This window comes from Siphateles boraxobius, unplaced genomic scaffold, assembly GCF_051911475.1.
Source record: "Siphateles boraxobius isolate OS27281-9 unplaced genomic scaffold, OSU_SipBor_1 13, whole genome shotgun sequence".
NCBI lineage: Eukaryota > Metazoa > Chordata > Actinopteri > Cypriniformes > Leuciscidae > Siphateles > Siphateles boraxobius.
Genome location: NW_027508733.1, coordinates 20641867 through 20758552, shown reverse-complemented (window position 1 = coordinate 20758552; position 116686 = coordinate 20641867). Strand labels below are relative to the sequence as shown.

The 116686-nt window shown below is 37.0% G+C and overlaps 4 protein-coding genes across 9 annotated transcripts in view; 1 reads left to right on the top strand and 3 right to left on the bottom strand.

Annotated features, from left to right (window-relative positions):
* The first annotated feature begins 4220 nt into the window (after positions 1–4220).
* Positions 4221–47829, top strand: polrmt (polymerase (RNA) mitochondrial (DNA directed)). The gene is made up of 21 exons (XM_077226429.1): positions 4221–4447; positions 4887–4979; positions 5614–6431; positions 6920–7053; positions 13148–13334; positions 16639–16788; positions 18881–19048; positions 19241–19411; positions 19507–19746; positions 21635–22426; positions 23251–23373; positions 23541–23663; positions 25202–25381; positions 27048–27134; positions 28767–28880; positions 37212–37264; positions 40549–40647; positions 42174–42246; positions 42955–43046; positions 45320–45393; positions 47073–47829. The coding sequence occupies exons 1-21, from the start codon at positions 4309–4311 to the stop codon at positions 47120–47122; spliced, it is 3960 nt and encodes a 1319-aa protein (XP_077082544.1). The 5' UTR covers positions 4221–4308; the 3' UTR covers positions 47123–47829.
* A 2034-nt stretch (positions 47830–49863) lies between these two features.
* Positions 49864–81908, bottom strand: hcn2b (hyperpolarization activated cyclic nucleotide-gated potassium channel 2b). Of its 2 annotated transcripts, none has more exons than XM_077226430.1 (8): positions 81108–81908; positions 77149–77572; positions 72188–72349; positions 67953–68171; positions 59826–59972; positions 59505–59745; positions 54816–54980; positions 49864–52454 (listed from the first exon to the last, which is right to left on the bottom strand). In XM_077226430.1, exons 1-8 carry the CDS (start codon positions 81773–81775, stop codon positions 51568–51570), a joined length of 2913 nt encoding a protein of 970 aa, XP_077082545.1. In that variant the 5' UTR covers positions 81776–81908; the 3' UTR covers positions 49864–51567. The 2 variants fall into 2 exon arrangements, with proteins under 2 accessions (XP_077082545.1, XP_077082546.1); XM_077226431.1 differs by lacking the exon at positions 81108–81908 and adding an exon at positions 79693–79758.
* A 978-nt stretch (positions 81909–82886) lies between these two features.
* On the bottom strand, positions 82887–101668 carry bsg (basigin). Of its 5 annotated transcripts, none has more exons than XM_077226434.1 (9): positions 101418–101633; positions 93245–93592; positions 92278–92446; positions 91753–91841; positions 91543–91676; positions 87875–88154; positions 84891–84915; positions 84646–84717; positions 82887–83956 (listed from the first exon to the last, which is right to left on the bottom strand). In XM_077226434.1, exons 1-8 carry the CDS (start codon positions 101485–101487, stop codon positions 84657–84659), a joined length of 1176 nt encoding a protein of 391 aa, XP_077082549.1. In that variant the 5' UTR covers positions 101488–101633; the 3' UTR covers positions 82887–83956; positions 84646–84656. The 5 variants fall into 5 exon arrangements, with proteins under 5 accessions (XP_077082549.1, XP_077082552.1, XP_077082551.1 ...); XM_077226433.1 differs by having other exon boundaries at positions 83829–83956; positions 84643–84717; XM_077226435.1 differs by having other exon boundaries at positions 83829–83956; positions 84643–84717; positions 84891–84903.
* Positions 101669–115856: 14188 nt separating this feature from the next.
* Positions 115857–116686, bottom strand: part of fstl3 (follistatin-like 3 (secreted glycoprotein)) — a 5117-nt gene continuing 4287 nt past the window's right edge. The window contains exons 4-5 of the mRNA XM_077226428.1: positions 116323–116550; positions 115857–116239 (exon numbers count right to left, since the gene is read on the bottom strand). Coding sequence (XP_077082543.1) covers positions 116205–116239; positions 116323–116550 — 263 coding nt within the window. The 3' untranslated portion in view covers positions 115857–116204. The remainder of the gene's footprint in view (positions 116240–116322; positions 116551–116686) is intronic.

Genomic DNA, 116686 nt, shown 5'->3' with positions numbered 1-116686 from the left:
CGCTTCAACAGCTGGCTACAGTCTGAGAAAAAGCAGTAAAAGTGGATGCAGCTTTAATTAGCAAAGCATTCTAAGGCACTAATCACTATTACTGTTGTTCATACTTAAGGTTAGGGATCTGAACAAATGTAAGCATTACCTAAACCTAAAGCTCATCCTGCTCTAAAAAATGCTACAGAAAAGAATAATACCTAAAATCAGGACTTATTCAGAAGAGTTTCAAGCCAATTTTGACACAATGTAGCCAAAGATAAAGCACCTAACTTAAATAACTTGTGTATTGTCCTTCCTTTTTGACTTGCTTGCTGTCTAATTTACAGATGTACCCTTCCATGAAGATACAGTATGAGCAATCTTGTGCCCCTCTAGCACACTCAAAGACCCCGGAAGTCAATAATATCAGCCCCCGCTTCCTTGGAAATTGATGGTAATTACATTCTTTTAGGGGAATTGTAAGATGTTGCACTTAGAAGTTCAAGAACAAAGTTCTGTCCACATATGAATGTCAGATGTGATGATAAACTTGTTCAGGCTAATGTGTGGATGATAGTACCTCTGCTAAATGCATGTCCACAACACAGTTATTTCACTCAGAACACAGCAGCACAACTGCCATGATCTAAACCTTTTAGTAAATCAAACACAATGTACATTGCAGAATGGCTGGTGGAGCATTTTAGAATTATTTATGAAAGATCATGTGACACTGAAGACTGGAGTATTTGGCTTCTGAAAAGTCAGCATTGTCATCACATAAATAACCAATAATAATGAAATAATATTTTAAAATATTACCATTTTTACTGTATATTTGATCAATAAATAAATTCAGCCTTGGTGAATATAAGAGACTGATAATAATTTCTGAGAAATAAAAAGTTTGGGTTCAATAAGTAAGACAGAGACCAAAATTTGGGAGCTCGGCTTTCCATGTCCGCTCAGCTTCTTAGCATCACAAAAAAAATCAAAACTATTAAAAAACAGTACTGCATACTATTCTTTTTTTAAATGCCAAAGAATTGACAGATTCTGAAAAACAGTGTTTTATGTACCGGAAGACAAAAAAAACAAAAGAAAAACATATGTGACTTAATCTTGATTGACATGACCTCACAGAAAAGGTAGCTATCTCTAATTCCACACATCATTGGCCGTCAATAGGCCTCTTCTTAGCTCCCATGATGCCATGCTATGCCAGCTGCGCCTGAGCTGAGAAAATCTGTGCGGCCATGTGGGATGTTCACTTGCGAAAGGAACCTAATCTTTCCCAGCAGGCCTCCCATCAACTCTGGAAGTGTATGAATGGAGATAATATCTCAGTAATGAGGCCTGTTTTGTATCATCAAAGTCCTCCAAAAGGGCCTGAAATCCGACCTCCCTCTTTGCGATGACGATCTCCCCCTAATAGCTCCCATTATTAATTGTTTTCGCTCTCCTGCTAACATACGGACTCTCTTCCAATCCCCCTCCATCACCCACCTCCAACCCCAATGCGAACTCAGTCTCCCTGTTTCGCTTCGAGGTACTTCAACTGACATTTAACCAATGGTAAATGGCATCAGCACGAAAACGTACGTTTTATCCACTAGTTACTAGTATTTTTTATTTCATTTTCCGTAACATATTCTGTGGACTACTCATATGAAACTCCCAAAATATTAGCTTATTTTGTTATATTGCGATTGTGGTGAATCGCACAATGATTTATGTCTCATGTCGACTACAGACTTCCTGCTAGATGCCTCCGATGCAGGTGGCCAAGATAACCAGAGTGCCACACAGTGTGGTCGCTTGCATAAACATCCGTTTCTAATTCGGAATCTGTCCACTGCCGCCACAACTGAAGATCAATCTACAACAAGCCTATTTGCATTTCCTGCTTCGTGACCATTGTCCATTGTAGCCAAAATCAGTGATAAGTTAGCAGTCTATCTGATCAACAGCTCCAGACTCCTAGTATTCGTCCTCTCTGGAAAGTTGACAGAGATCTGATAGTGATAACATGGACTGTTACTTTTTAAAGTGAAAAGATTGTGTATGTGATTGGTGGACATTCATCCTTAGTGATAATCAAAAAGAGATGCGACTCACAGATGTGGGAGATGTTCTGTGTGCAAACTTCAAATTTGCCTTCAAGTTCCATGAGGATATTTTTATTTCATATTTTTGTGCATACTGAATTATTAGTAATGACAGGTGTGGAGAGATTTTCCTAAATGTGTTGCATGAGAGTATGCTAACCTTCTCAGTGTGGTTGCAAAATACACCAAACATTGGTATGTATAGAGGACTAAAAAAGGACTCAATTCTGAGCAAGAATTTTCTATTTCCAGTATTTTTCACTGTCCTTCTTCCAGAAACCTCAACTCACACTTGCATGAAGTATTGGCTAATCAAGTGATCATTTTAAAAGCAGCTCCTATTTCCAAAAAACAAATAAACACACCCTTCATATAGGTGTGCAAAAAAGTCTGAATATCAGAGTCCAAGAGAATGACATCCTCATCCTAGCTGGAGTTATTATCAGGGTCTTGATATGGCTCACTTCTCTCCTTTTGTTGACAGCCAGACACCCAGTAATGACTATCACACCAGCTTGAAACAGCAAAAGGGCCTGTCAGAAAGGTGACCCTGTGAACCATAGTAACAAACATCATCTGATCTCCACCTACTAGCTATGCACAACTTGCTGGGATGACTAGCATCATACTGTCAATATGTTTTTACTGACTTTAAAAGTAGAATTAATTAAAAAAAATGTTTTTAATTTAAAACTTACATTTAATTGTTAAAGTAAACAATAATAATACCAATTTTACACACACACACGTACTTAATATGTACACAACCGTTCAAAAGGTTGAGGTCTGTAAGATGTAATGTTTTTAAAAGCAGTAATATTGTTAAGTTTTCTATTTTAATATGTGATATTATATTATATGTGATGGCATAGCTGAATTTTTCAGTATCTGGGATTCCGTCAGTACGTGAAGCGAATCTTTTCAAAGTAAAAAAAAGAAAATAAAAGTGAATTAGGTGTGTTTATATCAAGTTGTTTGATCAGATGATGGTGGTATTGGTAACCTATTAACCAACAGTAAAACACCATCAGCAGAAACATCCGATTAGTCACATGGTTTTGATGTTCGCTACGTCAGAATTTATTCAGCAAATGCGTTTCCAATTCCCATTATTCGCATTAACTCTTTTTCGCATAAGTCAAAACCACCTCAAGCGAGCGTAAAAACTTTTTAGCGAAATAAGATTTTTTTTTTCTTCGAAATTTAATGTTTCCATCACTCATTTCTGATGCCATGTGTCATACAGTAATGGAAACAAAGCTAGTGTCACATGATCCTTCAGAAATCTGATTTGCTGCTACGAAACATTTCTTATTATCGTCGATGTCGAAAATAGTGGTGCAGCTTTCTATTTTTGTCGAAACCAAGATATTTTTTTCTAGGATTCAGAAAGATCAAGAAAGTTCAGCATTTATTTAAAATAGATTTTTTTTTTTTAAATGTAAAAAAAAATCTTTACAGCCACTTTTGATCAGTTAAATGCATCTTTGCTGAATAAAAGTAGGCCTGTAGCCTATACATTTCTTAAAAGCTTACTAACCCCAAACTTCTACTGTTGATTTGTTACTCTGATCATCATTTTCATTTTTAATTTCACATTGTATTATACAGAAAAACGGCTCATAAAGTAGAAAAGCCTTAAACGCCTCACACAATTAAGGTGAAAAACCGAAAGACATACATTTGTGTAGCGATATATTGCGCGGGAAATGCCGAGGCGCGCGCATTGTGACTTTGCTGGATCAAGTACTGTATAATTTGTCAAAGTTCGCCATCTACTGTATGGCTTCTGACTAATAGCATACACACCTTTTGAATTCAGACAATCCTTTGATAAGTAAATCGTTTATTATTTGAACACTTAAATAGGCTGTCAGTTGACAGTCACTCAGCCTTCCCCATTGTTATATCGAAAAAAAAACTTAAGACCGGTTTTGTACACAAGTGTTTTGGTAGATGATTATGGGAACTTCTCCTGTTACCCACTTGAATTAAGAATAGTTCCTAAAGCTTACGCAAAATAAGTGATTATATATCAATGAAATATAACTTACATACGATGTACAGTAGCAGGTGTTTGATCCTAGGTCAAGATAAAAATTTGATCGATCTGCTCGTGACTCTCTGAGGTCTGGAATCGTTATATCGCCTATGAACTAGTCAGGTCTGATTAAAATGGCCGCCTTCTGCACAGGATAATGTGGTGTTTCAAAACTATCATGACAACATGTCACTTTTGAGACTGTGTGCCTATTCAGTGGGTTTATCTCGCAGTTTTGCGGTTGACAGGGCTGTAAGATTTCTAAATGGCGATTATTGCCGCTTGTGTCTTAGAATACGGATTAATGGAGAGAGACAAATTCAAGGTATTGAGAAAACTATCTTATTGTCATGCTGTCATTTGTCTTGTCCTTCAAAGCACATTAAGTCAGTCATTTTACTAAACTGCCATTTCTTTAATATCAGGCGTATTTTACTTTTACGTTAGAATGTCGTTTGCAAAAAGTCAAGTTGTTTAACGTTACATCTCAGATGCTCATTAATATCTCAATGTCAAGCAGCTTTTACATCTAAAAAAGTCTGTCATAGTTCATAAAATGAGGTGATTTCTCAACGCGGTGCACATTTTTGTTCATAATTTGGTTTTAAATACAATCTAGATTTACAGAAATAAGTCTGTATATGGAGTATTTGTTGTATTATGTATGTATTGTATTAGGTTTTATGTCTCGTTCTGTGCTCCAGCACCAAAAAACAGAGTTTGTAAACTTTTTATTTCACTGTTTTTCCTCTGTCATTTCTCAGACAAAACATGGGCTTACCAAAGACACTATTCAGCCATCCCTAAGAAGGAAGATAGGAAGAAAAGATTCTGGGAACAGTCTCAGTTGTTGGATGGTACGGTATCTTTGCCTCTTATGGTTATATCTAATGTTTATCGTTGATTTACAGCTGTTGAATTAGCTTTGTGTTATATGAGAACAATTGAATTTTATATGATTTATTTTATAGCAAATTGACTGTGTATGATCTTTGGTTGGGTATTTTTTGTACATTAACATATGCTTTAATCAAATAAATAAAAATTGTATTTAAATTTTAATTTCAAGATCGTTTTATTTGTATAGCTCTTTTCACAGTACTCATTGTTTCAAAACAGCTAAACAGAAAATCATGAAGTTAATGTTTCTAATATCTTAATATCACCATGTCTTGTTGCATTTATCAGATACATTTTCTATCTAATATGTATTGCTTGTACAGTATGTGAGTGTACTGTATGTGTATATATAGAACTGTGTGGTTATATAGTTTACAATTTTTATATTATATAAAAATCAAGCAGTTGAGATAATTATAAAATATAAAAACTAAAATGTATTACTAAATATGCAATAATAGCTATTAATTGTTACAATATTTACAGTAAACATTCATGGGAAAATATTAAAGCTCCAATACAAGCATTTTTATAAATAAGATTCATAATAGTTAATGTGCACTTAATTTCTCTCTCTTTTTTCCCCCACAGTTCTGGAGGCCAGAATCCAACAGCTCCAATCTGACGTTGTTGTAGATGTCAAACATTCAAAAGTGCAAATCCTCAAAATGCAGCAGAGACTAAAGAAAACGGCACCTGGGAATAGTCAAAAGAACTTGCCAGGAGAAAAGGCAGAAATGCTTAAAAGTGGGCCAGCTGCTAAAAAGAGTGTAACTGAAGGTTTCAAAACTCACGCGAGTCGCTGGATGGAGAAACTCAAGCGTGAAAAGTGGATTAAACCCAAAAACCAAACTTCACATAAAATGCACGATAAGCCAGTACCGGGAAAAAGCAGCAAAGGGAGTTCGATGGTTCCTGGTACATCTTCAAAGACAATCACGACGGGCAAGAGAAGTATGACGAAAACTAAAGTAGAAGCCACTACGTCGTCTACCGCAACATCCTCCAAAGGCAAAGAAAACACTTTGCAAAAAAAGGCTAAACGGAAGGCTTTGAGAACCTCTGAAAGTTTAGCCGCCAGGTTTCCAGGATTGCAAAAGTTCTCCAGCAGTGAAGTTTCTGCGATGTCTACTGAAGAGAAACCAGCAGTGGTTACAGGTAATGAGGAAGAGGAGCTGGATGTAGACCAGCAGAGCTTGACTGCTCCTGAAAGGCTTCTGGAGGATAAGGAAGGAAACCGCTATGGTGATCCTCAGCTCAGAATTCGCTGTTACTTGGAGGCGTGCGTGTTCATTGACGACGTGGCTCGAGCTCAGAACTATTTACTATGTCATCACCGTCAGTTATCCAAACGCACGCATCTGTCTATCAGCACCTACAACATCATAATGAGGATGTGGGCCAAAAAAGTATGTATGCACATTTGCATCTCTCTTTCTACACCATATTAACTTTTTTGATTACAAAATATAGTGAAAATAGGAATATTGAGAATTATAAGAAATGTATGAATTATTTTTTTTAAATCTTACTGATCCCAAAGTGGTACTTTTTCATTGTGTGTATATATATATATATATATGCTTGTTTTTACCCCTTTTTTAAAAATTATATAATTTTCCAATTTCAAATTTTTAATGTTCAATATTTCGCTGATTCTTTTCTCTTTAGTCTTATTTTTAATTTTTTAAAATAATTTTCCACAGCATTAAAAAATATATTTTATTATTTTTCAGAATTAAGTATTTTGTTGTTTTTTTCCCTTTAGTCTTTACATTTTTTTAAAAAATCCCTTTTTAACAATATTTTTTCAGTATTTTGTCTGTTCATTTTCCTTACATTTTTATGATTTTCCATTTTAATTTGTCAGAATTTTTTTTGTAACTGTGCTTTGCAGGGTTCCATCAATCACATTCGTCGCTTGTTTGTCCTGATTGAAGAAGCAGGCCTGAAACCCAATGTCACGTCTTACTGTGCTGCTCTGGAGTGCATGGGCCGCATGTCTGAGTGTGAAAAATGGATCATTACCAGGTAACCACTTACCAAAAGCTGAACTTCAATGTATTCCAATCACAACTATGTATAGGTGGATCTGACAGATGGTGCATTGCCAGTTTATCATCACACGAATACTTTCTCACGAAAGCATGATATGGTCATATTTTACTCCAAAATCAGATGTGGGGGAAAAAAGATATGATAAGCAATGCAGAAAATTCATAATGGTAGTATGGTACTAAAACTCGATTCATAGTTTATGCAATTTTTCCATTATGTAATTCAAGGTTTTATATGATTTCCGATTAAATATGACCCGGAAAGTATTTTAGAACATTTAGAAAGTATAACATAATCATGTCAAAACATTAAGTAATATTACTAGTTCCACAATGTTGAATTGATTGACAGTTCTAGACTGTGTCTCTAGATGTCAGTGTTGCAGTGTGCAATAAGGCATGGATAACAAAGACTCCCTCATTCTCTTTAGATTCCCTATATGAATCCAAATTAACTTGATAAACATGCAAATTCGTAATGGCGCTCATATATATGCTTTTTTGTGTGTCTGTGTGAATACTACATCCATGAGCTGATTCATTCATCCATGGTACTATAGGATTATTCTGAACCTGCCTTGACTAGGTCCAAAAATAGAAACTCAAATTGTGGTCATTCATCTAAAGAGCATTAACTCGGTGGACCGCCATTTTCTCTCTGGTCATCTATTTGTTTTGTGTGCTGATCATCTCCTGGCTGAAGGATTTAGCAGAACACCTTCTCTCTTGCATTTATATGGGGAGCTCCTTGACAGAATGAGGCCAAATCCCCCTCCCCCTCCATATTGTATATGTTATCATCACATATATTAAAATAGGTTAATTAATTAGGGCGGTCGATTTTGAATTTAGTATAATTGTTGACCTAACCATTTGTTTAGATTATTTTTATTAATTATTCAATGCTTGTCATCCACAATTTCATTCTAAATGTCTTTGAAATGTTGTCAACATAGTCAAATCATCTTTTGAAAGTCACTTGGCACTTCAAATAACGATTGTATCGATTACGTCATTACACCAGTAGGTGGCGACAAGTGACTGTTAAAAAATGCATATCGTTTAATCTTTCATTGAAGAGATTCGTTCAAAAATGCTGATTCATCCAGTAATGAAACAAATGAAGTCATTGAATCATTCATTCAAACAGTTTTTATTTTATTTTTTATAATTCATTCTGAAACATTTGAAATAGACTGCAGTAATTAGTGTTTCAAAATATCTCAGAAATTGCTTTGGACCCAATTGAATTCCCTTGTATGGACAAAAACAGTTGCAACAATTTTCAAAATATTAGTGTAGTGTATATTTAGATTTATCTGTTAAATAATCCCTTTAAAGGGGTCATCGGATGCAAAATTCACTTTTATATGGTGTTTGCATATAAATTTGTCTTTGTAGTGTGTGGACACAACCACCATACAATGAAAAAAATCCATTCACTCCTTTTTTTTATCCTTAAAAAGGTTTAAACACTCTCAATAATCAAGCCGTTTGGATTTTCTGAGCACTATGATGTCATAATGCTCATGCTCCGCCCACGACCACTGACGGACTGTCCCGTATTAGCATATTTCTGCCCTCAGCCATTCGACACTCCCCATAGGAGAGAGGGGTGGGGTGAGCAGTTGCTCATTATCATTTAAAGAGACATGCACCGAAACAGGTCACTGTGAACAAGGCTGTTTTTGAGGAGGTAAAAAGGTGTTGCTTTACACAACCATTGAGGAATTTAAACCAAAGTATATTACAAACTTTACATGAACACACTAAAGAATCATACCAACTTGTGGAAAATGGGCATTCGATGGCCTCATGGTTGAGCTAATCTGCTAAACGTCTTAATTCACGTTGGTTCAAAGTCCACCAGACAATTTTTCCCTTTGCGCTCCAACTTTAGCAGCTTGTGTTACCACACTGTAACCATTTTAAGTTATCCAATTGATTGTATTAGGCTTCTGTGCGTCTGCGTATCTCTGCATTTATAAGTGCTAACGGTGACTGCTGAGGCAATATGGTGCCGCCCAGTGACCGAACAGAAGGACAGGTGCAGGGTGGCTTGTGGCAGCTGGCTGGGTTGATCGATCACAGAGAGCTGATGGCAAACACAGTTGTGCAGTGGAAATCTTCTTTCTACAAACCCCAGTGGAGCCTATTTTTTATCCATCTGTCTCTCTTTGTTCTCCTCGCCACAGTTTCAATTCGTCTTTCAGCTCTCGTGTGGCAGGGTTGTTGCTTCCTTTCATTCAATCCAAACTTGCCGACCTATTTACACATGAATGTAGTTTTCTTTCAAGACACGATCCTTAGAATCAACCGTTCACTCTTGTCGTTTCGCGTGCAATGACACTGTAGTCAAAATCAAGTGATGAAAGTGCCATCGTGAATGAAATCTAGAGCTGTCAGTGTGGATGGAAAACGCAAAATTTTGACTTCTTGACCTCAAAAGGTGCATGAGAAGATATATGCGAGAGGCATTTTATGCATTTACATATGTGTCCAAAATCGCTGATTTAGTCACTATACAGTGAGTGTCACGCAGTTTGCTATACCGAGGAGGAATTGGCAACAAAAAAAGAAGCAAGTTTGGATGTAGTGCCACACAGTATTGTGCACTTCGTATGATGTTATAATTTCACAAAACAAATTTGTCTGTTCACTCTGAGAGCATTTGAATCTGAATTTACACCACATATGGATATGTTTGGATTTGGTTTGCAAACATTCAACTTGTTGTGGCTGGAAATTATTTTGAAATTATGGTTTATGGTTGAAGTGAGATATATATATATATATATATATATTTTTTTTAATATATATTTATAATGTACCAGTGTTGTTAACTAAGACTAAAACTTTTTAAAATTCTTTAATTGAAAAAAGGCTGAAATAAAACGAAAAATTAAGTTGAAGTTGAAATACTAAAATGTCTTAAACTGAAATACAAATATACAGTATGTACGCTAAAAACAAATATAAAATTATAAAACATACTAAAACTAATAATGAAAAAGTCACATAAAATACAAAAACAAAAACAGAATTCAGAATATTAATAAATACTATAATAATATTAAAATACTGTAATGTATAGAATGAAAATTGCTTATTCATTTTGAGATTTGCTAAAGATTACATTTAACAGTATTATTAGTGTTTTTAAAGATGAACTTTATTTATTTATGTGTGTATGTGTTTGTCAACCAATTTGAATGGGACCGATATTTTGTGCACTTTTCAATAAAAGAAATATATATAACCCATTTACACACATTAGGAGCAGTTAGTAGTGAACACACACTGCAACCGTGGACACACCTCCCCGGAGCGCTCGGGGAGCGGTTGGGGGTTAGGTGCCTTACTCAAGGGCACCTCAGTCATTTCCTGCCGGTATTGAGAAAGAATCAAACCCATGGCCTTTTACTTACAAGTCCAGCTCTCTAGCCATTAGGCCACAACTGCCCCTTTTGTGTATGCCGCCTACTCGAAAGTCTACTCTGCTCTAAAGTCTCCGCCTACTCGAAAGTCTGAGTGCTGCTCGACTCCACAAAAATCCCAAGTCAACTCTCACCCACCTCTATACTTATCAGCTTCCTTTGTCCTCTGCAAGAGATCAGGCGTTTAAAAGAATGCTTCAGAATTACTGATAGAGTCATCCGCCTCTCCTAATTGCATTTGCATCAGCTCAGGGTTTAACATTTACTAGAGTATTGAATGCAACCCTCAGGAGGTGATGATGCGATTGTTGCTCTGTCACGCACAAGATGGAAAGGGTGAAGGAATGTCTCGCCCTCGACGGCTTCATCTTCACGGTGTTCGCCCGCTAGAGGGCACTGATGACTCATCGTCGGTGTGTTTCACTCCCAAAGGAGCCTGTTGCTTTGGAAACCGCCTCTGCCTTCTCAGGCGAACCTTAGGAATCACCCGGTCTGTCCTGAAGCCTCATGGTAATGTAAAATACCTCAGCCGGATGCAGACCTTACCGAATAAATGTGATTAAACAACTAGCTTACAACTAGTACCACAGCTCTGTTGAATTCTTGATTTTGATTGGTTGATAGACTTTCTAGGGTGTTGGATAATGTTGAGTAAGTAGCTCCTGGTTGGATGAAGGCATTACAGTTCTGTTTAATGTGCATGGTAATTGTGCTGGTAACAGCAGCTTTGCTGTTATTTAATTGTAATCAGTGGAATGAAGGTCAGATAGTTGTCCACCAAACAATGACTAGTTGTTTTCAATAGCTGGAGATTTTGAGGTAAATTGAGAGATTTTTCAGAGAGGTTTTACCGTGCTGAGAACATGCTGTGCTTTTAGTTAGCACAGTAAACTCGCTCTGAAAAGTTAAAACGCTGCTGCTACAGCCATTAACTCTCCTCTGCTGTAATAGATTCACTGCATGAAACGATAGATTTCAAGACGTTTACTGTCGACTTTAAATAGCCTGCTGTGATTTGTCTTTCAGTTCTTTTGATTTAGTTTAAATTATTCTGTTCATACTTGAAATTGAACATCTTTGGCCACGTATTGATGTGATTTTCTACGAGTGCTACATTTCGAAGATGTCTCGTTTGTTAAAGGGATAGTTCACCCAAAAAAGAAAATCGTCATCATTTACTCACCCTCATGGTTTTCCCAAACCTGTATGAGTTTCTTTCTTCTGTTGAGCACAAAAGAAGATATTTTAAAGAATGTTGGAAACCAGACAGTTCACGGCACCCATTGACTTCCATAGTATTTTTTTTCCTACTATAGAAGACAATGGATGCTCTGAGAACCTTAGTTATATTTTTATTATATATTGAATTATATTTTAATAATTGTAAGTTTATTAATATAGTTTAATTGTACTAGTTCAGACAACTCACCGACTTGTCAATTTTGAAAATATGTACACTACTGTTTGGCATCTGTAAATATATTTTTCAATGTTTTTGAAAGAAATCTCTTATGCTGATCAAGCCTGCATTTATTTGAACAAAAATACAATAAAAACAGTAATATCGTGAAATAACATTACAGTTTAAAACAACTGTTTTCTATTTTAATATATTTTAAATTAAGTTAAAATTGTAATTTATTCCTGTGACGACAAAGCTGAATTTTCACCATCATGTCTGCAGTCTTCAGTGTCACATGATCCTTCAGAAATCATTCTAATATGTGGATTCGCTGCTCAAGAAACATTTCTTATTAGTATCAATGCTGAAAACTGTTGTTCCAGTATTCTTTGATCAATATGAACAGCATTTTTGTTTAAATAGTCCTTTAATTTTAAAAACAATCTTACCCCAAACTTTTGCACAGTACTGTATATTCCCTTAAATTTAAGATATTGCATGACTCTGAAATAGTTGCAAATTTGTTGACCACATTACACTTCCATATCACTTCACCACATGTTTTCCAGACTAGTAATGGACTGTTTTGGGCAAGATTTTTAATCAATGGTGTATAAATAGTGTAATTAATTAACTTTGGTAATTGTTTTGCATCATGACTGCACAGTAACATTAAGCGAGTATTTAATATTCCTTACCTATTTTCTCTGGCACAGACTGTCATTCTCATGCTTTGATTAGTATTCTGTCCACGACAGGAACATAGCTTTACATCAACAGTGAGCAGTCCAGCTGCGTGGGGCTCTGACTTTATTCACACTTTTTCTGTTCGAATAAACACGGCCTTATAATCCTTGGGACATATGGCAGTGGCCTATCTAACACCCATTACTAGAGGGAGCAGAACGTCCTGTTCGAAGGCACTCCGTGTCAATGCAAATATTTGATATTCCGCTCCGACACCCCGCCGGTCTCAGCGCTATGAGCACAGGTGCTGCGGCCGTGGAAGTTTTGTCATTATAAGGCCTTTCCCTTCGTATTATCAAAGTTATTTTTTTTTCTAGGTGTATTTTAGGTATTTTTTGAGAGCAAATGGCTTGAAAATCTCCCAGTTGAAATGAACGTGAGAGGATGAGATTTGACATTGATGGCCATGTTAACCTGGTATAGGAAAGTAACTATGAAAAATGTGTTTTTTATTGTATTCATCTGTCTTCTGGTCCACACAGGTGTCTGCAGCAGATGGAGGTGGATGGCATGTCCGTGGATGATGTGTTCAGACAGTGTGTGTTTAAGAAGGATGAGAGAGAAATGGTCCTGAAGGCCGTCCGATTGGTGCAACCCGAATACCAACCTTTTGTGTCCAAAGACCAGCCTGTCTGTTCCCTGTCATTGGTGGAAAAATTTTATGCCGAGGTACTGTTGTTTTTTTTTATTTATGGTTGTATTCTGAGATTTTATTTTATTATTTGATTTTATTTTGAAAGAAGGCTCTTTATGCTGATCAAGGCTGCATTTATTTTATCAAAATATGGTAAAATAAATGTAATTACAATGTGATTTAGGCCTATTCCTGTGATCAAAGCTGATTTTTTATTTTATTTTTTATTTTATTTTTGTTTATTTGTCTCGAACAATCAGCAACACAAAATTTTAAAACCACAAAATACTACACAAACAATCAAGATTTAACAACAAAAACATAAAAAAAATAAAAGGATTAGTTCGAGAAGGAGCAGGCGGAAGCAAATTGCTTAATTTTCAGCATCATTACTCCAGTCTTCACTGTACCATGATGCTCCAGAAATCATTCTAATATGCTGATTTTCGGCTTAAGAAACATCAATGTTGAAAACAGTTCAGAAAGTTAATAATATATTTGAAATTTTGTAACATTACAAATCTTTACAGTCTTTACTGTCACTTTTGATCAATTTAATGTCTCCTTGCTGAACCAAAGTATAATCATTTTGGAGGCTTTTCTCAGTTATGTTAGAGTTTGTCATATACAGGTACACGCAGTTGTGTTAAACCTTCCTCGTGCAGTGTTAGCGAACTGGTTGTAAAACCGGTTAATTGCACTGTTAAAATGGAGTTGGAGTGGAGGCTGGTACCATAAAACAGCTGGTGCTTTTCATAAGACTATTATACCTGTCAGCGTTAAAAGACCAGCCTGAACTTGTCTTGTGTGTCAGAATGACGAGTTTCACTACTATGTCAGCTGTCATCTGCCATATAATTCCTTCGAACAGAGGTGCCCGCGCTATTTTTGGGCGCACTTGATGGTGTCTTTGGGCCAGTCTGCCCCTCAACCAATTCCCAGGCATCCCCCTTTTTCCCCAACTGATTTATTATTGCAGGTGCACATAAGCCCATTTGTATCCCACACTTCGATGCATTACACCTTCAATGGAAACTTTCCTGGAAAGTATAGAAGAACTGGGTCATGTGAAGGTCTGTGATGAAAATGCTGAAACTGAAATTCATCAGTAATGGAACTCTGTTACCAACTTTTCAGAGATGCCCAACAGGCTAAAAATACGTTCAGATATGTTGCTTTGGGGTTTTTTTGTGTCGTTTTTTTTTCTTCTTCTTTTTGTGTCGTTTTAATTTGTTAAATTTAGTTTTGTCAATTTTCTATTTATTTTTTAAAGCCATTTATGATTGTTGTCATGAACAATACAAAACAATCTAACAGAAGCTTTCTTGTATAAATTATAATAGAATTTATATTGTACTATAATTTAAACTTATATATTGATTATTTCAATGGATGTAAAAATGCTCCAGGTAGTTCAGTAAATGGGACCGAAGCATTTCTGAGTAAATTGTGATTGGCCTACTTTTGGCAAGTTAAGAGTGCAGGATTTATGTAATGCTTGTTTTGTTATGTTTCGCTTTGTTTTTTTGTTCATTGCTTTTTGTTTTTTTACTTGTTTTTTGTTTTATTTAATTTTTTCCCCAAAGCCAATTATGATTGTTGTCATGAAAACGTCTGTTAAATTGTTTTTTAGTTTTCTTGTAATGCTTTTTTGTTTTGCTTTGAATATTTTATTTGACCATGTGTTTTGTTTTGTGTGATTTTTACTTTATTTAAAGACAAAACTGTGTGATCTTGATCCAGACTGTAAAATATTCATCATAGTAATATGGTAACGATTGACAATGTTGACCGTCATAGCAAACAAAATATTCATACACATTTCACCTTGAAAAAAAAACAGGCCCTTTCGAAAGTCACCTTTAAGTTTCAATGTAAAGGCAATTAGTCAGTGAGCAATAAGTGACCAAATACTGCCCATTTACCTCCTTTTCATAATTCCCAAAATTTCAAAATCATGTTGTGTACACTAGGTTTCGGTAGATTGAGATGCGTTTCCACATAGAGTTGCCATAAATGCCCTTCTTACATCCCAATGCATCCTTTATCTGCACAACCTCACTGAAGCATTGAAGATTGCTTGAAAACGACACATCCCTAACGCCGAGGTCACCACGCGTGATTCTCCCTGTCAGGGCTGTGGCTTTGTGAAAATATGGGCTTTTGCCAAACCGTCTCTAAATACACAACACTGCATCTCGTGTTCTGCTTGCCCGGGCTGTAGTAGTCATCGCCGTGGGCATGATTTATCCCTCCACAACTTCTGTGCTTGCTTTGGCCGGTGTCCATGTGATCTCTATTGAGGACAGATTTAGCAGTCGCGAGTATTAATGCACCCGCCGACCTGTTCTGTCCCAACCCTTCCGTGATGTGTTTGGCGATAATTCCCAGCTGTCTGTGTAAAGCCACCAACGCCTCCCTTCGAATAATAAATGACTGCACATGTCAACGCACAGCCCACATTAACACGATCTCCGCACCTCTTAGCAAGCTGTTGCTATAATATATGCCGTATTTACAGTTCGTATTTTATGCAGCCACACATTTGGCTGACGACCAGACTTCCGAGAGGGGGGACTGTTCAACCTCATTGGATTTTAATTGGCCGTACGTGGAAGTTATGAGACGGAATAAATACATTCAGCATTTGACATTCTCATGGTTATTTTAGCTAGCTAGTTTGCTTGGTTCTTTCGAAAATAAGTGCACTTAAACGTAATGATGTTTGGTTCTTTAATTGGGCCATAAAGTGCAATGGTTTCTTTCGATCAGGCCTCATAACAAAGTGTGCCGCCTGCGAAAGGTTCAAGTAAATAGTCTCTGTAATTGGCAGTCAAATGAATGATCGTTTTTTTATGTTTGTCCTAATGAGATTTAAACCTTCTCAGTCTCCTTATCCAGTTATAAGGAGCCAGTAATATTCAACATGAGCCTCTGGCGATGAGCGATTCTCAGCGCTCATTATTTAACGGGTCGTCTTGAGCTTTCTTATGATTTTGTATACAAATAACACGCACCAAACTCACTGGTTCTGCCAGGAAGCCTTAAGCATTACTTGTGTTATAATATTATGCAATCAGTTGAGTAAGTTAAAAGTAGGAGTCTCAGTTTAACTTGATAATTTTGTACAATTATTTTGAAAATGTGTTACAATTTAATAAAATAAACTACAATTTTACAACAAAGTTCAACATCATTATACTGTACTAATAAACTAAATGAAAGATAGTAAAAGGGAATATTTTGATTCATATTTGAATCTCAGATAATTACCCTTCTTTTTTCAATAATCTAAGCAACAAGGCACATTTGATTGCATTTATTATCTGTGTGTTTCAGAGGGAAGGAGCCACGTATCCTAAACTGGACTTCAGTCTTAAGGAACTGCAGGACCGGTTCAGTCTTCAGCTGGCAATGGAGAAGGCCACAACTGTCACTATTGACTCCGTAGAGGCCTTGAAGCCTGTCACCGATCACATGGCCAAAATGGTAAGAAACCGCAACCCGTCTGATTGTTATTTAAGATTGGATTAGAAAAATCAGGGTGTTTCCGTTAAAGCATTTATGGCAGGGCGGGGTAAGATGTGTCAGTCTATAAGCTGTGTCTAGCAAACTGCATTATTTTTTGTCCCATGACAATATATTTAGAACAAGCTCATAATATATTTCTGTTATTATAATATATATAATTAAAGCTGTGGGGTCAAGTGTGTTGGCTTCGGGGTAAGATGTACATCTACTATGTATGTATACTTTGCCTTGTTACAAAATGGTGTCACTATTTTCTAGATATTTTTTAATATTAAAAATTGTTTGGCTGGTTTATAAAAAAATTGGGGGGGAAAAAATCAGCAAAGTAAGTATTTTGGAGTAGGATTATGTGTTCATAAGTTAATTCTTTTCATTTAAAATATACATAGTTTTCACATACTCCCCAATGATTCAACTTACTCTTAATACTGGTTAAGTTGGACAATATTAGTTTTTACATAAATTCTCTTGGTCAGCCTAGCTAAAAAGTGGCACAGCTTACCCCACTTTCCCCTACACCAAATTATTTATGTCCGTTTGTCTGCCAGAATTAATATTGCTATGACTAGTTTCACTGAAATGAGCACAGTGGGAATCCTCAAACATAGGAAACTACCATAAAGAGGCCTTTCAAAATCTCGTACACATGTGGAGACTCACAGATTTTCCTTTTAATAGTTAACACGTCAAATTTTGTTTTTAGGATCCAGATTTGCACCTAAGCTATGATACATTGGCTAAACGCAGACATTTGTGAAAGTTTCCAGCTCATGCATAGAAAGTAGCCATATTCCCACAATCCTGCATCTTTCTACTCTGGCATTTGCTCCACTGTCTGTTCCTTCACAAAAAAAGGTCCCCCGTGGTCCCGGAACATTTGCAATTGGGTTTAATGGAATAGAAATGCATTGTAACGTCTCTCCACCAGCCCTGTGAGAGAGGCACCTTTCCATCAGAGGGTCAGCATAACTGATCTGTGTCATATCTGCCTTTTCTGTCAGTCTGTAGGGAAACCAAAAAGCACCTTGATAAAGAGATGACCCACTTTCAACCGGGCGGCACTGACTGCCCACTGAACCCAATCTGTGTTGTGTATCAAACTCAAATCTACATTTACATGAGATTTCATTTTTTTAAAGCGGTGAATGGTGATTTTGAGTGAACATCATGGAAACTATCAAGAAATCACTTTTTTTCCCCTCTTCATTTTGACTTTTTTCCCCTCACAATTTTTTGTCTCAGAATTATGAGATATAAGCATGTAATTGTGAGTTATTAAGTCAATTCCTAAAAATAAAAAATAAAATGTTTTATTGTGAAATAAAAAGTCACAAGTACCTGTTTTATTCAGAAACAAGCATCCATACATTTCACCCCAAAATGTAAGAAATTTTTTTTTTATTTGAAGCCTGTAATGAAATAAGTAGAAAGCCATGTTTTAGGAGAGTAAAGACATTTACTTTATTTCTATGACAGTTAGCATCCTCTCCCCAAATTGTCAGTATGTTACTGTAATGGAGAAAAATATTGTATTATATCAGGGATCCCCAAGCAAATAAAATATATACAATAATATTCAAATCATGTTGGAAAATTGTTAAATCATGCTAAAAACATGCCAAATCATGTTAGAAATGATAACAATGTGCTAAATCATGATAGAAACATGTTAAATCATGCTAAACAAATATAGCAACAAGGTAAAACGTGTTAGTATTGTGTTGAATTCATGCTAGAAACATGCTAGCACAGTGTAAAATCATGATAGAAGCATGTTTTAGAAACTGATTTTTCTTTGTTACAACAATGAGAATTGGTTAATGCAAGTTAATGTGCTTAATTATTGTCATAATTCAAAAACGTCTCTCTTTTTTTGTCTACCTGTTTCAGTTGTGCACAAGTTTTAAACAGCATTTGGTTTCCAAACCCTTGTGCAAGTCTTTACAATGCCCACTTCTCCAACATTTCGATCTGAATGTATTGACTTAAATATTGTCACACAAATTGAGCTCTGAAATAAAAATTGAAAAATGCATTTATATTTTTATAGAGAGAATTACTTGCAACACAGAGGAAACACTGGGAGAAAGCTCTCCTCCAGGCACTGAAGGAAAAGAAACGGATATTATCTAACAACAGCCAGAGGTCCTGGAATGCCTGCTTATACCCATACCTGTGTATCCTGGATGATCAGGATTATGTGAACATCATGCTTCAGGTACCAACTTAATCAAACATATAAAGTACATGAATTTGAGCTGATTTTCCTTTAGGTAGAAAAAATGGCTTTCTCTTGGCCACTGTAGTTATTTTTAAGTGTTTTAACATAGTCAGAATAACTGTTTGTTTCTTTTGAAGCGAGAAAAGATGTACTTTGTGCACCTTTAAAGTTATTTTTCTCCACATTCAGAGTTTAGACAAACTGTCTCCCAGTGGTGAATCTTTGCTCTTCATGGCTGAAGAGATGGGAAACAGAGTCCACAATCTGTACTGCATCCGGCAGAAGAGCCACAGTCACATGATCGAGAAGCTCAGGAGTATCTACAACTCATATGCTGAACTCCTGGCGAACGACACCAAGGTACAAGCTTTGGTTGACTGGACACCATCAGTCTGCTTTCATATGAAATATCCAGTTGCTTCTTGTTCATTACAATACCTCCCGTTTCATCGTAGACAAACGGAATGCTGCCGCGGGAGTGTTGGACGAGTCTTGAGATGGAGAAGTGTAGCGGCCCCTCTCTTTTAAGTGACGACACCCCTTGGCCCCTGGTCCTGATGGTGCAGCTTGGGAGCTTCCTGGTCGACCTGATGGTTCATGAGCTCAAAGTCCGAAGCAACATCCTCAATCCCGCTCAAGAGAAGAAGCTCATTCCCGTCCTATACCACATGTACACGTTCCGCAGCAATCATAAGGTAAGAGGTCGAGACCAGCTGGACAGGAAGTCATACTAGTTGAAATGATGCACAATCCTATAGGAAGCACGCTTGTTTTTGCTGTCATACTGAAGGCTGTTCATTGCCAGATAGCTTTCATTTGAATCCAAATGACTGTCCATTAAAATTCGTGTGATAAACCATCCATTCCTATTCTGAAACCTCTCACAGACATGCATGTTTTCATGAATTATGGAATCCTTTTTCCAGTGCGAGTGATCGCGGGTCAGCAGAGGAAGATGGATTGTGCCAAAACTAATCTCTTTTTTACTGTCTTCTTAATTGCCCGGTTTATTAACCGGCGAGGGATTGTAGAAAGGGGGAGGAAGAGCCGAAAAAGATCAGGAGAGTTTCCTTTTTGTCCTCAATCTCATTCCCAAGGCTTCTGCCCTGGCTCTCGGCATGGCAGAGGCCTCCGCCGTGGGCTTCAAAGACCTGAAGCTTAACTCCTGTTTCTCCGCTGAGTTTGCAGATGGCCCGTGCAGCAGGGAAGAGCTCTCAGTTTAGCGTGTTTGTGGATTATTCATGTGGCATGAATGCAGTCAAGTGAATTCACATTCATTTTTGAGACATTCAAAATGCCACCTTGTAGTAAAACGATCTTATATCTTTTATAGATTTTGGGTACGTTTACACGACAACAATGTACTAAAAGCAGAAGCATTTTTCCTTTCGCGTTTTTCGCATACAGATGACAACATTCTCAAAACGATCCCTTTTCACACAAACCTCAAAAATGATTAAATATGCTGTATTATTCATGCCAGGCCAGTTGGTGGCGATATCACTTTGTAAAGAAAAAGTATGGGCCTCTAGATCTTATGCGCCAGAGAAACAAGTACGCTTCTTTAGAATATTGTCTTTGAACTTCCGTTTTTGCTGTAAATCTGTATATTTGTATGGCATTGCTGTCGAAGAGTTATTTGCTGGTGAAGTGGATTTTCTTATTGTAGAGTTAACAAAAGTTATCATGAGCTTTGTAATGTTTGAAGCAGATGTCATAATAAATGTCAGTTGACCAGGAAGATTTTAAAACGAGCGGTTCATTCATAAATCCGTAAGATCTTCCCTTCATGCTGTGGAAATACAAACCGGAAGACAGAACATAAGGTTTATAGGCTGAACATGTAATATGCAAGTCTCCATTTTAATTTTTTTGTATTGAAACTTTCACTTTGAAACCAATTTTCAAAAGTTTGTCTTTTCAGGCCCCCAAGCGCTTTAGTCATTTTCATGTAAATGAATGGCCAAAACGCATAAAAAGTTTTACATTCTTAGTTCGATGCACAAACAAATCACTCTTTTGAGGAATTCTTTTTAGTGAATCAAAAACCTACAGTGAGACCAATGTAATTTAACTCATAAGCAAATAACTCTGAGCCTATAATTTTAGTTAATCCACAACACACAGCATGAACAATGCAGTGCGATTCACGAAACAATCGACTTTTATGAACCAATTATTTTAATGAATACTTCAAAAATACAAGTTACTTGTTTATACATGAACCTACAAACAGGTCATGTCAATTGAACCTTATTGTATATTCATATTTCAACATTTGCTTGATTTCGGCCATTGTTTATATGAATATATTGTGTACTTTCTCTTTCTCTTTGAATAGAAGTTGTTTATCCAGCTGTCAAAGACAGTTACGTCTGTTGTGCACCATAAACACTTTACCAGCACCACTCAGAAATCATCTCTGATTTATTTGAGGTTGGATTACAGGGTTGCTGGGAGCTAGCGACGAGAGATGTTTATTATTGTAGATCTGTCACGGCATTTAAGGATTTAATTGTCCATGTTTAATGTCCTTTTTTGTCCTTTTTTTTTTTTTTTTGCTCTCTTTGGCATCCCCATCAGATCGGCTTCATCAAACCGCATCCTATTGTGACACAAATCCAGAGGATTGCGATGGAAACCAAACTTACATTTGAATCCTACGTCATGCCCATGTTGTGTCCACCCGTGCCCTGGGTGTCCCCTAAGAGCGGCGCGTACCTGCTGACGTCCACCAAGCTGATGCGCGCCACCGATGGAGCCATCCAGCACCAACTTCTCCTGGAGAAGAGCCGAGATGAAGATCTCCATGCTGTGCTGGACTCCCTCAATCAGGTGGGCAACTGTCCCTGGAAGATCAACAAGCCCCTGTTGGACATTATCATTTCGATATTCAACGACAAAGGCAGCGAAAAGCTCAGCATCCCTCCTCCGCTGTCAGAAGCACCTGAGATTCCTCGCTTCAACCCTCATGACCCGTCCTACACTCAGATTGAGAAGGCCTACATGAAGCGGGAGGGTGTCAAAGCCAAGAAGAAGGTGGCGGAGATGCACAGCCTCCGAATGGACGCGCTGTATAAGCTGTCCATCGCCAACCACATGAGGGACGAGATCTTTTGGTTTCCACATAATATGGACTTTCGAGGTCGTACGTACCCCCAGCCGCCTTACTTTAACCACCTTGGCAGTGACGTGACCAGGGCCTTGCTGGTGTTTGCCGAGGGACGACCTCTCGGTCCCAAAGGCCTCGACTGGTTGAAGATCCACCTGGTGAACCTCACAGGGTTGAAGAAGCGTAGCTCACTAGCTGGAAGACTGGAGTATGCTGAGAGCATCATGGAGGACGTCCTAGACTCGGCAGACCATCCTCTTGACGTAAGCAATTCAATCGCACACTTACCGTACCAGTGTACTAGTGGTCGCAGGACTACATGTTTTTAAATTACTTTTAAATAAGTCTTCTAGAAAAGTATTTTACTAGATGGTGGGTCTGTTTTGTACTTAAGTACCACTTTTTGTTTGTTGAACTGTTGTATAAAATTTGTGGTATTTGCAGATATTCGGCAATCTTGCTCGTATAATATATGATCAACATTAAAAACAAGAAGAATTTACTCAGGGTATGTTATTGTATCAAAGAGACTTTGAGTCTTATATCGATCTCTATGTACAGTCTGTGTCTATATTTGTTAATTCACACTAAAAAAGTGCTAAATTTCCACTTTTACAAAGGTACATTGTCGAGAACAGCAGTAATATAACGCCGATTTACTAAGGCATCATAATCTGACTGCACGCAACCTATCATATGGACGCTGCTTGTGTGGATGCAGTCAGATTTGACCGCAAAAGATGAGGTCATTTGATTAGATGTCATGTATTTGACCTTTTACGGCACTACCATTTTCCTGTTTATACACTAGATGCGACAAACATGCTCTGTTTTAATGTTATTTTAAGGTGGGGCATAATTTAACAAACTGCAAAACTCAACATTTTGTACCCCAGTTTGGGAACCACTGCAGTACGCCGACCTCATATACATTGTATAATTGATTCCATGGCATCTCTTTTTTCAAATCCCGAATGCATCACAATACAGGCTCAGAGTTATGACTGAGCAATATTATACTGAATGTTTTATTGAAATGACTGTCACATTCCTTGCTCCCTAAAGAGTCACAACTCTAATTTTGCAGGGTCGCAAATGGTGGATGAATGCAGATGAGCCATGGCAAGCACTGGGTTGCTGTATGGAGATAGCGAATGCCTCGCGCTCACCCGACCACACCAAATTCGTCTCCTATTACCCTGTACATCAGGTACTGCGTGGTTACTTTATAATTTAAATATATTAAGAAGACCAAGCTTTTGCTATTCCAGTACAAGTCTCTCTCTCTCTCTCTCTCTCTCTCTCTCACTCTCTCTCTCACTCTCTTTCTCACTCACTCACTCACTCACTCACTCACTCACTCACTCACTCACTCAGGATGGCTCATGCAACGGCCTCCAGCACTATGCTGCCCTCGGGCGGGATGTGATTGGTGCTACTTCAGTGAACCTCATGCCCTGTGAACTGCCTCAGGATGTCTACAGTGGCGTAGCTCAGCAGGTCAGTCATTCTGCGACACCAGGGGGCGTCAGTGCGTCTAACTGCCCCTTTCAGTCTAAGTTGAATAGTCATCTTAAATGGCCTCTTATCCACAACTCACAACACATGGTCTCAAAGCTCCAGTTTTCATTTCATTTCTGTGAATACTGTGGGGTTTTTTTTAGAGAAAACTATCTGAGATATATTGACCTACCTATTGATTTGACTATATTTGGGAACACAGTGTACCCTTTGAATATACTGTTGTATCGTTCTTGCCAAAAACATCGGGTTGCACTAACCTTAGCTGAAGGGTACATAGCAGACATCTCAATGAGCTCTGCTGAGTCAGAGATTGGCCCAAACAGCCTCATTGTTCCTCAGCAGCCGGCATCAGAGCTTTTGTTTGATAGCGTAAGCTCTCAAGAGCCCCAATAAGACCGTCAACAACTTTTACACCTCATGTGTGATTAATGAACCTGCTCCTCCCTCCATGCAGATTAAGCTATTTATAGTTTAAGTGAAGGACAACTGGGATATTTCTGTTATTGTTGTTTTTATTTCTGAATTGCCCCTCAGTTATATTCTATTGTTGAACATAATAAAATAATGAATAAAAATTAGTAATCATCATTCATTTCATGATTTGTTTTTATTGTATTTTAAAAGATGTTAATAAAAATGCATTTTAATATGTAACTTTTATATATATTTTGATTATATTGTTTACATTTTTGTTTATATTTCAAATCTAATAAACTTTTATATTATGTTACAATATATATAATAATGTTTATTATATTATTTAAAATATATATATATAAAACATACAGTGTATAGTTTATAATAAATATATTAAAAATAATAATGATAAATTATTGTATTATATATCACTTTATATAAAATAATCTAATAAATCGTGTTGTGTTTATATATATATATATATATATATATATATATATATATATATATATATACACACACAATAATAATATATATGTTATAATAAAAATGTTTTATTTCTATTATTATTATTGTTGTATTTTAAAATATATTCATAAAAAATATATCATATAATAGTATATAATTTATAATGCATATATTATTAAAAATAATAATAAATTATTGTTATTATATTATATATCACAATGTATCAAATATAATAAAATAATATAATACAATTCTGTTTTATTTATCTTATTTTAATTATATATTTTTTAGAATATAAATAATTCTATATATATATATATATATATATATATATATATATATATGGCTCATTGTTATTTATATATTATTAAAAACTTAAAATATATATATTTTAAATCTTACAATAATACTAATAATAAACTATTTGATTATATTATATATATTATATAATATATTTTATATTGGAAAATATATACAAAAATATAACCATGTTTAACCTAATCAACTAGACTGTAGTCTGATGACTGTTCCACTAGTCATCAATTGTGACCCATCACTAACATAAACATGATGAATAGGTGCATTGATTTATGGGGTCTCAGAAAAGTGCGCTGTCCTGTGTCTCACAGGTGGAAGAGTTCAGAGCTCGGGATGCGGAGACGGGATTGAAGATCGCACAGGTGCTGGAGGGCTTCATCAGCAGGAAGGTGGTGAAGCAGACAGTGATGACTGTGGTCTATGGCGTCACTCGGTACGGGGGTCGTCTGCAAATCGAAAAACGGCTGAAGGAAATCGATGATTTCCCTAAGGTGAGGCTTGTTGCACTTCAATTAAAATCATCATAGATGGAGCAAAAAACTCGGGGAAGATGAAGAATTTCCACATAAAACAAACCTTGTCCTGCATGATGTGTGGATAGCTGTGTTCTGTATTTTGCAGACCCAAATTTACTATTAAAGCAGTAAAGAAAGATGTTCCAGCCAGATTGAGACCCTTTTCCAGCCAAAAGGTGTCTCTGTACTCAATCTGGCTGTCAAGTGCTTTAGCTATACAAACTCCCCATTTCTCTCTTATTTCATTCCATGATTTCTGGCTATCTAACCTTTTCCTCATCTCAATTTAAAGGCGAAGATAAGCTTGGTAATCTTGCTTTACATCGCAGGTGACGTGAACTTTAAGGATTTACTTTCCCCTCCGTTTGCGTCAGTCTTGATTTCCCCAAGTGCGGCCCTCTGGGCAGCCATAGAAACAGGTGATGCTTCTCTCGTCTCTCCCAGGCTGCAGAGAATATAAAAGAGGAATTATCATGGGATCTCATCTCCACAATCTGCTTGTTAAAGCAAAAATTTGGATGGATGATCCTTTTGGTCTCTTTGGAGACTTTTTTTTAATATAGACCCCTTTTGCGCCGACGTCACAATTACGTCACGGCGTTAGCTGGAGGCTGGTTAGCTGGTTTTGCCTCCAGCTAACGCCGTGACGTAATTGTGACGTCGGCGCAAAAGGGGTCTATAAAAAAAAGTGAAAACTGGAGGCGGCCAATACAAACCAGCACAGATTTGGCTACATAATAAGGATCTTAAATTATTCTTATTTTTATTAAATGTCATCTTGTTGTGTTTTTGGGTGCAAGAATCACCTACAGGATCCGATTTGAAATTTAATCGCATAATGTTCTCTAAATTATTATGATTATTTGTGAATCATCTATGATTGTATTGTTGTGATTGATTGTGACAGAGAAGAACCTGGTAAGAAAGAATAATCAGAGACATAGTTAATTAATATAATTTTAATACATAAAAAATATTTTTATTTCTAGAAAATATTCACATGATTAAAATTGCACTGTAATGTCACTTTATATTGTCGTCTTCTGGCCTTGGCGCTGGGCAGGACCGCCCAATGTAACGTTGCCACAAGTCAAGACCATTCATCACATAGTTATAGGCATCTAAAGATTTATATGCCCTCAGTTTGTCTTTACGCTCGGTTTCTCTATCAGGTGTAGAACGCAGGCCACTCAAACGAGGTAACGTTAATCCTGTCAGATCGTCCATCCATTGAGTGAGCGTGTACGGGTCGGCCAATCTGGTTCCGTCCGTTAAAATTAACGTTTGCAAATAACAATCGCGGTCCTGGACAGTGAGTGACCTTGCACATTAACATAAAATCTGATTTTCTCCCGTCATTGTTAAAAAACAAGCTAACAAAACTTGCAAACTAGCGTTAGTGAAGCGGCCAGAGGGATCGTTCTGCCTCCACCTAAGCTACATAAGCTACATAAAAACAGCATCATGTTTACCAACTGAAAAGGGGTCTATATGTTCAGTTATTTTCAGGAATTTATTGGTACCTGACATACAAATTAAAATGCATTTAAATATTATATTTACAACCTGATTGGGGTTTGGATAAAGCATTCACAGTGTTGTGTCTGTGTGTAAATAACAATGTGCTACTTTTAATCCGCAGGACTGCATATGGGATGCTTCACATTACCTGGTGGTTCAGGTTTTTAACAGCTTGAAGGAAATGTTTACTGGGACGAGGGAGATTCAGGTATACAATATCTCATCCCCTTTTACTCTTTATTTTTGCCTGAGATAATTTAATCCGGATTAATAAAGTAAATTTAATAGGAATCCACGCAATCAGGAAATTTGTATGGATTTCCCCATGCAAATTTGGCAATGGGTTCGAATTGGTTAGTTTTAGTATTATATGCTACAAAAGTTAGTGTATTAAATTGTATAATGTAATACATTTCTCAGTGCTGTCTAGTGTTACTGTTACTTAGGGGTGGGCGATATGGCAAAAATATCATATCACGATTTTTTTCAGGAAAATCGTGACTGAGCATTACAGCCTAACTAATGTCCCCTATTTTAAAAACAAAGCCTTACAAGGTAACAAAATATTAAATAAAAAAGAATTAGGCCAAAGTGGTGAAGATAAAAAATCTTTGTCATTATTTTCTTTGTAATTATAAGGTAAGAACAAAGATACTCATTACATATAAACAACATACAATTTACAAATGAAATAAACAATACTTTTTAAGATATATAAAAATAGAAAACCGTTATTTTTAATTGTAAGAATATTTCACAATATTACTCTTTTTACTGTTTTTTTTTTAAATAAAATTATTGTAGCTTTGGAGAGCATAAGAGACTTCTTTAGAAATATTACCAACTTGTGAACAATAGTGTTTATCGTTAATTTTAAACCAAAAGCCAACCCCCTGTTGCTTCTCTCTTTTTTTTTGAATGAAATGATTGTTTTTGTGAATCGCCAGATATAGTTCTCCCATGATGCAACTGGCTGCGGCTCATGAATTACAGCTGCAGGAAACAGAAAAGGAATGAATGTCCCCGGTTCAGTAGATCTAAGACCAGCCGCTCACCGTCTCCTGTTGCACCCCCCGGGGAGCTGAGCAGACAGGCGTAACGAATGTGAAATATCCCCCACTTTGCCTACAGACACAACCAGCTTCCTAAATAGGTCAGATCCTCGGGAGGGGGCAGCGTTTGAGCGTAGGTAGTTGATCATTGGCGTTACCGGCAGAAGGTGTTACAGGAGTAGAAAGTGTTGGTGAACGTTCTGATGAATGGAGCCACTTCAGGCCCGGCCCGCTTCCAGATGAACACAGGAATTTATCTCACACAAAGCGTTTCGGGGGGAGAGCACTGGGGACCTGCGAATATGGCAGCCAAGTTGTTTAAATGCTTCGTCTCAGCAACAACTTCCCACCTGTGCGTCTGGATTCTTCCATCTAGCACAGCCCGAGACTTTATCGCAACTACTTTATCGCAATATTTTTTAGGTTAAGACAAACCGTTGCAGATATAAGGGTTTCATTTAGAGTTTGTCTCGGCAAAAACTTCCCACCTGTGCGTTTAGATTCTTCCAACTAGCACAGCCCGAGACTTTTATCGCAATATTTTTTAGGCAAAGAAAAATTGTTCCGGAAAGAGGTTTCATTTTCAGTTTATGTCAGCAACAACTTCGCAATATTTTTTAGGTTAAGACAAAACCGTTGCAGATATAGGGGTTTTGGTTTAAGTTTGGCTAGCTTGGTAAATGGATTTCTATCATTATGCAAATTTGTTCTGAATTCTTAAAAATATTTATAAAATATATATATACATACAAACTGACTTGGTTCGATTGGTTCTTTTTTTCTTTCAGGAATGGCTGACGGAGAGCGCTAGGCTAATAGCTAGGTCTGGGAGAACAGTGGAGTGGGTGACACCGCTGGGACTTCCTATCGTTCAGCCCTACCACCGAATTAAGAACCAAACGGTAAGCGTTTTAAGATTAACTTGCTATTTTAACTAGTTTACCGTTTAAAACACAGGGGCCCAAAATTGGTCCTTTAAACCTTTACGATCTTCCTCGGAGTCCATGTTTTAGGGATGTAATTAGGATTCTGTTTTTTCTGTTTTTTTCTGTTTAATTAAATTTGATCAAAGTGGATGTCTAATCAATTGAATCCAGAAAATTTTAATAATTTAATAGTTTATTAAAATTTGACAATAATAGCTCCTTATGAAATGTTTTGTTATTTCAGAAATTATGTTATGTTTTTTTTCTTTTTTATGATTTAATACAAATTCATTATTAAAAAAGTTGGCAATCAAATGAATGCAGAAAACTATTTAAATGAATCATTTGAAATGTAATCAAATTAACCTTTAACAATTCCTTTTTGTTTTTGGCAAACAAAGTGCTGCACAACAGAAGTTTACAGGTTGGATGCACCAATATGAAAATGTTGGCCAATACCAATAACCGGTAATTCTTTATATTTGAAAGCCGATAACCAATATATTGGCAGATAAATCTTAATCCAAATTTTTATATAATTTTTGAGAGCCTGATTACAAAAACAAAAGTCTCACCATTAAAAGCCATGTCCCAAACACACAATAATAATGTTGTCATTATAATTTTATGTAGCCTATATGACAGACTTACACTGCACATGTTGCACTTAACTATATTTTTATTTTTTGAAGTGATTCCAATGATATAAAGCAATTCAAAACCATCATGGTTAACAGTGCACAGCTGAAGTGTCTCAGCTGAAGGGAATAGTTAATTATGTATCGGCTTTAATACGGCCAACTTTTCTTATCGGGCAGATAACGATAACATTAAAAACTAACATATATCGGCCCATACTGATATGTTGGCCTATGTATCGTGCATCTCTAAACTTAAAATTCTCTACAATTCTGTGTTATACACAGTAAATTCCGTTTTTTATGACTGGATTCTGCATTTCCGCATCGCAGAAATCACAGGGCCCTACTTGACGTATGACATATACAGTAAGACTGCCAATGCGGGGGGAAATGCATCGATGGTGCTAAGGGGGGCATTCGTGCAACTCTGCGGCCTCCAATTTGGTCACTCAAATTCGTCATGTTAACAATCAGAATTTCTTACATCGCTACACTATTGACAAAACTACATTTTGCTAATGCAGTTGCACCTTTAGCTTGTTCACTTATTTTGGTATTAGCAAGTTGCCAGGCTTGTACTTGAACAGAAACTAGATTCATTTGACATTTTCTCCTTTCTGAAAGACACTGTAAGTTCTTTCATTTCATCATCTTTGAGGTCTTTGACTGTACTCCCTCAGTGAGAATTCAGCAGGGAGTCCGACCTCTCTCTGCCCAGCAGGCGCACTCACCCTCGCTCTCCATCACAACCTAGATCTCAGAAGCACTGCTTGTCAAATAGGTCTTGTGCAGCTGGGAGTGAAACAATGAAGTAACGCGGCTGAGGTTTTGCATGCAGACGGCCTGCGCTGCTGTCAGATAGCATCAGCAACAGAGCTGAGGCGGCACAGCGGTGGCCTGTAGTGCGTGCCGGGATCCAGCAGAGAGCATCTGGCAACTCGTCTGTATCACAGCCGCTGAGCATTTGCTGCTGCTGTTGCTGGGCCGTCCTAGTGCCCAATACTAGATTCCACAGAATAAAAAATTAAAAGGTAATTGTGACTTTTTTTTCTCAGAATTGCATGATATAAATGTGCAAACGATGAGTTATAAAATCAGAATTGCGGGATTTAAACTCACAATTCCAAGAAAAAAAGTCCGAATTGACTTTATAACTCAAAATTGCGAGTTTATATCATGCAGTTCTGAGAAAAAAAGTCTGAATTGTATTGAGTTTTTATTCAGTGGTGAAAACAAGCTTCCATAAACTTCCAGCGTAAAAAAAAATGCTGTTCAAAAGCTGTTCTTAAGTAAAGCTGTATTTTGATGTAGTATTTTTATATATCAGATACAGCAGGTTTATATATCAGATACAGTTTTATTTTTACAATGCAGATTGTTCCTTTGAACTTTTACAGAAATAAAATAAAAGATTCATAAAAGGGTATTTCTTAAATTTGGGCAATTTATTTTGTAGAAGTAGATTTTAAAAACTTTTTTTATTATTATGCTTTCATCAATTGTTTTCAGATGCTTTTATGTATAGATTTTATGGTTTTATTGTACAACTTCCAGATTGTCTTAAACTATGAATATTTGTCATAAAAATATTATTATATTTAAAATTATGATAATCTATACAAAGATTGGAATATGCATAAATAAATTCAGTATTAATTGTATGACTATTGATATAGCATATTTACCAAAGTTGTGGGCCTAATTATTTTTTTTCCACTTGTGAGTAATTTAAATGTCAAATTATGAAACGTGTGAAATTATGTAATTTTATGTATTTAGGACACATACAATGCTAGCAGTGAAATTATAATGTTAAAAAGGTAATTTCCATAACAGAATGCTATTAAGCACAATTTAAGGTGTAGTGGAAATTACAATTTCATTTTTTTTTCTAAAAGTGCACAGGACAAAAAGTGTTCATAGTTGAAGAAACACCCAAATGCATGTCATACTTAATGTGCTGGCATTTTTACCGCAGTGAAATATTAACACTGGTCAAAGGACTGTACAACTGGGTACAGTTGATGTCATGTGGACCTGAATGACATGGGTGTGCCTGTAAGTCTACAGTACTTCATTCCTGTAGAGTTTTTAAGAACCGCACCCATTCATTCCTCTATCACTCCCAGGGATATATGTAGTGTCGTGCCTGGCCTTCTCACCTTAATTCCTCTGGCCCTCATATCTAGGCAATGGAAATAATGTGTGATAGTGCCCTAATGGGCTGTGTTGTCCTCAGTGGGCTTCTGCTGATGTAAAGGTGCTATTGTTGGTTCTTCCATCCTAAAAGTGTCTCTTGCCCTTTTTTAAATGCAGCAAGATGTTGACATATAAGGCCAGAACCTACGCAGATATGATGACTACACAATTCTGCTATTTTCTTAATTATATATTTATATACTGTATATATATTATTATTATTATTATTATTATTATTATTATTTTACATTAACACAATTTAAAATATTTTTAAATAGATGTTTTATTTCATATTTTTAATAATTCATTTGACATGTTTCAAATATTTTTTTAATTTGTTGGAGCCTATGTTATTGTAAATTGTAATAATATTTAAATAAAATTGTAATATTTTTTTATCAAATCTGTTAAAGTCGCAACTTATCTTTATAAATTGGATTTTCTGCCTCTTTTTTTCAGCCAAAACCTGAAATGTGTGAATTATTATTTTTTTTTTTTTTTGAAAATCCTAAAAATTATAACCCACTTCCACGAATGTAGGTAATGCCCTTTTATTGGACTTTTATGGAATATCTGATGATGGTCATCATTAGTCAGGGACTCCAGCACCCTCATAAATTCTTCACCATTTGAGCCCTTTCTTTTACTGAATAAGAGGTGTGAAGGCCATTTATGCTATTCAGCATGTTAAAATACTTTAAATGTGAACGCTGACTGTTTCATGACACTATAATTAATCTTTCATGAGAAAATAACTTGCATTTCAGCTTAATTATGATAATTTTTAAATTATTATAATGGACCACATACTGAATAGGGCTGGGTAAAAAATATCGATTTCTCGATTTTAACCGATTCTCATTTTTACGAACCGATATCGATTCTTAAATCCCAAAAATCGATTAGTCATCCTGTTTTCAGTTGATGAATGAATGGAACATTGTAGCGCGCATCCCATCCAATAAACGCAATAATCTTTGTGCTTTGTTACTATTGATATGAAACAAAGTCTCAGATTTCAAATTACATCCATTTTCTTACGAAATTCAAAAATATACCGTTTCTGTGGCGTGAGATCGCTCTGGCGCAGCTCAAGAGAAGCAACAGCGCCGAGCACACATGATCTTCTCTTCCGCCTTAATATTACCAGTTACAGCGTGAAATAAACATGAATGAGCATCTGAAAGTGTGTTAAAAGATAGAGTATAACTTATCGAAATCCTTATTGTCACATGGAATCGCTCAATCATTGTTTCAACCGAGGAAAGACGTCAGTGAAACAGCTTGTAAACAATGTCATGTAACGTCACATTTACCTCAGAAAAACCATATCCAGTGACCATGAACTCGTTAGTCAGCTAGAAAAATTAACTCTAGAGAGGAGCATTTTGCTAAATATATGCACCATATTACATATGCATTTTATGTTATTTTATAATTATTTTATGTTTTTCAATATTTAATGCATGTTTGAATAAATCTGGCAAGTTTTTATGACAGCCACCATTTAAATATTTATATTTCATATAACTTTATTATTAGAAAAATAAATAAAAGTGTAATTGTTTGTATACAAATCAGTAAATCTTTACCTTCAATATTAGGCTATAGTAGGCTAATGAGACAATTTTAATGATACAACTGACTCCCATAGTTTACAGCATTGGTTAAGAGATTTGTTTTCCTTGAGAAAATTTGCCATGTATTGTACCTGATATCCAAAATAATCAATATTGAATCGAATCGAATCGAAATCGAATCGAATTGCAAGCTTGTGAATCGAAATCGGATCGAATTGTGAAATTTGTGTCAATACCCAGGCCTAATACTGAATTCAGAATAAAAGCATTGGCCTAACTGAAAATTGGCAATTCTTATGCCCCCTCTTTTTTATTGCGTTGTTAAAAAGACCGTTCTTTCTCCACAGGTCTAAATATATACCTTGCATGTTTTACTTAAATGAAGGGATAGAAATATTGTAGGAGCAGTTGAAAGTGGTCCATGTTGTGATGTATCGCATAGGCCACCAGGTCCGTTACTGCACACATTCTTCATGAATCATGCACTCTTTTATCCTCAACAGACGGTTGATGGGTCAAGGTCTAAGGTCGATCATGTCCAACACCCATTTAGACCATCAAACACATTATAACGAGTCTATATTTATTTCACCTAGCACTGGAGACACATTAGGCGGTCACACCAGGGGTTTGCAATTCCCTCGTAAATGTCACACTGACCAGATTAATGTAGCACCATCAAGACCCCTATTAATCACCAATGAGCCCCAGCTCTACCTCCACCTGTTCGCTGTACTACTCCCTACATGTATGAACCGGCATAATGGATTTTAATGACCCTTAATGGTGTTGTGTAAAGAATTAGTTTTACATCCCTTTTTATGGTTATCTCTTTTATTCTAGTTTTCATTTCATTATCATTTTGGGTTATTTATGTTTGAGGGGAACCTGTTGTGGTCTGCCAGGCTTGGCAGATCGTCAGCTTTGTGGTTTTAAAGTGTTTGGGTCTTCCGCGCGCAATGCAGTTTGCTAATGAGGATTTTTTGCTGTGTTTGAGGCTCACCTGTTTGACAGGGACTTGTCTAACAACCTGGTACGTGAGGTGCATTAAGCTCTGTGCAGACCGTATGGCAGGCTTAACATGAAATCAAACGTTCTTATTCTTTCAGGAAGAGAATCTTAAAGTCACTATAAAATTAAAACCGACCATTTTTACTTAATACTCGTCCCTGGTCTAGCTCTTACCCTAAAATTAAAATTAGTAGGGTAGTTCTTTGGTATGTAGAGCCTACTTTTTCGCCATCCAATCGATTTCCCAAGGCAAAAATCAAGTCAAATAGCAGTTTTCTCTATGTTGAATATCATGTTTCTTTTGGAAATGTCACATGCACCTTTAAAAACATGTTTAGTTTTCCAAGAAAAGGTAGTTGAAACATTTTGACATTAAGTTATATAAAACCTCTTCCACGTAACCTATCTTGGTGTTAGGTTACGTGTTCTCTTCTGTGGTCTGACCCTTAAAGCCAAAAGAAAATCCAAATCAGTCCCCTACTTCAAATGTTATCAAGGAAACGTTTTATCCTGCTGAAGCTATGAGACACTTCAGCTGAGGTCACTTCTCTGTGATTCAATCTCTTGCAACCCACCCTTGATCTTTCTTTACATGGGAAATGGCGTATTAATTAGATGCTGGGGAAATGGGAGCGTAATGCCGTCATAACAAAGTAAACAAATAAGCCAGGGTGAAATCGGCAGTATCTATTCAGTCACTGTGCACTGTTGATAGGGTAAAGGAAAATACACTTGGGAGGGAGCCACATATGGGATGTGCATCAATAAAGCTTGCTAATGTGATTGTTTGCTGTTAATCAGTTTAGGGGTCACTTTTGGAGGCTGAAATGTTTATTTCACAGGCTATATGTCAAGTTGAGGAAAAACAGTCTTGTGATTCTGCAAGGAAGACGACCAGCGGGGATTAAAGCCGTGGGGATTCATTTGTCGCCTTTGCTTTAGTGGCCAAACACTTGCGGTGCCCTTGGAAATAGAGGAAATGTGATTTCCCTTGGGTTTGTTGCAGTGTTCCTTGTCGACAGTCTGATCCCAAAAGGATGTCGAGCCCTGCTGCAACTTTTTTGACCCAAAGCGCTACATCCTGCTAATTGACTAAAGCCAAAGTTTTGCCTGTTTTGAAAGTCAGACCAAAAGTGAGGGGCTTTAATTTGTGCACCACAAGTTTTTTTTTTTTATATCCGTCTGATCAGGGCTGTGCAGGGCAGCAAAGCATTAATCCTCAATTTTATTTGATCTTTCGCCAAAACAGTTTTTGTAGAAGCGTTGATGAAAACAGCAGATATGTCAAGAATATTCCCAGAGGACTTAACCAGGCAAGAGGTCACAGATGGTTTAAAGCCTCTCTCTTGGGGACTCTGAAAGATAAGAGAGTATTACCCTGAGGCTCAAATGGATGCGTTCAATGAAAGAGGTGGCAACTTTGTGGGTAGCTGGAAGCTTGTAAGCTAGATGCTGCCCTTTTGCCTTACAATGTGGGATGCACATGCAGGAGACTGGTCAAGTCCCAACAGTAATTTGTCCTGATTCCATTTCCCCTTGCTTTCTCCATCATTTCCTATCATCCCTCTACTTTTAGTCCCAATAAATCAGCAAAATACTCTTCATTTTGGTTTTTAGATTCATGTAAGGTCATTCTTAGTTGGCCTAAGTTCTTGTTCAATTCTGCAACAAAGGACACTACAGAACAAGTGAAGCAGATACAGCAGGAAGAGCACAGGCAGCTGTCCAATCCAGGAGTCATCACACTTAAGATAGAAATCCCTTTTCCTCTGACCGAGCATCATGTCAGCTTGCTTTAGTCTCGTTTCCCTTCATCATGAGTTTTAGTTATGCCACCTGAACAAGCGTATAAGGAGTATATTACTAGTCCCATTGGAAGTAAGGTTTTCTCCAAGTGCCTTTGACGACGTACCTGAACCTGGTTCACTCCCATCACACCTCTCAATGTCTCCTTGGTTTTCTTGTCCCTGTTAAGGACCCTTAATAGACTCATAAATCATTGTAACTGAAAGGCCTCATGACTCGTTTCGCCATACACCATTCCCCCAAATCAGAAATCCAGAATGACCAAATTAACCCTTTCTACTTCACAATCCCCCCCCCCCCCAGTTTTGACCCCTTCACGTCCCGGTGAACTTGCAGTCTGGTGCAACCCCGATTTAGCAGCAAAACCTTTTACCTTAACATCCCCGTCAGCACTTTCTATAGATTTTTCTTTTTGTTTATGTCCATCCTTCACTGTCCAAGACTTCACTACCTGTCATCCTGCTCTTCTCCATTGAATTGAGCCACATCGGGATGGGCTCCTGGGGCACCGGAGAGACTAATCAAAGAAGTAATGTGATGGAACCGCATGGAAGCGCCCTGACGCTGACAGTACCTATACTGAGAGCAGTCACTCACTCAAGGGTAGTAGCCTAACTTCAGTGCCAATGTGATGGACGCCTACCTTTACTAAGGTTAAGCTCATGTTCTTTAATGGCATTGTGTCGATATTGGTGGTTTGCGGGGGTTTCTGGGTACATCACCCTTATTTGGTCAGTCTCGGCTTAAGAGACTCACTCAAATTTTGATCAGTCATTGAGAAGGATCAATAGGAAACTTTCAGGTCAGTCTGGTGAAGAAAGAGAGAATTGCTTGCAGTATTCATATGCGATGGTTTATATTAGAGGTCTAAGTGGGAAGTTGGATAAAGGTCAACTAACTGGAACACCTTATTTAACCCAGCTAATGTGAATTTTTTCATGAGGATTTCCCCTGTTAACAATGCAATAATTGTGCTTAAAAGTATTTACATTGCTACACAAGCTTTTCTTTTCATAGTAGTTGCTTTCTTGTGACACATTCAAACTCTCCCATTTTCTCTTTTTCCGCAGCTCAAGAGCAGCATACAGAATCTGAGCATCAATATAAGCCATGATGCCAATGAGTAAGTTGCCCCTCCCCCCCCCCCCTTACTTTGACGCTGTATTTATGTTGACCTCTGACCACTCCCCACATTACTTGTTTTGTTTTTTTTTGCTTGTTTTATTTACATGAATAGTGCTTCATTTAGTTGCTTGAGCGATGTTTCTGTACTTTTAATCTTTTCAAGAGATTTTGAACGAGAGTTCGGCCACTAAATATTGATTTAGTTAATTAAATTAAAATTTTATTAAAAATTAATTGTATTGAATTGTTTTTAATTAACAAGGGAAAGGGGGTTAAAATTCACAAAAGTCTATTAAAAAAGTTATTTGTTTACTAAGAATGATAAGAAACATTTCACCTTTGTGAAAATTTATTGTCGTCTGATCATGCTGTTAAAAAAACAGGTTTTCCACATTAAAACCTGGGTTTTTGTTGTTTGTATCTATAATTTAGTGTTTATTTATATTTTATTTTATTTCAGTTAACAAAAAGATTTTGTTTTAAATATTGTTTTAATTTTCGTTTTAGTACTTTACAATAACACTGCCCCCTTGTGGTCAAAAGCATTTCTATTGCATTGTGGCTTTATAGATTTGTTTTGGGACTTCATTTAATTGTTTTATGGCCTAATTTGGTTGGGCATTTCCATTGGAAATTTAATGTCCAATAAGTCAGCGAAGTAATACACAAGAAAAACGGGTATATGTGTAAGTCTTTGCTGTACATTTCGTTGTTTTTTTTTTGTTCCTTTTGTTGAGTATCATTGCACAATAAACAGTTAAATGGGAGCGATTACCAGCAAATTGTTTTGAGTAACAGGAATACCTAGAGGTAGCGCCTGTGTCACACAAGCATTTGACGCTGTTCGGGGCCCATCAGTGGATGGCCAGAATTCATTATCAAATACAGAAACCCCTGGAGGATATGAAAGAAGCAGAAACTCTCTCAGATGAGAAGAGTGGCATTTCGTGTTGAAATGTCACCGCTGCACATCCTGTATGTCATTTACTGAATGGAGGGCTACCCAGAATGAACAATGAAATGACATCAGCGCTCATTTTATCATCTGTTGATGTGCATTTGCATAGGAGACCAATTATATTTTGGATTATTTGGAGTTAGGATTGTTTTGTTTCTAAATGAAACATGAAAAATGTTTTAAAGGGATAGTTCAGTCAAAAATGAAAATTTTCATTTGACATTATTCACCCTCAACCTTTCTTTTTTGTTTCAAGCCTCTCTTTCTGTGGAACACAAAGTTACAATGATTCAAAAAGGAAACAAAAGCACTAAATGTATCATAAGCTGTTCAGATGAGTTATTCTATTCTAAGTACTCTGAAGTCATATAAAACGTCCACATTCAATTTAAGAATAAGTACATTTTTAAATATTTCTTCGTTTGCATTAAACAGAAGAATGATGGTCATATTGGTTTTAAACAACATGGGGGTCACTACATGATGACTGAATTATATATTTTTTGTGAAATATCCCTTTGTCTCACTGGTAACATTTTGTGATTGTGTCGGCAGTCTCTTTTGCTTATTCGACGCTCTCTCCAAAATGTCCATGCATAAACAAATACACTATCATCCACAACTTTACCATATGTTCTCAAGTCATCATCATCTTTTATTAAACAAATACTTCTGTGCTTCAAACTGAAACCCCAAATGTTCATTCCGTACGCAATCATCTGCTGTTTTAATATGATCACCTCATTTCACAGTTTCAATCCTTGTGGTGCTTTACCCAGGCTTGGTTCACACCACTTGGAAAAGCCACATATGGGAGTTATCTTGTTGACCTTCCCCCAAAAGCCGTAAGGACGTGATTAAAAACCACTTGCAATGGGGCCTCACTTGTACTTCTCTATCACTGCCTGTGATAGACCACCAAACCTGTACTGACTATCACAGGAATTACATTAGCAGAAGCCGGGGTGACGAAAAGGGATCTCCCAATTCTCATAGATGGCCAAGAGCCCTCATGGCTAGACCAACAGCCGCCACTGTGATTGTACGTCCCTCTCAGGCTTTGAGAAATGTCTTTGCGTGTCCATGCAGACCAAGCTGAGGGGCTGATCTTCAGATATGTACCTATGATGCCAGTCTACCAGATGTCAGAAACACATCTAGGTGTTGAAAGAGATCTCAAGCTGATCTAATACAAGCGTTCTAATTTCCCAGAGGACAGTTTCTAGGTAAGATGTAGATAAAGAAGCTTGTTTGAACAAGCTTAAAGTGAAGACCCGACCGGAGTTTCACACGCATGCGTAACAGACCACGGACTGAATCAAAGATCCATCATGTGCTCTAATTAGAGGCTGAATAGACCCTCATTAATGAAGAGACCTGAATAAATGATGAAATAATGAGGGTGGCAGCAGCTCTCTTGTGGACAGAGACCTAAAGCCCTCTCTGAATTACCAGAAATTATCTTCAGCACAGTGTCGCTCTGTGAAGCCTAGAGATTGAAGATAGTTTCTTCCGTACTCTTCCGTACTTTAGTTGATCCTGATAATCACTTATTGTCACAGTTGTAAACCCACGACAGTGTTCTTCTTCCATGAGGGGGTTTGGCTTCAAGGCATCTTTGTTCCTAGGCAGAGCGTTTAAGAACGCGACGCGCTCGTCTCCCAAACATCCTGTAGAATTCATCCAATCAGATGACGACTTCAGAAATATCTGAAGTGTTTTCAGTTAAGTGTGCCATATGCATCAGACGTTCTCTCTCTCTCTCTCTCTCTCTCTCTCTCTCTCTCTCTCTCTCTCTCTCTCTCTCTCTCTCTCTCTCTCTCTCTCTCTCTCTCTCTCTCTCTCTCTCTCTCTCTCTCTCTCTCTCTCTCTCTCTCTCTCTCTCTCTCTCTCACCATAAAAGTTGCTCTGCGTTTGTAGCCTGCGTAGCCCTGTGCTCGCCTAGCAGTTTATTAAACTTAGGGAACACCACAGGCTAGAAACAAGGGCTTACTTGATAATACTCATGATGAAATTTGAGAGGATCTGACCTTAAGTATGACTATTTTTATTCTGAACTTTTTAGTCTGATATAGAGCAGTATAATGAACAATCTTCAGCCCTAATAAGCACACACATTACTCTTTACCGATCTAGTGGGTGCTCTATGTCTTGGATGATACTCAAGACTGACCTACCTGTTCAATGATGTATGGCTCCTGGCACCACAGGTGTGTGTATTGCCCAGCGTGTAGTTGGTGATGCTGGCCTTAATTACCCATGTGTGTTCATATTAAGAGATAATCTGAATGTGCCCTTCATAGCATTTTTTGTGCTTTATTTAGGAAACCGGACAGCATGAAGCAGAAAAACGCCTTCCCGCCTAATTTCATCCACTCTCTGGACTCCACACACATGATGCTGACATCACTGCATTGTTACAGGTGAGCCGTCTGTTGTTTTACATCCCAAACTCAAAAATTCCTTTTAATCTTTAAGACCACTTTAAAAAGCACTGCTTTTAATTTTTGCTTCAGAACGTTACAACAAGCTGCCTAGCAACAAACAACCAATCATATAATTAACAGTGATTACCTCATTTAATATTAATGATCTTTGTATAGTCCCAGAATCTTTCACATGTTGTACATTTTGTTTACTGGAGAATTTTGTAGCTTAAAAAAATAAAGAGACTGTATTGTTTGGTTTTGCTTCTTCAGGCAATGTTATATCTCTTAAACATGCAAATGAAAATGCTAACCTGAATATACAGACTGAAACAGATAATTGTTTACATTTACCTGGGTTAAGCGTAAAGAGTGACCGAGATTACCTTTTTATGTCAGATATGATACAGATCATACAATGTCTTTGTTTAATATGCAGAATGGATTTTAGTTGTTTTTATTTCTTTTTGACACAATAATGACATGAACATAATAACATGATCATTAGACAAGAATAAAAATATACCCATTATGAATAATTTTTAAATACTACTAGTTGTACTTGTACTACTACTACTACTACTACCGCTAATTATAATAATACTAATAAATAAAAATATTAACAGAACAATATCCAGTCATAATTATTCATAACGCATATATTTAATCAAATAAAATGTATAATATTAATAAATATTAACAACAATTTTCATTAATATTAATAATACTATTATTAATTATGATAATACATCATTCATTATACATATTATAGTATTTATTATTATTATCAAATATATGAATAAATAATATTAACAACAATATTTGAAATGAATTTATAAAATTAAGATATTTATTAAAAAGTAATGAAAAAAATACATTCTTTTAATGAATATATTTAATAAAAATAATAATAGCATATTTCATTATTATTAGTATTAGTAATAGTAATAATAATAATGATAATAAATTATTTACATTTCATATATCTGATATTAATTATAAAATAATATATATTAATAATAATGAATATTGTTTGCTAATAAAAATAATAATAGCATATTTCATTATTATTAGTATTAGTAATAGTACTAGTAATAATGATAATAAATTATTTACATTGCATATATCTGATATTAATTATAAAATAATATATATTAATAATAATGAATATTGTTTGCTAATAAAAATAATAATAGCATATTTCATTATTATTAGTATTAGTAATAGTATAATGATAATAAATTATTTACATTGCATATATCTGATATTAATTATAAAATAATATATATTAATAATAATGAATATTGTTTGCTAATAAAAATAATAATAGCATATTTTTCGTTATTATTAGTATTAGTAATAGTAATAATGATAATAAATTATTTACATTGCATATATCTGATATTAATTATAAAATAATATATATTAATAATAATGAATATTGTTTGCTAATATTATTTATATTTTAAATATTCATTGTTGTTGTGTTAAATGTTGTCTGTCTGTTTTCTTCACACATGCAGGGCTGGTCTTACGTTTGTGTCCGTCCATGACTGTTACTGGACCCATGCTCTGACGGTGGACACCATGAACAGGGTGTGTAAGGAACTGAGCATTCACTGCAGAATGTTTTTCCAATGCAGATTCTCTTGATAGGAATGACAGAGCGGCCCCACCATGTCAGCTTAATGGCCAGATGTTTGCATGCTGAGTTCACCATATGTTCAATAACCAACCCTGTCAGCATGGGTTATTTCCGTACTGAATGGTCGTACCTATCATCCTCTCAACTCGTCCTTTTTTTTGGGAAAGTTGCCATTAACTCGACTTGATTAATTTCGCTTTTTTATATTATTTACCTCATATTCCTTTCACAGATCTGTTTTAGACCCAGGTTATTTAAAAAGAAATAATTCACCCCAAAATGAAAGTTATGTCATCACTTACTCGCCCTCTTGGCTGTACTTACTTTACAATCACCTTCATTTGTTAAGTTTCACCTCTATGTGACACCTTACAATGAACTTCTGAAGCTTAACAGCTCAGTCTGTTCCTTTAAACCAAATTCAACTGAATTGAGACTCTTTTTTTATCTTTTCCTTCTCTCCTTCCATCTATTGTCTGCAAGTCTTTTCCTGACATACTTTGTGACCACAGTTTCCTCTTAAAATGGGAAAGTTCAAATTGGAGAGAGGTGAAGCGTCTGAGACGAGCATAGGAAGAGGGAAGCGAGAGGGAGATAGCATTGAAGCTGGCGCATTAGTGTGCATAATGATTGACTGAGTGCTCTTTGTCGCTCCTCAGGTGTGTCGTGAGCAGTTTGTGGCTCTGCATAGTCAGCCCATTCTAGAAGAGCTGTCCGAGTTTCTTCTGCAGAAATATTGCAGCAGGCCTCCGTAAGTCCCATTGCACATAGCTGGTATTTAACTACTACTAATAGTTGTTGGTACTAAACTGCTAACTACTTGGGATGCACTGATATTAAAATTCTGACCAATACCAAAAAGGACAGTATTTTCCTGTTTATGGCCAATAACGGATTAACTGTCAATATTATAAATCTAAACTACTTAAAGAAAGTTGATGCTCTCAAAAAACTAAAAATAAATAGTTGTCAAATATCGGCTGATAAATAGTCATTTTCATATTAAGGCCAATAACCAATAAATGGCTGATATTATAAATCTATGCTACTTTCTTTAAAAAAAAAATATAATAATAAACACTAAAAACTAAATTAAATAGCCTGCATGTTACAATTGCATTTGGAGTAAGCAGAAACCATTAAATGTCCAATAATGGCTGTTAAATATCTAATATCAGGTGATACTGATAAAAAATTGTTTTTGTTTTTTTAAATAGAAGGATATTATTTAACCACTTCACTGCTAGTACTCATATTGAAATTGAAATTTTGGCCGATAACAATAATTACAGTATCTTCCCGTTTCTCGACAATAACCTATAAATGGCCGATATTTTAAATCTATGCTACTTATAGAAAATGTATGAGCACTAAAAACTGTGTGTTGTATATATATAGTTTTCATATATAATGTTCATTTTCAATTTGGGGCCTATAACCAATAAATGTCTGATATTATAAATCTATGCTAGTTAAAGAAAATTGATACTCACAAAAAATTGTGTATAAATATTTTTTATTTAGAATTATATATATCATATATCGACAGATATACAATCATGTTAAGGCAGATAACCAATAAATGGCTGATTTTATAAATCTGTTCTGCTTTCTTTTAAAATAAAATTCAAACGTAAAAACTTTTCATTTTATCAATTAGTTATGGGGAAAAATAACGTGTTAAAATTATTAACGCATTTAACGCACCCACCCCACCCCAGACCTGCGTAGGTCATCTTGGATTTCATACAGTTGATTGGTGACGAACATGAAGCAGGGCAACAACTCACTGCATTATGTAGCCTATAGAATGGCCCTAAAATTCAAGTTATCAGGGCAAAAATGCCCCTGTATGAGTTTTTGTCTCATATCATATTATATAGTTAAGCAATATCACATGAGTAACGGGCGCAATATCACACGAGTGATGTCTTTGTCCCGAATGGAATGAATGCTAATTTTATATTGATTTTATATCAATATTGATCAATAAGTTGATAGTGTTATATTTCAGACAATATTGTCTGTTTTTGCTCAATTTTGCCAACAAAAATATTACCTGTGAAGCCAGAGCAGAACTGTTGTGCATCTCTGAGAAACACAAAGCGGTGTTTCTTTTCTGGATGAATCCGCGTTTTGAGCGCATCAATCGGGTTAACCAATGATTCAATTGCCTATTCATAAAAAGAGCCATTTACCTTATTTCCGAATGAATCCAAGGAATTAGAGACTTATCAAAACATTTACCGCCACCTACAGTTTTAGTTTCTTATTTAAAGTATAATTTCATTAAAACAATTGTCAAAATTTCATATTTCCATATTAATTAAAACCCATTAAATGTATAGTTCACCCAAAGATAAAAAAAAATATATATATATATACACACACACAGTATATATATCTTTCTAAAGCTAATTTTTGTAATGTATTTGATATGATTTTATATACTTTTCTCATTTAACACAATAATGACTTTAAATGATCCTTTAGGGGTAATTTATGAGCCAAATTTGACGTACAATTAATTTGCAATTAATTAGATTAACTAATCGCCACATTGTGTAATTAATTCGATTTTAAAAAATAAATGCTTGACGGCTCTTGTAAAAACTAGAATAAATAGTTTAAATTTAGAATAGGCTGAGAAGTAATTAAATTACTATGTATTTGACAATAAATGCAGCAGTTCTTCGTAAGTCCCACAGTTAACAATTAAATGTCTAATATTGGCCAATAAATATTCAACTTGGCTAGTAAGGATGCCCTGATATTTAAATTCTGGTACCAATATTAATTTTTTATTCTAGCCAATATTATGCACTAATAATAATAATAATAATAATACACTAAAAGCTAAAATAAATAGTTTGTGTGCTCAAAATGAATTTAGAATAGACATACAATTAAATAACTTTTATAATAAATAAAAAAAACGCCAATATCATCTAAAAACGTATATGTTGCGGATATTAATGAATGAATAAGGTTTGGTTCAATTGAGTCCATTTCTTACTCTCACAGGGTTGTATCCAAGCCAAAGAAGATGCAAGAATACTATAAGATGGTACAGCTTTTGTCCAGCGTTCCTCATACAGGTGAGTTAAACCCCGTCGCTTCTGACATCATCTGATTGACAGCTTGTCAGGTTTAGGGCAGCTTTTGTGCTGTTGCGTAACGACGCACCGTCCCGCAGAACCACATATGCGACTTTGTTCATCAGCGAGATAGATTTCATTAAACTGATGACAATTAATTCTGTCAACTGGTTAATCTGTTTATGTAACATGGGCCGGAAGGAAACACAATGGACAACATCAGCGCATTTATCGCAAAATCACACATCATACAAAACCCTGATTCAGCAGAGACGATATTGAGGGGAGCTTTTACAACGTCCTTAAAATGTCAGTAAAAACAAGAAGTACGATGATTCATTCACCATAACTGTGTATACCACCGTTATTTACATTTATATGTCCTGTAGGATTCATTTCATGTTTAAAATACTAATCAAGTCAAGTACAAATTAAATTGATTTGAGATGAATGGATTGATTAAATAGAGTGGCATGGTATTTATAATAAAACTAATATTTTATATCAGTATTTATTATTTCAGGTTCTACCACTTGGATGAAAAAACGTATGAAAATAAGTGTCATGTCAGTTTTCAACACTGATAATAATAAATATTTCTTGAGCACTGAATCATCATATTAGAATGATTTCTGAAGGATCATGTGACACTGAAAATTGCTATCACATAAATAAATTCAATTTTAAAAGATATGAAAATAGAAAACAGTTATTTTAAATTGATGTTTCACAATTGGATCCTTATAATAGAAATATTTACATTTTGAAGTGTGTTTGTAGATTACAATTGTAAGTGTAGATTATAATCATATTTATTGAATTTTAATTTACTCTGACATTGTGTTCGGGTACAATTTTTATTTCTTTAGATATTACATTAATGAGAAATTGTTCTTCTGGCAAAGTTTATAGTGTGTTTTTTTTCTAATTCCTTTTTTAATTATATAATTAGTTCTATATATAGACTACTGATACATTTTTAAGACATTTTTGTCCAGTAAGGATGCATAAAATGTATTAAAAGTGACAGTAAAGACATTTTTTAATGTTTAAAAAAAATGTTTGTTGAAAAATTACATTTTGAACTTTATTCATTAAAGACTCCTGAAAATAAATCTGTCATGGTTTCAACAAAAAACTGTTTTCAACATTGATAATAATAATAAATGTTTCTTGAGCAGCAAATCATCATATTACAATGATTTCTGAAGGATCGTGAGACACTGAAGACTGGAGTAAAGATGCTGAAAATTCAGCTTTGATCACTGGAGTAAATTACAATATATTAAAATAGAAAACAGTTCTTTTAAAATGTAATAATATTTCACAATATTACTGTTTTTGCTGTATATTAGCTCAAATTAATACAGCCTTGATGGCCATAAGAGACTTCTTTCAAAAACATTCAAATGTATATTAGTCACCAAACTTTTGAATGGAAGTGTAAAGAGACCGTTTAAAAGTGGAAAGTATGTGATATCAAATCTATAAAAAGCGCACACTAATTAAGACACCAAAAAGCAAAAGTTATGTTTGCAAAAAAAAAAGTATGCCTACTTGGTTTAATATTCCATGCCAGTTTCAATGCCTTCATAATGAGTGCTAAACTCAACTCTTCTGTCTTCGTTGTTACATATTTCATGCGAAATCCCCGTAATCATGTCATTTCTCTCTTGTAGGTGATTTCAACCTGGAAAAGGTGAAAGAATCAGTGTATTTCTTCAGCTGAGGAGCGTATCGTGAGCTGACGGACCGCTTTCATCAGGAGCCTGAGAGCCCTCCACAAACCTCATAAAAACAGACCGCTGCTTTTTACTACGTCGAACGAGTGCGTGATGCGGACGGATTGCTTGATCTGGTAGATAAGTGAGTGAGTGAGTGAGTGTGTGCGTCTGTCTCGTCATATTATCATAAAGACATCGCTTAAGCACTGAAGCAGAGTTCTGACGGAGGTAAACCGCAGGGGTCAACCTGGTGTGCGAGTACGAGAGCGTGGAAGCGTATACGTGATCTCGTCTTGGTATGGAGTGAGAACGCTCTCTCGGCGGGGCTCTGATCCGCTCCTTCACTTCTGAGTACTAACACGGGGCTGATTAACCACATGATTCTGGCTCTCATCGATTTCAAGGCAACCCCGTCTGAAAGGCCCTCTGACATTTCCACTTGGACATGATTTACTCCCAGCATCTCCCCACAGCTGGCGGCTCTCACATTCAAAGCCAGTGAAAAAACAAGAGGATGTTTATGATAATACACCAGAGCACCTTTAGGACAGCTTTGGATGGCGTTTGACCTTGTGGTGCCCTTTTTTTAAAGACTTGACAGTACTTAAATGACTGTGTTTTACGAACAAAGACGTTTTGATCTGTTGGACGCTTGTCTGTAAATTTACACATGGAATTCAGCGAGAAATAAAGTCAATATTTTTGCATTCTAGGTCTGCGAAAGGTTAATTGTTATTGAGATTTCAATAGCTTGCTTCAGCAGCTCTGTTCTGTTTTCTGGATTTTGGCTGCGTTTTGTTACAAAGGGCAAAGCGAAACAAAACCAATCCAATGCAAGGCTACACTGGATTACACGAGAATTGATGTCAAAAGACCTTCTCGTTTCGTGACATCTCGAACAACCTCTGCGTAGGAAGTTACCCTTGCAATAGCTTATGGGCTTAGAGCTATTTCCCGCCACATACTGGTTTTAAGACACTTAACGCCAGTGTTTCCTGAAGCTACTAGCGAAACAAATTCAATTTTACATGAGCTGAGTTTGCAATGTGATAAGATAAACGCGTCGTTCTACAGCACAACCACCAGTGTAATGCAATTCATAAACAACGAATCATATAAATCAGTTCCATTAATGAATCTCTCGTAAGATTCACAAACTATATATAATCATTTAAACAAAACCTTAGCTGAATGAATTACTGAGTCTGCCAGAGGATTACTGAATTATCTGATTTGCTGATTCACTGAACCACAAGTCATTTTTTGATTCTCGTTTACTCTCTTAAGTGAATGAACGCATCTTTAAAAAACAACCATCTGTGTAATGTGATTCACAACAAAGTGACTCTCATTAACTGATTATTTTAATGAACTAAATGATTCACAAAATCTGTTTGAAATCACTGACCTGGTTCACTTGGTTTACTCGAAATAATGTAAGAGATGTTTTGTATACTTACCGGAGTTGAGTTTGCAATGTGAATCAGAATCGGATAACTCCAGAATCTGAATAATCAGCTGTTCATGACGTTTAATTAGAGATACATTACATTTGCAAGATGGTTCAGCCAAAGGTTCTCGTCATCATCCAGACTTCACTGTGAAAGAATAAAAAGTGCTCTCAAATCAAGTGATTGGATGAAACCCTCCACTTAATCATTCATAACATAGCTCAAACTCTTTAGCGACAGACTGAGAAGTCACTTAAAGCAATGAGCAACAGCGTTTTCTTAAAGATACAGCACTTTTACGATCATGTAAATTATTTTGCTACACCGTCATTATGGACTACTGCATATAAATTGATGAATGAATGCATAATACATTTTTATGAAACAGATATTTACACACTGATCGGAAGAAATGCGAACTGAACATGAACGTCTTATTTCTGCTTGCTGTCATGCCCAACATGGCTTTATTCGTGCTTTATTAGGTACCAGTAATGAGGATGAAATAGACAACTTTCCATTGTAAGACGCTCATGGATGGACATAAGACAAGCCAATATCTTTCAGACCAATGATTAAAGTAGCCATCTCAGCTATTATGCCTGGAAAAGAGAAAAAAGCCAGCTGGCCTTAGATGCAGTCACTTGGATGAATTCATTATTATTTCCCAGTTGATGTGGTTACTTCTGCTGCTCCTTATGAACCAAACATTACTAATGGAACTGAGAGATGACTGCATGCCAGAAAAGTCAGTTTAATGTAATTTAAGTTGAAATGACTAAAACATCCGAGTTTATTGTACTTTCAAAACTAAAGGCAGCAACGTTTTTTTACAGTGCTGTCACTGGTTTACTTCCATTCAGGACACCAATAAAATGGCGACCTATTGAATTTCAGATCTGCTGGACTAAAATGAACTGTTGCAATGATCTCAGTTAAGTTTTACGTTAAACGGTAAGTATATTTGACCATAAGCCCATCATTATACAACTTTATTTCATGCAAAGCTGCAAAACAACCCCAGGGTCTTTTAACATCCTTATTAATAAAGCATGTTTATTTAGTAGCTTCATCGCAAAACGTTCTGAAAGTTTATTTGAACAAAACAGCAGAACCGCTGCTAAAAAAACATGGATTTTTAATCAATAATGATGCCGTGTGCTCTCCTTTTGAACAACAGAATAAAAGTTTCTTTATAAAACATTTTTCCTCTACCATAATGCATAGTAAAACGTAGTAATATTTAGTGGAGCATATTTATTTGTTAATGATAGCTACAACTGAGACAAATATTCCTTTCTCATGGACAAACTGTAAACTTTATTGCTTCAAATATTCTTTAGAATTTGGCAAAAATATAACACTTGGCATATTGAATAAAATCAACATCTGTGTTTGGTACAACTGAAACTGAGGATATGGGCATCATCAAAAGCAGCTATATGATTTTTTTTTAATCTGCATATCGGACGACACTAGCTCGTGCACAGCGGAGTCTGCAGGGAATCATTTAAAATACATGATTTTATTCAAAGTCACAAAAAGATTGCTTTATATCCTCCATATGGACAGTCTGATGCTATTTTCAAACATCTGCCCATTTTTAAATTTTTTTAGAAATCACAAATGAGCAATTACATTTGGCTTTGTCTCCAGGATGCCCAGAACAAATAGGAGCCGCTACATCAGAGCTTATAGTCTTGCATTTCAAGCTGTGAAATAGTAAGTAACAGCATAATATAAATAGGTTTTCAAGGATTTAAAGACCGAGAGGACCATAGACCTCATTAGGTAGCCATGGCGAGTGAGTTTAGTGCTCCAAAACAACAGATAGTGGAGAGACTCATCGTCGCCTGATGGATCTCGTCACATTGCAGAGGAGGGGGTAATCACCCCTAATGTACTTACTCGCATAACCTCACTTGCCCTCTAAGATGTGCAATCCCCCTCAAAACTGCATTGTCATATTTATGCACTCTCTGCTTTATTTGTGAGGGAGAACGATTTTTACAAACAGGACAGAGCCACAATTTTTTAAATAAATAGTTCATTGGAAATGAAAAGGTGACCTTTCTGAAGAAAGCTACTTAAGTCTTTTGTAATTAAGACTTAAATGCATTTGAATGCACCCGATAAGGGCAAATTAGTTTCCCAGTCATTAAACTTTGTACGTTAGCAGCATAATTAGCAAAATGTATGTGGTATTCACTCCCATGTACCCTCATTGGGAAACTGTTGATTCGTTTAAATGTCCCAACGCTAAATTAAAATTATGAAATGTGCTCTGTTGTGGGATAGCTAAGAAACAAACGCACATATGGTCTCACACACAACATTCAAAATCAAGGCAAAAAAAATTATATTTGTTTTATCCTTTCATTTGACACATCTTTACATGTCATCTTATGTTAACATTTTCCTTTGGCCTCCTTTGGTCTGAAGGAATAAGACAAAGACATGGACAGAAGTTCTCATTTTGAAGCCGGTTTGGGGTTCTTGAGCCTTCAAATACACCTTTATTTTTCTATAACAACTCTAATATTGCGTATTATAGGTTAAATATCTAATGTCTAGCCGGTTCATGTTGAGAAGAAGGAGTTAGCTCCTACATTGTGATCAGAAGCAAACTGCTAAGTTCCGGTATTCTGACGTATCAGTTTGCATTATTTGTACTACAGTATATAAAAGGGAGTGGGTACATCTTTGTGAGGAGCTACAATAAAGAAAACCATTTCAAATAGGCAAATTGTGAGGGTGGAAGCTACATTGATGTTTATATCTTAGGTACAATGGAAATGTCCCAGTCGTGGTAAGAATGATACAGACATGTTCATTTTATGCTATCAAGCCTCAAGGGTTTGTTTGCCCTTGTAACCATTCGCACCACATACATTCTGTGAGTATAATCCAAAGGTGTGACAAAGGGTTCGGGAAACGTTCTTGGTTAAGGAGAGTCCACACATTCCTGACCCAGGCAGAGCCTGCCAACACTATCGTGGTCACAAATTTGATGATAATCTAGATCTGATGTGATGTTGTTCAGTTTCTGGCAGACTGATTATTGAATCCTTCTTGGGCAGTCCTGAATCCAAACTGGGTCTCATCTGGGGGAGGGAGGCAGGAGGAAATGCACCTACAGACATTTGGTGGGGTAGTGCCATTCTTGGCGGAATACTTCCTCTAATACCAGCAGGGCCGGGGAGGTTCTGAGGGGGACCGATCGAAGTGGAAGAGACTCTAGTGGAATGGGGAGGGCTTGGGGCAACTGGCTGTACCATATCATGGGGTAAGGATGGCTGGGAGGCTGATAGGGCACGGGCATCTTGGCTTAAAGCGCACCTGGGGACCAGTGGTCGATGTGTGGGACTGGGGACGTGTTGCTGTACAAGGGATAACTGGGAACCTGAAGGAGCACCCGGGGGGCTGGAACCATACTGGAATGTTCGACCGGTAGTTGCCAGAGGGCTATGGACAGGTGTGCCTGCAAGGGCAGAGGCAAGGGCTAAGGTGGAGTACTGGGAGCCTGGGGGTGTCTGGCTCTGGACCACCTGGAAGCGCCGCACCATGCGGGGTGACTGGACAGCCCCAGAACCCACTAGAGTGTTGCCCATCTGGGGACAGAAGCTCATGGCAACAGCTTGCTGGAGGGTAGCAATGGCAGAACTTGTAGAGGGCTGACTAGAAGTTGCAAACATGCTCCCATGAGTTGAAGGAGCCATTGACATGGACATGGCCCTGGGCCTCTGCATGTCTCCTTGTTTAACTAGTTTAACCATTTCCCGATCGTACTTCACAATCTCCTGGATCATCTCGTTCTCACGGTTGTTGAAGACACCAGTGTTAAGATCGTGCTGTACTTTGTGCATCAGGATGGAGTTCTTCTTGCCTGAAAGGTACAGATTAAGGTCAGTTATAGCTATAGTCTACACATCTTCGATCATTAACAGATCTTTAACAGCTTTATCTGTAACTAGCAAACAATACTGCAGTTATGGATGTCTAATGATAGTATCAACTACCTAAATGCTTCATTCATATTCCAGTGAGCCCATTGCACTCTGTGCCTTTAGTAATCGTCAGACACAAAGTAACATAGGCTTAATCTGACATACTACACTAAATCTTTGTCTCATTTTCCAGATGTAGTGATTATATGGTGCTGAAGAGTAATTGAAATCACATTTGGTAGACTTGCACAATGGGGAAAAGAAAGGAAACGTGTCCTTTCGGGGTGAGGTGAACTCCAATCTAGCCAAATTATAGCTTGCTTTGAAAACATGCAATTTTGCACACCTCTAATATTGTCTTTTGGTCTGACTGTTGGCAGAACTTGTTTGGATGGATGCTTGCACTTTACTTAGTGGATTCCTGTTGGGGGTTTTATTTCTGATAACTACTTTTTTAGACTGATGGATCATCTAGTTCCCTGTGAACAGCAAGCCCCAGAGCCCTGCTGAGATTTCCAGTGAGAGGGAAGCTATGATGTCTGGCACTGGTGTCATTGTGCTGAGTCACAGCACCAATCACACTAACTCGCGACATGGCACGTGCCTATCACCTGCACCCTGCTGCTAGCAGGACAATTTGCAGCTAAAATGACATCCTTGGCTCAGCTCCTGCTTGCAGGGCCCCAACATCACCTTCAATTTCTCTCACCTCTGTCTCCAGAAGCACATACAAATAACACTTATATCTATCACTCGTGGTTTGAGCATGCAATTTCACCAAGCTGTCTCCCAAATCCACAGCTACATGGTTCATATCACACGATGTGCAGCACATATTTATGGCATTCATCATGTTAACCTTGTTTTAGATGTCTCTTTGAATAGTGCTGTTCAGTTTGTGGTCTAAAACTCAGAGGATTTGTATCTTTAGCAGTATTAGCATTTCCATGTTGTGGGAAATTTGCAGAATTCGATTTAAAAGTAAAAATGATCAACATTGCTATTGTATGCTTTAAAAATGTTGCATAATGGTTTTAAAGTACATGTGCGGTATGAATGGTTTGTAATTTATGCATAAAAAAAAGGTGAAAATACTCAAGTAATGTCAACCACAAACAGTAATGTCAACCACAAACCTTATTTCACTCATAAATTGAAAGCCACTGTTTAAAAACCCTTAGGAAATTAAGAAATTACCCTTCCGGTTAGCCCTACAAATTGACATCACAACTGAATCTCTCTTTTCCCATAGTAAATAGAAAACTGTCATTTTTGACGTTCATAAATTTTAACAGCCAACATTGACGGTAAGCGACTGCAGTAGGTCATTTATTGTAAAATTGTGGTAGCGGATGTTCTTCGGCAAAGTGTCTGTGGTTTAAACTCCCTGGCGTGAGCTAAACTGATCATTTATGGAATCTGGCTGCCATGGCAACAGCAGTGTGTGGGGTGGTTGCATGGCCCATGTGTAAACAACTAAGGTGGTCATGTGACAGGGAGTGACATCAGCAGCACACTGACCTTGGGAGATAAGGAAAGAGGATGCTGAGGGGTGAGGAGGGCAGGTGGCATGCCTATCTTGGCAAATTACGTGTTTGTGTGCTGAAGACACAAGCCAAACATGGCAAAATAATCGTGTTGAAGATAAACAAATTTTGGAGCTCACTAAAATTTGAGCACAGATGTGATCAATGAATGTCCAAACAAATGTAATCCTTGGCTGTACCCGTAACTAATCTAACACAGGTAAACACACCTTCACAAAATGTGCTGAGAGTGTACTGTAGTATTACCACGGTTCTTTATTATAAGCTGTTGTAGAAATTTTAATAGTCATTGATCCCAAACAGGTATCAAAAGAGAAAGAACCTAGTCAATGTATAAAAGTGTATGTGTGTACGTGCTTGTGCGTGACATTTCAGGAACATATGGGACAGGACCTCTGACCTTAGGGACGGTCAGTTTTGGCCAGCTTATTTCAGTACCAGTTTGTGTCTTTAAGTAGAAACTGAACAGCAGTAAGGACCTTATCTGGGTGTGTGAAAGGTACAGCGAGTGAGGAGGAACCTTGAAAAGAGAATAAAGGCTGTCTCATATCTTCCTGTGGTGTGTCACTCTCTTGCACAGCGTAACTTCTGTGTACCAGACTGAACCTATTCTTGCAAGAATAAATACTTATCTTTTTATTAATTTGACTCTGAGTGTCTCTTATGCAGTGATGATGTTTAACAGAATTTTTGCCACAACAAAGCATAATGCTTTGTGTGTGTGCAACCAATTTTAATTTCTAGGCAACTTACCTATTCGATCTAGGCGGTCAATGGCTACGGTCTCGAATGCTCTCCTCATCATGGGGTACTCCTCCAGTACTTCATTGAAGTTGTCCACGGAGAGCGAGTACAGTCGGCAGTAGGTGTCCGCCCGCACGCTGGCGGTTCGTCTTCCACGGGTCAACAGGCAGATCTCTGAGAATCAAACGGACATATCATGGTTGTGGTTCCAGAATCATCTGCATCTTAGTCGTTCTTAATTGGTTTTAGATGTGTATTTTAGTTCCTGGGTCAATTTTAGTTGTGTATTTTAGTTCCTGGGTGTATTTTAGTTCCGTTCCTAGGTCAACATATTTTGTTGATCCTGGAACAACATTCCTGAACATTTTGTCCTACCCCTAAACCTAACCCTACCCATATGTTATCCCTAAAATCAGAGGGAAATGATAGGGGAATAACACTGATGTAGAAGCACCTAACCCTGGTTGTAAGCCTAAACTTGACATAAACTGTAAACCTCAAATCTGATTGTTTGATTGGAATGTTGTTCCAGGATCAATAAAGATGATGATCTAGGAGGCAGGAACGTTGCATCTGGATATAATCAGGGTATGCGCTGGTTGTACCTGATGTAAGAAAAGCCTCTGCTTAAACCTGCTGCTTAAACCATTTTTAAAAAATGGTTTGCTGGTCTAAGTTGGTTTTAGATCAGGTTTTTAGTAGAGATGCACCGATATGTAAATTTTGGCAGATACCAATCATTCTTTATTTGAACGCAGATAACCGATATATTGGCAGATAAATCTAAATCCAAATTTGTATATAATTTCAGAAAGCCTGATTACAAAAACAAAAGTCTTACCATTAAAAACCATCATAATGTTCCATTATAAATGTATGTACTCTATATGACAGACTTGCGCTGCACTGTGGCACTTGACCGTATTTTCTTTTGTTTAAGTGATTCCCATCATATTTCAAGCAATTAAAAAAAAAAAAAAAAACAGTCTAAGATGGTTTGCTCGCAGCCATGTCAGACTGGTCCGGATTGCTGGTTTTAGAGGTGTTTCTGTCACTAGACCAAGCAACACCAACTTGACCATGCCAGTAGACCAATTTCAATAAGATAAGACTGGTTTAAACAGCTTTTTTTGTCTTAGCTGGTGTTTGGCTGGTTGGTCAGCTGCTCTCATTAGTCTGACTAGTGGACAAGGGCCAAAAAAAAAAAACTTTAAAACCAACAAAAAAGACAGACTTGACCAGCTTGGTCTGGTTGGGAGACCATCTTGACCTTTTTAGGCTGGTTTAAGTGGGTTTTCTTTTTCAGCATTGGTCAATCTAAACCCATGGAACATAAACTTCAACAACATAATAGTCATTTTAATTAAGTTTTTTCAATCTCTTTTCTCTTTATTCTTGAAAGTACACATTGAAATTTCACCACAACTGGAGTTGAAACCTGAGAAGGTAACCGTAGAGGACCTGTCAGTTTGCTTTGTCTCCTAACTACACCTCTTCTCTCTGAGTGGAAGATCAAACTCAGCATTATAGAGAGGTAAGATCCTGTCACTGACTGAAAGGGGCTCTAACCACACACACACACACACACACACACACACACACACACACACACACACACACACACACACACACACACACACACACACACACACAAAGATGCTCAGCATTTGGGATCTACCCAGTTGAATATGTGGCCACGATTCAAAGGTAATGTTGGCACAGCTCACTCTAATTGAAGTCGCTGTGCTCCTCATCCCTGTAGAGTGGATAAAACTCAAGTGAGAGATTCAAGTGGAAGTTGCCTGTCATAAAAAAATCAAAGAAGCTTTAATTCGGGGTAACATCTGCGTCTTAATAAGGGCCTTTGAGATAAAGAGACTTAACCTTCTGTTGTTCATTTGATTATATTGAATATTTAGATAATTTTGATCATATTCCAATACTATGAACTTAACTCTTCCAACAGTCTTACGTTTTATAAAGAGAAATGTCCTAGAGTTGATTGATAGTTTTTGATAGAGTTTTTGATAGAGTTGATAGAGATCTTTGATGATGAATTTTCCCACTAACAAGGGCACTGGTGTAAAAGCTGAGAATGATGGGCTTTACCACAAATGTGGAGATCAAATGTAGCTCTGTTTCAAAGTCATTACATAAAGAACATGCAATATCACAAATCTATGTTTTTCTAATAGAAGATTAAAAGAGATTAACTGAAAGTTCTTGCCATTTAAGGTATTCACATATAACTTTGAATGCCTGCATATACTTACATGCTCGAGTCAGTGTATAATTTGAGATATTTAAAGCTCAGCTCAGAATATTAATGGCGATTCTCATTTCTGTAAGCTGCTAAGAAGCATGGCCATTACACATGTTTAATGTATCCATGTGTCAATCCGAATGCTGTTTTAAAAGCATCGTAGTCGCTTAATTTGTATACAGTATGTAGATACGTACAATGGTTATGCTATTAACTGAATCAAATGTCCATGCTGTTTTTCATGTTAACCTAACAAGCCACGAATAACTGTATTACCGTTTTTTTTTACTATTGTTAATGTAGTGTTATTGCCAAAAAATGTGTAAGTATCAATATTTTTTTGTTGTTGTTGGTCCGTACAATTATAGTAAATGGGTTGTTTTTGGTTTTTGGACCCCATTGACTTTCATTGTATGGACAAAAACAGTTCTTTCAAAAAACATTATTCAAAATATCCTTATCTTAACATCTCAAACTTTATGTTTTAACATAGAACTAAACATAGATCTTGCATTTAAATTATAATCTGTTTTATTTTGCAACTTCGGGGGATTTTTTTTTTTTTACAGAGTGGGCTTTTTTATTATGTGAAGCATGCAAGCAGAGACGCTGTGATCGGCATAGAGTACCATGACAAATCAGTCTGGCATCATAAATAAGCCCCTCTCATTCATGCATTGTAAAAGGTAAAGTGTAATTGTTTTTGGCCAGGGATTATCTGAAGTTGACGTTACAAATTGCTCTGCCATTGCTGTTCTGCTCCACTAATTCGGTGTTATTAATTTGTTCTTTATCTGCAGCCATTCTTCAGTGCCGCTGGCTCCTAGTATATTCGCAGCCTCAGTGAACTCTGCTCCTCGCCCCTCCCAGACCTTGCCCTACAGACTCACTGCCTTTTTCTGGATCACCAACGCTAGACACTTCGAACAAGGCAGCATCTTAAATGGGACAAAGCTTGCTGGAGGGAGAAACTAAGGAGTCATGTTTAAATGTCAGTGGTATTTATCACTGCATTCACAGTGCAAGCGAGCTGTTAGGGCCTCAGATGGAGCAATGATAAGGTGGAATAATGTACAGCTGCAAACATTTTCATCATGCTTTCAATTTTGTTTTATTTAAAATCCAAAAGAAATGTGAACATGGGTTTCTTTATTTTTGCTCTTTTGACTATTAAAGCAATGCCTTAAATTTGCAGTATTTTGCTTTTGCATAATTTCCACCCTGGACTTTCATTTTGAAATTTCATTTTAATATACGTTGAAGGGATACTCCACTTTTTTTGGAAATAGGCTCATTTTACAACTCCCCCAGAGATAATCTGTTGAGTTTTACCGTTTTTGAATCCATTCAGCCGATCTCCGGTTCTGGTGGTACCACTTTTAGCATAGCTTAGCATAGATCATTGAAGTGGACAAGACCATTAGCATTTCTCAAAAAAAAATGACCAAAGTGTTTTGATATTTTTCCTATTTAAAACTTGACTCTTCTGTAGTTACATCGTGCACTAAGACCGACGGAAAATGTAAAGTTGCGATTTTCTAGGCTGATATGGCTAGGATCTATACTCTCATTCCTGCGTAATAATCAAGAAACTTTACTGCCGTACCATGAGTGCAGCAGGCGCAATGATATGACACAGCGCAGTTGACGGAAGGTAGCCTATTTTCAGGCGCTGCATCATATCATTGCGCCTGCTGCACTCATTGTACGGCAGTAAAGTTTCTTGATTATTACTAAGGAATGAGAGTATAGTTGTGGGAAAAAAAGTGGAGTATCCCATAGCTTACAACAATTTAACCTTGGAAAAACATTTGGCTCTAAGTAATTTACAATTTATTGCAATGTGATTGAGTTTGGTATGATTATTCTAATATAATGAGTGATTTAATTGACTTAATTTATTTTAGGTTTTTATTTGATTAGGGAATGTAAAAGTGCAGTATATTAATTATAATTTTCAAGTATAGTAAAACTTATACTCAAATAAGTTCCTTGTGGGTAAACTGAAATGAGTGATTTAATTGACTTAATTTCTATTAATTATTTTTGGTGTTTTTTGACTATGGAATGTAAAAGAATATTAATTATAATATTTTAATTATTATGTAAGTATAATAGTAAAAAGATACATTCAAATACATTCAAACTTGTGGTTAAACTGATAATCCTAGAGTTTCTTATTTTTTTGTTGTTGATAACTTAAGTTGTATTGCCTTGGAAATTAAATTTGTAGTTGTAAGTATTTTTTAAGTTCCTATAGGGACTTTTATTTTGAAAATGTAATATTTTACAGGATGTCACAACACAACAATTTGGAAATGATACCCGACAACAGTTTAGCCTTGAAAAAGCATTTTTCCTGTAAGTACTATGTTGAGTATGATGTTCATACTTGTTTCCGAATTAATAAGATGGTCTTTCTGTGTGGCCCTTACCCCCAAAGTAGGAGCCATCCGAGAGCTTCATGCCGATAGTCCCTTTGGTCAGGATGCTGACTACGCCATGCTGAATGAAGTACATCTTCTTGCCGATAGTTCCCTCTCGAACGATGTAATCTCCTGGTTGGAAGACCTCGAAGCGGAGCTTGGTTAACATTGCTGTCACAAAGTTGGGATCTGCGTTGGCGAAGAGCGGCATGGACGCCACCAGCTTCCGGCAGTTGAAGTTGACTATTTCCTGGAGGTGCGGAAGTTAGTTAAGTGTCAATTTTAACACAAGTTATCAATTGTGTACCGTTTTCTGTTGGTAACTGGTACCTCTCTTAATGGCTCGTTCAGTTCTTCCAAAATGCTTTCCTCATCGAACATCTTGCCCTGGTATCTGTGCTCATAGTAGTCGTGGATCTTCTGCCGGAAGTCGGCCGGAAGTTTGTGGAAAGACATGTACTGCTCGACTTGCTTGTACTGTGAAGAGAAAATGGACACAGGGTATGTATGTTAGCTGACATCTCAGGACACACTTTTGACCCGAAGTTTCCAACCACCAAAATTTAGGTTGCCCATCTTAATCCCACATGGCCTCTTTTGTGGAGATAAACTGACTGGGATCACTATGAAAGTAAATAAGTAAATATCCAGGCTTGCTTTCCTGTATGGGCGATAATATGATGTTCTCAAAGCAGGAAGAGTATGATGAATCACATGATAAGCTCTATTCATAGCGCAGCATATGTAGTTAACCATCTCTCTGCAGCATCTTCTGTACTGTGATGGCTTTCTGGTTTGTTACTGGAATATGCAGTACATTTGTTTTGTTAAATCGTTTCAGCTATGTATGTACGTTGTGTGGAAATTAAATTATATAGAACAACAAATTATGAATTCATTGATGTTTCAATAGCACGGACTTACTACACTACTTTACCTGTCATTAGTTTTTAAATAACTGAATTTTTCACTTTGATGATCACTAGAATATTTTTTAACACATTTTCCATATCATAAAAATAAAGAAATAATTTATTTTACATTAGTATATAATACAGAGTAAAATATATCTTAAACTAAAGAAAAACCTTTTTAAAGAAACATTACTACTAGCCAAAAGGAATAGGTTAATTTTAAATATGTGTATATTCTGTAAGGTTTCATAGCTATGTCCCTATATTTTACCTGCTACAAGTTTAAAAAGGTCTCACAGGCTCTGGTGAGTTATTTTATATTATTATATTTTTAATAATTTTGCACCCTGTTTTTCAGTTTTGCTTGAAATTGCCTTAAATTAAAGCACTTTTTGAAGTGAGTGGGTCTAAAGTTTTTCTAAATTCACTGTATTTCTACAATCTGAATACCTTAGAGAAAAATAGATTGAGTTTAAATAAAAATTTCTTTCAAATAAGAAAATATTTCATTTTTTATTAACTAACCGAAACCTAAAAAATAAAAATTATCCCAAAACCATGTGACCAACATTATGTGATATTTTCTTCTGACATGGATATTTTGAACACATTATGGTAAATATTTTTTATATTTTATCTCCAATGACTTATTGTCAATGAGTATATTAATTGCCAGTCAACTATGTTGGGTACATTGTTATGGTTTGCAATATTTTTATTGTTTTCTTTCAAATAAATATTAAGTGTTATATTAAAGTATTAAGTAAATATTAAAATGAGGTTAACCCTAATCAAGAAAATAAAATTTGTTTGGCCAGACAAAGCTTGCCATTGAAATGGAAATTGGTGAAATTGTCAACTATGTTATCTATCAACTATGTTACTGTCATTGTCCAATATGTTTTGACTGATTTTTTACATTTTAAATGTAAATGCCTCTTCTGATATTCGTTCAGGGTATTATTTATATCCACATGGACTGGAGTTTTGGATTGCATCTCTTAAAAACAACAAAATGACCTTAAAAAAGATGTATGATGAAAAAGTTTTTACAAATAAATCCACACAAAAAAAAATCTCAGAAGTATTTTAAAATAATCCGTGTACATGTGGCAGAATAGACCGACAATGTATACATTATGAGTCACTTAAAGTGTGGCACCTAATCAGTGTGTGTAGTGGCATACAGTTTGTCTGTAACATAGTTGACAATCTCACAAGGGAAATGTCTATATTTATTATTATATTTTCTGTGTCAGAACAATGTGTTGCAGAAATTAAATTTTAAAGAAATGTTTCTATCATTTAGTCCGATTTGTCCTAGTACTCAAGAATCAGTGATATAGAATGGTGGCTATATTTCACAGATTAGAAAAAAACTAACAAAATGTCACATTTTGAAAATCCCACCTTGTGACTTTATGAAGCAAGGGGTCATATTAACAGTTTCTATGTTGAATGGCAAAGTGCGGAGGTTAGAGAGTGTGTTAACACCAGCTCACGACATCTATGCAGCATCTCTCTCTCACACACACATCCTGATGGCAATTCCTATCAATGACAAGCTTGATCCATTTAATAATCTGCTGCATTTGTTATTTAAATAGAGAAGATAGAGATGAAAGTCCATCTATGGGACAATACTAAGAGTAGTGAGCGTAGATTAAGTGACTAAGAGTATATTTTGAATAGATACAGACAGACAAACAGAGGTGATGAAGCTGAAGCTAAGGTTATTTTGCAGTCAAGATCTCAGATTCCATCAAACACTTATTACCAAGGAAGGAGGCTATTTACAGTATACGGTTGTGTGATCAATTTGAACCTTGTGTCACAATATTTCTGAAGCAGTGTTAAATGTGAGACAGTCTTCTGTGGCCTCTCAGACCTCATATCCCAACATAACTCAACTATATTGGGTCATGTGCACACCAGGATAATGACATGGGGGAAGGGTGATGCTCCTTAGTGACCTCCCAGCTGGATAGATGGTGTTGGTTGAAAAAAGGCATGTGGATAATGACTGTCGGTATGTGCGCGGTGACATATGCTCGGCTTGACAAGCCTTAGGTCGATTCTTGGGCTACTAACAGGGGTGCAGTCTTTTGCATTTGTTAGTGACAGGTACTGTCTGTTGTACGGGCCATTGTGCTATTGTATGGAGGGATTTTTGTCTATTATTGGTGTTTGCTAAAGCAAGAATCACTTGGATTTGTAAAACCTTTTAAAAAAAATATTTGTATTTTTTTGTTTCAGTGTGTGTCAAACAGATTTGGAACAACGTAAGGTTGAGTAAATGGTTAGAATTAAAAATTGAGCAAACTATCCCTTTAACTTTAAATATTAAACTTAAATGGATAGTTCACCCAATAATGAAAATTATGTCATTAATTACTCACCCTCATGTCAAGACTTTCGTTCATCTTCAGAAGACAAATTAAGATATTTTTGATGAAATCCGAGAGCAATCTGACCCTCCCATAGACTGCAACGTTATTACCGCAGAAAGGTAGTAATGACATTGTTAAAATAGTCCATGTGACTACAGTTGTTCAACCTTAATGTTATGAAGAGACAAGAATATGCCGGCTCTATTTTAACAATGTCTTTACTACCTTTCTGGGCCTTGAAAGTGGTAATAACGTTGCAGTCTATGGGAGGGACAGAAAGCTCTCGGATTTCATCAAAAATATCTTAATTTGTGTTCTGAAGATGAACGGAAGTCTTATGGGTTTGGAACCACATGACGGTGAGTAATTAATAACAGAAATTTCATGTTTAGGTTAACTAACCATTTAAGTGCATTACATGTCCTGCATTCTAAATACCGTAGCAATGTTCTAGCTAACATTTAGCCTTATGGCAGCTTTTACAAATGCTAGAAAAAAGACTGAATATGTGGATTCTGCATTTTCAAATCAAGGAACCCAGAACTCCAGAACACCCCCCAAAAATAGTGCTGATAAACATGTTAAGCATATTAAGTGGTTTGCCAGACCAAAGAAATGGGGGGTTGAGAAGAAGAGAAGACATGTAGCAACAGAAGAAAGCTTATACTTCCTGTCAGAAGCAGATATATCCTATATACAACAGACATGGCATGTGCGTGTTAGCATGCACACTATTCCTCATCATCCCTTTGGCAGTGGGAGGGGAATCATGAGAATCACTGACTGACTTTAATTAGCTCAGAGTGGAAATCCCTATCATAAACCCATTTCATGAAAACCTTTTGTTTCAGTAATCCAGCCCAAATCCTAATCTAAATCGATCTTAATTAATTACAATTAGGATAAGGGATTTGTACAATGGCACATAACCGAAAGAAATAACCAGGGGGTCCCGACTCCCAGCATGCCACCATCCCTTTTCACCTTTTTTGCATTTCTTTCTGCGTGTAGGTAATAGCACAATGATAATGGCTAGTTTTGTGAATAAAACACATATTTAATTAACCTACTTTACATATATAGGAGGCATGTAGCGGTAAAAAGAATTAAAAGATTGCAAATCTTTAGTAATAGAATTTAATCAGAGACAGTTTAACATTGACACAACTGTGCTTAAAGAGAGTACCACAAATGTGTTTACTTGCACATCAACATTTAGCCACCTCAAAATAACAGAGCCCGCTTGTCTCGTCAAGCTCGACAAACTCTGTAATTTACGCTTTGTCTCTTTCGATCAAGGAAGTCTATTTTCTCCTCTATTTGATTAATTCAGTCAGCCATGAAGTAATACAAGGTGTTAAGCTGAAACGTGAAGCCAATTACTTGAACCTTGTTGCAATCACTGTTTGAGTCTCCTATTACGTAGAGACAAGGTCTGTGCATTAGCACTGAAAACACTTCAGGAAACTTTCAATTGCACCTGGTCTCAGACTGGGTCATAGCTCAGGAAACTGTTCTCTGTTTATACTCGGACAGATAGATAGATTATTATTATTATTATTATTATAAAGAAAGCAAAGTGAGATTAAAAATCTCTTTTGCAAGAGCGTCCTGGCTAAGATTATCAGCACACAACTCACGTGGGTTTAACAAATAAAATTCATACATGTATAGTAAATCTATACATAAGTCAGGCAAAGCATCTACACACCGATGTCTTTCAAAATCACTTTAAAAATGTCCAATGAAACAAACTCCCTGAGTTTCAACTTATTTTGAAGATTATTCCAGGCAGAGGGGTAGCGAATTTAAATACCTTTTCCCAGTTCAGTCCGCACCACTGGAACCAACAATAAGAAAAAATCCTGAGATAGATAGATAGATAGATAGATAGATAGATAGATAGATAGATAGATAGATAGATAGATAGATAGATAGATAGATAGATAGATAGATAGATAGATAGATAGATAGATAGATAGATAGATAGATAGATAGATAGATAGATAGATAGATAGATAGATAGATAGATAGATAGATAGATAGATAGATAGATAGATAGATAGATATGTGGCTGTCACAGGACAGAGCTAGCAGTAGCTTAGCACAATAAGATTAGCTACACATCTGGTGACCTACAGGTAGATGACCCGATTAATCTGTGTAAGCTTCCTAGCAGAAGTCATCAAAGAATTGATGCAATGTTGCGTAATATATTAGAGATAATCATCTTAGTCCACCCAATATGGCTGAATTGACATATTCTGATCTGACTCTGACATTTGAACTGATTTGTGCTTGCTAAATATTAGCTCGGTCTTTCTTGCTTGCTTATTTTTAGAAATGTTTCTCCATACAGCACCAGGACTTTATTTTCCAAACTGTTCATTTAGTTTCTGTAAAAATTTACAACAGAATCACTTCCAACCCAAGCTAGCTTACAAATCACACAGCTCCAGTGAACATGTGGAAACAAGCAATTCATTATGAACTATGTTAGCGCATGTGCTAAATGCATGAAATCAAATCACATTTTCAGCCAGTCCACTGTTTTTTTTTTTTTATCTTTGTAATGGGACATGCAGTTCATCTTCAATCAGTGACATAAAGGGATGATATATTTCCCATGACCATCTGCCAAAGAATCAAGGTCATCACAGTCACCAAGGAGGGGGGATGAAAGCCTGAGTCTTGTGAACCGTATATCATGCTTTCGTTCCATATGGACATAGAGTCCATCAGTGGATACATTTAAACCATAGGTATCCGACGCCAACGAGGATTATGATGGTTTACCGTTATAATATAACGGTAATAACCAACGTGATATGAGAACCCCTATAGCCCTGTAGTCCACAACCCTAAACAAAGATCACAACCAATTCTTGCTGTAAACTCCTGCAAAAAGACTAAGAACTGTAATGTATTAATCTGTAAAATCAAATTGTTTCCATACATGATGCAGTCAGTATATTATCTTTTGTACAGTACATGTTGGACAATGTTGTGATCATTATTGTAACACACTAATCTAATCAGAGACTGCGGTGCCCAATGGTCGATTGATACAGCTCAATCTGTAAATCTTAGCAAGCCTGTACATACAAACACAATTTCCTGGGGTGCGGTAATGTTGACAGAAACTGATCTGAGACTTCTGTCGTTCTACTTCATATAAGCATTTGTTGGAGGCTAGACCTAAGCAGATAATTGAAAGTCAAAGTTAAGCAATGTAATGCTTGTTACGTAATGGCTAATGTCCCGTTCATCTGTCGTTGTCTGGCAATCTATTGGTTTCCGCATAGCAGGGGAGATGGACATGTGAGGGGACGATGGGAGATTTACACAGGGACATTGGGCTGTTTGTACATCAGGTTGCAAAGGCATGATAAATCCTTTTACAGAAGGGATTTGAAAGTTCCCTCAAAAAAGTACCCTATGCTTTATACAGTGGCTTTTGAACATATACTATACATTTATGTATGCATTTACTATACATTTATGTATGCTAGAAAGCATATTCTGGGTCAATATGTAGTAAATATATCCCTGCTATTTTAGAAAAGCAAGAACTCAAGGACCACCATCACAGCAATCCACTTCTTCCTTTCCACCAGTGAGATCTTCTTCATCTCAAGTATGCACAAAAATCATCAGGTTTTTAATGTATATTTTGGCTCAAAGGAACATTGCATTGCGTTTATTATGGATCATGAGGTCAAAAACAGCTTCCTATGGGCCCTTTATCTCATGCAAAGAATGGCTTTTGTTGGCATCTTTAGCACGTTCTACTCCGCTGCTGCCTCAGTGGCTCTGTTATCTGACGGCAAGCAGCTCTGTTGCTAGTGATTAATGAACAGGAAAGTCTGCTGCCTGAGGCGAGATTTGATGAGCTCCCCCGAAAGTCCCTTTGGGATTCTCTGCATTACATCATTCCTTCAAATCTTATTGTAATATATATGTTTAGACTAGAGTAAGAATCTACGGATTGCAAATAATGAAGAGCAGTAATTCCTTTAAATACATTTTAATACCTTTAAATGTTGTGCTTGATCTCGAAATACTTTTCCCTATGCCAGTTTGATGTGCAGATGCATGCAACTATGAGTAAGCCAACCGAATTAGGTCATTCGTAGGGGGACTTCCCAAAGTGTGGGAAGCACTGTGGTCAACTTCTCTCTCGACCAATGCTGTAAGTTTGGAGCAGGACAAATCTGTTTGAGCAACCAAAGAATGATGTGGCAGAAGTAGTGGTAGGATAGATAGGTATAGTCTATTTCAGGTCTTCAATCCTCCTCCTGGAGACCCACTGTCTTACAAAGTTTTGCTCCAACCCTATTCAAACACTCTTAAACCAGTTCATTCATGTCTTCAGAATTGTTTGAAAAACACAGGCAAGTGTGTTGAAGCAGGTTGGAGAAAAAACTTAGCAAAAAGTGGGTTTCTAGGAGACTGACTGAGGACTTCTGGTCTATTTGAAACTGAATTTGATTGCTGATTAACTTAATTCAGTTCTGTCAGTCCGACTGCTGTACATTTCCTGTAGAAGAGAATATCTATGTCACTGTCAGATTTTTTATGTAAACTGACCGCTGTCCCATGGGGATTCTCCAATAATTTAAGAACATACAAGCCTTTTTACTCAGGTGGGCACAGGGTTGGTGCCTTTGTGGGGGGTTATTGGAGCAGAGGTGAGGGGGCACAATGACCCTCATAGCGCCGACGCTGAGTGGACATCAAATTTCTTTGAAATACAATCTCCCCAAAAAATATATTATTTTAAAGCACATGGCAATAACAAAACGATTATATATGCTCGATGGAAAGTGCCAAGATAAGAAGTTTGTAACCAAATCGTTTGTGACGTCAAGACACGGGTTGCAAACTAGAGTTGCCGGTGTAAACAAGCACCAGATGCCGTGATTAGGAATCAAAGACCGAATTACATCAGTGGGAGAGACTGACAACTGATCAGATGAGAGGGAGACCAGATTGCAGAGAATACCCAGAATCCTCAGCCGTAGGGATAGTTGGCCTGAGCAGTTTCATTTCACCGACTTTGATCTGGCAAGATCAAACAAACGGTGACACATAAGAAGGTCATCTGCAGGTGTTTCGTGTGTATGTGTGTGTGTCTGGAGTATAGTACCCACCTTCTCCTGGTACTGGCGCCGGGAAGAGTCCAACGACTGTATGAGGGCGGTGGCATGCCCAATGAACATGGCGTAGCAGGTGGCTCCCACGATCATACTCAGCATGGTCAACCAGATATCAGACATACTCTCTGGGGCCTGGCGTCCGTACCCGATGCACAGCATATGGCTCATGGCCTTGAACAGGGCAAAGGAGTACAGCTCACTCCAGGAGTCATTCTGCAAATTGGAATGCGAGAAAGTGATAGAAAAAGAAAGGGAGACTTTGATTACTTCATCAGCACTAGATAAACTCTCCTGAGCATGATCTCCTCTGGAGACTAATCCTTGTGTCAAAATCTTGGCTCATGAGGGGTACACCTCTACAAAACCTCTATTAAAGGCAGCTTTCCAAGTTCTGTACGTTGGATAGCTACATGCGCCATGGACCTGTGATAGATTCATTATTTCATCACTCCGTCTGTTATTTAAAGGTGGTTAATTGGACCGCATTTTTTATTGTTCAGCTGGGCTCTTGTTATAATGTCTTTCCCCCCCTTGCAAATATCTGCCTAGGACCTCAGCTGCTACGCTTAAGTGCTTCGTCTCTCTTCATAAGCTACTGATTTTTCAGGATTGACCTGATGGGTCCCTGTGAAATGTGCTTAACCTAATTTGCATTCACTTCGAGCAGGTTTAGACAAGGCTATGAAGATCCTGAATCAAAGTCAAGGAGGCCACGGGTGACTTTGAATGATGAAGAGGGGGAATGAGGTGAAAATGGAAAACGGGGTGATGAGTAATCAGAGGAATTACTTTGTGGAAATGAGTTGAGAAGTGGTTTACTAGGGTTGGGATGGAGGAAGCCTCTATTGAGGCCAGGACACACCTGCCTGCTATCACTGGCAGATTGGGTGCAAAGACAGTGCTCATAGAGTGCAAGTGTCATGGAGAAATAAGAAGTATAAATGTTTGCAGACTCAACTGTACAGTGCTAAGGAAGAAGCAAATTGTTGCCTCAACCCCAACAATCCTGTCAAGTACAAATGCAAACAAGCTCAAGAAGACATTGTCTGGAGTCTAACCATTTATTTGAGAAACTGCAAGGCTTGGCAGTGTAAAAAGCATGCAGTGTGGGCAATGTGTCTCAGTGTGTCTTCATGTCTGCTTTACATCTTAGTGTGTCTCATTGTGTCTTAATGTCTGCTTTCCATCTTCTTTCCATGTCTGCATTCCAAGACTTCCAGACATACCCTGATCAATATTTTTTTCTGGGTTAACTGGAACATCTCAATGAGTGCACAGGCCAACAATTAAACACAAAATGAACACAATAAACTCCTGAAGTTCCACATAATATATTTGAACCCTCCTGACATATGCATGGGAAAGAAATAAATTAAATATCCACTTCTTTTGCTTAAGTTTATTCTTGGATGGACCTGAGTCATGCCTTGCACTGTTAGACTGAATTCTCATGATTTGTACTGCTACATAAACACTATAAACAAAGAATTGCTTGGCAGTGGCATGCTTAGTAAGGTGTATGCAAATAAACACATTGAGTAATTGTTTAGCCTTGAAACATTCACCATTTAACACCCCAGCACATGCTCTACATTATGTGGATAAACAGGCATTCACAAATTATTTCCTGTTCCCTGCATTTATGCGAAAAGAAAGAGGAAATGTTTAATGCTGCATAATCTGTTTTAGCAGAAAGAAACTGTAGTGCTGCTAGCATGATTTGGAATGAGCTAAATGAAAGATTAGCACACATTAGGGTAGATCCGGTTAAGCAATTGTGCTTTGGTTACATATGCTCAACTAATGCCCTTAGCGCACATTTAACCTAGTGCTGCTCTACCCCACTGTCTACCCCACTGGCACAGAGATGAAGAGACTTAGCTATTAAGTTGATTTATCCAAGTTCAACTAGTATAGTAATTAATCTTCACTGCAGGGCTTTTTTCTTGGAGAAGTATTAACAAAGTGTTTTGTAAAGTCTACATTCTGCTGAGGGGGAAAAAAAAATCCCCCTAATAGTTACTGTCTAATCTATTATGGCTTGCTGAGGTATTATAATGGTGTTTATAATTGAATAAATATAGAGAGCTAATTAGCTGCAGTGCAAAGGGTTTTCTGTAGCATTGCTTGTTTAATCATTTATATGTTAAAGAGCAAACAATTTTTACGGTGGTGAAGACAAGCCACTTTTAGAAAAATGTTGCAGTGATAAATATGGTAGTTGTGAGAATTGATGTCCCGACTTTGTTTAAAGAGCTAATAGCCTTTGTTGTTTGTTGACTCTAACATATAGGAACATTGAATAAAAAAGCCTGAAAAATGTTTTTGTGTTTGTGTCGTTTGGGCAAAATTTTAGATGCAATTATTGTCCGATTAGAAACATAATTTTAACAAATGGCTTTGTCCTAATGTGAGATTTCAGTCTTCCCCATTTCAGTATATAACAGCTGTACTTCCCAACGTTCATTATGGGCACATTACCAAGACGGTTGCTAGTGAACTGACCTGCGCTAAAGGGGCTTTTGTTAGAGCCCTTCAATGTGAATGTGTAGATGAAGATAGGCCATGGTGAGTCTATACATGTGTGTCTGTACATCTGAGGTATGCTTATCTTAACCTTGAATGGCTCCTCAAGTTTGCAGAGCTCATGAGCAAGAATCTTGGAAAATGCATATGTGAGCATGTACCTTTGAATCGGACATGCTTTATTTGGGATTCTAACCGTGCACAGACGGATTTAAAGATGCTAGGTCATGGATCACAGGGCACAGCTGGATCAAAAGGGATCAAAGGGTGTATTTCAGTGCATTGATCTATCAGAGGCGGGAAACACAGCGGCAGATGAATTGTGGCTGATTCATTTGTAACTCATTTATGCACTTCAACAAAACATTTTTTATTCAGTTTGGATGTGATATTGATTAGTCTAGGCTTACATTAATGATCATGATGTTTTTTCCAACCACTATTGAAGACACATTTTTTCAGAATCTGACCCTGGCTATCTGCAAACAGGAAGAAGGCAGTACAAGTGATACTATTTTGGATTGGATTCACACTGTCTGAATGTCGTCACTTTTTTTCCAGTATCCTGAATGGTAATGCCTCTCTAAGTTGTATTGTGTTCTAACACCCAAGGAAGGTTTGTAAATTGTCCAGTGTTTTATAGCACCTTTGCTGAAGCAACACTTCAGCGAGTGTGACTCACAGGCTTCATTACCGCACAAATAAGGGCCTATTGAGAGTACAGGCGGACACTTGAAATAATGAGAAGGATCGTTTAACGCTGCGTCTTTCATTTCAATCAATCTGCCTTTCGAAAGCAGCTGACCTTGATTGCTAAGAACTGGCAATGACTAGACTGACTGCAACTATTGTGGTAACAAAAGCCAATGAGAAACCTGTCCCCATGTCACATGAAAGCATATAAAGAGTCTCAAAAAGGAGTCTCAGGCAGGGAAACCCTAAATAATCTGCATTTCTTAGATTTATTCAACCCTGTGAGTTTGTCAACCTTTCCACTGGTAAATTCATTTTTTTTAAAAGCACGTTGCGTTTTTCATACCAAACTGGTTGACGACTATTCACACACTGTCGCCAATCGTTTACAATAATGTTTAAAACAAGCTAACCTTTGTTTGTCAGAGTGTTTTTTTGCCCACATGTGAATCCCCAGATAACCCAAGTATAAGTCGTTCTCTCAGTTAAAGTTGCCTGACGCTGTACACACTTTACCGAGCAAGAGTTCGCGATCGATTACTGTGTACATTAGTGTAGCAAATGTCCAAACAGTGTCTTTTCTTCAAACTAGACTAAACAGCATGGACAACTTCTAGAACAGATGGATGATGGTGAGCAGTGAGGGAGGGGTGACTCGAAGTGCCTGGCAGACTTGTGAAAGTGAGAGGAGCAGGTGATGGAGTCGGCTCCCCAATGTCCCCATGTGATTAACACTGTCAAACACTGATAATATCAGTAGAGGTGTTGGCTTTGTTATTTGCATATTGTGTGGAATTGTCCAGGCATAATTTGAGTGACCGTTCTCAGAGCCATTTGCTGAGTCCAAGATTCAGTTCCTGGACTGAAAATGGCTCATTCCTATTTGTGTGTAACTGAATAAAATGATGCTCAAACTTTGGGCTACACAAATCACTGAGAACTTGCTATTTAGGAGAGTTAAGGAGGATTTGCGTTACAGAAACCAAGGTAAGTTGAAAGGTAAGACTTACCACCATCTTGTTAAGGGACACCCAACAGTCTGAAGGGAAGTCCTGCAACATGGGCACCAGGAACTGCAGACAGCCATCCCAGTGGCACAGCAGTAGCATCATCCCAATCAGATTGATAATGCGCATCACCGCACTGGCCAGGTCATAGGTCATGTGAAAGATCTGTCAGTCAAGATAAGAGCTCATTACATTTGAGTAGCAGAAGGGAAGGACTCTCTAGGACAAACCAGAAGATATTAAATTATCACGACTCTGAAACACAGACAGACTCTGAAACAAAATCCCTCATTTTCGGAGGGATTGTCTAAACAAGCTACTGTTTCAAAACCCCTTTGACTAGTAGATTATTTTTGACCTCTAGATTTGTGAACATATTGTATTGAGATCAGGTTTATCAAAGGTTTATGTAATGAGTACAGTACATTCTACAAACTTCATCCCGTCAGATTAGATTCAATATCGGTGACTGTGAGTTCAGAATGATACGAACATGTCTGTGAATGATGAAAGTAATGTGCCAAACTGATACAGAGTTCTTCCTGGCAAGACTAAGCAAGAGTGGAGAATGTGTCTCTTGGAGACAGCTGTGTATGCAGTTTGTTTGTGGTTACAAAGTGAAGAAGCCAGCTATTGGAAAGCGATCTGGAGCCAGCCCAGGATAATTCCTTGTGTGGTTGTGTGAGACAGTGTCAACACTCTCTTCCCATACCAGAAACAAGGCTTGTCACACCTGAGAAAAGCCAAGTGCCCCAAATAGCAACTGAGCCAAAACAGCGATAAAAGAAGACAAGGCAGAGACACTAACCTGGCTCATGTTGTAAAGTTCTTAGTCGGCATGGGTTGTTTTTTCTAGCTTGAGAAGCAGCAGCATCTTAAAACCGAGACAATACAAAACATAAAACTGACTGGAGACTAATATTTGAAGAGAAGCATCATGCTTGGGGCTATGGTTGGGAGTTATGGCTGTTTGTTTAGCATATCATTGTCGCCCTGCAGTTCTTGAAAGCCTCTTTGATCAGGGTCACTGATATCAAAGAAATGTGGAAGCACTTATAGGTCTCATTACACTGCGATTTAAATTTGGTTAAATGAATGATCCATACCAAATATCCTTTTTCTTCTGTCATGCATAATCACCTACTGTAAGTGTGTTGTCAAACATCAGCTGACTAATGTCCCCGTTAAAACACTGGCTTGTGTATGTAGCCTACAATATAATCACCAGGCATTTTTTTAAAATAATTTTTCAGTATGCATACCATGGTGTGGTTGTTGGTTCGAAACAATTTTGTAAGCAACTTTTACAAACTATGTGAAAGTTTTTAATCTCCAATTTAATTTAATTTAAACCAATTATAGCAAGCGCTTCGGCTGACTGAACTTCAGCTTCTTTTAGTTTTCTTATTCATGTGTTTATACAACCAAATAGGGTCATTCTAAAGGCCTGCAATGAAAGTTGACTTTGTTGTCGCCTCTCGTCGGCTTCGTCTCAGCCAAAACGCTGCGTTTAAACGCACTAAAAGGACTACAGGCGAGTGTCAACTAGCACATGCGTTCTGCACCTGTATCTATAGTCTATATCCGTCATTAAAAATGGAAGCCGAAACTAGGACTGCAAATATAAAAACTGTAAACAAAGCAGTGCTTGCCTACCATTTTGAATATCAATCTCGCTGATCACTGACAATATTTGCGCATTGGAATGCTCAGGTAAGATGATGTAGAATTACAATAGCCTTCTGTCTGTGCCATATTGACTTCTTTGCTGGCTTTTATCACTTTTGCTTTGATTCTTTGATTGTAGTGAAAACTCGTTCACTAAGCTGAGCAACAGCCCGTCAGAATTCTCTCTCTCACTGCCGATGCCAATAATACGAATTACAAAGTCAATATGCTCAACTGGCCAAATATACCCCACACCGTAAAAACTGCCGGCTGACACTCAACAACTGCCTAATGTTGGCCAACAGACACTCTTTGGCTTGGTGTGTCAGCACTTTAAACGTTTTGATTTCTTGGGGATTTTCCAATAGTTGGTCTGGATTTAGAAAGCTAGTGCTTAGACTGCTAGCTTACCATTTATAGTTTTTTACTAAATTATAAATGGTTAATATAAGCTAATCAACTAACATTTCCCTTTAATTGTGATTTTAGTTTCTTTGTGATTTTAGCAACATTACAACTGGCCTGACAGCTTAGCATAGATTAGCATAGTATAGATAGCATGCTTACCTAACATACACAATGTAATCTTGTAAACAGAACATTTATCTTTCTTTGTTTTTAATTACCCTGCCGTTTGAAAGCTAACTATTAACCTGGTAGCTTAGAATGCATTTTTTTTACAAAATTATAAATGGTCAAAAACATTTTGCTTTGTGTTTTTTTAGCAAGATAATAACAACTGGCCTGATAGCTTAACACAATGTTCACCATTGCTAACCTATACTCTTTGTAATCTTGTTAGCAGAAGGCTGGCAAGCAAAGCCTTTTTTATTAGCTAGCATAAATTATGGTTATATTATGACATGCTACTTTGGCTAATGAAATGCTTTTCTTGTTAGTTTTTCTGGAAACACTTTAGTATGGGGAACACATATTCACTATTAATTGCGACTTTTGCCTCAAACTCCTAATTTATTGCTTATTAATAGTTAGTAAGGTAGTTGTTAAGTTTAGGTATGGGGTATGATTAAGAGATGAAGAATGTGGTCGTGCAGAATAAGCATTAAAATGTGCTTTATAAGTACTAATAAACAGAAAATTAAGTTAAAAATGAGAATTGTATTACTGAAAAATGAAAACATTTGAAGTATTACTGTTTTTCTTGTTATGGCCAAAAATACAACAGGCGTTTTGATCAGGCTTTACAAACGTCCAAGGGTGGCAGCTGTTTACATGGAGTACAAAATCAGGGTAATGGGCAATAATCTAAGTGTGCAGTTGAAGGTTATGCTAGCTATTTATGACCTTTCCCCGATAAAAAACCAAAGTTTTAAGGCATTACCTTCACTTAATCAAGATTAAGGAAAAGTGGTGTAAGACAAATGGGTTTCACAACTTGGTAATATCTTTTAGGTTGTCTTACTCGTGCTTTGTCCCTGCCTGAGTAATCAAGAGCTATACGGGGGCTAAACTGTGTGGAGTGAATGTGGCACTGCTGTGCAAGGTTGATTCAGTAATTGAGGGCCATGCCTAGCTCAAATTACCACTATGTAATCAGGAGCATAATTGTCCCATTTGGTGGTGAAAAGAACGCATATAACTGAATCATCAGTCAGCTCAACCCCAGACAAATCGTCACATTGCTGTCACCCAGCTGGCTCTCTATATAATCATCCGAAATGTTCACAAAAGGTGGTGTTTTGAAATGTTGGTCATTGTTTTAATGTTAATGCACTGAATTGTTTTTACTATTGTGGTCAGTCAGTTGCTGTTATCAATGTTTATGATGGTTAATTACCCCAGGCTACGTTACTTAGCCTGTGAACCTAATTAGTCGCCCACGACAAACGCCTACAAGACAGCATTGGAAATCAGTGAAAAGCTCAATTGAATACTTGCTGCTTCTCGCAATTACAAACAAAAGAAGTGACATCACCAGGTAAATAAACATTTTGCTATGTTTGGAATAGCATAAGAATGACTACATCCCACAATGCAATGTGCTCGATCTTCTATCTTCAGTGTGATAGAGACCCAGAAGTTTACATTCATACCACATTTATCCAAAATGACCTACATTTCCGTCAAGTTGTATTTGAGTATATGCATTCACTGGAAGAGAACGCAAGAACGCTCAACATATCAGTCTTATTTTCAACATGTTTCTTGTCTTATTTTGTCAGACTGCCAATGCCAGAAGCTGCATCCAAATATGTATACTTCCCTACTATTTAGTAGGCAAAAAAACGTATGTGAAAGGAGTAGTATGTCTGAACTCACAGTACTCATAAAACAGTAGGCCAAACGTACCCAGGTGACCTACTATTACCAGTGAAATTCAGAAGTGCACAAAACTATACATATATATATATATATATATATATATATATATATATATATATATATATAGTTTTTCAATAGTCGTTAACAAGCAATGAACAAGCAAAACAAAGCCAAAGCGTCTTGATCGCCCCCAGGTGGCTGGTCCAAGTATAGGTCATAAACCCCACCCTCTCCATGTAGTCTAATGGGACGTGAGGCAAACTAAACAATCCAATTACACTTCAAATAAAAGTGTAATTTTAGGTAGTTTTATCAAGCTGATGTAAGTTTGAAGTGTTCGTTTTTTAAAAATAAGTTTGGTCTAAGTTACTTATTCGATGCTATAAAAACGGGAGTGTGACGTCATGATTGACAGCTGTGATTGACAGCTTCTCTGAGCGAAGTAGTCACTGAGGTACCAACTGACTTTTTTGGGTGATTTTCAGGAGACGATTGGAGCTGCAACTTTAATTTCTATATTTCCATAATTGTTTATGTCACACCGATATAATGAGTTGTTCTGCAGTAAACTGTACTAACCGTTTCTGCGCAGAATCAGGTTCAAATCAGCGAAAGATGTCAGCGCCATATTGGGACATTTGCCGCTTCAGTTTTCTACTGTGGAAGAGACTGAAGGTGCGTCGACCATCTTTCTTACAGTCTATGGTCGTGAATTAATTTATTATTCAAAAGAAGAGAGTAGGCCTATGCGCTTTCGGATGCAGCCATTGTGTATATCCAGCAGAAGCAATTATTTTTGAGTTAGGCTACCGAAGCTATCAGCCATGATTCATTTATTTTGTTTATCTCAAATGGCAGCCATCATGAGATGACCGATAATCTATTCAATGTGGAATAAAACCAATTTTAAATGAGTACAAATTACTCCTTTCGTCGAAGCGAATATTTAAATTTCTTCACATTGTCACAAATCGAAAGATCGTGTTTGACTTCAACAATGAAGCCCATCTTACCTCTTCCCATTGATGGATATAACGAATCAGTCTGGACAGTCGAAGTAGTCGCAGTAAACTGAGAATCTTGGTGAAGCGCACGATCCGCAATGCCCTGGCAGTCTTGTAAACCTCAGAGTCGATGCCTTTCTCTACGATGAGAAAGATATAATCCACCGGGATGGATGAAACAAAGTCTACCACGAACCACGTCTTCAGGTACTTCATCTTGATCTTTTCTGGGTCCAGTATTATCTCTGTGTTGTCTTCGTAGACAATGCCTGTACGGAAGTTCAGCACCAGGTCCATGAGGAAGAACGTGTCGGACACTACGTTGAAGATAATCCAAGGGGTGGAGGTCTCCTCCTTGAAGAAGGTGATGCCCACAGGAATGATAATCAAGTTGCCCACCATAAACATTAGCATTGTGAAATCCCAGTAGAACCTATGTGGAGAATGAAGGAACGGGTACATGAATTCAATGAATCAGGTCATACGCTTAAATGCATGTGCAAAAATGCCGCAGAATTTTTATTTTATTGATAAATTGCAAAAAAAATAGGCATTTCAGTGTCTGAAACAAAATGTCTGAATATTTTCATTTGTAAATTCTAGTCTTCAAGGTAGAGTTGTGTGCATGAATTCATTATTTAGCTTGGTGCATGGACACCTTATGTTAATATGAGGCTGTTTTTTGGGAACTGTTTTGATTTCTTGTTTGCCGTATGTCAATCTAATATGGCATTTTTCATGTATTTGGCATAAGAGGCACACCTTTAGAATAAGGAAATGAAATTCAGTTCTCGTGCGTTCGGTGAGACAGGGACACATCCTATAAATAACCCCTTGACAAACACGCTACACGCACACGAGAGGCGATGTAGGCGTAATAAAACCGCTTTCGTGTGATATAGTGCCTGTTGGATGAAATCAATATGGTGAGATATTGTACCAATAAATAATAGTCAACCTATGCAAGGTCACCACAAGGACGCTGAGAAAGGGATACAGACGGGATGATTTGGCTTACAGATTTTTGAAATTTAAGTGTGACATTAAGATCTAAGTAGCTTTTCTTAAGGTGTATCAATCATTTATTGATCATATATGGTGACATGATTGCAAAGCTGTCTGTGGTATTGAAACCAAAACTTCAGAAGCGATCATAACTGAGCTTTCTCAAGCAAACTATGCAGTGATCTAATAATATGTGCTCATCACATAAAGCTCATTTAAATGCAGTTCTCCGTTTGTCTTCTCTGTGCAAATAATAATAGGTCACCGGCCTGCACTGCAACGTGTGATTATGAATAAATACGAAGACTAGCTTGAACAAATCCATTATACATTTTCTTTTCTTTCTTTGTTTCCGTGCATGAACAGAAAAACATGTGCATGAAAAGTTATTGGCACAACGAGCAGAGAGCGTAAAAGAATTTGTAATGATGCTGATGTTGGGAAAAAAAGGACAGTTTCCCCCCCTGAGTTTTCTTTCTCTGTATGAGATAGTGTACTTAGCCTTAATTATAAAATATTCCATTAAAATATTGTACTGAATGGATTGTTATTATTATTTTGATGAATTATATATATATATATTTATATAAATTATTTGAATATAGATATTATATATTAGTATTTTTATGAACGTTTAGTTTTATTATTTTATATCTAAAATATTCCATTAAAACATTGAACTGGGTATCTAAAAAGAGAGAATTAATTATTGTTTTTTATTATATTTTCTTTAATTATATATAAAATATTGCACTGATACACTGAGCTGGGTATCTGAAAATAGAGAATGGTTTATTTTATTTAGATTATTATTATTATTTTGTTGTGTTGTGTTTTAACGATTATTTTTTAATTATTTTTATGCCTGATACTTTTATGAAAGATTACTTCAATTTTTGGTGTATATATCTTATATTAAAATAATGAAATTTATATTGGAAATCAGAGAATGGTGTATTTATTTATCTATTCATTATTATTATTTAATTGTTTTTATATGATTTGTTGCATTTATGTTTTATTATTTTTAATAGTTAGTTAGATAGTCTGTAAAATCTTTTATTTCTGCTATGTGTTTCTCGCCTCATAATGAATGGCTATTACAAAAGTATGGTTATGGTTTACACAAAATGAGTCATCTCCTGTTGAATGCACAGTTGGTGTACTAACATTGTTGAGTGTTACTCTTTGGGGACCCAGCAAATGATTATGAAAAATATTGGTCAAACTGATTAATGGTCTGTCTCAATCAAAAGATCATAGCTACTGCCTAAAACTGAACCATTATGTTTAACAGCCTTTTTTGGAGGTAACTTGATATAAAATCAACCTGTTTGTCACTGTATTTGAGGAAAGCCTTCTTGTCTCCCTGTCCTGGGACATAATTAAGCAAAGACAACAGAGGACACTATTATTAAAAGTGCTTGCTGTGTGAACAACAAACAAACCACTGAATTATATTGTTGAGCTATAGTAATAAACAAGATCAGTTCTTATCTGGTCCAGGGTCAGTGTCAGTAAGGCTCCACAAGAAAGTTTTATTCCCACTTTTTTGATTGCGTTTCATCACAGAGTTTATCATGAGAGGCTGAGGAGATCATTTCTGGATTTTGAAGTAAGTGTCCTGACTAAATTTCCCTTTGCAGTTTATCCGGCTTTTACGCAAAAGGATTTCCATAAATTTTCTGGTAAATTATACACACCTGATTACATTAAACATAACAGCTGGTGCAAGTTGGCCATCAATGATTAATTTTGTTGATTAATGAGTTTGCTAAAATATCAAGTGAATGTGAGTTCCCAATCCTTATTACTAATTATAAAATTGTGCATGTTTGATATTCAAGCCAATAGATTGTTCCAGGAAAAGGTTTCCTTTTGTGTCCCTCAAACCTGATACTGGTATGATGGTAACAGAGTTGATGCATAAATTAGTTTAATAAAAATTAAACTTAATAAAATGTTAATTAAAATGAATTTTTAGAAGACTGTCAAATTGACATCACAATTACTTTGCAACCTTGTTTGTTAATAATGTCATCCTAAAATGTGTATGGTCTTAGTCGTAGTCCCATAGTCAACCGTGTTATTGTGACCAGTGAACAGTTGGTGTGAGACTGAACACTAAATATTATTGTATAATATATTATTGTATAATATTATATGTGAATGAATGAATAAATATCAGCACACCCTGTAGTGTTATGAACTAGAGCAGAATGGCTAAACAAACATTAAAAGACATTTTTAAGTTCAATTAGCCATTGCGGTCTAGAACATAACACTAAAAGAAAGAGAATTTAATTCTGATATTTATTCATTCACAAATATTTAGTGTTCAGAATCACATCAGCTGTTCACTGTACAAAGTCACAGTAACAGGGCTGACTATTTAAATATGTCCTCTAATAAATGTAACATTTTAAGATGACATTATTAACAAACAAGGTGTATACACAAGTGCCACCTTATTTATAAATAATGTATAAGCATAAGTGCCACCTTATTTGTTAGTAGAGGACCACCTGCCCCTGACTGTACAATTAACAGCTGATGTGATTCTGAATTTGTGAATGAATGAACGTTCGAATGAACGAATGAATAAATATCAGCGTTAAAATCTCTTTCTTGTAGTGTTAATACCTAGACCACTAATGGCTAATTGAACTTTAAAAGTTCAACTGTTACTTTTTTCTTTTTTTACTTTCACTGCATTTTAAAGTGTTATTTGTAAGAAGAGGATGACCTTAAATAGTCAACCCTGTTACCATGATTTTGTTCAGTGTTGCTCTTTACTGACCGTGGGATATCTTCATTTTTTTTTTTTTTTTTTGTCAAACAAAATGTTTAATATTTTACAGAAACGCACCTTTTTATACCAGAAAAGCCAGCTATTTTACAGAATTCATGGGAATTTGTAACCAGGTATTGAGTCTCCATAGGTGTTACCCCATCGCCCCTACCTGAAATCACTGTACGGATGAATAATCCAGTTGCCAGCGGATTTGACTCGTTCCTGCTCCTTCTCCACAGCCTTTTGGCTCCCAAACATACGCAGGGAGAATTTGTTGACCCCGGGCTGTAGCATGGCGCTAAACTGCCTCTGCATGTAAGTTTGATTGTCCCTGGTTTCCCCATCATCTGCCGAGATCTGGCCATCCTCAGACTTGGGAAAGCCCACAGAATGGTCCTGCTGGTTCGGGGTCGGTCCGTGGGCAGGGGGGGCGTTGGAGAAGGAAACCCTAGAGTCCTTCTTGTCGGCGGTCGGGGCAGGAGTGACCGAGCCGTCCATGCTGGAGGTGCTTGAGTGACATACAGATGCTGTGAAGCCTCCACCTGTCTGCTTCTCCTGCTTGGAGAGGACTGAGGACAAGCTGTCGTTTCTTCGGCAGTCTCCGTTGATAACGCATCTCATTCCGGTGCCAACCTCACCGTCAAAGCCGCTCCTGGAAACATCTCCGTGACTGAGGAGCGCTGTGGATTCCGTGCTGCATCCATAGGAGACCGAGGCGAAATCCTTGTTGTTGGAGATCCTGCTCGTTACTCCCCCTCCTGGTGTTGCACTCTTCATCCTGGAGGAAGAGTCAAGGATCTCTTTGTGGTCTTCATCGCCGTCCTCCGCTTCGTCCATGACAGGGTTCCTTTGAAATGAACCCTGACACTGCCAGATTGCGAAAGCGCGGACGTAGGCAGTTAGTGGCTTTACTCCGCGTCCCTGTGTCACCAGACACAACTACACCAGGAGCGTTGCTATGGCTGCACGCGTTCACTCCCTTACCTGGAAACGCATCGCAAGCTCTGTGTTCACAGGCATATAGCAGGGAGAAATTAGTGGGAAATGGGCCGAGATGCGCTTGTGCGATTAATTCTGCGTTTCTTTGTGTTAAATATAGGTTAGCAGCATATAGCCTAGTAGTAGCCTGTGGTGAGGATGCATGTCCATTTACACATTTCAAGAAAAAAAAGAGGCCGGCATATTTTAAGAACGAGGAAATTTATTTGACTTGATCTCATGCATATTTGAAAAATACCATCTTCAAAGCAAAACAAAAAACATGATTTGATTAAAATGGCAGGTTTGTGACCAATTAAAATATTATTTTCATTCATGAATAATTAGGGTTATTATAGGTTATTCCATTTGTCCTGAACAAAGTGTCATCAAAAGGTCAAAATGTCTTCAAAAATTCATGCCACTTTGTCAGATGTCTTTTTCCCAGGTTTTTCAAAGTAGGCTATTTCAAATTATATTCTCAAAATAGCTCCACTGCTTGTTATTGAAATAGTAAGAGATGCCAAACTACTTTAATATATGCATGTTAATGACTGAGACGTTTTCGTTGCAATTACACCACCTAGACATTCGACAAAAGCCGTATTTAATTCAGAATTTGAAAAGTATGTTCATCAGAAGTAGGCCTAGTAGATCCGGCCAAAATACATGGCTCTCCAAAGTTTTTGCGATAGCTTGGGAATATCCGCATTGACTTAATTACTATGAATACGAGTAGGCTAATAATATGGGTGACTAGTCAAAGTACATGAAGGTTTACATGGAGGTTTCTTGTCTCCAATATAACAATGCTGTGAGCTTTGTCACGTAGAGCCGCTCCCTACAACTGAAGCGAATAAATGAGTTAACGACGCCCCCTTCTGGCGGCTCAAAGAACACGCGGATTCTTCAGTCCTGCTGCATCTCTAATGATTTATACAGTAAATCACTTCACATAAACAAAGCAATATTCAAAAGTTCAAATCAAACATTTATTCAGATTGTGCAAGTCAGTACAATAGACCGTGTATTTCCTATGAAGCTAAGGCAAAATGATTTATACACTTCCATCAAGGTCTTAAATTTTACACATCTCTTAACTTGGAAATAGCACACATCCAGACACTATACTTCACAATGTATTACAATGCAAGTATGACGGTCTATAGGAAAGTATCATTTAAGCAACAAAACAAGCCTTGACTAAAATCCCAACTTCACTGACTTAACCTAAATATATATAACCATGTCATTATTCTCCATGTTAGAATTTGGGAAACAATATATCAGATTATCCGAGGAACACTGCACTCGCACTTGGTCCTTATGGGTTTAAATGGCAGGAGGAACCCTAAAATTCAACATTGGAAACCATCAAAAGCAAGTTGAAAATAAGCTTGTTAGAAATTAAACGGAAAATTGTTAGCCAGACAATATAAAGTGTCATTTGACCATCCACATGGAACAGTGCACTTTAATATGCAGCAACAACAAGAGTGCTGCACATAAAAGTTGTTAATTTAAATAATTTTTATAATTAAAAACAGCATGTACAATAAAGTGGTTGAACATTAAGGCTTGCAGGAAGGAAAATGACTGCCAAAAAGAAATTGAATGAGTCATTTGACTGCTGCCACAGAAAATGGTTGTTTCAGCAATCTGAACATCATCAAATTCTCATGCTGCTGAAACCGTGATCTGATCTCACACTCGGTAGGAGTTTCAGAAAGTCGCGGTGCATACACTCGTGGAGAACAGTGAAAGAAGCCAGGAAGACGGGGTTAATTCCCACATTAATTTTCACTAAACACACTTCTACAGCACGAACACAATCATGCAATCTCCCCCCTTCCCCCCCAGAACCACTTTAAATACATCTGCTGGCAGCACATTACAGAAACGGATAAAAGTAAAAGGAGACCAATTAATATCTCAAGACATTTACACTCAAGCAGAAGGTTAAGGAACCGCAGGGTGCACTATAATGTGCTACTCAAACCAAAGTACTCTGCATGTCTTCAGCAGTAGTCATCGAGACACCTGAAACAAACAAAACAAAGCAACAAAACCTGATTGTAGTTCATATAATAAAAATAAAAAAACATACATACACATAAATAAAAGATGTATATTACATTAAATAAAAAAATGTTAATATGCATACACCATTTTATGTTATAATTTTTTTTTAATTTGTATCTTTATATCCCATTACAGATGTTTTTCATAAATTTTATAAAGACCAAAAAATTACTGTAGTTTTTTTAAAATATGCATAGACAAAAATAATTTAAAAGTATAATAAAATTGATTATTTTTATTTAAAAATGTAATATAATGTAAACTAATAAAACATTTAATTCATTTTCTGTATTTTAATATATTTTGATCATAGAAACGATAATCAATAATTTTATTTATGAATACACATATATTACATGGACAAAATAAAACAATTCATTAAAAAAATATTTCTATATTAAAATGCTTAAAATAATTTAATACAGAAAATAAAAAAGATTACAGTTTATATTTTATAATGAATTTATGAACAAGTCCATAATATATATATATATATATATATATATATATATTTTTTTTATATATATATATATTTTTTTTTACATACACATTAAAAAATAAGTCAAAAATCCTTATATAGATTAAATTTGATTAGATTAAATGTATACATTTATTGACTTTCTAAATAAACACTTGAAGAATACTACCTTTTCTCCTCTCAGTTGGAGTTTCTTTGCCGGACGTTTTTGTCTTTGTGGTTAGTAGCTGCGTTGCTCTTCCTGTAAAACACGGCGGTACGTCAGATCTCTCTTTGATGTGCATATGAATGTCCTGCGCTAGAAGCACATCGAGAGGCTAGTCTAGACTTCAACACGGCCTAGAAGTTCCTTCGACTGTACTGCACAGATATCTGCACATCAATATCTCATCACAAATATTACTAAACACTTACAGTGGTGCAGCTCCTGAGTCGTCATCTACAGCAAGCAGGAAGACATGGAAAGAAAAAGAAAAGCGTTAAAACACTAATTTTACAAGATGATGCATGTTTACTAGTCTACTAGTACAGTTGCAGTAGCTTGTCTAAGCTCTAGTTTGACAGCCTCAGCGCCTAATGAGTAATGTGATTCGGGGACTAGTAAACCTTGTTTAAATTCTTAATTTGTTTGTTTTTTTCTACTGAAAAATCTGTACACGTCATCTAAAAGCTATGACTCTTTTTACAGCACTACTAATAATGATTCATGCAGAATAATGCATTTACATTAACCATGCAGTCTGATGTTAGATTGAAAGGATACGGTTAGTGGTTTTCAACCCAAGAACAAACGTTTCCAATCAAGTATCATTTGTTTGTAGCACAACCTCACCTACACATGTAATGTTGAGAAAAACATGGTTCTTTTCTGCATCAATCATGATGAAGCTCTCAAACAGCATTATATCACATTTGTAAACTCCTGCACTGGACTTCTGAAATCAGTATATTGACCAGAAACTTCATATTGAAAAACAAGCACTGAAAAATGCCCTGCCTCTGACACGCATGCAAATCTGTGGACATGACAACGGCTGTGTGGAAATGAAAAGAATTATAATTTGTGTCTATCAGACACTATGTACTGCATAAAAAATAATTATCTTCAACAAACGGCATACAATAAATAAAACAAAACTAAATTGTATATCAAATGTACAAAAAAAAAAAAAAAAAAAAAAAAATTATATATATATATATATATATATATATATACACACACACACACACACACACACACACACACACATTTGTGCTTCGTCACAATAAAAATTTATATTTAAAAAAAAACATGCATTTTGTGGGGGTATTATTTATTTATATATTTGTGGGGAATTTTTATATAAATAAGCATTTTAAGGGTGTTTAACATCATTATTAGGGCTGGGTATTGACACAAATTTCACAATTCGATTCGATTTCGATTCACAAGCTTGCCATTCGATTCGATTTCGATTCGATTCAATATTGATTATTTTGGATATCAGGTATAATACATGGCAAATTTTCTCAAGGAAAAAAAATCTCTTAACCAATGCTGTAAACTATGGGAGTCAGTTGTATCATTAAAATTGTTTCATTAGCCTACTATAGCCTAATATTGAAGGTAAAGATTTACTGATTTGTATACAAACAATTACACTTATTTATTTTTCTAATAATAAAGTTATATGAAATATAAACATTTAAATGGTGGCTGTCATAAAAACTTGCCAGATTTATTCAAACATGCATTAAATATTGAAAAACATAAAATAATTATAAAATAACATAAAATGCATATGTAATATGGTGCATATATTTAGCAAAATGCTCCTCTCTAGAGTTAATTTTTCTAGCTGACTAACGAGTTCATGGTCACTGGATATGGTTTTTCTGAGGTAAATGTGACGTTACATGACATTGTTTACAAGCTGTTTCACTGACGTCTTTCCTCGGTTGAAACAATGATTGAGCGATTCCATGTGACAATAAGGATTTCGATAAGTTATACTCTATCTTTTAACACACTTTCAGATGCTCATTCATGTTTATTTCACGCTGTAACTGGTAATATTAAGGCGGAAGAGAAGATCATGTGTGCTCGGCGCTGTTGCTTCTCTTGAGCTGCGCCAGAGCGATCTCACGCCACAGCGCCAAAACGGTATATTTTTGAATTTCGTAAGAAAATGGACGTAATTTGAAATCTGAGACTTTGTTTCATATCAATAGTAACAAAGCACAAAGATTATTGCGTTTATTGGATGGGATGCGCGCTACAATGTTCCATTCATTCATCAACTGAAAACAGGATGACTAATCGATTTTTGGGATTTAAGAATCGATATCAGTTCGTAAAAATGAGAATCGATTAAAATCGAGAAATCGATATTTTTTACCCAGCCCTAGTCATTATTGTTGCATTTAATGTTTTTAAACATAATCTTTCAAGTAAATGTATATATTAAATATAGATTTATAATATGTAAAATAAAATTATAAATATGTATTTTAGGGGGTTTGAAGTCACATGACTTTTTAGTAAAATATCACAGCTACTGGCAAGGTTGTGCTTCAGACAGTTAGACAATCAGAAAAGTAACTTTAAATAAGATGTGAGTTGACACCCAACAAACACATTCTTTTAAAAACAGAATCAGAGTGTAAAAAATAGGTATTTTCCCAGGTTTTCATGCAGAAAACACACTCAGAATAACAAAAACGGTCAAAGTAATAAAGTTGGGATTAAATATTTTGCCACCCTTGTTGCCATATGTGTGCTGCCTCTCAGAAACAACTGAGATGCAGAGGAAGTCACTGCTAGAATGTAGGGCTGAAGAATATCATGCAATGAGAAGACGATGCAGAGAACATGCAAAGCAATGTAACGATCCGTATGGAATGTCATTATGTTATGATGTATACCTTGACATTCAAAACCCATTCTGAACTGCAAAATGTCAGACTCAGCTGAACGCTTTCACTGGCTACTGGAGAACCGATAAAGTTGCTTTTCTTAAAACCAAGTAGAAGGAATCTGGTTCATTTTATCATCTTATTTAAGACAAACTGCCAGTGAAAGAGTTGTACTTTTCAGGCTATCAGCGAGAGCATTCAAAACCCCAAAACCACTCGCTTAAGCAAATCCACTTCAGTCTGACATGCAGTTGAGCACTTACCACAACGTAAAAGCAGCAGCGAACAGAGAAACAAACAACGTAAATCATAAAAATAGACTCAGCTAAGGCACAGCCACACACTACAGCCAAATAAAACAAACATACAAAATCAAACTGAAATAGGATCTTGCTCCATTACGAATTCATAAACAAAAATGTAAAATTTCATCCAGTGATCATTTGTACATTCACGAAAATGGAAAGTGAAACAATTATGACTTAAACGGTTCCGTCACATACCGTCAGTGATCTCGTCGGGCTTTCTCCTCTTCTCGTAGATGAAGATGATGGTGACGAGGATGATGACCTCAGCGACAATCCCGAGGAATGGCCACAGGGCGGCCAGCTTGCTGCGCACACGCAGCTGAATCTTATCCTGGCCTTTTCCCGCATCGCTGGTGCCGAGGCACTCGTAGTTGCCCATGTCCTGTTCGATGTTCAGATCTTTTACGTACAGCGTGGTCTTGTTGGGGGTGCTTTTGATCTCATACTTGTCATTAGTGCCATTGACAATTGACACCTGTGTGTTGAAGACAAAAACTGTCAAGTTACTAAGGCTGAAGGATTTGGTTCAAAAATCCCTAAAACTAAGCTAAAAACTAAGCTCAAAATTGATTGGAGGGAGAATCGCAATGCATACTGAAATTCTCAAAATCGATCCAGAATCGCTTGATGCATCGATTTATTGTACTAGTACTAAAAGCTTACGCAGAGAAAAGTTGCTAACAATTGGCAAGTTCAAACCAGACAGACATTTAAGGAATAGGGTACAATCATGCCATTCAAATAACTATGGGAATGAGAGATATCGTTTTAAAATCATACCCATTTGTTATCTTATAATACATTACAGTGTACAAAACCATCGTTGCAAAATGGCAGCAGCCGGATTTGTATAAAACAAGAGAGCGAGTCCGCATTACCGGATGACAAATAACATACACAAAATATTGATTTGAGTTTTAATATTTTATTAGCTCACCAAACCCAAAACTTCCACAAGGAAAAAAGTTTTTTTAGCAAGAGTAAAGCGTTGACTACAGTGACCGTTACCTGGACGAGCCTGTGTTAACAGTTTTCAACGGTTGTTACCAGAGAATAACATACCGCTGGATGGCATGATTGACCAATCAGAATCAAGGATTCCACAGAGCTGTGTATTAAATTATGTTACAATTATTTTATTTAACTTGGGTTGAATATTATTTGTGAAAATTCTATTAATACAACTATAATAATTAGGCATGTCCCGATACCACTTTTTCACTTCCGATACCGATAAATTACGATGCTGCAGCTTTGGCTGTTTGCGATACAGATATTAATCCGATACATTTTTTTTATTCTATTTTATTCTTGAACTAATACTAGGCCTAATAAAATATAATGGAAGCACTTTGCTCAATTAGCAACTAAAAACATCTCTCAAATGGAAAACAAATACTTCTCCAGTATATAGTCCACAACAACAGTTGATTATGAAAGATTATTCAAACACTACAACAAAAAAAAATTAATACAGACAGCCAGGCTAGGCCCTACTTCAGGAGGCTACTTAAAGCTACCAACAGGTTTAAAGTTAATCATTAACAAGCTTTAAATTACCCATTGATCCGTGTACTTTTGCGTCCATTCGTTTTTCCTTTTTAACCCGTAAAACGAAAAACTAACGGTTGTTGTATTTTTAAAACACAAAGTTGAACACCAAAATTTTAATTTGAACTGTATGCACACCAAAAGCTACGCAAAAAAATAAATATTGACGCAAGTTATATATAAATAAGTAAGTCATATAAATAAGTTATTTTCTGTATGACCAGAAATGATAGAGTATTTTAAGTTGTTTCCACTGTTGAAAGGAAAACGGAAGTGTTCGCGCCCGCGCTCCGTGCCATGCAGTGCGCGCTCCACACTCTGCACAAACCCTTGCTTGGATATGCGTCAAAATCCTGTGTAGCATACCGTTTACAGCCTACGGTTTATAAACTGAGACGGATTGCAAAACCATGTTTATAGTACACCGAAGGTAGTGGGATGGAGTGTCTGTTGTGAGTTTAGGGGGCACGTCAGCCAGAGGTGTGTGTGTGTGTGTGTGTGTGTGTGTGTGTGTGTGTGTGTGTGTGTGTGTGTGTGTGTGTGTGTGTGTGTGTTCTGGATCTGAAGGGCCGTTGTTTCGGCTACAAAAACCCGCCGAACTGATCCGAAACCAGCTCAATTTTTATCCAACCGCCCAAACCCATTTTTTGCCCGCAAAACCGCCCAATATGCGCCACTTAATTGGATGTCGCAGCAAGGGAAATGCAATATTCAAGCATTGTTGGATAGGTATCGGATCATATTTTTTCTCCCCTCCGATCTCGCGTTCTGGGCCAGTATCGGCACGATACCGATGCTGTGGATCGGGACATCCCTCATAATAATAATAATAATAATAATAATAATAATAAGTGGTTGACCGATATTGTTTTTTTATTGCCGATGCCGATATCTTAGAGGGCAGGGTGGTCGATGGCCGATATATATTACTTTTTATATATTATATTACCTTTTTGTTTACCAGTTCTGTCTAACAAAGTATAAGATATGACTGACAGATTGTAAACTAATGAAGACGGAGAATGTGAGTGAGCGCTGTGTGATCAGGTGCTGCCGTTCTCTTCTCAGGTGCTGATCGACAACCGTCAAAAGTAAGTCTGGAACACCGTCAAAATAAAAGTCCTGCATCCAACACATTGACCGATCAGAAAAACGTTTCGGCCGATGCCGAGATTAAAAAAAAAAGCCAAATATTGGGCCATATATCGGTCAATCACTAATAATACTCACTAAAAATGATCAGGGCTTGACATTAATTTTGCGCTCAACAGCCACTGTGGCTAGTGGCTTTCCAAAGTGAATAGCCAAAATTGACCTCGATACCAGGTAGAAAAACCTGCTATATAGATATTTTTAATCTTATAATTTGGCAGTAGGTATATTAGGCAGCAGGTATATTAAGCTGCAGTCACTTAGACCTGATCCATTATAATGTTGCACACGCGTTTTCTTAACCGTTTACGTTCACTTAAAACATAACTGTAAAAAAAGTAGTGAATTATAACTGTTTACGTGAATACTCACCAAGACAATAAGCAATAAGCAGCAAAAAAAAAAACAATTTAGTACTGAGGGGTTTTGTGTGCGCGTGTATTTTGGGTGAGAGCACAAAATCTGCGGGAATGAGTAAAATAATGCGCAAAACACGCAATCCCATTGTGAAATTCAAGCCCTGTAACACCAACATTATTGATCTGGAGCAAATTAAATGAATGAGGGAGGCGAGTTTGTGTGTCAACTCACTGTCGGAGAGATGAGAGCAAAAAAAGCACAGCTAGAACACCATTTTACAATTATCATTATCAATGAATTAGATATAATATTACAATTATTAATATAACTACTAGTACAACCACAAATGTTATTAGTAACATTATTATTACCATAAATAAATTGGATAATATTGTAACAATTCTATTACTATAGTTAACATTATTAGTAGCAATTCTATTACCATAACAACTAGAAGTATATTTACTATTATTAAAGCTTTGTAATATTAAATGTAGTATTTCAATAACAATAGTAAAATGTCATAATATCGCTAATGTCCTTAAATCGCTAAAGGGGTCTGAAAAGTCGCCAAGTTGGCAACACTGCACGCAAAGGGAGGGGGAACAAAACCAAGGAGGCGGGTGCGAGCACAGCACAGAGAAGGCAAACAAGCAAAGTGGCGAAATCAGAATTAAATATGAACAATATATCGATATATATACGATATGTCAAAATCCATATAGTGTTTAAAAAAATATCGCCCCACCCCTAGTACCAATCTCATGTTATTACAACGGTTTAGTAAAGTCTTCCTTTACCTTTCCATCTTCAACGAGCTTGTACCAACTCCAGTCAGTAGGCAGGGGGTATCCATGGCTCACACATACTAGGGCAGCCTTGTCGTTCTCATTAGCATTTTCAGAGTGTTTGTAGGCCACTACATGTGGGGGAGCTAACAGGAAGAGCATAATTATGGGTGATGAACACAAACACAAAAATACAGCTGCAGCAACATCAAATTATCTTACCTTTAACTTCAATGGTATCATTAACCTGAGGCACTGACCGGAAGACGCATTCATATATTCCAGCATGGAGGTGATCAATCTTTTCAATTCTACCAATGAGAGAAAAACAAGCAATGAGACCCACAAATCAAAACCAGAATTAAAGTTTCCGCCCCTCACTGTTTTATATGCCAATGGAGAGCCCTCAATATAACAACCACCACATCAATAAAGGTGGATGGGAGGACAGTAAAGTAAAGCAAATATGAACAATAAAGTAAACAGCTTTTCCAGTACACTGCTCTGGCATCCCCATGGATATTTTTCCAACCCAGCAGCTCTAATGAGAATTAAGGTCAGCTAGTATGGAGTGCCAGAGGCTCTTAACAGAACAGAGAAGACAGAGGCAAACAGAGAAGCTGCACTATTTTTAATGGACCTGGATTGATGGCTAAACACTAAATGTGCAAAACTGATTACTACCAAAAGAGCAAAGTTATACATTTTGCTCTTATTTAGTCACAATTATTTACATGAGGAACATACTTGTATTCAGTGTAAGTGCTGTCACTGGTTGACTCTGATTTTTCAATGGTCTTGCCATTCCTGGTCCAGTAGTGGCCTTTGATGGAAGAAGTAGGGTTGGTAAGGTTGCAGCTGAGAGTTGCAGAAGTCTGGTTGCTCACCACAGGTTGACTGGTCAAGATTTCTGAAGCTGCCAAGGCATAAAAGCAAAAGTTACACAACTATACTTTTCGCCAGCTTTCAGAACATCTTGACTGTATATTGGAAAAGAAATCCAGGAAACCAAGTATTCACTGTCGATTATCCTTTAAAATGAGTCCACCAACCTCTGGATTCGCTGTGGTACTGTAAAAAAAATTACATTTTTGGACATGACGGAACAATCGGAACATTGCTGACAAGATGTTCACCACAATGTGCACCGAAAGACACATTGCGCACTACCAAAGGAGAAGTGAAGGTACATTTTAGCTGTGAGCTTGGGAAACTGAGCAGTTTGCAAGCAAAAACAGATGGGAAGAGGGAACAAAATTATACCAACCAGCAACTGGTTTGGAGGACATGAGCTTATGAAAACCTGTTGTGGAAAAGCACTAGGTGGGCAATGCAGTGTGCTAAAGTGCTCTAAAATCACCAAAAGGGTTAAGCCAGACATCTAAAGAGCCTTTTAGAAGTTTACAAAAAGCAACCTACATTAATGAGACATAATGAGAGACCTTTTTCAGAAAGGCATGCCAATTAGTGCGATTTACACTTCTGACCGATAGTAACGTTAACTTATCAATGCCATTTCTTTAAAAGGTTCAACTTCATCTCACAAGCTCTAGGCACTGATATGGCATCAGATTACTATGACAGAACAGACGGTTCTAGTGTAGAAGTCATGTGACCTGGTATGGGAGGGCGGCAAGGGAGGGTAAAGTAAGGGACAATCTACGGGACTTCCTCTACACTAGTGGAGACACCTCGTTTCCACAACATAACTCACGTTCAAATACTATAACGTTCGCTTGTGAACGAATCCATTTGACTTTGGGTGGGGTCCTGAGGTCGTTGCGGTCAGGGTCGTTTGAGGCGCGGCACTCGTAAATGCCTGTGTCGTTGAGCATTAGGTTGGTAAGGACGAGCGTGCTGGTGGCATGGTGAATATAGGTGGCGTTGATGCGTACACGATCCTCTCTTGCACCATCAAACAGCTGAGTGACTGTTTCATCTGGCTCGCCCTCAATGAACCACCACTGAACTTCAGGGATGGGGTTCCCTATGACCTCACAATCCAGTTCGGCACCGTCTTCAATGAGTTTCATCTGAGACATGGGTGATTTTATGAAGCTCGCTGGACATTTGACGAGTGAATGGGTGAATTGGATTTAGAGCGGACCGTTTATTGAGATGATATGAATTAGCAGGCAGGCAGGCAGAAAAGAAACAGCAGAGGAGAAAAGAAAGAGAGAGAAACTGTTAGAATGGAAGACAAAGAAGGCATACATAAGAAACAAATTGGATTGAGCATCATGGTGCAAGACTTTAACACTTCATGATAGCAAAACCCAAATGAAGAACATTAGAAGCATTTTATTTTTAAAAACAATGAGTTGAAGCATGCATAAAACCAAAGCTTAGCATATCAAGAAATGCAGTGAAAAATGAAATTAGAAAAATTCATATGAAATAAAGGTATGAAGTTATGGTGATGATGACTGACGGGGCTTAAAGGGAGAGTTCACCACATCATGAAAATTCTGTCACTATTTACTCACTATTATGCCATTCCAAACCTGTATGACAAATGTTTCAACAGCTTTTGACCAAAACAACATTGGACCCATCTGAATTTTAATGTATGGAAAAGAAAGAAATAAAAAAACCTGAAAAAGGAAGTCATACAGGTTTGGAATGACATGAGGGTGATTTTAATTTGAGCTAAGTAGGCTATTCCTTTAAGACTTGTCATATGATTACGGTTGACTGTTATAAAAGCTGATATTTTTTCTGGTTGGCCAATGTCGGAATTGACATGAACAGTGTAAATGAGAAATGAACCTAAAAACAACTTTTTCTTTTGAACTCTGAACCATTGTGCCGTTCATGTAGACTCGAAGCACGTACTCTGGAGAAAAACAAGGTAGTGCTGTGCTAATCCCCCATGGAGAATTTCAACAGAATTCTTCTGATCACCTTGGAACAATACACAACATGAACGACATACGTGCGTAGCGGCTTGAACAACAACCCTCCACATCAATGAAAAGAACACTGAGAACACCTGTAGTTCTCTCCTGCAGTGTAGCACATGTTTTCAGTGTGTTTGGTTTTGAAACAAGAGTAAGGCACTGCTCCCTATTTGTCCATTGCTGATGGAGGAATGTTTTAGTGAGTTAGCCAGGGAGGGGTAAAAAGGGTAGATGTCCACAATCCACATTATATTCAGAGCAGTGTGACTCCACACATGCCTTAAGCCTGAAATAACATATGCCCTTTGAAAGGAGAACAGGTTTCATTCATTTGACCATCATGAAAGGTCACCAACATTAAGTGGACCAGAGTAGACACAAATTCAAAACTACTCAAACAAGCTCTAAAAGGAATTTGAGCATATATTTGTGTATACATGTGCTTAGATTTAATGTTACCATAAGACAAGCATATTGACTAAATATTTCAAGCCTAAATTGTAAATAACTCCAAACAGGGAGAACGGTAAAGTACAAAAGTATTACTTGGTGCAAAGTCTGCCACTACTAGATAATTAAATCAGGCCATCCTTAAAAATATTTTGGTTTGCAGTAACAGCCAAAAAAAAAAAAGGGTTGGTAGGTAGGTCTATATTTTTTTTTTCAAGATTTAATGGGGGGAAAATTTTTTAAAAAATTCCCACAGACAACTAACAGGCATTAGGACTAAAGCCCAATTTATACTTCTGCGTCGAACTTACGCCGTAGCTACACCGTAGGCTGTGCGTAGTGCGCGTACCCTGACGTGCACCTCTCCAAAAATGTAACAACGCGTTTATTCTACACGGACGCAAGCGCTGTGATTGGTCTGCTCAAACCGCTTCCTCGGGTTTCACATGCTCCCTCTGCGTGCTTCAACACGGACAACGACGCAGAAATATAAATTAAAACCAAAGCGTAGGCTACGGCGTAGAGGCTCCGGCGTAGGTCCGACGCAGAAGTATAAATCAGCCTTAACGCAAAGAGGGCGCTTGAGACGCGCACAAGTCAGCAATATTTCTGATGATTTATTTGCATGAAGTTTTGTGCACAATGACAAACAGGAGTGCAACATTCAGGGATTGAAATTAACACCCTCCAACCAGCCAAATAAGGGTAAGAATGAACTTTGGAACCAAATCTGCGCGGATTTAGCGCAAATACGCAACTCGTGAGTCCTCATGATATATTAAATACATACAGCGTATTACGCAGAATCTGCGCATTTCTGGCTTACTTGAACACACACGTCACTAAGCAACAAATAACGGCGAGCATGTTCACTTGCATTGAAGTAATAGCGAATATTAAAAAGCATTTGGTTAACAGAAAAGACATTGTTATTTTCCAACATCCTACATGTTCTGTGTACTGTATTGATCTGTCCACCTAAAACACATTTTTGGTTTAAAAAAAAAAGGCCGTAGGTGGTGGCTCACTTTGAAATTTCAATTTAAAAGAAACCACCTTGATTTTAGGACGTCCTCAATAGTTTGAGTTTCCTCCACCAACATTTTAGTGGTTTCCTTCAGGTCAGTCGACACGATCACCGTTAGACAGGTGAGAAGGAGGGGAAAAGATCTGGGCACAGTTTTTCCAGAACTTCGTGCAAAGTAAAAGCGGTGTCGAGGTGTTTTAATGCATTTTTTAGAATGAATTTATTATGGTGCCCAAACCCATATGACTTTGAACGGTGACGGCGAACATTTTATTTACTGCATCATTACTAGGGATGGGTATTGTTAAGGTTTTAATGGTATTACTACTCTTACCGATACTGCTTATCGATCCGGTACTTGAACGGTACTTATTCTTATCGGTTCTTTTTGGTGTTTTTTTATTTTTTTTTATTCAGGTAATAATTAACATTTGCTTTATATTTTGAAATGTAAAATATCTATAGCAAAAGAAAAATCAATGCTTTAACAAAACGAATAAAATATCTAGGCTATTTGTTATGCAGCAGTGTGCAGGCTTTTTTGTTTTATATACATGAGATAGGATACGATAAGCAAAAACAAGTACAAACACATGTTCAAAAAAAGAATACAATTAAACAAAGATACAAATTATATAGGCTACACAGTGCTTTAATTTCAGGAAGGTCTAAATTTATTTTTCAGGTAGGCCTAAGTGTTTCTGTCTGAAAAGAAATTTAATTTAGTAATCAAATGTAAAATAACACTGCATAGTTTATCATTGATTAATGCTTATTAACGTTTTAAGTTATTCATTCATGAGCTGTGGGTGATTTTCTCTGCCTTTTGTAGTTGATTCGCATTAATGGCTCAATCGTCAGCAGGTTTATTAGACGCTGCCCCTTTAAGACCGAGTGCAGATCTAATAGGTGAATGATGCACCATCATTTTCTCCCAACTATTTACGTCCATATAAGACAAACTGTGTTTCAGTGAATCTCAGAGCTGGTCATTTTTATATTTTATGAATATTTGATAGTTTAGATGCGCACATGAAGCCCAAAGTTAAGTATACTTTTCTTCTCTCTTTACAGTCCATTTCGGAGCGCACGTCGCGTGAACCGCGTCTCTTGCGCAGATTTTTGTGCTTTTAATAGCTCTTTTAATGATTAAACGCATCCGCAATTTAACAACAGTAGAGTCTGCACTTTACAACAATCACCGATCGTGCTGATTCTGACGGTACGTTTGGGTTTTAGGAAGAAATGACCGCGCATCGCTGTGAAGGGAAGGAAGTTGCGCTAGACAGAATGATTTTTAATGGTTTCATCTCAAATATCTTTTTTTCTAATCTTTGAAAGCCGAAATCTAAAATAAAATTTGAATAATATCCCAGATCTAAAGTGTAACCACGTTTGAATGTTTAGTTCTGTCCTCATTGTCACTCATTAAGCAGGGCTGTCATGTGTGAGCGCTGTGGCTCCGCGAGAGAGATCGCTCTCTCTCTTCTGGACTGCGAATAGCAAAATTTCATCACAGACAAATGGTTTAATATTATCATATATAGAAATGGCTCAAATTCAGCCCCGGGGCCCGTTTAATACCGAGTTTCGGTACTCATCCCTAATCATTAACAAGCGCGAACAGTGAATGAAACGAAGCGTATGTACAAACCATAGTGTGACATGCGTAGACCAATGGTGTAAACAATCATAGATGACGGCGCACGGGTTTTTATTTAAAAGAAAGAACGTAGCCTACGTTTGTATGTAGGCATAAGCAACTTTCACAATACTAACTAAAATATAATTAATATTATTTTATTTAATTTGTATTAGTTGTTTAAAGAGTAAAAAAAAAATCGGTCGGTCTTAACGCAAGTTACAACCGGCAAGTCGGTCGGACTAAAAGAAGGAAAAAAAAAAGAAAAAAAAAAAATTTGGTCGGTCCTAAATTGACAGGGTTGGTCGGGTGACGGCAAACAAGAATATTTTTAAGGATGGCCTTAACCTGTTCTAGTAAACAAGTCAATAAGGTCATTTTCTCACAAGCCGACATGTGGATTCATTGGCAGAAAAAATACTGACTTAAGGTCACTTGTTTCATCATCAGTTTCTTGGCTCAAGCCCCTGATTGAATGCTGATAAATGTGGAATATCCTTCCCTAAAGGTATTAAACTACACAGCATGTAAAGCCTGGTTCACACGGGACGATTTTAAAATTGTCGGCCGATTTTCCAAACCTGAGAGACCCCACACACGGCGATAAAAAAATCAAGGGTCTAACAGTTTTGGTCTTACCGTGTGTGGTGCGCAGCCACACGGCAACATCAACACATCACACACGAACCGATTTGACTCCCGAGCATTCCCAGGTCAGACGGAAAATCTCTCAAAATCCCTCGAAATCAAACGTGACTTCAGAGTAAACAATCATGGCGGACGAAGAGGATGCAGTTGCGATAGTTTGTAGTTTGTTTTTAACCGAATCCACGTCCACCGGACTTTCTGGTGTGCCATGCCGCCAACTGTTTTGATTTTGTTTCCGGTTCTTCCTCTGCGCCTCTTCACCTCGCTTTCTGATTGGCTACACGCAGCAGTCCACAGGCTGCGTGCTCGTTTGTCCCCGGGGGACACCGCACATGAGAAATCGGACCAGAATAATCCAACATGTTGGACATCCACGATTTGAGATCGGAGCGGTCCCGACGTCCTTCCGAGCAGACGAGAGCACTCTTAACACACCACACACGGCAGGAATATCTGATCAGATTATTTTACGATAATCGGAGCATCCTTAAGATTGTCGGAAGGGGTAAATCGGGGCTAAAATCGCACCTAATTATCCTGCCGTGTGAACCAGGCTTAACTGTCTAATCACAAGGCTTTTAAGATTTCTAAATGCACAAGGGACATTAAGCTCTATAAAAAGAAAATTGAATAAAATGCACCATTTGCCACCGACTCATCTCATTCTGACGGCCTCTAGGAGATTATCATAGAAGCTAACAAATAGATATTTCCATTATTTTCTTTCAACCATTATAAACTGGAGGTATATTCAGGTAAGGTGGGTAGGGATGATGTGTAGACACTGTTCAACAGCTTCAACGCGCTTGGATTGGATCGATCATTCAGATTGGCAGGTCTTCATTTACTGTGCGCCATAGAATAGGAGTGCACAGCTGAAACAACACTGGAAGATCACTCATCAACCAGGATCTTATTGCTTGCTATTTATTAAAAATGTTGTGCTTTGTGGCGTTTACACATGCAAGTAGTTCTTATGTTCAGTAAAACACTCAGACCACTTGTTTGGAGAAGTTCTTGGATTTTTGATAAAAAAGGCTACCATGGTTCCAAACGCCATAACTTTTGACTGCTTTGAGATAAACACAAAATTTGTCGCAAATGCAGTTGACATTATTGTAAACAAGCCCAAACTTGATTTTTATGACATGTCAGATTTACTTTCTAATAGTCATTGTGTAATAATAATATTCACAACATTAACATGAATTTACATTTCAAGCTGACTTTAAAGGAGTAGTTCACTGTCATTTACTCACCCTCAAGTTGTTCAAAACTGGCTGAATTTCTTTCTTCTGCTGAACACAAAGATATTTTGAAGAATGTCAGTAACCAAACAGTTGATGTACCCCATTGACTTCCATAGTATTTTTTTTCCTACTATGGATATCAATAGGGTCCATCAACTGTCTGGTTACCCACATTTTTCAAAATATCTTCCTTTGTGTTCAGCAGAAGAAAGAAACTCAAACAGGTTTGAAACAACTTGAGGGTGAGTAAATGATGACAATTTTCATTATGAAGTGAACTTTTACTTTAAGGCTAGTTAACTAGTGGTTCAGTAAACCCAGTGACTAGTTTTGAAAGTATATATTTTTGCATACGACCACAGATTAGAGCATAATTTAAAAAAGTTGAAGGACAGGACTATCCTCACCCACAGCATGCTTTTTCCAAAGTTCAAAATGGCTGCCAATAGCATACCAAGAACAAAAACATTCAAACACACAACATAAAATACCTGCCCTTTCGTTTTAACCAAAATTATTGAGTAGAGATAAAGAACGAGTAGTACTGAAACTCTCATTTTAATTCTGAGAAGTTATGACTTACACCATCCAGTTATGTGGCCTGACGTTCTCTAATAACAAATGTAAAGTTACTATGAGACAATGCAACAACAGCATGAGCAAATCTGTTGCTCTGGCACAAATTGTGTCATTTTGAAGAAATAATGCTTACGTGCAGAAAAGCACATCCTAAAGCGCTCTCTGAAGCTGATTAGGGTTCGGATTTACCGACCCCACCATTAATCAGCTGCTGCTGTTGGGGACTAAAGTTATAATGGTGCTAGACCATAAAACAAAATCACTCTCATTACTCTGCCATTTTCATTCCTCAACCAACTGATGCATCTAAAAGTATGGGGATGCTGTTTAACATATTTAAATACATTTTACAGTACATGATTTACAACTAAATTCTAAACTGCTAAACTTTCATTACTGTAAGTGAGCGATGGTTGCATGTCTACAAGGTCACTGGGTTTGCATGGATTCCTGTGACATTTCCAGTGATGGGATATTATAATGAGCTTAAGCTAAGCCTTTTGTTAAAGAAGGATAGACTAATAGATGAAAAATGCTGCCTGAATGCTTCCTTCATGCCAAATGATTGGACGAAACATGTTTTGCCTCCCCATGCTTCCGTTATTATTATAGGCTAACATTACACTTAACTAATGTTTTACTGTACTAGACAGCATGCCTCCAAAACCAGCCTGCACCAGTTGTCATGGCTGCCTGATGCTTACCGTTAATACACAATTCACTGGAGTAACGTTAACTGACCTGCCAGGAATAAGGACAAGCATTTATAATTTCTGACAAGCAAAATTTGTCCTGGCAATAATTAAACGTCAACCGAGCATGATACACAGAGACAAGATTCCTCCTTAATTTGAGAAATGTGTAACTTAGAAGGCTACAACACCCCCTAGGTTGGGATTAAAGGTTATTTTATATGAAAGAACAGCAAATCCACATGGTGTTTTTTTGTACATGGGCTTTAATGCCGTGATTACCATTACTGTCGCTAACATCTGAACGCTTTTTTTTAATTAATTGTTTATATTAATATTCGAATATAAACTATTTTTTTGATAACTACGTCCCTTTTTGGAATTTGAGATGACTAAACGAGCATCATTGAGAGAAAAATAAATATTTTACAAACATCAGCCCCCGTGAGGGGCCATTTCGCGTGTGCTCGTGCGCGAGTTTGCCAACGGTTTAAACGGCTTTTTAACCTTTCAAACCCTTTCAAACGTCCATCAGCTATGTATTTCGCTTAACTATGAGGTAAAATCAGTGTAAACACAGTCGGCTTGCAGCATACGTCGTGTTTATGTCAACAGCCGGCCAGCAAAAAAATGAGCTCGCGAGCTAACGTTAGCACTAACGTTAAGTTACATGATCAACAGAAAAACAAGATGCCTTACCTGTAGAAGCCTCGGCTTGGAACCAGCCGATACAAATGGCGACAATTACGCCGAACAGCTTCCTTCTCATGGTGAAATGTTGTTAAATGTGTGACAGAGTGAACGTCGGGCCTGTTTCTAAAGGAAAACACAATACTGGTGAAAGCCCTCGATTTACTCCGTCGTCCTCTACTTGTTCCGAGCTAACACAAGAACGCGCACGTATACAGGCGAGAGTTCCTGCGTCATCACGTCCGGTCATCAACGTCGCCGCCTTGTGTCCTTGTATGCAAATTTACAAAATGATTTCGACATCTTTTAGGTTTTAAGAAAATTGCAGGCTCTCTTATTGTAACCAACCAAACGCATTTTGTGAGTATAATGTTCGAAATTCATCTTACCAATACAATTATTGTCATGTAGGCTATTTAAAATTATAGGCTACTTTTAAACTTTCACGTAAATATAGGGTAGGCCTACTGAAAGTTAAGTTGTGGGATTTGTATCTTCATGATCCCTCAGTTCTGACTGAGATGGATGAACAACTCTTAAAGCAAGTAGCCTACATTAAAAAAAGTTCCCAAGATGACGATTAAGCATAGCAATTTAAACTTTAATCTGCTCCTAAGTATCATATAGCCTAACATCAGAACATTTTAAATTTGCTTTAGTCATGTTTTTGCCATCTTTGAAGCTTGACAGACATCATCCGTCCATTTACTTTCAGTGTAATAAAAGTAGCACCAAATAGAGATACTGCTAAACTTCTTCCTTTTTCTACCGTAGATGAAAGTCATACAGGTTTGGAACGACACATGACGGTGAGCAAATTATGACAGAATTGTCATTTTTAGGTAAAATATTCCTTATTAACATATGACAATGGCTATTGTTTCTGAAGTTTATACAGAAGAGGTTGTAAACTAAATACGCTTCAGCAGACAATGTTCTTCCTGTGAATTTGAATCCATCCTTATCAAAGAGTTTCCAACTGTGCTCATTGTTCGCTTGTTCTGTACAGGGAATGCTCCTTTCTAAATATATGTTGCAACTACCTGGATTTATTTATGTTGGGAACTTATTAGAACAGATGCCTTTTTTATTATTATATAAGCCAAAATATTATATAATTTATATAAAAAGCCATGTCCCAAACACACAATTATAATGTTTTCATCATAATTTTAACACAGTCAATTAAACTAACCATATCTTTCCTATTGATCCTTTACATTAGAAAACAAAACACAGAATTGTTTAAAAAAAGCTTCATGTGTAGAATTACATATTTATATAGAAAATATAAAATTGTGGTGTATTGGGATAATGTATATATGCAGGATGTGCATTCATTGGTTCTTTTATGCCTGGGAGAGGGTAAGTCACGTGATGTGAGTTGCACGTGTGGGGAATGTGATGTAATCTTCGTGTGATCTGAACACCAGTTAAAATGTTTGATAACATTTGGTGGTTTGTCTCGTGAATATATAACAAAAGTGTTAAAATACAAATAAGGTCAAGGAAAAAGCATTGTGATTCAACTACCAAAGATACAGGCCTATGTATATTTGCTTTTTCAAAGTGAATTTTCCAGTTTGATACAAAAACAACATGGATCATTTCTTTATAAAACAATGAGGCAAATTTTAATTTATGGCTCAGCAAATGAGCTTTGCTCAAGTCTCACGCATTGGCCCCCGTGAGACACGCAATTCAACCAATTCACACGCTCACACGCCACACCGTGTATTTCTCACGCTGAAAAGCCAATGCCAACCAAGTTGTATACGTGGCGCAGGCACACAAAGTGAAGTTTCAGAAGACAGTAAAAGGCCAACACACGGAAGTTGACGGAACATTCTTGGCCACCGTACGTTCGTTACTAGGTAACCAACAATATTGCGCGAACACACGTCGTGATCCTATGGTCGTGATGGAGAAGGTAAGTTGGAAGAAAGCTCGTCTAACATTTTTAGGCTAGAACATTTAGCCCATCGTATACATTATTATTGATGCAGTCAAAAACTCTACAACTTCTTTGCAACCAGGCCAGAAGCTTTGGCTCAGTTTGGCTAGCTTACGTTATCTGAAACTAAGGGAAATGTTAGTGCGCATGAAGATGTATTTCTTAATTTTATTTTAAATTATATATTACTGTATTAATAGTATTTCTGGTTACATTAAGGCTACATGTATTAAGGCAGAGTGCTCTGGGTAATATTTTATATCCTGTCAAAACATAGGCCTACATGAATCATTGCCATTGCATTTGTATTTTTCAAAGATGTCAGGGAAAAAGCAAAAAGATTTGTTTTCCCAAACTGTTTGGAGCAATATGTTATATTTTTGTATATTTGTAATTTTGAAATATAACATTAAAGAGTATGTTTGATTTGATGAATTGCTCTGTCATTTATCAGATTTACAAATTGTTATAATTTCAATTTGTGCTGGTTAATTATGAACAATGGGTAAAATTGTGGGGCGGGGGCGGGGCTCCATTAGGGCTCCTCCCCTAACCGCATGTGATCTCCAAGCTTTGATAAAACTCAATAGCACCTCATTGCAGTACACGAGATCCAGGGGGTGGAGTTGGATCCAGATCTAAGGGGTGGAGATGGGTAGGATTAGGGGTGGGTCTAGGGATGAGGGGGAGGAGATGGGTTGGTTTAGGTATATGTAAGCTGACCCGTCGCTATGGGCGGGCCATAGGGGGCCGTGCCCGCCCCCAAAAATGCTTGTGCCCCCCCCCCCCCCCCCCCCTATATATTAAATTAATATATAATTAATTTAATATTAATTATATATTAAAAATATAAAGAAACAATGGTGTGATTTAGTTTGATTGATGGGAATCTACACTGCAACAGCCTATCACGGCCTTACAAAAGAACGTTAGGCTACGTAAGGTGACGTACAACTAAGCCACTCAACAGTTACCGTGCATTTTTGAAAGCTGTTTCAAAACGAGTTTTCGCCGGCTTAGTCGCTTCAGTTCCTTCCGAGTGGAATGATACTTTGATGAGGAGGTTATGCTCGGAGAAACACTTCCTCCCGCTGTACTGGGACTGGAGAGAGGACAGCGCTGATGACTAAACTCAGCAAAATATCTGTGCGAGACGAGTGTCTCGCACTCGAAATATCTGTGCGATATTTCACTCAAAATATCTGTGCGAGACGAGTGTATTTGCGTGCGTGTATGTGTGTGTGTGTCATGGCAATGCATATCCCTCTGTTGACTGCTTTAAAATGCAATGTTTGAGAGATGTTTCTGGTGTTACATCTAATATGTTGTAGTCAAGTGTTTAATGGATATTCATAACATTGCTTCTGTGTAATGTGGTGTAGGTTATAGGCTACCTGGTCTTTGCTGTTGGTTATATGTTTAACGTGATGATTATGTGCTGCGCGACTAGAGTTGATTATTATAAATATACATACTGTAGGCTAATAATAATTGTGCCCCCCTATACATTTCATATTGAGGTCTGGCGACGGGTCTGTATGTAAGGTGGGAGGAGTTGGATCTGAATCCAACTCCTCCCCCTGGATTTCGTGTTCTGCAGTGAGGACCATCTCATAAAACTTGAGAACCCGGTCCATAACACTAGTAGGGCCTACATAATGCTAGGCTATGAGGTAAGGCTACAATTACAATTGGCCCCAACATCAGTTAATCCAAACCATTAAAGATTTGCACTAATAATACTCAACAAAGACATTTGTCCCTCAATCACACTACAGGTCGAAAGCCTGTCACTACATCTAGGAATTTAAATCTGAATATACTTGTTGTCCTACTACTACACTACCCATAGACATCACATAGATAGACGCCCTATCGACCGCTACTGCCTATTGGTGCGGACGAGCCGTGGAGCCGCCATCTTAAACCGGTCACCCGCTCCGCTCAGTGTAATCTGTTTGGCAGGTGCAATGAGCTGCCAGCGCATTTAATTAATCATATCTCACTGAATACCGAACTGATTTTCACGCAGGTTTTTTTGCTGCAAAGGTCAAACACATAGCTACGATACAGGACACATTGAATATTTTGTTCACAAAATACAACCAATAGTACGGTAATGTTAAATGTTAAATCTTACTTGTGAAAAGTAATCCCCGAGTGATGGTCCACCGATTTGAGCAGGAATATGCTGAACAGTGCTCTGGCATCTACTGCTGCTATGCAACGCAAATAGGAGTATGACCGGTTTAAGATGGCGGCCGCATTTCTTGCGCCACAGCGGCCAATGGGCCTTTAGCTCTGTATGCTGTCTATGACACTACCGGGTGAGAATTAGCATTTTAGCATTAGCATGTTTTTTTATTTTTTTTTATTTTAGATGAGCAGTTTTCTGGGTTTTTTTGTTGTCGTTGTTGCTTAAAATAAAGTCTGTGCTTGACATTTACATAAAACAGACTTTTACATTTCATTTTGTTCTACAACATAACAGCCATTACAGTCAGATGTACTGTACATGTTGTTAGAAATAGGGTCAAACAGCTGGTTTGGTTATGCTGCCTCCAGTGGCTTAAACATCAATGTTTTGTCCATATGTGGCTGTCCAAACCTGTCTTTCAGTCTTCTAGAGAGAACACAACAGCGACGGTCGGACCTCCAAGGTACATGAACATTAAAGCTGACTAACCAGCAGCCATATCACCCTGTAGCCCAAGACTGGTTGCCCACTGAAGCTTAGCAGGGTTGAGCCTGGTTAGTACCTGGTTGGGAGACCTTCTGAGAAAACCAGGTTGCTGCTGGAAGAGGTGTTAGTGAGGCCAGCAGGGGGTGCTCACCCTGTGGTCTGTGTGGGTCCTAACGCCCCAGTAAAGTGATGGGGAGTGGGGACACTATACTGTCAAAAAGCACCGTCCTTCGGATGAGACTTTAAACCGAGGTCCTGACTCTCTGTGGTCATAAAAAATCCCAGGATGTCCTTCGATAAAGAGTAGGGGTTTAACCCCGGCATCCTGGCCAAATTTGCCCCTTGGCCTCTGTCCATCATGGCCTCCTAATCATCCTTATATACTGATTGGCTTCATCACTGTCTCCTCTCCACCAGTAAGCTGGTGTGTGGTGGGCGTTCTGGTGGAATATGGCTGCCTTCGCATCATCCAGGTGATGCTGCACATTAGTGGTGGTTGAGGAGATTCCCCCTTCTATCTAAAGCACTTTGAGGTCCCAGGAAAGCGCTATATAAATGTAACGAATTATTAAAATATACAGTTAATTTACACAGATTTGAGTAGGCTGCAGAAATGTTCAACAACTACAAAAATTATTTCCTGCTTATTTCTTATAAAAATACTCTTGTAGGTCTAATGTTTTAATGTGGCATATAGTTTTGATGTTGTTTTCTGGTGTATTATTTGGGTTGAGCTTTATGGTGTTGACTATGAATTAAGTGTATTTGAGTTTTGATTACATATTCTGACCAGCAGGTGGCGCGATTGCTCAAATGTTTTTTCAAAACCAACGATGGTCTTGAGCAATGATGGTCTTTTAGGGGGGCGCAATACTCAATAACAACAAATAATACATTTTAGAATTGGCTGGTCTTAGCTGGTTTAAGCTGGTGTTCAGTTGGTTTTACCTGGTTGGTCAGCTGATCTCCCAGCTCAAAACCCCTCTAAAACCAGCCTACAAGCTTAGGCTAGTTTTAGTTGTTTTTCAACAGGGAAGTTTATGTAGACCTAGATGACAGAACAACATATTGCACATGATGCAGTTTTACTAGATCTCGTAAAAAACACATCCAATTCCACTCTCACTACTTATTTTTCTAAGTCAGTCAGTAAATTAAAAAAATGATTAGGCTAGTTTAGCAAGATGTATTTCTAGGGACACTATCTACATCTGCATTTTTAGCTTTATGCTTAAGTGATTTGTCATATTGAAAAGAATCCTTGGGGCTTTAGTGGCAAGAAAGGCAATGAATCAATTCTTGGATCCATTCTCCAAGTTCCTAACCACGATCCCATGCGGGCTGTAGAAATAATGATTTAATAGCCTCTAGAGACATATCTGTAAGATATCAATCCAAACCCCGTGGCTGCCGGGCTTGTGCGCTACCTTTTGAAATGCCTCCAGTTGACAGGAACAGATCAGAATCTCAGGGAGTAAGTAGGAGTTTCCGCATAATTGTCCCTCAGCCAATCACGGCTCCCCTGACCACTCGCCTGACTGCGCTTTTAGATATCATTTTTATGGTGTGCGCTCATTGTGATTATGACCTAGAGTAACACTAGAAGCAAAACATGGGTTTAAGTTTTACAACTAAATCAATTATTTAGAAATAGTTCAAGTTGTACTATTAAGTAACATTTCCCATATTCTTTCTATTAGGCCTATAGTACAGTAAACAATACCCCATTGAATATATAACAACTGCTATTTAGTTGCCAGATTGCCGGCCAAATCATAATGTGGCATTAACCATCGATAATGAGAAATAATGAGAAAACACCCCTATTTGTTTTTACCTCTAAATACTTGTGCAACACAGCATTCATAGTATGTTGAAGTCATATTTCTGTTAACAGGGTTGTTCAGTTCATGAAGTCTTCAGTTCCCCAGGCCAATTGGGTGAGTTTTATCTGATGTGTGTGGGAGCGATGACTGGAGGAATCTGACAGCACAGACGCCGCTATGTTTGCACTCATTAACTCAGCTATTGTATCCACTGTTCGACGTGGGACACCCCCACGTCTGTCTCAGTTGGAGTATTTGTGTCTGGAGAGTACTGACAGCTATTCATGACTACAGAAATTACAGTTTGCAATAGTTGTTACTTTCATTGTGTATTATTTATTTATCTGTTTGGTTGGTTGGTTGGTTTGGTTTGGTGTGGTTTGGTTTGGGTTGGTTGGTTTGGTTGGGTTTGTTTTTTTTGGTTGGTTGGTTGGTTGGTTTGGTTTGGTTGATTGTTTTTAATGTCTGGTTGGTCTGTTTGGTTTGGTTGATTGTTTTTTATGTCTGGCTGGTTGGTTTGGTTTGATGGATTTTTTTTTTTTTTGCTGCGCTGGTTGGATTGGTTGGTTTAGTTTTTTTGGCTGGTTGGTTGTTGTTTTCAGCATCATTACTCCATTCTTCAGTGTCACATGATTCTTCAGAAATCGTTCTAATATTCTGATTTGGTGCACAAGAACCACTTCTTATCAATGTTGAAAACAGTTGTGCTGCTTCATATTTTTGTGAAAAAATTATTTGATGAAAAAACTGCATTTATCTGAAATATCAATCCTTTGTAACATTATAAATGTCTTGACATGTCATTTTTGATAAATTTAAAAAAAAATACTGACCCCACACCTTTGAATATCATTTAGATTCAATGTTATTTAGTGAGATAGATTATGGACGGAGAAAGAAATAGTTCCTCATCCACAACTGTTTGTGAACAAACTTAATGTTTCCAGTTAAAAACACTAATATTAATATGATTTAAATTGGAAATCTAAACATTGTTCCTTGTTCCTTGGCCTAAGAGTTCTATTAGTCTCATATAAACCTGGATTGTATAAGGTGAAAAATCCAAGGTTATTCAAAGTCCAAAGGTTATTTTGTACTAGGGTATTTTCCATTAAGTTTATGGACATATCCTTTAACCCTAAAAACTACACAATACAATGTTTAATTCAAAATACGGTGAAAATCAATAACAGTACATTGGACCTTTTTTTGGACCTTTCTTAGAGTGTAGAACTACCTTTCACATTTGAGTCATCTGTTTAAAGTAAGCTGTTGATATTTCATGGACACCAGTTTGTCTGATTTTAAACATGTCCAGATAATGTGAAAGACAGAGCAGGAAATACACTCTTCCTCAGGCCAAAACGTCAGACTGGAACTTCTTCGGATCCTGAGTCATGCGCTAGTTTAGCTTTGAATAACTGGAATCCGTCATTAGCACCAATTTGCAGGCGTCATACATCAGAACAGTAATATAAGTGTGTGAATGTGAGCTATCCACACCAGCTGGGAACATTGCTTCACACGAGGCAAAGAAACACACCGGGTTCCTAATAACAAAATTCTGTCATCGTTTACTCATCCTTGTGTCTTTCGATACCCAACTTTCTTTCTTCCAAGGAACACAAAAAGAGTTTTAGCAGACTGCTCTTTTACGCAAAATGAAAGTAAATAGTTACCGAAACTTATAGCGAGGTCTCTGGTTAACCCAAATGATCTTTGCTGAAAAAATAAACCTTAATCTAAATTGCATAAGACTTGATGACTTTGTCGACATTTGCTATGGCTCAAAAAAAAAAAAAAAATGTAAGAGTGACATAAAAAAGGGTCTCTCCAGATCCCACAACGAATGGTGAAACGATAAAACTGATACTTAAAAAAAAAAAAATCAAATGAAATCACAAAATCAGATTCAGCCACAACACAGAGACAACTACACAGAAATTAAATGGCAACACTACAACACACACACACAGACACACACACACACACACACACACACACACACACACACACACACACTCACGAACACCCCATCCCCCAAAAACATAGAAATCAATGTTAGACTGTAAAAAAATTGCTTTCTTTCATAATTTGTAAAAAAGTGTCAGTTACAATGCAGAAAGCACACAAAATTAAGGGAAACACATTCACGATGGAGTAAACACACACAAAACACCCACCCCTTTTTTCTATAGAGTGAAGATAAACATACAATTATTTTGCAATTATTTAAGACATTTCTCCTTATATAGAACATTTTTGGCATAAAGTTTTCTTTAGAGTCAAGAACCCTGTTCTATATAGAACCTCAGATTTTTTTGTGAAGATTGGGATATAGCTATTGGGATAAGTCATTTTTGGTTCCCCAAAGAACCTTTCAATAAACAGTTCTTAAATGAACAATATTTTTCTGAAGAACATCATAAGTCGAAAGAGCTTGTTTGCAGAACAAAATCGAAAGAACCCAAACACTCTCAAAAAATAAAGTTTTTTTATTGGCATCTGTTTGCATGAAGAACATCAGCTGAACCTTTCCATTGCAAAAAAGGGAAAAAACGTCCAGTGGATGTTCTTCATGGAACCAGAGATGCCAATAAAAAACTTTATTTTTAAGAGTGTGGGATACCTTTATGGTGACTATTTTGGAGCTTGACAGCAAACACTTTCATTGAATGGAAGAGAGCAGCTTTGACATTGTGCTAATCATCTCCTTTTCTGTTCTGCAGAGTTGATTTATTTATAGTTTGTACCTTGTTGCTGCTGTAAACGTTCATCGTTGGTGGCGCATGGCCATGGTGAAGTTAGATTGTTATCGGCATGTTGGAAGGTATTAACCAGTCCAGATTATTCCGTTGGACTTGGTCAGGCCTCAGCGCATTAAAAACAACACAGTTGCTTCAGACCAGTAATGACTTTGATGGTGCAGATAAGAGGAAATGGATCTGGATGTTTTTTTGTGGTTCTCATGCACAACATTTGTAGACGTCAACTCAGGGGGCCCCTGTCCTGTGGATTGCTCATGTATCATAAGCCAGCTCTGTGGCTGAATTTCAGAGAAAATAGACCCCATATGGGCAGATGAGAACAAAATGAGTATTTCAGGAGGCATGTATGAAGGCTACAAGAAAATACATTTAAAAAAAAGTTAATTTCAAACATCCAAAATTAGATTTTTTCTTGCAAGGTTGAAATGGAAATTAAGCTATTAAGCTCCATTACTTTTTCCAAAACAAATCACACATTTTGTCTAGAATTTTGGTAATCAGAAATTTCTTTGGATAAAAAATAAGCTAAGTTTAAAAAGTAAAGTCTCTATGACGTCTCAGGAGTAAAAGGTGATGATGCAAGTGTTATTTCAATTTGGGATCAGAATAAACAGAATCATTAAGCCAAGTCCTGAAGTCTCAATGTCAAATCCCACTGACGTTTTAGACCACACAGCGAGAAACAGTGAGATCAGGCGGTCAAAAGATACCATCTCTGCTCGGTTTGCTGTACATCGCACTCAACCGGGACATTTAGAGGTTGCCTAACTTCCGATGCGTACTGTTGTCTTGAAGCAAAATGCAATTGCTTGCACCTGTTAACCTTTGGCATGTGGTTTTGGTCAATTACAGGAATAGTTCAGCCACAAATGTCAATTCTGAACATTCTTATCATTTACTGACCCTCTATGTCGTTCCAAACCTATGACTTTCTTTCAGAAGTGAAACACAAAAAGAGATGTTTTGCAGAATGTCCAAGCTGCGATTTGTTTGATGAATGCTATAATTCGGACATACTACTCGCATACTGTTTTTCTATGGAAGTATGCATATACAGACGCAACGATGACTGTTTCTATAGACCTTATTTAGCCACGCCAATTGTCAGTGCTGTGTTCATTGTGTTCTGTCTTTCGGTTTGTGTTTCCATAGCATAAAGGAAGATCTTGTGGATTTATGAATGCACAGCTCGTTTTAAAATCTTCTTTTTCTTGGACTTTTGTCCACTAGACCAGCTAATTACTCTTCGACAGCGATGCCATTGTAATATAAAGAGTTACCACAAAAACGGAAGTTCAAACACAAAAATTTAAAGATGGCTGCACACTTGTTTCTCTGGTGCATAAGGTCAATAGTAACGACATGCAGTGACTTTAACAATTAGCGAGTGGTATTTTTTCCATTCATTTCTACAAAAGGAATTTAAAAAAAAAAAAAAATTTTGTTAATGCATTATAAGCCATGAACCAAACCAACCAGCTACAAGGCGAATCATAACGAAACTAATTTTGATTTGAAGCAAAAAGTGTTTGAAAATCAGAAAAAAATACAAAGGTACAAGCCTTTAGTTAGGGAAAGAACTACAATCCCATGAAGCATTAGGATCATAAAATCAAATTTAAAACTAATTTAAAAATGTTGATTATATCTATAGAAATTTAAGTTTATTGCAAAATATGCATAGATACAACTATTTAGGTATTCTGAAAGTGTAGGGAGACCGACTTGATTCCGTCATGCAGTGCTTCATGGGAGTGGGTGGAGCTAATGAGCTCTTTTGGCATGGTTTGCTTGTTTTGACTCTCTGATTTGTGAAATTGTCTGTAAGCATCATGGGTAATGTAGTTTTTCACCACAAATCTCACTGTTAAACATGATAATTTGAAAAATAAGTTAAAATAATGCAGGCTCACGGCTTCAACAGAAGGAAATGCCACCGATTAACAACCTGGTAGCTCCCAGTATAGGGATGTCTGAAAAGGTTTCTTAGATATCATTAAAAAACAATTACCCTATGGAGAAAATGAATGGAGTTTTTACTTCCGGAACCCAACTGTTGAACTCTATCGCGCATTGTACTTTCTCTCATTCATAAGTAAAATAATTGCACCATTTTTGTATATCTGAAGTCTTTGCTTGTAGCCTAGTCACATCTGATGTGGAACAACAAATTGCTTTTTGCTTGTGTCTTATCTCATCGTGTCTGGTTAGGACACGGTGTAAAGCAATCGAAATCTGTTTCCAGCTGTCTTTCCTCAGGTTCCTTCCTGTCCAGGAAGTAAAGACTGCAATCCTGACACCATACAACACTTAACTTTACTGCACTGTGTGTCACGCTACACATAATTAATGCTTTGATACCCCACTGGATTGCACTTCCTGAACGTTTTGAATCCGTAAACCGGCCTGTAAGAGTCACGACACACCATGAACGAATTAGGGGCGCCACTCATAACACAAATGACGCACAAGTGGTCCTTCTCTGGTGGAATTTTGAATAAAAATGTCACATCAGCTATGAATTCATTTCAGGATGTGGCAAAATGACTTAGCTAGACATAACAAGATCACCTTACTTCTATGTGGTGTACAGTGTGGTTTTACTTGAACACCCAAACAAACAGCACTTTGTTTCTTATTTGGACAGAAAGGCAAACATAATTTCATTCGCTGAACATCTGACGACCTCCTTCTGTCATAACAAGAAAATTAAATCAGGCCTGTAAATTACTTTCATGAATTACTGTGGAACATTCTAGACAAACAGAAATGGAGAAAAGCGAGACGTCGAAACAATGCGTTACAAACATTTTTTATGGAATTGTTATGGCCTGTTAGAGCAAACAATTAATTCCAGTTCCAATGTAATAAAAGAGCCCTGGATCAGAATATAAACATCTCTCAAAGTTAAACCAGATGCGGAGTGCAGTCAGGATTCGGGAGAGCCTTTCAAAGAGGGGGAAAAACAAGTGTGCTTTTCAGACAGGAAAATGAGTCAATAACCCCTATATTGCTCACTACTGCCACTGCTAAGGGGCCGGCTCATAGACAGAGGGCTAATCCTAACAAGATCATGTTATATAATGGGGGAAAAGCTATAACTTGAAATTCTTTGGATTCACAATAACACAACTGAGTGATAATAACAAGAGATAAATTCAAGGGCCACTGGGGGCCTCAAGCTGAGAGACCTGCAATGTCCTGACACCTGGAATTTTTAAATATTAAATTATTATTTCCCTGTGAAATATTTGAAATAACTTTTTTATTTTATCATTATTTCTATATTATCAATTGCAAAACGTAATATTTTTATTAATTATATTGTTATTATTATTATTATTTATCTAATATCAAATTATTTTGTCAAACAATTGATTTGTTGTTTTATAAATTTCTCAAATGGAATGACATGAACTGGGCTCCCAAAATCTTGAACATGAATCATCAAGACCAGGGTTATTATAGTTAAAAAAATACAAATAAAACCTATAAAAATCGGTTTTAAAAAAACATTATTTGTTGCTTGAAATAAAATAAAAACATTTTCTGAAATATTTTTTTTCATCTAGTAGCCAAGGCAACATTTCTTATTTTCATTTAGTTTAACTTCATTTATTAAAATAATTATGGAAGCTTGTTTCTAACACAAAAATAAAAAAGGTTAACGCAACTTTTTATCTCACAATTGCGAGAAAAAGTCAGAATTGCGAGAGATAAACTCGCAATTACGAGAAAAAGTCATAATTGCGAAAAAAAACTCTCAATAGTTATGTCAGAATTGCGAGATATAAACTCGCAATTGCGAGAAAAAGTCAGAATTGTGAGAGAAAAAAAGTTCGAATTTCTAGATAAATACTCGCAATTACCTTTTTTTATTTTTTATTAAGTGGGGGAAACAAGCTTCCATAGTTATTTTAGTACTTGAAGTTAAACTAAATGAAAATGAGAAATGTGAAATAGGATATTTTTACTTTGCATTTTTTTTAATGGAAGCATAAACAAGCTTCCATAATTTTTTTTTAACTAAAATAAAAAAATGATAAAAAAAATATATAGGCATACTTTTAAGAAAAAAACTTTTTTTGTAGACAATTACTACAACAAACTAAAATTAAAATGAAAAATATAAAAACAAGAACTAATTCAAAACATGAATAAAAATATAAGTAGCTCAATGATAGTAAAATAACACTGACCAAGAATCATGAGAATCATATTGACACAACATTAATTTTGTGTTTTAATAAAAAACGTAAGTAAACAATACAAAAATTGGATTTTACAGTATATATTCAGATACTGCAAAAGTTATCTATTTACAAGAAGGTACAAGAAAGGTTACACATGGAACAAACTTGTAGCTACAATGATGATTTACACAAATATTGCCAATCCATTAGTCTCTTTTTCAAATCACCATACGATTTACTGGGAGTTAAACAAAACACCTATTAAATTTCTTCTTATTACTATTTAAGTATACAACAAGGTCAAGTGATACAAACTCAGACGCACACAAAATGACAAAAACACAACCCTGCAATGTGAAAACCATTAAAACAGTAGAATGTACTGTACATTTTTTGACTGTCCCAGCGTCCTCGTAAAAACTGCAGCCATCAGACTGTAGCTGGTAATTTCATTGCTTGGTGGGTGGCTCAGTTTGGCCTTCACGTCAGCGAAACATGGCCTGGAAGTGTTGCTGTTTTGGCTGAGTAATCCCTCGAATACAAACAGTACACGCATAACACTTTATCTCAATGAGTAAGTTGTCTCCCATGCCCATAAGAATTTCAACCGTGTGTCAACATAGACTTCGCAGAGAGGCACATTGGGAAAGCTGTACTTAGGAATGCGCAAGAAGATGATTCCGTGGTTTTTGGGCATCGTTTTTGCTAGTGTTTATTCTGTGTGTTTTTTGCTTATAAAAAAGAGGGCTGAGAATGGCTGAAAATCATGGGAATTAATATATAATATAAATTAAATAAAACATAGAATAATATAAAGTATTAAAAACAAAATATAATATAAAACATGAAATGTTAGAGAATTTTTTTTAAATACTTAATGGGCAAGAAATAGCTCTTTGTGAATATATATATATATATATATATATATATATATATATATATATATATATATATATTTATATTCACAAAGAGCTATGGAGTTCTGCAATATAATATGCAATATACATGCAGTTCTGACATGTACAAGAAAACTGAAGCATCACCCACAATAAATACCTTGATAAAGGCAGCTGAAGTATATGTATATATGGTCTCAAACGTGTTAACACATAAATAACAGACTTCATTATTTTTCTCCAATAAATAGTAGCTTGTAGTATATTTACAATATACACACTGTCAATTCATCAGATCAATTCTCCTGTTAAAACCACACATTTCCTTTAAATATGAATTGCATGCGTATAAAATACTAGTAGTGGTTCTTTGGTACAGAGGACCGTGTTGTGAGGCTATATGGTTTCAAACAGGTTCTCTCACGTCTTATGTGCCATCATAATATGTACATGGAGCGGAACTTCTCCTGACACCCTCAGAAGAGTGAATTTTCCTCACTTCCTTCATTACCTGTAAGACCGAACATAAGTTAAAATGAGTCCATTGTGGAAATATTGTAATGGTCAAGCAATTCTAGGTGTGTGAAAACTTACTTCTGCAGTGTCCATAGTGGCGGACCCCTATGGATCGACCCAAAAAGCAGGTAGCCCTACGCAGGTGGCAGGCGCTTGGGTAGGTAATGTTGTCATTCCCGCAGATGGTTTGCTCAGTGACCATGGGCATCGGGCAGGGCGCAGTGCGGCACATGACACAGTGGGCGCTGTTGGTCTGGTCCGTCACACAGGTATGTGTACCAGGACATACGACATTTGAGCAGGATTCTGAAATAATGGTGCCAAGGGTCAAGATAACGATGAAAAAAAACATGTAACATTCACAGGTCCCATGTAGCATGGTTTGACATGAAAGTGTACACTGTAAAAAAGTATTTTATCTTTATCTTTAGATAATTAATGT

What these genes read in the sequence shown, in the direction of transcription:
- polrmt (XM_077226429.1), top strand. Translation starts at nt 4,309, where the DNA reads ATGTCACTTTTGAGACTGTGTGCCTATTCAGTGGGTTTATCTCGCAGT. An exon ending in CCTATTACCCTGTACATCAG is followed by an intron (nt 23,374 to 23,540) that starts GTACTGCGTGGT and finishes TCACTCACTCAG; the next exon opens with GATGGCTCATGCAACGGCCT. An exon ending in CGGTGGACACCATGAACAGG is followed by an intron (nt 42,247 to 42,954) that starts GTGTGTAAGGAA and finishes GTCGCTCCTCAG; the next exon opens with GTGTGTCGTGAGCAGTTTGT.
- hcn2b (XM_077226430.1), bottom strand. Translation starts at nt 81,775, where the DNA reads ATGGACGAAGCGGAGGACGGCGATGAAGACCACAAAGAGATCCTTGAC. An exon ending in GGCGCCAGTACCAGGAGAAG is followed by an intron (nt 59,973 to 67,952) that starts GTGGGTACTATA and finishes TTCTCTTCACAG; the next exon opens with TACAAGCAAGTCGAGCAGTA. An exon ending in GGATGGCTCCTACTTTGGGG is followed by an intron (nt 54,981 to 59,504) that starts GTAAGGGCCACA and finishes TTTGATTCTCAG; the next exon opens with AGATCTGCCTGTTGACCCGT.
- bsg (XM_077226434.1), bottom strand. Translation starts at nt 101,487, where the DNA reads ATGAGAAGGAAGCTGTTCGGCGTAATTGTCGCCATTTGTATCGGCTGG. An exon ending in GAACGTTATAGTATTTGAAC is followed by an intron (nt 92,447 to 93,244) that starts GTGAGTTATGTT and finishes ATGCCTTGGCAG; the next exon opens with CTTCAGAAATCTTGACCAGT. An exon ending in GCCCGACGAGATCACTGACG is followed by an intron (nt 84,916 to 87,874) that starts GTATGTGACGGA and finishes TGCTTGCTGTAG; the next exon opens with ATGACGACTCAGGAGCTGCA.